At 47.7% G+C, this 141,360-nt stretch overlaps 5 protein-coding genes and 1 non-coding gene across 9 annotated transcripts; 2 read left to right on the forward strand and 4 right to left on the reverse strand.

Moving 5' to 3' along the window:
* Positions 1-7,253: 7,253 nt before the first annotated feature.
* Positions 7,254-10,412, reverse strand: Pla2g2e (phospholipase A2 group IIE). Its single transcript, XM_038335534.1, has 4 exons — positions 10,373-10,412; positions 9,222-9,360; positions 8,924-9,030; positions 7,254-7,396 (listed from the first exon to the last, which is right to left on the reverse strand). The coding sequence occupies exons 1-4, from the start codon at positions 10,410-10,412 to the stop codon at positions 7,254-7,256; spliced, it is 429 nt and encodes a 142-aa protein (XP_038191462.1).
* Positions 10,413-45,129: 34,717 nt separating this feature from the next.
* Pla2g5 (phospholipase A2 group V) lies at positions 45,130-101,248 on the forward strand. Of its 4 annotated transcripts, none has more exons than XM_038333460.1 (6): positions 45,130-45,252; positions 80,721-80,902; positions 95,174-95,223; positions 96,642-96,786; positions 99,787-99,893; positions 100,563-101,248. In XM_038333460.1, exons 3-6 carry the CDS (start codon positions 95,184-95,186, stop codon positions 100,682-100,684), a joined length of 414 nt encoding a protein of 137 aa, XP_038189388.1. In that variant the 5' UTR covers positions 45,130-45,252; positions 80,721-80,902; positions 95,174-95,183; the 3' UTR covers positions 100,685-101,248. The 4 variants fall into 4 exon arrangements, with proteins under 4 accessions (XP_038189388.1, XP_038189387.1, XP_038189389.1 ...); XM_038333461.1 differs by lacking the exon at positions 45,130-45,252 and adding an exon at positions 79,599-79,733; XM_038333462.1 differs by lacking the exon at positions 45,130-45,252 and adding an exon at positions 80,468-80,487.
* Positions 46,528-50,068, reverse strand: Pla2g2a (phospholipase A2 group IIA). Its single transcript, XM_038333465.1, has 6 exons — positions 49,968-50,068; positions 49,728-49,810; positions 49,023-49,074; positions 48,668-48,812; positions 48,257-48,366; positions 46,528-46,871 (listed from the first exon to the last, which is right to left on the reverse strand). The coding sequence occupies exons 3-6, from the start codon at positions 49,063-49,065 to the stop codon at positions 46,729-46,731; spliced, it is 441 nt and encodes a 146-aa protein (XP_038189393.1). The 5' UTR covers positions 49,066-49,074; positions 49,728-49,810; positions 49,968-50,068; the 3' UTR covers positions 46,528-46,728.
* LOC119816645 (phospholipase A2, membrane associated-like) lies at positions 67,080-70,729 on the reverse strand. Its single transcript, XM_038333463.1, has 6 exons — positions 70,591-70,729; positions 70,345-70,427; positions 69,642-69,693; positions 69,286-69,430; positions 68,877-68,986; positions 67,080-67,499 (listed from the first exon to the last, which is right to left on the reverse strand). The coding sequence occupies exons 3-6, from the start codon at positions 69,682-69,684 to the stop codon at positions 67,357-67,359; spliced, it is 441 nt and encodes a 146-aa protein (XP_038189391.1). The 5' UTR covers positions 69,685-69,693; positions 70,345-70,427; positions 70,591-70,729; the 3' UTR covers positions 67,080-67,356.
* Positions 73,850-74,008, forward strand: LOC119818150. The gene has a single exon (XR_005286057.1). It is a non-coding gene; the product is annotated as a U1 spliceosomal RNA (small nuclear RNA).
* Positions 101,249-120,517: 19,269 nt separating the features above from the next.
* On the reverse strand, positions 120,518-127,306 carry Pla2g2d (phospholipase A2 group IID). The gene is made up of 4 exons (XM_038334914.1): positions 127,178-127,306; positions 122,935-123,079; positions 122,232-122,338; positions 120,518-121,380 (listed from the first exon to the last, which is right to left on the reverse strand). The coding sequence occupies exons 1-4, from the start codon at positions 127,215-127,217 to the stop codon at positions 121,235-121,237; spliced, it is 438 nt and encodes a 145-aa protein (XP_038190842.1). The 5' UTR covers positions 127,218-127,306; the 3' UTR covers positions 120,518-121,234.
* Between the last annotated feature and the right edge of the window lie 14,054 nt (positions 127,307-141,360).

Genomic DNA, 141,360 nt, shown 5'->3' on the forward strand with positions numbered 1-141,360 from the left:
CATACCACAATGACATGTGCTCAACTATGTTCATAGCAGCATTGTTTGTCATAGCCAAAATCTGGAAACAATCTAAATGCCCCTCGACCAAAGAATGGATAAGGAAAATGTGGTACATTTACACAATAGAGTACTACACAGCAGAAAAAAAATAATGACATCTTGAATTTTGCAGACAAATTGATGGAGCTGGAAAACATCATTTTGAGTGAGTAACCCAAACCCAGAAAGACAAATATATGTACTCACTCATAAGTGGTTTTTAAACATAAAGCAAAGAAAACCAGCCTACAAATCATAATCCCAGACAACCTAGACAACAATGAGGACACTAAGAGAGACTTACATAGATCTAATCTACATGGGAAGTAGAAAGTAGAAAAAGACAAGATCTCCTGAGTAAATTGGGAGCATGGGGACCTTGGGAGAGGGTTGAAGGGGAGGGGAGAGACAGGGAGGGGAACAGAAAAAAAATGTAGAGCTCAACAAAAAAATAAAAATTTAAAATAAAGAACAAAAAAGAAAACAACTGGGGACCCTGTTTGCCAAAGGCTTCCCGTATAGGGATGAAAGCAGACACCATAACAACGACCCAGGAGAGCATATGGCGGTGCAACTCGGTTGGTGTGCTTGCCTTGCGAGCATGAAGCCCTCGGTTCCTTCCCAGCACCACATAAGGGGTGTGTGTGGGGGGGGTCCATGTAGAGTAATCTCAGCACTTGGGAGGTGGAGGAGAATCAGGAGTTCAAGGTCAACCTGGGCTATAGTAGGCCCTGTCTCAAAAACAAAACAGCAAAGGATCCCAAACACACAAAACCAAACCGGGACCTAAAGATCTGAGCAGATGGCTCAGGGATTGAGAAGAACCAAGAGAAGCTTATTGTTTGTGTAGGAGAGGGGAGGTAGATACGGAAACAGGGAAGGCACCTGTAGCAAAGGACCAGTGCAAATCAAGCCCTGAGTGGGACAGCCCTGCTTTTAGCACAGGGCTCACCTAGAATCCACCGCAAGTTGGATTTGGAGGAAGACTGGAAGCATTGCTTCAGACGCTTCCTGGAAGAGCAATGCTCTGCTTCCCAGGTGAGGTCTAGAGAGGAAGCATGCTTAGTCCAGCTGGGCTGTGTGGTGGGCGTGTGCTCTTGGCTCTACTGCACTGTGTCCTGGGGGTGGGGTGGCAGGTAGCGGCCCTGCAGGAGAACTTCCACAGCGTCTCCTCTAGTGCCTTTATCTGTTAGTCTTAGAGACATCAGCTCAAAGGCATTGAAGGCTAATGGCTCCCAAATATGCATCCACGTAAGCTCTTGTGTATTTGAGAGCTGTGGGAGCCAAGGGGCTGGTCAGGTGCATCGGTGTAGTAGTTACCAACCATGGATGGTGCCCCTTTCCACACACATCGTTCCAGCTGAAGCAGGCATTTAGAAACTGCCGTTGCTAAGAGGCACTGACTCCAAACTTGGGCTCACAGGCAACTGAAAGCCCAGCATCCCTGCTTTCACTAGGTGTCTCTTTACTCTGGCTCAGACTCTGGCTTGACTGCATGGGCCAGTCAGTTTCTATGGCATGTTTGCCAAACCTGTTTCATGTCTCTTCAAGACTGAAAGCACAAAAATCCATTGTCTAAACCTGCAGTCACCTTGGGTTTCCGGAAGAGCGAATCATGCAGGACACAGCACTCACAGGATTGATGTCCCTGTAGAGGCTGCAGCCTGGAGTCCATCATCCTTTGGAAACTAGATTGGACCTTTGGTGACGTCAGGAATTAGCGGATTAACGTTCAGGACCAGGACTGAGGCTGTGGTGGGCAGGCCCACACCTTAACCCAGGACTACACATACCTCTTGCCTCCTGCCCTGATGATTCTCAGCACCCCCAAGATTAGCGTGGGATCATTGAACCTCCACTTTATTTGTTCCTCTTCCCAGCCTGTTGTTTAATCTCCTCTCTGCACCTTGGCATTCTGTTGTTTGTTTGTTTTTTGATTTTTGTTTTTTGAGACAGGTTCCCTTGTAACCCTGACTAGCATTAAACTCACTGTGTAGCTGAGGATGACCTTGAACTCTTGACCCTTTTGCCTCCATCTTCTGAGTGATAGAAATGTGATCTTGCGTTGGGAGGAGGTGGCACACACCTTTAATCCCAGCACTTGGGAGGCAGAGGCAGGCAGATCTCTGAGTCTGAGGCCAGCTTGGTCTTACAGAGTTAGTTTAAGGACAGCCAGAGAAACCCTGTTTTGAAAAACCAGAAATAAAACAAACAAAAAAGAAAAGAAATATAGTCTTGCTCTACCATATCCAATTTATGAACCCAGGACTTCTATATGCTAGGTAAGCACTCTGCCAACAGAGCTACATTGCTTTTAGAGCTTTTAGAATTCTCCATCTCTTTAATTAGGGTACTGGAGATCCACCTGCCTATGCCTCCAAGTGCTGGGATTGAAGGCATGTGCCACAACCACCTGGCTCCCAGGCACTCATTTAAACCTTAGAACTGCTCAGGAGGCTGGTGGATCTACTCCATCATAAATAAGGTCATCAGTTGATGCAAGGCTTCTGTTGTTACATCTACTCATTTATTCAGCGACCTGTTTAGTGGAGCACGTGGTGCATTGCTTTTGTTAGGAGCAATAGCACAGAAAGGAACAGACTGGTACACGATCTAAGATGGAAGCAGAGGCAGGATGTAGACCCAAGGCTACCTACCATAAAAGGACCCAGATCACTAGGAAAGATCCAGACACAAGCTGGGTGATTTGACAGAGGTTGGCATCCACTCCAGTTCAGAAAGGTGAGGCTTGGGAAACATTTGAAATATGAGCTTCTCTGTTGAGGAAGCTGCGGCACAAAGGACAGATAACAAGCAGCCCGTGGGCATGTCCTGGGAACCCTGTGCATGTGGAGAGGTGTCCCAGCCTTGGCTGGGTGATTCTGAGAGGGGCCAGACCCATAAATGCTCTGCAGAAATGAGGTTTGTTGCAACAGAAGGCCACCAGACCATGGCTGGCCTTGAGGTGGGAAGGTATTTAAGAGGAACAAGGCATTCAAGTCAGCCTAGCATACCACGCCTTAAAGCATAGGGAGGCTTTCCTGTCAACCCAGAGAGAGCTTTGCAACAGGCTTAAAGAGAGATGAGGGAGAGCGCCACCTTGGTGGCTGGAGATCCTGTCCGTGTGGGTGCTGTCAAAGAAATCCCACACACAAAGGCCATGTGTGACTTTCCTAAGTTTTCAGGGGCTGGCAGGAAGCTTTCTGTGGCATGAGTTAGTCTGGGATAGCCTGCATGATTCATGGGGATTAGCCTACATGACCTTAGAATGGAGGCACTAGGTGCAGGTAGGACCATAAACTATGCTTTCAAAACTACAGCATAGATTGGCTTCTTAACTGTCACAGGGAGACCCGTGGTGGCGTGAGGCCTGATTGATTTCTTCAGGCTGTGACGTCTGGCCTCCTAGAGTGACAGCTGTCTTCAGAGGACAAGCCTGTGAGCTAACAGTACCAAGCCTTCAATGCCAGGGGCTCGTGGACCATGAGAAGTGCTGAGGATTTGTGGGGAACCAAGAAATGACACGGTAGAAATCAAAGAGGGTATCAGCAGGTAGGATGAAGACAGTGGAGAATGGGGGTGTCTGTCTGCCACTTGGCCATAGCTACCTTCTCTCTACAGCATCCTGGGCAGAAAGAATATGCTTTAATGAAGTATCGAGCCTTCTGGCCCCCAACTGCAAAGGGCCACAAAGCAGCAGATGGATGCCATGATGTCATAATTAGGCTCGTTAATTATCTCAGGAATCCCATTTGTGACTTATCACCACTTATTCAGCAGGTTATTTAATGGGGCACTTTGTGTTAGGGGCACGGTAGGAATAAAAGCAAAATCAATCCAGATACTCGCATCAAAATTGGCCATACCTCTTGCTAGTGCCACTCCCTTTGGGAGCCATTCCACTTACTGGCACCTAAAATCTTTTAACAGTATCATGATTCAAAATGCATTCAGTCCAATTTCAAAAGTCATAGTCTATCACAGTCTCAACAATGTCTAAAAGTCCAAAGTTCAAAATCCCTTCTGAGACTCAAGGCAATCTCTTAACTGTAATCCCCTGTAAAATCAAAATCAAAAAAGCAGATCACCATACTTTCAACATACAATGGCACAGTGTAGAATGAGGCTACTAGCGTGTTCCCAGCGGCCCAGACTCCCAAAATAACCACACAGAAATTGTATTAATTAAATCACTGCTTAGCCAATTGCTTAAGTGTATTGCTAGCTAGCTCTTACATCTAGAATTAACCCATCTCCATTATTTTATATTTTATCACGAGGCTCGTGGCCTACTGGCAAGGTTCCAGCATGTCTGGCTCTGATGGCTTCCCCCCAACTCCGTCTTCCTTCTCCCAGCATTCAGTTTAGTTTTCCCTACCTAGCTCTGTTCTATCCTATCAGGCCAAGCCAGTTTTCTTTATTCATTAATGGTAATCACAGCATACAGAGGGGAATTGAAATATGAGGGTCTGCTTGTTGGGGTTTCTGTCCTGCCCAGTTCCCACAGTCACTGAGGTCCCAAAGAATCACACAGAAGTCTCTATTAGTTATAAACTGATTGGCCCATTGGCTTAGGCTTCTTCTGGCCTTCTCACCCGAATCGTGCACTGCAACCTCCATGGCTGGACTTTCCCGTTACATCAGGTCCGCCGCCATCCTATGACGGTGGGGTGAGGCCGCCTTCGGTGATCTCTCGGCATATTTCCTGTCGAAAGTGTCATAGCCCAGAGTGCACTTTGCCCACCTGATAAAGGTTAGGAAACCCCGGGGGAATGTAAGCCAGAGCCGATATTCTTCCTAAGCATCTAAAAAGATGGACACCAGAGGGCGCCATGGGACCACACTTTCTGTCAAAAAGGGGTCGGGCTGGCGTCCCTCACAAGCCGGTTTTGATTTAAGGCCTTGTTGCCCGGTGGGTTTGAATCAGCTACAGCGGACGCACCCACCGCCCACCTCTTTCTTTCCAAGCGATGAGATGCTTCACCTTTCAGAGTTCCTGATGACGCATCCGTTTGATTTCATGCTCGTAGAGATCTTGTTGTACCATGAAAAGGACAAAGGGAGTGGATATGTATCGAGTGTCCTCTGAGAGACTCGCCCTGTGCAATGGTTATGCGGCTCTGTGCCATGGGGCAGGCTCTTCCCGAACCTTCGCTGGCTGCCCACTGATTGCAGATGGTGGAGGTATTACAGCTGGAGTTGCCAGTGAAATCTGCCTGATCTCCTTGCTTCTGCAGAAGCTGCAGGCTTCTCCCGCTGGGAATCCTTTAGTGGGCCCAGCAGCGTGAACTCCGTTCTCTTCGTAGGCGCCTGAGCCAGCTGTGTGTGCACACAGCTGACCTGCCTGCCCTTCTGGGCCTGGCATCTGTTAGGTTCGATTAACCCAGCCACACCAGAATATGGCAATGAAGTAGCTGGTGCCAACTCCTTGAAGCAGGGAAGGACTGGAGTGAGGGCAACCCTTGGGCAGGGTGTGCCCTCTCTGACCCTCAGATACCCGTCTATCAAAAAAGGGATCGGACTTGAGATGTGGCGCAGTTGATAGAGCGTTTGCTTAGTATACATGAAGCCTGGGGTTTTATTCCCAGTACTGTGTAAAACCAGCTATGGTAGTTCATGTATGGAATCCTAGCAGTTAGGAGGTGGAGGCAGGAGGATCAGGGGTTTATGGTTATTGTTGGTTACATGAGCCCTTGCCTCAATTTTCTTTTCTAAGTAATGATTGGACAAGATGGATCTAGGGCTACTTTCACATCAGTCTGTGCTGGTGGGGGTATTTTGAGGACTAGGGACAGTATTCTTAGGCTGGGATTTTTTTTTTTTTTATGCTTCTCACAGTAAGTCTTTTGGCCAGAGATGTTCCTTTCAGAGGAACATGACATGTCTTGGATAAGATTGTTGAAAAAAAAAAAAAGATGCAAAGCCCAGGTGAGGTGACACACACCTTTTACCCCAACCCTCAGCCCACAGGAGGCAGAGGCAGAGGCAGGTGGGTCTCTGTGATTGCAGGGCCAGACTGATTCACAAAGTGAGTTTCAGGCTGCAGACTGAGAAGCGAGGAAGCATGGGAACTTACTGTTGTAGAAAACAATTATTTACTGCAGGTTCTGTAGGCAGGAACCACTGCGTCACATCTGTCCCTACCATATGGTATTGTGCTGGCCAAGGATAGGTGCTCAACACAATGACTGGATGGATGGATGGATGGATGGATGGATGGATGGATGGGTGGATGGATGGGTGGGTGGGTGAGTGGATGGGTGGATGGATGGGTGGATGGATGGATAGATGGGTGGATGGGTGGGTGGATGGATGGGTGGATGGATGGATGGATGGATGGATGGGTGGGTGGATGGATGGGTGGATGGATGGGTGGATGGGTGGATGGATAGATGGGTGGATGGATGGGTGGGTGGATGGGTGAGTGGATGGGTGGATGGATGGGTGGATGGATGGGTGGATGGATGGATGGATGGATGGATGGGTGGGTGGATGGGTGAGTGGATGGGTGGATGGATGGGTGGATGGATGGATAGATGGGTGGATGGGTGGGTGGATGGATGGGTGGATGGATGGATGGATGGATGGATGGATGGGTGGATGGATGGATGGGAGGATGGATGGATGGGTGGATGGATGGATGGATGGATGGATGGGTGGGTGGATGGGTGGATGGGTGGATGGATGGATGGATGGATGGGTGGATGGGTGGATGGGTGGATGGATGGATGGATGGATGGATGGGTGGATGGATGGATGGGAGGATGGATGGGTGGATGGGTGGATGGATGGATGGATGGGTGGATGGGTGGATGGGTGGATGGATGGATGGATGGGTGGATGGGTGGATGGGTGGATGGGTGGATGGGTGGATGGGTGGATGGGTGGTTGGATGGGTGAATGAAAAGGAAACTACCGTCCAAATTCCAGGAAGACGATGGAAGAATATTAGACTCGCAGGGAAATAGAATTCTCTCATTCAGAGGAGGGAACCGGGATGTCAGGGAGACTTAGTGGGTCTTGTGAGTGCTGAAGGGCCGAATGGTCCTGTGGCTCCTTTAGCTGATCCTGGGGAACAGGTGTGGCCCCAGAGGCCAGGGCCTTTGGGCTCTGAGGGGAGGGATGGGTTTGCAGGAGAGGGATTTGGGCTCCAAGCTTCTCCAGGCCTGGGACAGCAGCAGCCTGGGGTGGCTAATGAGACAAGGGGGACCTCAGCAGGGTGGGGTGGGCCCGGTGCACAGCTTGTTGGGGTAGTGGGCATACTTGCGGTTATATGTGCCCAGGTTGTGGCGGAAGCAGAGTGCAGCCCGTTTGTCACATTCACAGGTCTGCCGCTGGCAAGTCGTTCTACCAGCTGGAGGGGAATGGAAACAAGCCAGAGTCTAGGGTGGAGGCTGGGGGCTTGGGATCTCACGTGACTCCTGGATGCTCTGCGGTCCAGGCTCCCAGCCCCATCCTCAGCCACCTTCCCACTTCCTGTGGAAGCCCATGCTCAAGGGGATGGGTGGGGACTGGCTTACCACCCTGGGTTTTCCCTTCCTCTCCAAGCCCGCTCACATGATCTTAGCCCTCTCCTGCCCTGACAGGATGCTGGTTTCCCAACCTCTCACCTTCCTCCTACCAGGGTCTTAGCAACCCTCCCTTATGTGATGGCGTTGTTAGGGATGACCAGTATCCAGGCTGGAGGTTATTAGACTAATGCAGGGGCCTCCTCCTCAAGGCTTCAGCCTGTCTCTATCAGAATAGACAGAAGCTGCACCTAGCCTGGCTATCAGAGCCAGCAGGCATCATCATGGCAGGCGCCAGTTGCCCAGAAACCTTACTTCAGTCCTTTGTGATTGTCTGTTTCTGCTCTTCAGCCCCTAGGAATCCACCTCCCTGTCTGGAAGGGTCTGGCGCTTCACTTCCCCCTCAGAGATGAGCATTTCCCTTCATGAGTCTGCCCACACCTGCTAGTTCAGCAGGACCGAGGATGCACTTGAAGTCCTGATAGTGGGCAGCTGGGGAGATGGGCGTGGCTATCTCAGCGTAATAGGCAAGAAGCCACACACGCTTTCCACGGCTCATTCCCTTGGTCAAAGTACCATGGTGGGCTATGTCCCATCCACCTGACTCCTCCCCTAACATCCTCAGTGCCATCCCAACTGGGGCCTGTCCCACCCATGTCTGAACCCTCAGTGCCAAGGACCTGATGCAGCTGCCCTGCTGAGGGATCCCCTACAGGTGTGAGACACCCAAGCCAATTCTGCCTCAGTGGTGCTGGCCTTGGCTAACACTTCGGCACGGACCCCTGAGTTCTGTGCTGAGCCAGTGTCTCGGACTGCGTGGGTCCTTCCCTGCATCCCACACCCACCAGGTCCCTACCCTCCTTCAGGGTTCCTGACTTCACACTGGGAGGAAAGTTGGATTCTCTGATTTGAGTGCCCTCTGGGCAGCCTTGCTGTTGGCTATTTCCCCAGCTGAGGCCCAGAGGAAAGCTAATAGTGCCAAATGGGCACTGAACTTGGCAAAGTGGAGGAGGTGGGCCCAGCTCAGCAACCCCGCTGGGTGCAAACAACTTGTGAGAATAGGCCTGCTGTCCAGTCAGAGCCCCTCCTGGCCCCTCCTAGGGGAGGGTTGTGTGAATCCAGCTCCGAGTATGGCTCAATTCAGTCCCTTATGCTCAGTCCCCAGAGGCTGAGGCAGGGCAAGGGCTGCATTGGTGGGTCACAGGGCTGTGGGGCCCAGATGCCTAGTAAGAATCGGAACAGTTGGACAAGCGTTACCCTTACGTGATGATGGGAAGCCTACTGGGTCTGGCCCTGTGACAAGGACCAAGGTCACCAGCTGGAGGGACTCCTGCCTACCTAGTGCCTGGCTCATTCCAGGCTTGGCCACCTACCACAGAAGATGGTGTCTCGACCAATAGCGAAGAGGTACTTTTCCAGCTTGGGCTCACAGCCCAGCTTCTCCACACGTCCATAGCAACAGTCATGGGCGTGGCAGCACCTGTGGGGTCAGAGTTAACCTGGAGGGACTTGGCTGGACTGGGCTGGAAGCAGGAGCAGCTAGGATATCCCCAGGACTCAGAGGAGATGAAAGTAGAGTGTGAATCTCTTTTGTCTAGGTGCTCCCAGGACCTCCTTCCTCCCAGGCTGCTTCCCCACTTCCTCTCCCTCCTCCTCCAAGGCCCTGCTCACCAATCAGTCTGGTCCACTGGCCAGTTGGAGCCCCCTACACCACAGTAGCAGCCGTAGTCATTGTACTGCAGCGCGGACTTCCCCGTCATTTTCTCGATCATCACTCCAAACTGGACCAGGTTCCCGCTAGCCAGGGATGCTACGGAAGAGGAGGCGGGACCACAAGGTACTTCAGGACCAGTGAGCATCACCTGCCTGCCTCTGCCGCCCTGGTGCTGGGGTTCAAGGCATGCACCACCACAGCCTGGCTGGCATCAGATATCTTTATTATCTCCCATCTTACTTTTTTGAGACAGAACCTCTCAAAAAAAAAAAAAAAAAAAAAAAAAAAAAAAAAAGGAACCTCGCCGGGCGGTGGTGGCGCACGCCTTTAATCCCAGCACTCGGGAGGCAGAGGCAGAGGCAGACGGATCTCTGTGAGTTCGAGGCCAGCCTGGTCTACAAGAGCTAGTTCCAGGACAGGCTCCAAAGGCACAGAGAAACTCTGTCTCGAAAAACCAGAAAAAAAAAAAAAAGAAAGAAAAAGGAACCTTGCCTATTTGGCTAGACTGGCTAGACAGCAAGCCAGGAAGATCTGCCTATCTCTGTGCCCCAGCATTGGGGTTACAGATATGTGCCACAACGCCTAGCTTTTATGTGAGTCTTGAGGATTTGAACTCAGGTCCTCATGCTTGTCTGGCTTTGCAGTCTCCTTTCCACCCGCTCATGCTGTGTCAGATCTCTCCACAGACTTAATCTTTCCCAAAAAAATCTTCATTTCCCTAGACCTCAGCCCTGTCTCCCCAGCAGCACTCCGTTCCCCACAGAGATCTCCTCACACACCCCTGCGCCTGTTTCCCAGCTGATTCTGTGGACCTCCCCAGATTCCTCCAGACCCTTCTGCTTCAGCTGTGGCCAGGTGCCCATCTGAAACCAAGCCAGGATGCCAAGGCCCCCACTCCCTTCCCCACTGCGTTCTCCTCAGCCCCTCCCCCTGCCTGCCTTCTCTCCCAGACACTGTTGGCTCAAGCAGCACACATCCCAGGGTCACTGGGTGGCCTCTAGCACTTGGTACCCATGATGCCCTGTGCAGGGCTATGCTCAGGCATCCAGAGAGCTTCCTATTGCCAGATGGGGCAGGATGCAGCAGGGAGGTCATGAAGGTCACTTACCCAGGAGGCAAAGGAAGGCCAGAGCAAGGGGTGGTTTCATCCTGGGGGAGGTAAGCAGGGGGCACAGGAGCTTGCTGTGGTGGGAGGAAGTGAGCAGGGCCTCTGATCTCAGGCCACCTCCCAATTAGTTAAATACACAGGTCCTGCCCACTCCCCCATCATTAACCCTTGAGTACCCAGTGATGCAATAATTTTTCCAGCTTTGACACTTTGGCTAAGTTCCCAGGGGAGGGGCCAGGTAGACTCTGCCTCAAAGGGGGTGGGAACAAGGGTGGGGCAGTCTTGGGGCCATTTTTCCTCCTGCCCATCTCCCGGACCCCCAAGTTTCAAATTTACAATCCTTGCTCCCAGTGGTTGTGCCCTGTTTTCCCGAGCTTAATATTGCATCCATTCCCTTTAAACCAACTCTGGATGAGACCCAGTATGGTGGGGGACGCTGAAGCCCTCACAGGGCTAAGCCCCAAGTATGTCCCATTTTCAAGGCAGAAGTGCCCCTCCCCATCCTTCCCTGACTGAAATAACTTGACCATTGCTTCCAGTCAACTCTTGGGGGGCCCCTGACCACAAGGCCTTGGGCCGGTCTTTTCCCTCGCTTGGGACATCAGTAATCCTGTCTGTGTTACAGAGACAGAGGTATCTGCCTCACCTCCTTCATGGGAACTGGCCCTCACTGAGCATGTGCAGGGCCCCAGGTGAGTCACTCATAAACAAGGCCAAAGCAATGCTCTCAATAGCCCCAAAGGGCTTAGGCTTCCATGGTTCCCCTGTTACAGAGGAGGGAAGAGATCCATACACCTCAGTAAATGAGGAGCCGCAATATGGACCCAGGCGGTTCTGAAGGACCAGCACAGTGCTTCTCAGGCCACGACTTAGTATAAAGCCAGAGGACTGAGTGTAATGCAGCCCGCACTAAGTCTGACTTTATATTACCACAGTTATAAAGTAACTTCCTATACTCGATTTTTTCTTTCAGTCTGGGGACGTGGCTGGGGCACGTGACTAAAGCCCCCTCCTCCCAACTTCAAGCCTCAGTTGCTCATTTAGGGCCTGGAGTCTGTCTTCTCTCCCTGGTCTTGGTTGGGCCTCATGACAAGGAATCCAGACACCCTGGGCCAGAGGTCCCAGTCTCTGGGGAGCTTCTCCACAGAGTCCGGGGGGGGGGGCTCCCTGGACTGTGTGATTTGGGATGACAGGTTTTGAATGCAGAAAGGAAGCCCTGTAAATAAGACTGCGCACAGGGCCTCAGCCCCACTCCCAGCCCTGCCCATGCACTTCCTGCTACTTACTATCTCCACCCCCACCCTGGGCCCCTGGGTGCTGGGAGCTCTGTCCCCTTTGCAGAGGTGATGGGGACCAGAGGTTAGTCCAGCTGCCTGGGACACTGCAGCCGTGAGTCACCGTCTACTCAGAGAGGACCTTTTCCTTGGCATTTCCTTTTGATTTTAATGAGGGCTCTTTTGGCAGCCCCTGGCTTCTGGCCTGGGTCATGAGGCCTCAAACCGTGAGTCATAAGAAGAGCTGCCTCCTAACAACAGGGCAACAAGGCTTTCGTCCCTGGCCGGGAAGCGTGGTCTTCAGCGAGATCAGAGCAGGGGAAGAAGGGACTGATTCTGAGAGAGTTGCTTTTGGGATCCATTTTGAATCCTGGCCCAGACAAATTGGGGGACCCTGAAAGTTCCTGTAGGTCTGTAGCTGTGGTGAAGGAATCTAGGCTGCCTTCCTGGAAGAGGCGCCTTGCTGAAGTGCTATGCTGGCGAAGGCTGGACTGGGAGGATTTCAGACATTCTGCATGGGGTTGGTGCTTGGGCCTCGCTCTCCTGGCACAATGCCGCAGAAATTAGAGCAAAACCAGGCCTTGAATGGTGGCACCTTTGCTTAGGGTTTGAATGACATTGGCTGGTTTTGTCACCTCTCTGCGCCCAGCTTCATCATCTATAAAAATGGAAATAATCAGACTGAGCTTTCAGGGCTATAAGCCAGCTGAAAAGGAAATGAGATGAAATGGCCTTCTATAGGCAGCCGTGTGCTTCAGGGGAACCCATCCATATTGGGTCCCTCTTTCTCATCCCTCTTTCTTACCCCCTGTCCTGAGTCCAGAGGAGGCAGCTGCTGTGGGGAGCTGAAGGCACTCAGTGAACCTGGGAAAGGCACGCAGGCAGCCTGTGCATCCAGTGTTTCCATGGGATCACCATCGCTGCTTGGCCGAGTGTGGGGAGGGTGAAGGGATGGCGTGATGGGTGGAGGTGTTGGCAGAGAGGTCAGGATAGAGATGTTGAGGGGATAAAGAACTCAGACCCTTAGCACTGATTCTTTCTCTTGGTATAAATCTGCATCTTTGGTGAGGCTGGAAATGTAGCCTCGTTGGTATAATGCTCGCTTGGCGTATGTGAAGCCCTAGCTTTGACCACCTGTTCTGTATGAACTGGGTTTGGGGGCACATTAGGATCCCCAGTACTCAGAAGGCAGAGGCAAGATGATCCAAAGCTGGTGTTCATCTTTGGGTGCCGATGAGTTTAAGCTCAGCTCGGGTTACAAGTCTGAGATGGCTCAGTTGGCAGGAGAGCTTGCTGCATAAGCATGAGGACCCAGGTTCAAATCCCTAGCATCCACATAGAAAGTCAAGTGTGGTTCGAGGCCAGCCTGGCCTACAAGAGCTAGTTCCAGGACAGGCTCCAAAGCCACAGAGAAACTCTGTCTCGGAAAAACCAAAAAAAAAAAAAAAAAAAAAAAAAAAAAGAAAGTCAAGTGTGGCTGTACATGCCTTTAACCTCAGTGCTGTGGGAGGTGGAGACAGGAGGATTGCTGGAGCTTGCCTGCTGCAGCCTGGCTCCAGGTTCAGTGAGAAAGCCTGTCTCAAGGGAGTAAGGGAAAGAGTGGTGTCCTCCTCTGGTCTAAGAACTTTCACTGGTGTGTATACCTGCAAGTACATGTGCACAGCACACACACACACACACACACACACACACACACACAGAGACACACACATACACACACCTCTTTTAGCTCAAAAGTCAATGCAATCATCACCATCAAATGAAAGGCTAAAGTTTACTGATTTCCTACAGAGCTGTGAGCACTGTGTTGCAAGCCCACTGTCTGTCACAGGCTTCTGATGTTTCCTAGAGTCTTAAGGACCCTATGGAGCTCTCTGAACAAAGTGGCTGTGTTAGTCACTTTCCTGGTTGCTATGACAAAATATCTGACCAAAGAAGTTTAAGGGGGAAGGGTCTCTTCTGGCTTGCAGTTCGAGGGTGCACAGTCAGTCGTGGCAGGAAGGCATGGGGCACAAGCGTGAAGCAGCTGCTCACATGGCATCTGCAGTCAGGAAGCAGAGAGAGATGAGGGTGATGCTCAGCTCCTTTCTGTTCATCCCAGACCTTGGAATGGTGACAGCCACATTCAGGGTGGGTTTCCCTCCTAGTTAGAGCTTTTTGGAAGTTTCTTCTGAGATGTACCCAGAAGAGTTTCCCTGGCGACCGTAAATCCTGTCAAGGTGATGATGAAGATGAACCATTCACAGCACGGTAACCTTATCAACATTTCTTCAGTCAATAAATTAAACTGAGAGCCTACTCTGTGTTGAGGACACACCAGAGAGTAGAAGCAGTTACAGCTTCTGCTAGTTACAGCCAGAGAAGATTCTGGAAGTTCAGGAACCTTCAGGCCTGCTTGGATCATGGAGCACATTCTATATCCATTTCTGTCCTTTCTCTCCTGTTCCTTCTCTGCATTCCTCTTGTGTTTAAGCTGACTTCTATGGCTGGAAGATGGTTGCCTGTGTCAAAGGGCCTCCTGCTTCCTCCTCTCCGTTGGAGGAAACAGAGAAGACCAACCTTCTCCAGTCTTCAGAAGTCTTCGGCTTTGTCCTGTAGCCTCAACCTGACGCCATCCTTGTTGCAATGGGCAGAGTATGAAAGCTGGTTGACTTGTCCCTCAGGGCCCATCTGGAGCTATCCAATGTGGGTGTTGGGACCCAAACACTCTCAACCACCAAGCTATTTCTCCAGCACCCCCGGAGACATTTTCTGTAAGCCCTAGGTTCCAATCCACATATCACTCAAGAAGTCAACCAAGAAAGGCTCGGGTAGCATCCTGCCAATCAAACCCCTACAAATCTGAATTCTTTTATCCGAAGAGAAGTGGTGAGCACGGGAAGAAGTGCCAGCCGGAGGTGATGCAAACTCTGGGCTAGTGATGGAGCTCCGTGGTAGAGCACTGGCCTAACAGGTTAATAGTCCTGGGCTTTGGAGTCCCCACTACCAAAACAAAGGCAGTAGATGGCTCAACAGTTAAGAGAATTTACTGTTCTTCTAGAGAGCCCAAATTTGGTCCCCAGCACCATGTTGAGTGGCTCACAACCACCTGTAATTTCAGACTGGACGATGACCAAAGAGACTGACACTGTTCTGGAGAACGGACAATGGTCAAAGAGACCACTGTCCTGACCTACATGCTATTTTCTTCTCCTTAGGGAGTTTATTTTTAATTACATGCATATGTCTATGTACGAGTATGTCTGTGGGGGGCTATGTACAGGATGCAGTGCCTATAGAGGCTAGAAGAGGGCATCAAATCCCCTGGGGGCTAGAATTATGGGAGTTTGTGAATTGATTGGTGTGGGTGCTGGAAACCAAACTCAGGTTCCCTGCAAGAACAGTGAGCTCATCTCTTATCTTGGTCCCAAAGCCACTAGCATAGGCTACCTCCTGAGCAGCGTTTTCTCTCTTGGTGATTGACAAGCCCATTTGGGTTAACTCTTAAGGGAGGGGACAATGACCTGCCCCTGTTCTTCATCTAAAAGCCTCCTGCCAGGTGTTAGCCTCGGGATCTTCCTGACAGCTCAGAAAGTCTCCACCCAGGACCATACAGCTCAGATTCCATTCTTCTGATAAGAAAATCCCACCACAGAACATATTTATTCAAACTAAAGAAAGACAAAAGTTAAATAAACACATAAAGAATAGCCAGGCATGGGGCTGGGCGATGGTTCAGAGGGCAAACTAATTGTGGAGCAATCATAGGGACCAGAGCTTGGTTCCCTAGCACTTTCTTATAAGCAGACATAGAACCATATGTCTGTAACCTCAGCACTAGGGATGGGGAGACAGGTGAATTCCAGGGCTGGCAGGTTAGCCAGTCTAGCCGAACTGGTGAGCTCCAGGTTCACTGAGAGACTGACCCTGCCTCAAAAACTAAGGTGGGAGAGCTATTGAAGGAAACATCACAACTATAGCATGCAGGCCGCTTGTTTGTTCCCGGCTGCTCAGCCCCAAAATAACCACACAGAAACTGTATAATTAAATCACTTCTTGGCCCATAGCTCTAGCTTCTTATTGGCTAACTCTTGCATCTTAATTTAACCCATTTCTATTAATCTGTGTATTGCCACATGGCTGTGGTTTACCGGCAAGTTTCCATCCTGCGTCTGTCTCTGGCGGGGCTACACGTCTTCTTTCTCCCAGCATTCAGTTTAGTTTTTCCCACCTAGCTTTGTTCTGCCCTGCTCTGCTATAGGCTCAAAGCAGTTAACCAGTGGTATTCACAGCATACAGACGGGAATCCCACATCACACGACATCAGCTCTGGCGTCTACATGTGTTGGCATGGTCACCATGTGTGTGCAAGCGCCTGTGCATGTGAGTATGTGTGTGTGCATGTGTGTATGCATGTGTTTAGAAATAGGCATATTACGTATAGGTTATATATACACATACATGCGTTACAGAAAGAGGCCTTACTGGAGGCAGAGGCTGAGAGCCGCTGTAGGAGAATGATGAATATTAACATGTCTAAGTGGAGAACTTCTGGGAACTAGGCAGAGTTGACCTGGGGGTCCCGAGTTGCTGGGTCTGACCAAACCTGATCAACAGGCTGGGAGCATGGAGGTGAGGCGCAACTTTGTCTGGGTGTATAGGGATAGATGGATCAACATACAGATAGATGACAGTTGGGATCAGGCCACATCAAGCATTGGGTACCCACAGTCTGTGCTGAGCTGAAGCCCTTGAGACAGTTGGAGGTTCCCTGTCTATTGGTCCTTTGACACCACACACACACACACACACACACACACACACACACACACACACACCAGGAAGCTGGATGACAGGTTGGCAGAGCCACTGCTATTGTAGTATTAGGTGTTCTTCTTTTTATGGGGTCCAGAAGAAGGTGTCGTGCCCTCTGTTGGTTTCATGCATTTGGTCAGTTTCTCATACGGGTTTGTTTAATACATTCTCATACCCATGTGTTCTCAATAAACTTTGGTGAGTGTATAGTTGGGCGTAGTGATATTTCGTTTGTATTTTAATAAATAAAGCAGCCCCACTGATCAGCTTTACAGACCAGGCAGTGGTGACACCCACCTTTAATCCAAGTGACCGCACTAGTTTGCCGTAGAAACTGGGTGGTGCACGCCTTTAATTCCAGTCCTGGAGAAGAATATAAAATGAGAGGAAACAGCTCTCAAACACAGTCTCATTCTGAGACTCCTGGAGGCAGGATTTCCATTTCGGACTGAGGTAGAGGCAGAAGCCAGTGGCTGGCTGTTTTGCTTTTCTGACTTGCAGCTTGAACTCCAATTTCTGTCTCTGGGTTTTTGTTAACCATGCTGCAGGTGGGGCTTTCTTAACCTTTGGAAACAAGTTATTATCTGTCGAGGTCTCCTGGGTGGTGCTGAACTGGGTGGTGTCTGCGTGCCCACAACACAGTCACTTCCTCCTGGATTCTTGCTCAAATTGGAACTACATGCTGCCCAACAGCTGCTCTTCCACCCGGTATGAACAAACTGAGAACAGGACCCACTGTGTCTCCACAGAGCTCAGCGGTGACATGCCCTCCTCCTTTCATGTGGCAGGCCTAAGGAGAACTGATTACAGCATCTCCCCTTGGCAGCAGAACACAGGAGGTGGGGCCTGAGGCTGATTATGAGGGAGGGATTTTTCCCCAAGGACCCCCGACCCTGCTCATTTTCGACTGACTGCCATAAGAGGCAAGGAAGAGGTGGAGATGAAATTCTGTGGTCTGTAAGTTGAGATGCTTTCTTAAATTAGTTGGGTGATGGGGCTGAGCAGCTAAGACCTCTGGCTGCTCTTGCGGAGGACCTGGGTTCAGTTCCCAGCACCCACACTGGGTGGCTTCCACTGCCTGTAACTTGAGTTCCCTGGAGATCTGGTGCCCTCTTCTGGTGCTTTCAGGTACTGTATGGAGGTGATGCACATACATACACTCAGGGCCACACACACGAATATATAATAAAGATAAAGAATAAATTAGTTGGACGAGGTGACATGCTCTTTCAGATCTGGGTTAACAGGAGATAGACTATGACCTTCATTAAGAAGCTTCCTAAATGGAGAGCAAAGATAAAATGGGCAAAGAAATCTCAGGAAGTGGCCATAGCATAGAAAACACTATGTAAGCTTCCATAGCAATGCAATAAGACTTCATATGTTGCAACTTTGAAAATAAACTAAATTCCCTTAAATCAAGGGGTGTTGGTACTTATTGCACTGGAAGCAAAATCTAACTATTGCTTTGAAAGTCACAGATAGAGAGCCGTGTCCATGATGAACAACGTCTCCACAAACCAAGGTGGAGGCTTGAGGCCTGCTGGTTAAACCCCACAGGCACAAACCCAAAGGCCACTGTCACTCTGCAATGGTAAAGGAAACATGACAGCCCTAGAGAGTTCCCAGAGCCAGGAGCTCACTGTGCTCATGAACAGCTGCCACAGGAGAAAGGACACCTTACAAAAGATACAGAAATGGGACCCCAAAATGTGTTAGTGGAAGAAAAAAATAAAAAGAAGATTGCCAAGTGTTTTTATTTTTAAGACGTACCTGGCCCCTGTGACTTCACTGGAGACTTTTTCAAACATTGGGAACAGAGGGAAACTGGAAGTAGGCATTCATGCTGTAGCAAGGGATGCATAATTATTGTTTTCATTTTATTTCTTTAAATTTTGTGGAGCCGGGCGGTGGTGGCGCACGCCTTTAATCCCAGCACTCGGGAGGCAGAGGCAGGCGGATCCCTGTGAGTTCGAGGCCAGCCTGGTCTACAAGAGCTAGTTCCAGGACAGGCTCTAGAAACTACAGGGAAACCCTGTCTCGAAAAACCAAAAAAAAAAAGAAGAAGAAAAATTTTTTTGTGGGTTTGTGTTATTTTAAATCCGGGTCTCATGCCTCCCAGACTGTCCTAGAACTCAATATATCAACAGGGATGGCTTTGAACTTCTGATCCTCCTGTTCTGAGTCCTGGGATCACAGCTATGCACCACCATGCCCAGTTTTATAGGGTGCTGGGAATCAAACCCAGGGCTTTGTGCTTGCCAGGCACGCCCGCAACCTGAGGGCGAGTGTTCTCATGTGGGAACACTTATGCCCTGTTCATACTGTTTCCTTCTGATACGTAGACCATCCACTGGTGTAACTCCTCTCGGGTTCCCACTACCTATGCCCTTATTCCTTCTTGATCCTTCCATGATGAACACATTTGGCAGAGGACTCTGGGTATGCCCAGCACATCCCCTCTCTCCTTGGTAGCACAGCGTTGCCTACCTGCAGAAGGCTCTTCGGGTTGGGGTTGCGTGGCCAGCTTAGCTGAAGAGCTCTCTCACACTCTGGTGGCTCAGCAGTGTTCCTGGCCAGGCTGGTTAGTCATCTAATTCTAAAGAAGTGGAATTAGGAAGTTTACAGCTACCTCCTCCAATTTAGCTTCAGTCAAGACTTTTTGAAGTCAGGCCTAATTTGATCGCTACCTGGCTGACTCACCTGTCTCTCAATTGGTCCAAATCTAGACAGGGAAGCAGGGTGTAATTCTTCTCTGACCTTGTCTCCGAGCCCCTGAGCTGATGACTGATCCAGGAACTTAATAAACAAGAAGGCGAACCAGAAAAGCCAAGGGTAAGTGGCATTTGAGGTAAGCTTCCAAGACGATCTTGGGAGCCATAGCAGGGTCATAGGGAGGGGCATAGCAAATGGGAGTGACAGTGCCCGGGCACAGCAAGGACTTCACAGGCTTTAGTATTTAGGTCACTGCATCTTAACCTTGAACTGCACAGAGCTGGCCTGGGCACAGGCTGGGGGGGGGGTGCGGAGGGGGAAGAGAACTGGAGTTGAAGAAGGCAGCTCGAGGAGTAAAGACCAGCTGCTTCTGGTCCTTAGCAAACCTGTCTGCAAACCCTGCAGCTGCCACTGGCGGCGGGGCAAGAGTTTCAGGTCAGGGCTTTAAGGTCAACTAAATTCCTATATGCTTATAAAAGAACGTCACTACCCAAAGTGCGGTGGGGATTTTGTTAAGGGTGTCATTCTGGTCCATTTGGTCTGAACTGAAGACTAGGATGTGGGCATACTCTGGGTACCACGGAAGCTCCCTCCCCAAGACTATCAACAAGATAGTTCTTGATTCTCACCGCCTTTCGAGCTGACTCATCTTTGATGTAGTGGCACTCCTGAACCTCACGGGCTGCTTAGCCACCCTGCCAGCCTTCACCTAGCCACATCAGGAGCATCCTCCTAGTTGCCACATACACCTGCTCCAGATGTTTTCAAGTGCCCCCCCAGTGCAGCTAGTCACCCCCGGTAGAGTTATCTTGGAGGCTACTCAACACATGGGAATGGACTGGCATCCAGGGAGCCATCTAAGCCTGCCGTCAATTCTAGTAGAAATCAGAGGCGAGTCCTGGGGCTGGAGAGATGGCTCAGCAGGCCAGAGCGCTTGTGATTCAGTCACAAGGACACCGATGTCTCACAATCCCCTGTAACTCTAGTTCCAAGGGACCCGACACCTTCTTGAGCACCCTCACACACATGTGTTCATGCATGCATGTATCCATCCAGCTCATACATACATGCATATATCCATCCATCCATAAGCACACATATGTGAATAAGTTCTTTAAAAGGTTAGTTCTGGATATCTTGATTACAGAAGGTGGGTCACAACTAATTGCCAGATTCCACCATGGAAGGTTAAAAAAAAAGTTAAGGATGTTCTATGTATAAATATAATGTGTCATCTGGCGTATGTTGAGACACAGGAATTAATGCCATTAAGTTTGGTTCTGGTTGACTCGAGGGTCAGGAAGCGAAAACAGCCAGTGTCATACGATTCTGCCTCTAAGATCCAGATTGCACGGGGAGTTTAAAAAGAGACCAGAAAGACTCGAGAAGTGTGACTCAGTATACTTATTTTTTTCCCCTAAAAAAAGAATCCGAACAGGAACAGTGAATGAGGGAAAATGAAATAAATACAGGAAGACAGGAAAAGAGATTCGCACGGTCCCCTACCAGCAGAATCAACATCAGCTGCTGTGCTGGTTCATCCTGTCAACTCCATCACCATGGAAACACATCTTCAGGGAGGTTAGGAGAGATCCTTTAGACTGACTGAGGTGGAAGACCCACCCTCCATGTGGGCGGCGCCATTCCCTAGGCTGGGGTCCTAACTGACTACAAAAGAGGAAGTCAGCTGAGCACCAGCCTCCATCTCTCTGCTTCCTGCCTATGGACCAGATGTGACCAGATGCCCCATGCTCTGGTGGTGGCCATGCTTACCCCACCATGATGGACTGTGTCCCCTGGTCCTTAACTTGCTTATGGAAAATATTTTGCCACAGCAATGAAACTAGTAAGCCAAGGGACCTAGCAGAAATGTGGATTCCTAGGCCCCACCCAGACCTGCTGAATCAGAACCTCTGTGAACTGGGCCCTGGAAGTAAAATTTACTGGTTTGTCATGGTAATTCTGATGTTGCCTAGGTGTCACGACCACACTGCCTTGAGAGAAAGGTGGATGCACTAGGAGTGACAAGAAGCAAGAGGAAACAAGGCTTTGTGTGTGTGCATGCATGTGTGAGAGAGAGACAGAGACAGAGACAGAGAGACAGAGGAGAGAGACAGAGAGAGACAGAGAGACAGAGAGACATAAACAGAGAGTGTGTGTACGCCTTATAAACCTGTATAGAGGGCAGGGCTCGATAATGAGCTATCTCCCTCAATTGCTTTGCCATCTTACATTTTTGTTTGTTTGGTTTGGTTTTTCAAGACAGGGTTTCTCTGTGTAGCAGCCCTAGCTGTCCTGGAACTTGCTCTGTAGGTCAGGCTGGCCTCAAACTCACAGAGATCCTCCTGTCTTTGTCTCCGAGCGCTGGGATTAAAGGTATGCACCACCACTGCTTGGTTTGCCATCCTACTTTTTTATGAGAGTGTCTCTCATTGATCCTGGAGCTCACTTTTTTGACTAGACTAGCAGGCCAGCAAGCCCTGGAATATTCCTGTCTCCATCCCTCAGGGCTGGGATTACAGACGCACACTGCCGTATCCCTCTTAAACGTGGGTGATGGGCATCCGAGCTCAGTTTCTCAGGCTTGTGTGGCAAGAATTTTACTCACTGAACCATTTCCAATGTCCCCAAAAGGAGAACCAAAATGTCAGACATGCAGCCATCCTCTAGCCAAGGCTGAGCCAATGAGAAGCTGGGGAGGATAAACGGAATCACAATCCTTGGGCTTTTAGTTTGTTGGGGACATACCTCATTTTCTTTCACCTAGCATGCTATACTGCTGGCTCTTTAAAAATTAAAACTTTCAAAATTTAATTCTCAAAGATGGTCTCCTGTGTGGTTCCCTGAACCTCAGTCTGTGGACTCACAGAGATCCACCTGCCTCTCTCTCCTGAGTGCTGGGATTAAAGGTATGTGCACCACCACACCCGGCAGCTGCTGGCTCTCTATGTACATGGTCTGAAGGTTTCAAACGGCTTGGTCATGTGTGAATGCCAGGTGATCGTGGGACACTGATTGAAGACATTTCCAGGCTGTAGAGATGTTGAAACCAGGGGGAAACGTTCATTCACAGTAAGTGAAGTAGGTCGTTTGCCAGACGGCGCTCTTTACTCGAGACCTGGATAACGGGAGAGGGCTCACATTTAACTGGGGTCACTTCCTTCGTGGATTTGCTCTTGGAGTGCCTGTCTCATGGTATGTGAAGTGATTGCGGACCAGGGATCAGCTGTGCTGGGTGACGTGGGGAAAATGATTGGAAATGGGAAATAAAATATGGATTTCGTTTTTGGCTTCCAGTTTGGGGTGATCTATCTGGGTCACACTCAGGCCATGAGTAATAGTTATCCCTGACACTGGTGACTTAAACATTGTATAAACACACGTAACCCTCTGGAGATGGCTCAGTGGGTAAGAGTACTAGCTGCCAAGCCTGATGACCCGAGTTCAATTCCTGGGAAATTGAGAAAGGAGAGAGCTAAAGAAAAGTCTGGACAGAAAGTCTTGAATACAAAGGTGAGTTCATCGAACTTGGGAAAGACGGTGTTGAATATGCGACACCTCATGGTTCAGTGTGACTGCCTGAGAGCCAGCCATTGTGTCCGTATCCCATCTTAGAAAAGAATGTTGGGAGAGAGTAAGGATCTAGGGCCAAGCTTAGGGGACCTGGGGTTAAGGAGGAGAGGAAGCCTGCCTTGGAGATGGAAGGGTAGTCAGTGAAGCAGGAAAGGGCCGGATCAAAGCGAGGAGATGGGGCTGGGGGCTGGGTTGCAGCTCTAAGAGCAGAGTGCTTGCTTGCCTAGTGTTCATGAGGCCGGGGTTCGATCCCAGCACCACATTAAACCTGGTATAGATGGTCCATGCCTGCAATCCGAGGCCACCCTCTGCTACAGAGAGAGTTGGAACTAGCCTAGACTATCTGAGGCCCTGTCTCAAAGGGGGGTGGGTTGGTGTGAGACCCTGATGGAGGAGAGATTGGTGTGTGTGTGGCTCCTTGGCCAAACTTACTAATTTCTCTTTGTCTATGGAAGCAGACTATTTTAAAAACATTATGATGTATGTATGTATGTATGTATGTATGTATGTACGCATGCATGCATGTCCATGTCTACATAAGGAGGTCAGAGGTATCAGATCCCATGAAGCCAGAGATACAGGCAGTTGTGAGCTGCCTAATGTAGGAGCCGGGATTTGAACTCAGGTCCTCTGCAAGAACAGTATGTGCTAAATCATCTCTCTAGATGTGTTAGTTTATAGAAATAGCTTATGAAGTTTATTAAGATTCATCTCTTTGCCCGGTGGTGGTGGCGCACGCCTTTAATCCCAGCACTCGGGAGGCAGAGGCAGGCGGATCTCTGTGAGTTCGAGACCAGCCTGGTCTACAGGAGCTAGTTCCAGGACAGGCTCTAAAGCCACAGAGAAACCCTGTCTCGAAAAAAAAAAAAAAAAAAAGATTCATCTCTTCACAATTTTACCATCTTAGTCACAACTGAGGACTTTTCCCTCTGGCATTCTTTGTGTATATAGGACACTATGGACTTGGAATGTTCTGGAAATGCCTCACAACTCCTCAGAAACACAGCACACACTCCTCTCAGGAACCTCCTCTGTCCTGACGCCGCTCATTAGACCTTCCATTTCTGTCTGCATTCTGTCCCCAGAGGCTGCCCTCTGTGACTGCATTTCCAGGATTCCTTGATACCAGATGATGGGGTATTCTCCAGGGCCCAGGCCTGCAAGGGAAGGCTGTCTCACTGGATAGCTTATGACCCTCTCTGGAGGGTCCCAGCTCTTGAGTCCCTGTCCTCACTCCTGGCGGTGGGTCTCGTTTCCTCGATGTTTTGGGGGACAGTAGTATTGCTCTCCATATTTCACATTCCCTGCCCCATCCTGTCCTTACTCAGTACCTCTTTCCCCTGGTGACCTTGAGTTATTTGCACCTACCAACCGAGAAGCGACTTCTCACTCTGGGAAAGACGTAGGGCTGCTGTTTCAAAGGTCAGAAGGGCCACACGTTGTCCCCCCTCCCCCCACCTCTCTGATCCATCTTCACAGTTCTTTCCTTCTCGGACCACACACACCCCACCCCCTAGGGCTGCCCTCCTGGCTTCCTCGCTCATCCCCCCCCCCCCAGCTCTTCTAACCTTCCTCCTCCCAGCCACTCCCCACTATCTTTGGACCCCGTCTCTTCATTCAAACTTTCCTGGAGACATCCATCTCTCAGGGCTGGGAGCTGGCAACTCAGACCTGCCCGCAGCCTGGCTAACCTGAGATGCAGTTGCCTCTCTAGTAAGCATCTCATAATACGATTAAGCCAGCCTCCTGGCCCGCCCTGCTGGCAGCACTGCCGACGCCCAGCTGCTTGGTTGAAAACCTTGTAGCCGTCCTGAACACGCACCCATCTCTGCCTCACACCCTGTATCCAATCGTCAACAGGTACTATTGGCGTGGTCACAAGTCAAAAGGACGACAATTTAGTTTAAAGCTCTTAATTGATCCCATTAGGGATTCTAGAACAAGGCACTAGACTGTTCTAGAAAACAGAATGAGAGTCTCACGGGCTGAGCAGAGAAGGCCAAGTTTGTAGACAGGACAGCAGAAAGGGGACAGGATGAAAATAGAAAAAAAAAAAAACCCTCATTGGTTGACACCAGACAAGGTTAAGTCACTTTTAGTGGAGGGAATCATATGATTCTGCTGACTGGACTGGTCTATTTGGGAGATTTGGCTGGCATTTCTGTCCTCATTTATTTTTTAATGAATTCGTTGAGTTTTTTTATTTTTAATCACACATACACACGCATATCTGTGTGTATGAGCAAAAGTGCAGTGCTCTGGAAGGCCAGAAGGGGGCATAGGTTTCCCTGGAGCTGGAGTGTGAGTCACCTGATGTGAAAGCTGAGACCCAAACCCAGGCCCTCTGCAAGAACAACGAATTCTCTTAACTGTTGGGCCATTTCTCTAGTCCCATTCCTTAAGCATTCTTAAAAAATTACCTTTATATTTATTTATTCATTTGTTTGGGCATGTGGGTATGTGTGTGCCTCTGTGCATGTGCAGAAGTCAGAGGACACTTGCCAAGTCGGTTTTTCCTTCTATCACGTGGGCCTCGGGGGTTGGACTCAGGCTTCATGCTGTGGAATATTGGTTTAAGATGTGTTACATTTGGGGGCTGGAGAGATGGCTCAGAGGTTAAGAGCATTGCCTGCTCTTCCAGAGGTCCTGAGTTCAATTCCCAGCAACCACATGGTGGCTCACAACCATCTGTAATTGGGGTCTGGTGCCCTCTTCTGGACTGCAGGCATACACACAGACAGAATATTGTATACAAAATAAATAAATATTTAAAAAAAAGAAAGAAAAAAAAGATGTGTTACATTTATGCTCTGCGACATTTGTTTAATGATGCAAAGATATGCTGCATTCTTTTATGCTGCATTTGTTTAACTCTGTGAAGCTGTGTGGCCTGTCTAAAACACCTGATCGGTCTACTAATAGAGAAAGGCAAAAGCCCAGAGGCAAAAAGGTAGATGGCATAATTTAAGTTAGAAAAGCTGGCTAGAAACAAGTCAAGCTAAGGCCAGGCATTCCTAAGTAAGAATAAGTCTCTGTGGATTTATTTGGGATCTGGATAGAGGGCCCCCAAAGAGTAAATAAAAGAAAAAACAGCAACAACTCCAGTGCCAGGCCCGACTACAAACACCTGTCTCCTCCGCCCTGCCCTCACTCTCAGAAGGCCAGAGAACTCACTGTGGAACTTTGGCGTGGCCGATCTCATTTTGGTTTGAACCTGGCCTGTTGGGGCCAGGGCAGAAGCCTAAACAATGATGTCCTGTGAGATCACACACTCCTTTCAAAGTATGCCCAGAAACTGGCCACCGCCCTCTGCCTTTACAGCTGCCACCTTGTGGGAACTGCACTGCCATTCCCCCTGTGTGGCAGGTGACAATCGTGCTGCACTGTCTTGAGCTACACAAGGGGTGTGTTACTGGCGGGTATCGCAGCGTCATGGGCACCTACCTGCCAGGGGTTGAGGTTCTTTTGGGTCTCAGAACAAGGATGATCAGGGCATGTAGGTCCCAGTAGAAATGGAGATGGCTTATTAAAAAATAGTAAGGCGGAACCAGGCATTGGTGGCACACACCTTTAATCCCGGCATGTGGGAGGCAGAGGTAGGCGGATCTCTGTGAATTCACGGCCAGTTTCATCTACGTAGCTAGTTCCAGGACAGCCAGGGCTACACAGGAAAACCCTGTCTGGAAAAAACAAAACAAAAGGTTACATTTATTTTCTCTCTGGGTTCAAGGCCAACTTGGTGTACATAGTAAGTCCTTATTTCAAAACAAAGATAACATTTATTCATTTGTGTGTGCGTGTGTGTACATGCGTGTGTGCGCATGTGTGCATGTGTGTTGTGCATGTACACACATGTGCATGGCACAACGGCTGTGTGGAGGTCAGAGGACAGCTTGCAGGGGTCATTTCTCTCCTTGTACCAAGTGGGTGCTTGGGGTTGATTTCAGGTTATGTTGGTGGCAAGTTCTTTTAACTGCTGAGCCATCTCTCAGGCCCCTTAGCTGCTTCCCTTCTCCTCCCTCCTTTTCCTCCTCCCTCCCTCTCCTGCTCTTCCTCCTCTTCTCTCCTTCTCCTTCTACCCCTCCTCTCCTTGTTCTCTTCCTCTTCTCCTCCTTCCTCCTCCTCCTCCTTCTCCTCCTCCTCCTCTTCTTCACTCAAATAACTACCAAAATATTTAGGTTGCCAAGAACTGTGGGTCTCCTAAGTCTTTTGAAGGGATCCAGGACACTCCTGGTACAGGGGACTCAGAGTGCTTCCCCGGCCATTGCCGACTGGCTTATCCCGTGTTCCTTCAGTGGTAGGCTGGAAAGCTGGCTTCTTCTTCCTCGGAAGCTTTTCCACCCAGGACCTCCTTTGGCATCAACTATCCATCAGGTACGGGCACATCTCTGTCTTCTTTCCAACCAACTACCACTGTGTATGTATGTCGGTTTGTCTTCGTTCCCGGTGACAGATTAACAAGTTATTACAAGACTGATGGCTTAAAATAACACCCATTAATTCTCTCAAAGCAGTGGAGGTCAGAAGTCCATCATAAGCTTTGCTGCGTATAAACCAAGGTATGGGCAGGACCCCACCTCCTCAGGAGGCTCTGGGAGTGATGTGGGATTCCCCTCTGTATGCTGTAAATATGTTTTATTACCATTGGTTAATAAAGAAGCTGTTTCAGTCTATGGCAGGGCCGAATAGAGCCAGGCTGGAAGAGCTATAGATAGAGAGTAGGCGGAGTCACCACATAGCTGCCGAAGGTGACAGACGCCTGACCCTTAGTAAGCCACAGCCTTGTGCCAATACACAGGTTAATAGAAATTGGTTAATTTAAGATATAAGATCCAGCTAGAAATACAGTTGAGCCATTGGCCAAACGGTGTTGTAATTAATATAGTTTCTGTGTCATTATTCGGGTCTGGGCAGCCGGGAAACGAATGAGCAGTCTCTGTGTATATGGGAGGAGAATCTATGTCCTTGCCTCTCTGACATCCTTCATCTGTAGAGCCGGAAGTGTGGCATCTTGCAGCAGTGGTCATGCTACTTTCTTCCCCTATGGCAAAACCTCCCTTTGCCGCCATCCTATAATAATAGACACGCTGTGGTTCCATTTAGGATCCACTTTACTAATCCAGGATAATATCGTCATTGTGACTTCCTTAATTTCCTCACTCCTGCCCACTTCCTGCGAGGCCACATTTACAGGTTCCAGGGATCAGGCCCTGGACATCTTCAGAGTCATAAGGCCTCCATCCTTGTAACTTCTTCCCCAGGGCCGTTGACACCCAGGAAGGTAGGTTTCTCTTCAGCCTTGCGCTTTCCCCAGATCCCTCATGATCCTAGGGGTGCCTGGGAGACTGTACATGCTGAGAGTCTTCTTCTGAAGGGCTGAGAGCCCAGGGGCCCCGAGGGGTGAGAGCCTTGTTTCAACTGTGATCCTCCCATCAGCTCCACCATGTCCTGTCTGTAAACCTTCCTCCTTAAGCCTTCCTCTTCATCAGTCCATACAATAGAGCCTCTGCTCTCTCTGGCTACATCTCCCCTCCTGCGCAGCCTCAGTGCCTTCACCACACAGCTGGTCCCCACTGTTTCTGCCCCCACAGAAAAGGCATCCCCGCTGATTGAGGCGCCAGTCTTGGCCTTTTGCTTACAGGCTGGCCACTGTGCTAGAGAGCCCGTGGCCATCTCTGGGAGAGGTTTTCTATTTGAGCATGGTGGAGGGCCACTCAGTCCTTCCCGAGTTCTTTTATGCACACTTCCTCTCAATCTTTCCACAAATCCGATTCCAGTTCTCCTCCGCCCCCTGTGGTGGAAGCCTGAACACCACAGGCAAGCCTCACTCCTTCAGAGCCACAGGCAGGCAGGCAGGCAGGCAGGCAGGCAGGCAGGCAGGCAAGCAGGCAGGCAGGCAGGCAGGCTGGCAGGCAGGCAGGCTGGCAGGCAGCCATTTTGGCAGGGCAGTACCTGTTCACTTACCTCAGAATGGAGCACTTAAAGAGCAGATAAATTCCCTTCATGCAGCTGTTGACATCATCTCTTAGCACAAAAGACATTTGTTGCACCTTCTTTCCTCATAGAGGCCCAGAATGATGAGGAAAATGAAGAAGGGCACAAAAGCCTGTCTTCTGCCGGCCAACTTCTAGGTTCTGCTTCCAGATGGCGTCCCATCCCAGGGAGCAGCAAGATGGGAGATAGTTCTCACAAAGTCAATTACGCGTCATTACATTTTTCTCCTGAAAAAAGAAACAAGGCTCACAGAGGATAAGTAACTCGCTCTGTGGTATTCTTTTAAGATTTATTTTATTTATTTGTGTATGTGTGCACATATCTGTGTCTTTGTATGTGTACATGTGTGCGCGAGTGCCTGCAGAGGCTGGAAGAGGGTGCTGGATCCTAGGGTTTTTTTTTTTTTTTTTTTTTTTTGGCAGCAAGCAGCTGTGTTTGCTGTGAGCGTCTTCAAACTACCAGTGGAGTGTTCACAGTAGCTGGGTGCTTGGTAGTTAACTCAAGGCAGTGCAGTCAGGATACCAGGGTCTGACAGCTGTCAATCAAGGCTTGAAGCCACCTCAAGCCCCCAGCATTGTAGCTTATTAAAGAACACTTACATTAAAGACACCATTGACACTAGCAATGGTTTGATAGCGTCTTCCAGCACATAACTTCTGCCTGGAGCTCTTAGGGCATGGTGGGCCTCTTAATCTATCCCCCTGCCTCTGCAAACACCAGTCCTGGGGAAGTTTTGTTCAAGGCCAGCTCAAGCTGGGGCCTCTTAGAGCCCCTCACATGAGGATAATCCTCTACATGACTTGGAGTAAGGACTGACCGGTGACTTCTGTCTGGATTCCTGCTAGGAGGCTGTGATGGGGAGGTAAGTGGTGACTGAGGATGTGGGCTCAGGACATCCGGAATCTGTTCTCATTCTGTGATCAATGCATGGGAACCTGTTAAATGTCTAAGATGCCACTGGAAAGGTAACCAGCAAGTTAGTCATTTGGCTGTATGGCTTCTCTGATGACAATCGTTGGTTAGGAGACCATGAAGAGAGCCAGATAACAGGTGGCATAAAATAGCAATTATGGCGCACGCCTTTAATCCCAGAATTTGGGAGGCAGAAGCAGGTGGATCTCTGTGAGCTCAAGGCCAATCTGGTCTACAGAGTGAGTTTCAGGACAGCCAGGGCTACACAGAGAAACCCTGTCTCGAAATTGTCCCCCCCCCCCACCGCCCCCAACACACTATCCACATTCCTTGTGAGACAGAGTCTTTCGCTGACAGCCCCTGGGCTTTGACTGTCTATACTTCCTCAGGACTGGGATTCAAAGCATAAGCCACCACATCTGGTTCCCACCCCCCATACCAACTGTTTTTTTTTTATGGTTAATTTACTTATATGGGCCGGGCGGTGGTGGCGCACGCCTTTAATGCCAGCACTCGGGAGGCAGAGGCAGGTGGATCTCTGTGAGTTCGAGGCCAGCCTGGTCTACAAGAGCTAGTTCCAGGACAGGCTCTAAAGAAGCTGCAGAGAAACCCTGTCACGAAAAACCAAAAAAAAAAAAAAATTTACTTATATAGGAAACTAAAAACAAAATAGACTCAGCCAAGATGATTGTGGAGAACTGCATGGGTGGATCTACGCAGGCAAACAGACGAGCTGAAGGTTTATTTTTGAGCACAGAATTAACCCTTGGGAAGGTGGATGAAATGGTTGGCTGTAGCAACCCAGCATCCATCGGTGCCTTTGGGTTCCGGGAATTGAACTCAGGCCCTCACGCTTGCAGAGCAAGTTCTTTACTGGCTGAGCCATCTATCTCCTCCGCCTGTAAATAACCCACAAAGACTGTGGCTTTTGGATCTCACCGGAGCCACAGCGCTCCAATGAGTGCACACGCTTCAAGCCCCCAAGCATGGCTGTGACCTCTTAGAGACACTTTGTTTCACTGGCTTAACACTGTGAGATCAGTATCTCCCAACTAGAGTGGGATCACATGGGGAACCGGCTCCTGGGCCTGAGTCTGTAGAAGCCCAGGTGAAGGTGGTGCTGGTGTGTCAAGTGACAGTGTGACGAGGCCAGGTCACTGAGCCTGGGAGAGAGTAGGTGAAGGGTGGATGGTGAACAAAGATACTTATTATCATTATTATTATTTTGAGGAAGTTCTTTTGTAGATAGGGAAAGTTGCGGGGGGAGGCTGCTGGGAGATTACTTTGTCTGGGCCGGATAAGTGAGGGTGCCCGATGATAGAACTCATAGTTAAGATCGAAGGTTCTTTGAGGCTTTCTTTCTCAATACGGGGGCTCCTCCGGTTCAAGGACGGTGTCCTCTCAATGTTGGATTGGGTCTTATACAACAGCTCCTTCCGGGAAGGGGCTGTCTTCCATTACAGGGGGAGCCCCCTGGAAGAGCCACTGCACCTCCATTTTCAGATGTATCCATCTGTGGAGATAAAGGCTGTCTCCTCCATCACAGTACAAGCCGCCCCCCCCCACCCAGGGCAGAGTCTAGGTCTCCCCTGGAATGAGTGCTCCCTGGCACCAGGGTTTATGCATTCTTTACTTGACTGAGAGGTCCTGAGAGAATGTATTGTCTCCCTGGTCTGGGGACCCTAGAACAGCCTTAGGAAGGCTGAGAACCACCAAGCCAAGGCGGACTCCCCACTTTGCTCTGCTTGTGCACAGTGTATCCAGTGTTGATACTGACCAGGCGTCTCTCTCCCTCCCCTATGTCTATTTCTGTGGTTTTAAAGGGTGGCTTCTGCCAGAAAGCTGCCTGGGATCCTGATGGGGACGTAACTCTGTTTCCTTGACAACTGCAATACCCACAATAAGACTGCCAGAGTTTGACTGTCAGTGGTCCATGATCTCATGTTTTGAATGTCGCCCCAGGCTGGCAGTGCTCTTGTGGCATGGGATCCTTAGGAGGTAGAGACCGGCTGACAGAAGCTTTGAGGAGGGAACCATCCCCTGCTCCTGCTTCCCCTTCGGCCTCCTGGTCTGCCATGGTGTGAACAGCCTTCACCTTCTACTCCAGCCACTGTGACCTGAGATTCCCTCTGTGGTGGACCCAAACCCTCTGAAGCTATGAACCAAGAGAAATTGTCCCTCCTTGAGGCTGTTCGTCCACGTCAGGCATTCTGTCTCAGAGACAGAGAAACAAGATAAAGCCATTGGCAGCCACCCCACCTCCTGGGTGAAAAGCTGGTTCCCCGAGGCCAAGTGACTTTTTCCCTCCAATAAAAGATCCATCACTCTTCCCGTGGTGGTTTGAATGAGTATGCCCCTCACAGGCTCATGTCTTTGAACACTTGGTCCTCGGTTAGTGGCGTTTGGGGGAGGTTATGGAGTCTTTAGGAAGTGCAGCCTTGCTGGAGGAAGTGTGTCACTGGGGGTGGGCTTTGATGGCTGAAAGCCTCACCCCACTTCCTGTTCTCTCTGTCTCTGTCTCTCTCTCCTTCCTGTGTGTCTTTCTGCCATGATAGACTCTTTCCCTCTAAGACTGTAAATAAAAATAAGGTCTTTCATTTTTAAGTTTCTTCTGGCCGTGATATTCTATCACAGTAATGCATCAAAGCCACTAATACACTAGTACAGTATTAGTGGCATACACTCAAGTAATTTTCCTCATCATTTATAGAATTAAGAACACATAAAGGCCTGGAGAGATGGCTCAGTGGTTAAGAGCTGGCTCCCTTCTAGAGAACCCTGGTTCAATTCCCAGACCATATAGCAGCTGCCAACTGTCTGCAACTCTAGTCCTGGGGAGTCTCATGTCCTCTTCTGGCCTCTGTGGCCACCAGGAGGCATGCACGTGGTGCACATATGCACATACAGGCAAAGCACCACACACACAAATGCATTTTTATTTTTTTATTTTTGTTTTTTTTATATTTATTTATTCATTATGTATACAGTATTCTATCTGTGTTTGCCTGCAGGCCAGAAGAGGGCACCAGACCTCATTACAGATGGCTGTGAGCCACCATGTGGCTGCTGGGAATTGAACTCAGGACCTTTGGAAGAGCAGGCAATGCTCTTAATCACTGAGCCATCTCTCCAGCCCCACAAATGCATTTTTAAAGCAACAGGAACAACACATTCCTGATTTATGCAGAACATGAATTAATTTCTTTACACCAAATGGAAGAATTTAGACATGAGGAGTCTCCTATCGTATACATGGGTGAAAGACTATACTTTCAGGGATCATTTCTATAGCTCATGAATATATGGGCGATAAGCAAACAAAGTAACAGGATGAATATTCTAGAAATAATGCCTTTTTGTGTGTTAAGGCTTTAACTGTGCCCTCCCCCCCCCATTTACGTGTTCAAGTACTCACCCCTATTGTTTCAGAACATGGCTATGCCCACGTGATTCCAACAGTTGGGAGGTGGAAGCAGGAGAATCAGGATTTCCAAGTTCATCCTGGGCTACATTTGAGGACAGCCCGATCGACTTGAGAGCTTGTCTTAAGAAACACGTGACTATGTTTGGAGGTTAGGGATTTAAATAATGATTGAGTTAAACGAGGCCATTAGAGTGAGCCTCCACCAACATGGATGGCTGCTATCCTCATCTGAAGGAAAGGCCTGGACACAGATGTCAGTGGAAGGGCACAGAGTGGAGGGGGACATCTACAGGTTCCCTGGAGACCCCTCTGAGAAGCCCGTCCCTTGCTGGCGCATTGGTCTCAGACCCCCCATATTCAGCCTTCCTGTTTGCCAGATCAGATCTATTTATGTTACTTAAGCTCTCAAGTTTGTGATTCTTTGCTCTGGCAGCCTCTGGAAAACTCTTATACTTTTGTGTTGCTCTGGCAACCGTTTAAAATTAAAGTTGGGCTTGCGCTGATTCAGAACACAGCCAGTTTCTAGTTAATACCGTCTCCAGTTTCCCAAATGGTCAGTTCTGATATCTGCCTTCACTCCCTTCACCTAGTGGCCATCTCCCCACTTTTCTAATTCACCCCCTCACTCCCCACAGCCTATAGAACCACACAGATAAAACCTCCTGAGTGCTGGAAGTCCAGGATGAGTGTCTTGGTTTGGTTCCCTGTTGCTATGACTAACATCATGACCAAAAGCAATGCCCACAGGTTGCAGTCCGCCATCAAGGGATGTCAGGGTAGGAGCTTGAAGCAGAAGCCGTGGGAAGATGCTGCTTTACATGCTTGCTCCTCATGCTTGTGCAGCTGCTTCTCCTGTGCAGCCCAGGCCCACCTGCCCAGAGACAGCACGGCCCACAGCGGGTTGGACCTTCCCATGTCAACTGCGAATCAAGAAAACACCCTACAGATACGCTTACATGGAGGCAGTTTGTCGGCTGACCTTCCCTCTTCTTAGATGACGCTAGGCTTGTGTCAAACTGGCAGCTGAAGCTGTGACAGATGAATCAGCACACTGGGTTACTTGGTGGAGATTCTTAGGTTAAGCCCCGTCTTAGAGTGGGTGGTCATGTTACCCATCATCCTCAAGAATAATGTTGGCGCAACGAGGAACACAATGCAACCCCATGAGAGTAAAGGCGCAATAGTCTGAGGTCTTGCATTCTAAAAGGAATCGAGTGACCTGCTTTCTGGTATGCCTAACTTTGGCTGACATTAAAACAAAATTCTCAGGAAGCTGAAAATCCAGAGGTTGCCAGGGGGTAGGGGAGTTAGCCATTGAGAGGAAAGACATCATGAGGAATCACCTAGATGACATTTAGCCTGTGGGAGATTGTCTTGATTATTAATTGGTGGAGGAGGGCCTGGCCCAATGTGGGCAACACCATTCCCTACGCAGATGGTCCTGGGCTGTATAAGAACGCTACCTAAGCACAAGCCTCCCAGTTGAGGGAGAAAATGAGCCTGCAAGCAGTGTTCCTCTAGAGTCCTGCCCCAGTTTGCCTCAAACATTGGATTGGGGTCACGAGAGAGTAAACTAAGCAAACCCTTCCCTCCTCTAAATTGCTTGTAGGTCAGAGTGTTGTATCACAGCAAGAGAGAGGAAGCTGGAGCACAGGGGAGGGGGCAAGACTTGTCCTTTAGTTAGTGCACGTACATCACAAGGTTGTTAGTGTGTGTCCATCACATGGTTGTTAGTGTGTGTCCATCACATGGTTGTTAGTGTGTGTTCATCACACTGTCTTTAGTTAGTGTGTGTTCATCACACTGCCCTTAGTGTGTGTCCATCACACTGTTCTTGGTGTGTGTTCATCACACGGTTGTTAGTGTGTGTCTACCACACTGCCCTGTAGTTAGTGCATGGTCGTTGTACATCTCACCTCTACCTCTCGATTGCTTAGGGGCTTGGATAGATGGGTTGGGAAGCTTCCTTTGGGGAAGAGAGGGTTACGAGTTCCAGGGAACCTCTCAATAGGCTGCCTGGCATTCCTGTAGCCATGGGGAGAGAAAGAAGCCACTGTAGGTGTGGCCTGAGTCGTCACTAACCCACACCTACCATCTGACCCTAAAATCGGTGATGAAAACATATAACTGAAACCAAGTGAATTCAGTTAGAGAGCTGATTAAGTCATTCTCATAGGTGCAAGATGGAACGTTCCAGAAGGACCAGAAGACTCATCCAAGGGCTTCACTTTGGGAGGTAGAGGAAGGACTCCCACACCTTAGAAACAATGAGATGTGCTTTTCATTCGTATGCCAAAGCATCTAAAAATATCTCAGGGTTGAAAATATTGCCTCTAAAAGACTTCTTCTAAGAAGGCGAATAAAAGCCAGGCAACTCATGGATGGAAAAACGCCAATCTTGTAAACAGAAAGTGGTGACTAAGTTGTTTATGTAAAAAGCAACCTTAATAGTATTTAAAACAACCCGTAGGGCCAGCAAGATGGCTCAGAGGGGAAGGGCATTTTAAATTGATTAATTCGGTGTGTGCATGTGAGCATAGAGCCCAGAGGACAACTTGCGGGAGTCACGTCTCCCATCTGTGGGTCTCTGGGATCTAAGTCAGGGAGTCAGGCTTAGTGGCCCAGCCCCTTCGCTCACTGAGTCATCTGGCCGGCCCCAGACTGCTCATGTGGGTAACAGACTTATTAAAAGTTATTAAATACTATAGGCAGCATGGCGGGAATTTTAGAGTTTGGTTCCACAGAGCAAAGTGGGGTTTCCTTCTTATGGGTTCAGGGAGCAGAGGAGAGCCCCACACCACACAGTTAGTGCTGAGTACCTGCTTGTCCTCAGGCGGCTGCTGACTCTGGTTAGCACCTGTTTAGTAACGGGCAAGGTCACAGAGAGGGAGGGCGTGCCTGTCAGCTGCTGGGGATCGGCTTTCGGCTTGGTCTGTGAGACTGGAGCTCCTGATCCGACACTTCTATCCTAAAGTTTTCCCTTCCCTTCTATCCCTCCCTCCCTTTTCCCCTTCCATTTCCCCTTTTGAAAGGAGAGCTCATTTTGTATTCCAGAGACTGGCGTCAGACTTGCAACCCCAAGGCGCAGCATCCCGGGTGCTAGGATTAGTGGACTCTGCCTCCAAGCAGGGTCTCTGCCTCTCTATCTGTAGCCCTGCAGATAACATAGTAACATTGTAAACAGTGTCTTTTTGTTTGTTCGTTGTCGACCTCCCCCTCCCCACCTCCAGATAGGGTTTCTCTGTGTAACCCTGGCTGTCCTGGATTTCACTCTGTAGACCAGACTGGCCTTGAACTCACAGAGATCTGCCAGCCAGCCTCTGCCTCCCCTAGTGCTGGGATTAAAGGCTCACGCCACAGCTGCCCAGCCCTGTAAACGACATCTTAGCTTCCAATGTATCAAAGTTTCCTTGGCTATGGGTCTTGTGGACAATTCTCTGCTGCTGATGCAAAGATTTCCATCACAGTGGTTCACAACCTTTCTAATGAGACCCTTAAGTACAGTTCCTCATGTTGCGGTAACCCCCAGCCATAAAATTATTTTGTTGCTACTTCATCACCGTAATTTTGCTTCTGTTATGAATCATAACATAAATTTATGATATTTACAATGGTCTTAGGAGATCCTTGTGAAAGAGCCATTTGACCTCCAAAGGGTTGTGATCCACTGGTTGAGAATGTGAAAACCTAGGACCTAGGACTTGATCCTTTTTCTAGTTAGCATCTGAAAAGGCCTAGTCAAGCCTTTAGTTTCAGACATCTCTCAGCCCTTTGCTTTTGCTTTCACAGTCCAGACTGCAGGTATTAAACATTTGTAAGGAGACAGGATATGGTTTGTATCCTTGGAGAGTCCCAGGGGCACTGGAAGATAATTTACACTCCCTTACCCGCAGATGCAGGCATGTCCAGTAGATGGCAGCATAGGACAGGCCAACCTCATTTAATCTTGGGCCGGGCACTAAGGGGTGAGAGGGTCCTAGTTGGGTTTTTTTTTTTTTTTGTTTTTTTTTTAAATTTCATTTTCTCTTACTTCCCCATTCCTGTTTTTGTTTTTGTTTTGTTTTGTTTAAAGATACACAAGCCAACGACAGAAGGGATAGTTCAAAGCTGTGGGCGATCCATTTCTCAAGAACAAACCCGTAGGCTGCATTTTGCCACTTTAAAACACATGGCACAAATAAAAAAAAAAAAAAAACCCAGCTTATCACTTTATATAATATTGTCATTAGTCCCCTGCGCAGAGAGGAAGAGAAGAGATTTATCTTAGCCATGGAAGCTTAAACCACAACGCAATTCACCCATTGGGTTTGTTTTGCAAAGGAAAGGGCAGGATCAGAGGACGGCTGCTAGCTCTAGGAAGCAGAACCATCTTCTCTGACCCCTGTGAATCTGGGTGTTCACTGAAGCCCACAGCTCTTGTCTGCTGAGGGCTGAGAACTGGAGTCATCTATATCTCCCCAGTTCTTAGAGCAGGCTTTCAGAAAGTGGCAAATGGGAAAAGAATCAGAAGAGCACTTATCCCTTAAAGTTAAAATAGCTCATTTAACAAATGAGTTTTTGGTTGTAAAGGAGTCTCCCATTTAACTGTTTGTCTCCGGCTGTTGGTTTGCTTGTTTTTTGAGCTAGGCTCTCTCCCACCTGCCTCTGCTTCCTGGGTGCTGAGACTGACAGCGTGCACCCCCACACCCATCCAAAACTAAGTGTCTACCACACAGGTTGATTTAAATTTGTCTGTTGGAGAAAATAGAATTCAGGTATAGTGGCTCATGTCTGTAGTTCAAGCACTCAGGAGGCAGAGGCAGGAGAATCATGACCAACCTGGTCTACCTAGTAAGTTCCAGGCCAGCCTGGACTACAGAGGAGGATTTTTAGAAAAACAAACAAACAAAAAAATGGGGGGGGGCGGGAGAGAAAGGAACCATCCTTCAAGAGAGTTTTATTAGGTATTATTAGTGCCATAGGCAGGCAGGAGTATGGTATAGCTAGGGTCTGAAGATAGAGGGAGGGAGGGAGGGAGAGAGAAAAAGAGAGAAGGGGAGGGAGAAAGGGACACAGTAAGGCATCATTCTTAAAGGATTCTGAGACAGGGACTCAGGGTCCCACACCAGGAAGCAGCAGGTTAGGTTAATAAGTGTGCCCACGGTCAGGTGCCTGGACTCAAGGATGGGGGGGGGGGTGTCTACTCGAGTGACGGGGTAGAGGGGAAGAGGTCCCAGCTACAGCAGGCACTGCAGGAGCCTGTTAGCTCTGCGCAGCAACCCCTGGAGGGGATGGGACTGAAGGTCTGTGTGGCCCATCTGTGAGACAGCGGCATCCGTGACCTGACACACTGGGTTTCCAACCTTCCCTGAAGCTTTAATGAAAAGACTGGACTGTCCAATACAGGTTCTTAGCCTTTTTGTAAGAAAAACAAAAACCAAAACAGCAGCCCCACCCCGCCCCGCCCAGTAGGCTGTCTGTTTTGTTTCATTGATGTGTGTGTCTGGTCTTACACCAGCAGTGTGTCCTATTCCAGCATTTGAATGCAATTTAATTAGGCAGAGTAATGACTCCTGTGTGGGTCTTCCTGCTTGAGATTACTTTGGCTCTTGAATATTAGTGTTTGTGTGTGTGCATTTCTGCGTGTGTTCATGTGTTTGTGTATGTATGTGTGTTTGTGTGTGCATGTGTTTGTGTACACCTGTGCTAGAATATGTAGTTGTTGAGCATGCACATTTGTGCTTGTGTACCTGTGTGTGTTTCTGTTGCTTTTTTGGGTGTGCATTTTTATCTACATGCGTTTTGTGTATGTATGTGTCTGGGTGTTTATATGTTTTCTGTGTTTGTGCACCTGTGCTTGTGTGTTCATCTGTGTCTGTGTGTTGCTGTCTCTATGCATTTGTATGTGTTCATATACATGCACACACATTGTGTGTGTTGTGTTTGCATGTGTGCACATTATGTTTGTGTGTGTGTCTGTGTACACTATTGTATTTGTATGTATGACTTTATGTTTGTAAGCCTGTGTGTTTGTGTAAACACATGCATATATGTGTTTGTATGCTAGTGTGTACTTGGTGTGTATATGTACTCATGTGTACGTATCTTTTTTTTTTTGGTTTTTTCGAGACAGGGTTTCCCTGTAGTTTCTAGAGCCTGTCCTGGAACTAGCTCTTGTAGACCAGGCTGGCCTCGAACTCAGAGATCCGCCTGCCTCTGCCTCCCGAGTGCTGGGATTAAAGGCATGCGCCACCACCGCCCGGCATGTGTACGTATCTTGTGTACATGTGTGGGCTTGTTTTGCATGCATCTGTGTTTGTGGTTTTTGTTACTATCTGAATGTTGGTTTCAATGTGTTTGGATGTGCATTTGGTGTGCATGTGCTTATGCATGTATATTTTGTGTGTTTGTATGATCTTGCATTTGTGTGTCCATGTTAGTTTGCTGTATGTACTTGTGTACGTGTAAATGTCTATGTGCATGTTTGTACATGCCTGTGTGTTTGTGCTGGTGAGTGTGTGTGCATTTAGGTATGTTTGTGTGTGCATGTGTATGTGTGTTGGTATTTGTGTGTGCCTGTGTGTTTGTGTGTTTATGCTGGTGGTTAGATTGTGTCTGCTCACTTATGTGTTTAGTCTACTTCTGCACTGTGTTTTTGTTAGTGAGTGTGCATGTGTATTTGTATGTGTTTGTGTGTTCTTCTGTGTGTTTGTACATATGTGTGCACATGTGCATGTAGAAGCCAGAGGGTGACATCGAGTATCTTCCTTAATTATCCTCTTCTTACTTTTTCAGTCAGGGTCTCTCACTGAACCTGGAATTCACCGACTCGGCTAGATTGGCTGGCCCCAGGATCCTCTCATCTCTGCCTCCGCACACCCTTAGATGTTGGGGTTATAGGTGGGCCTAGATCTTTGCGTGGGTGCTGGGAACCCAGGCACAGGTCCTCACAATTGTACAGCAAGCCCTTTGCCCACAGGACCAGCCCTGGGTCCCTGGGCCCCTGGGCAGCACCTGTCAGCAAGCATACTGGACTAGCGGGTTCCTTTGGGTGGCAAGGGCACTTGGATGGGGCTACTCCTCCTTCTCAATAGCACAGGGCATCTCTTGTTCCCTTGTCCCCTATAATCTCTTCAAAGCTTCAGTGCTTCAGAGTTTCCATTTGACAGCTCCTGCAAAGCCATTCCTGGGGACTTTAGGGTCTGTCACTACCATACATGTTTGCTTCTTTCACTTCTCATTCTAACAAAGTCCCTGCTGGGGCTTTTAAAACTGCCAGGTTTTCTGTCTTAATTTTGTATCCTGAAACTTTTTTTTTTTTTTATCTTTTTCATGGAGTCTTTGGGGTTTTCCATCTGAAAGAGCAGGATGTGTTCAAATGGACAATTTGATAACCACACTTTCTCTCTCTTGGTTTGGGTTCCCTTTGTAATTGCCCAAGTGAGTCTATTTTGAACATTTGCTTATTACTTTGTATTTTGCCCTTCATATACTTCACCCAGCGATTAGCGCAAAGCTGTTTTTGATCAGAACAAGCTGTTTTGAAATGATAGTGGCAGAGCGTGTCTGTAAAAGATAAAAAAAAAATGAGAAAATTGGGTCACCTTCCAGTAGAATTAGTATATTTTCTTCTTTTATTTCTTTTGTCTTTGTAAATATGCCACCTAGCCGCTGTTTCAAACTAGCTTGTGATATTTACTAAATTTCTTGACTTAAGTCTTCCAAAATACTATTTATTGAGACAGAGTCTCATGCAGCCCAGGCTAGCTTCAACTCACTATGTAGCCGAAGAGAACCTTGAACTTCTGAACTGCTGTCTCTACGTCCCAAGTACTGGGATTATAGCCATGCCCCACCATGAGGGATTTGTGCATGGCAGGCAAGCGCTCTACCCACTGAGCCACATCCCCAGCTCTGCTAAAACATTTAAATTAGAGCTGAGCTAGCTTAAGGCCCGGATTTGATTAGCAGTACTGAAGGTTTTTGCTTGTTTGTTTTTTGAAATTGTGATGTCATGGAGCTGAGATAATGCCAGCACTTTGAGATCCTCCATTGGTGTAAGAGGTTCTTCTATTCATGTGTTGCTTTCATTGGTTAATGAATAAAAAAAAAAGCTGCTTTGGGCCTGATAGGGCAGAACTTAGGTAGGAGGAGAAGACAGAACTGAATGCTGGGAAGAAGGGCAGAGTGAGAGAAGCCATGGATCTTCCGTCTGAGATGGACACTGGTTAGAATCTTGCTGGTAAACCACAGTCATGTGGCAATACACAGATTAATAGAAATGGATTAAATTAAGATGTAAGAATTAGCCAATAAGATACTAGAGCTAATGGGCCAAGCAGTGTTTTAATGAATACAGTTTCTGTGTGGTTATTTTGGGGGCTAAGCTAGCCTGGTGGCCAGGAAGAACAAGCGGGTCTCCTCCCCAACACTCCATAAACAAACAAGCCCCAAATAAATACTAAAGAGACGCTAAAGCTTAGCAAGTCCCTCACTGTGGCCTTCCATCTTAATGAATGCGTTTTCAATTCTGAGTTTCTCAAACATTTATAAGATTCTTTTTCTATTGTCCCCGTCAGTGACAAACCTCTCATAATCTTGAGCTGCCTGCTCTCTGCACGAATCAAATTTGCTAGATTTTAATTGCCTAGGTTTATCTTTTTAACGATTCCTGTAGAAGATCTGGCCTGGGGCCTTGGTATTGCCCGTGGACTATGTGCCTTTCTCTTGGCATCCTGAGGGATCACACAAGCTGTAACAGGCACATCTGGCCACGTGTGTCCCAGACCAGCTACAAACACAGTCCAACATGTCTGTACATTTCATCACTGTGTCTCAGTGCCTGTCAGTGGGACAGCCTAGGTGTAGTATGTGTCATGGATGCTGGGTGGAGTGGAGGGACGGGACTGGGTCCGAGTGGCTCAAGGTTGGTCTCTGTTGGGTACAGCATCCATGTCTGTCACATAGGTACTTCCGGCCTCACAGGTCTCCTTAGGAGTTCTAGAGAAAGTGCTCAGCCATCTCTGTGTCACCCAGGATGAACCTGCCTCAATTCTACCTGTGACCAGGTTGCCTTTGTTCTAAAATTGGGGACAGGGGTGAAATAAAACGGACTCTTGTGTTACCAATGAGCTCAAGGCTGAAATGGAAGAGAGAAATCAGTGTCTCCCTCTAGCTAGGTGATATGAACTTGTCAGAGGCCCAGCGAGCTGCTTTGGGAGGAGACACACAAAGACCAGCCCTTATTCCTGATGGCTCTGGTTTTGACTTTGACCCTTCCCAACAATCCCAGGTGTCACTGTGTGTTTGCTTGGGTGCCTGTGTGTGACCACATGTCTAGAGCCCTTTTCTACAAGCGAGTCCAGGGATAAATGTTTGCCTTTTCTTTTAAAAACGATCACTGAATTTATTTATTCATTATTTATGTGAGTGTGCACATCTCTGAATCTTGGCATATGTGTGGAAGCTGGAAGCTGGTTTGCAGGTGCTGCTTCACTCCTATTATGTGAGTCCCAGGGATCGAACTCAGGTCGAGGCTGGGCGGCAGGCACCTTTACCTATTGAGTCACCTAGCTGGCCCTAAGCACATTCCTAATGGTCCAGTTGCCCTGCCAGAGGTCTCTCTTCACCGCATGCTACTATCCCTGGCTGCTGGAAGACACAGTTGTGTTACACTGCATCTGTTTTCCTCTCTCGTCCTCCACTCACCATCGGGGCCACTCTTTATGTTTGCTTAGAAGTATGGTTCCTCGAAAAGGACTCAGTGTTGTGGAACTCTGCATGTGCTAAATGATACACATGATGCTGCACTGTACACCCCACCCCCTTTTCTGTGTGTGCCAAGACTGCAAATTAGCAGAGGCTCCTGGCTCCTTTGCCAAAACCAGTCTGGCAGAATGACAGGCCTGAGGCAGGAGCTTGGATCTGAGGAAATAACAAAAGATCCTAAGCCAAGCTCTTGAGGCAGCTGGGACAACCTAGACCTCAGGGTGCAGTTATGGGGAGTTGATACATGGGTCCTGGAGCAGGGGATGAGCAGGGTCAGACCGTGGGTGGGGGTGGAGGAAACTGTTCTTTTGTTTTCTCTCATCATGTAGCCTAGGCTGGTCTCAGATTCAGGCTCCTCCTCAGCCTCCCAAATGCTGGAGTTACAGGTTCAGGTTACCACACCTAGCCAGAGAACTTTCTAGACTGTGCTTTTCTTCTGTTTTGCTCTTTGGTTTTGAGATGACTAAGTTCCAGAGGTGTGATGATGTCATCAGAGCCCTTAGGGTCAGAGGCTGGACCCTGGCAGCTCTCATGAGCCAGGCTCAGTCACCCAACCACAGCAGGCCAATTAAAGGGAAGCAACAGCGAAAGAGCAGAGATTTATACAATCAAAGTAGCCATGGTGGGAAGAGGAGCAAAGGGGTCCAGTGAAGCCCAACCCATCTTCAGGCTCTTGACATGAGAGTGCAAGAGGTTTGCCTAACTAAGCATCCCTGGTCAAGACGTGGTCCTGCGTATCACTGACCCACTTTCCCCTCTGCTCCGGTCACCCCCAGAAGGTGGTCTGGTGAGCTCTCAGAACTGTGTGAGTCAGATTCTTCCTCTGGCTGGCACCAGAGATTCCCATGGAGATTCCCATTTCTTGGGGCCCTCATTGAAGGGTGGGCACAAGTGTCTGTCTAGGATATCTTCCTTTCTGTCACAGTGACAGTTGACCCAAGCCACTGCTGGTGAAAAATGCTGAGAGCAATGCAGGCTCTCTCCTGCCCTCCGAGTTGATTCCTTCCTCTTCCTGTATCCTTATCCGCGGGGTGGCAGAATGAGGATCTCAGTCAGTGATGCCGATTCAGGTGCATGGTGCAAGGTGCTGAACAGAGTACCTGTCTATGGTGGCAGCAAAGGGGATGATGGGAAAGATGGTCTATCACCTCTCTGTCCCCTACTGACAGTCATCAGGAGACAGGACATTGACTGGGCCACACAGAACATCTGATTCAGTCCTGCCAGATAAGGGAAGATGTCAGCTGCCCAAGGCAAGGGCAAGGCACTGCCTGAAAGCCCATGAATATAAGCACTAATTATAGAGAATGTAATTACAAACCCAGGCCAGCTTGCTGGGCATGAGGGAGCATGCTGGTAGCCCCAGTGTAACGGGACACAGTGCGTTAGCCTCTCGGTGGCTGTCTTGGCTTCTTTCCCTGTTGCTGTGATAACCTTGACAGAAGCAACTCAGGGGAGAAGGCACGTACTCTGGCTCACAGATCAAGGTAAGCTCATTGCGGTGGGAACATCAAGGCCACAGGAGCGTGAGGCAGCTGGTTCAGGTGCATCCACAGTCAAAAGAAAAGAGCAAAGAACGCTCCCTAGTATTGTTTTCAGGGCCCCTGATCTAGAGAACGGCGCCAACCACAATGAAGATGCGTCTTCCCATGTCAGTTAATGGAATGGAATGAAGACAATATACATAGGTATGCCCAGAGGCTCTCCTGCCAGGTTGAGTCCAGCTTCTGTCCAGGGGACGCAGTGGGGATGGCTTTCTTTTACTCCCTGAGATGGGGTTTCTCTGTATAGCTCTGGCTCTCCTGTAAGTCACTCAGTTTACTTGTTAACTGGCACTAGAGGATAATGCACTGCCAAGAGAGCATCCTGAATGTAATAATAATAATAATAATAATAATGAAATTGCATTTTAAAAATTATTTGTATATATATGTATATACATATCACACACACACACCTACACACATATATGAGATGTATATGAGTATGAGCACACAGGTGCCTGCCACTGCACACACATCATGTTTAGGTCAAAGGACAACTTTCTCCCCAAATACCTTAGCAGTTCCAGAGATTAAACAGGTTGGCAAACTTGTTTAATAAACATTTTTACTCACTAAAAGCCATCTTGCTGGCCTGCCAACACCCCTCCCTGGCTCAATCCTTTTTTTGCTTTTGCTTGAATGTTTACTTGACTCCTCAATTTGGGTAGGAGGTGTTTTGGGGATTGAATTTTGGAAGGTCATTGGCAGTGTTCATGTGGGCATGACACTCGGAACAGATTTCTTGTGCCAAAAATTTGACTATTGCACAAGGCTCAGGCTCTGGCATTGGGGTGACTTGAAAGGGCAGAACAGCTTCATGAAGCTCATCATCTCAAGCCTCAAATCCCAAGTTTTCATTTCTGAGGAGGGTGCCTCAGGCGCCTGGGTTGCCAAGGAGTTGATGTAAGTTGCAGGATCACTATCTGATGGTGAGAGGAGTTAAAAATTTCATCTTCTATTGGATAAAAAAAAACCCCTCTCATCTGGGGGGTGGCATGTTTTATTTTTTTTATTGCAGTTTGTTTTTATCTTAATGTGTGAAAAAATTAGCAGATTCAAAGTAGGCAGAAGGGACAGCAGAGACAGACAACTGAGTGCCTTTACTCGTCGGCCCTGCTCCCACAGATGTTACCCGAACTGGGGACCTCACTGGTTTCTGATTGTTCCTTTCCGGGCAAAGAGATGTGTGGAGCTGACTGGGCATTTTACGGATCTGTGCAAAGCTTCTCAGTTTGACAAGTGCAGGAGGCACAGGAGTTTATTTTTGTTTGGTGGGCAGCTTTGCACACGCCATGGCTCTGGCAGTCTTCTGGGAGTAGGTCTATGCCAGGCGTGTGGGCACATGATGCCGTCCATCATAATCTCTGTTTTCTTTAAGTTCAAAGTGGTAGAGCCTTGACAGAAGCAACTTCATTTTATTCTGCCAGCTTCAGCTTCTGCATCTTCCCATAGGCCAGGAAAAACAGTTCTAGCCTGGGGACGGGGAGAGGGAGTTCAGCCTTTGACAGGGATGGTAGCTGTAGTGGTTAGACACGGTTTGACATCTGTGTCCCCTCTTAATTCCCAAACAAGCCCTAGCAGGAGACTCTGACAAAGGGGCTCCATTTGAATAACAGAATCAGGGCTTAAGGTGGTGGGGTATTTATGGTTAGACCTGTCTATACTAACCTGGAAGCCTATGTGTATGTGTGTGTGTGTGTGTGTGTGTGTGTGTGGCTTTGTGTGTGCATGCCCATGCATGCATGCATATATGTGCACGTTTATGTGTGGAGGCTGTAGAACAAGCTCAGGTTTGGGTCCTCAGGACACCATCTACCTTGGTTTTAAAGGCAGAGTCTCTCACTCACCTGGAACTCGCTGATTCAAGTAGGCTAGCTGGTCATGGCGCAGCAGATTCCACCTTTGTTTCCCCAACTCTAAGACTGTGAACAAGTGTGTGCCTCATGTGTGTGTATGCTGGGGTTGAACATAGGTTCTCAAGCTTGCACGGTAAGCACTTTATGGACTGCGCTATCTCCGCAGCGCGAAACCTATACTTTTAGCATATATACTTTATATCAGACTCACTTCACGTTAAAAGAACACACACGGTTGTTAGTGAAGTACTTTATTTTTAGGAGCTTCCGTAGTACTGTGAGGCAGGAGGTTGGGTGCCAAGGGGAAGCTGGAGGCGGACAATCTGCCAGTCCAGGTAGATGGGTGAAAGGGAAAGCTCAGTCTAACTCACCAGGCTTTGGTGTCTCATCTGAGTGGTGACAGAAGGACCTCTACCCTGCCTCTAGGGTGGCAGAGGGGTGTTTATCACAGGGGGGACGTGGTTGGGCTGGAGAGAGGTGCTAGAGGAGACAATGTGTTCAGATGTGGAACAAAGCTGCTCCCTCAGCACTTTGGCGACTTTCCACTGCACAACGTGTTGGGATAGAATCGATACTTTAAACTGTAGCTTTTCTGGTTCCGGTGGAAACATTCAACTGCGACTTTGTCACATTGGCACAGCTGTTTACTACAGGGGTCCTGGTCAGCTGAAATTAGAGGGAAACAGACACTGAGCTGACGGTTGTTAATATCCCACGGCTGCTGGTGGGGACCAGCCTGTTCTGAGGCAAGCACTGGAGCCACTGGAAAGGCAGACCCCATCGGATGGGGACACACAGCCCATGTGATGGGGATGCACAATGCCTGCCAGAGGTTTGCCTAGCTTCCTAGACAATCTCTTCTAGGTTTTAGTTTAGTTTAGTTTAGTTTTTGTTTTTAAGGACAGGGTCTAATGTAGCTCAGGCTAGCCTTGAACTCCCTATGTAGCTGAGGATGACCTTGAACTTCTGATCCTTGCGCCTCAACATCCTGGGCTCTGGGATTCCAGGCACGCTAAATCATGCCCAATTTATACATACAGTGTTAGGGATGGAACCCAGGTCTTTGTGTATGTGAGGCTGGCACTCTCCAGCTGAGCCTCATCTCTGGCCCCACCTTCTTGTTAACAGACCTGCTTGTGTAAGGAAACCCAGCCTCACTGACTCAGGATGGATGGAACTGGTAAAACCTGTGTGGTCTACTCTTTCTCCTTGGCTGTGATTGGTCTTAGGTCCTGTGCAGCTTCATTCTGAATGAAGTGCTAAAGAGGAAGTCAGCAGGGCCTTCTGGGAAGCATTCATTCCCCCTCTCCAAAGAGTCTTGGAGAGGGAAAGCCACCTGTCATTGGTGGCCAAGGGCATTCTCAGAGCTCTAGTGTGACTTGTAGTATAAGCACAGATGTTGGCACCATGCCAGAGCTGAGGAGCTAGCCTGACCCCGGGCTGCAGCAGTTGCCCAGGTTGGCACCACACTGCCCTAAGAATTCTTTCCAATCTGACAAAGGCCCCTTTACTCCACGTGTCACCACCTTGCAGGCAGCATGGCTCACTGGCCCCCCTCCCTCCTGCCCATCCCCCAGCCAGGGTGAGCCCTCTTTGTGCAGAAGTGTCTCTTGCTACTTTGCTAAATAATAGGTCCCTGTTGCTGTGGTCCCCAGACCTCAAGACAATGGCTAGGAAGGCCCGGCTTGTTCTTGTCCCTTCTTGTCTCACTGCTCAGACTCATCCTCACGTGTCCATTGGGCAGCACAGAGTGGACTATGGTCCTCTTTGATCTTTTGCCCATGCTGGGCCTTCTTTGAGGGATGGCCCAACCTTCCTCTCCCACTGTGAGCCTCACTGACTCTCTTAGGACTCAGCTTAGGTAACACTGTTTCCAGGACCCCCCTGCAAAGCCTCAGGCTTTGCAAAGCCTGTTTCTGCCTTCCCATTGGAGTCTTCTGTGAGGTTCTAAGCAGGGATAAATCCCCCTTCTGCTCCAGCACACTGCCCAGCATTTATTTGCTCAATAAACACATGAGGGCAGCTCGCCAGGATCTCAGAGTTTTTCTTACCAGAGCAGGTGATTTTGCCCCCTTCGTAGGTGAACTTGTAGGTCAGAAGTTTTGTGCCGCAATTGTCTTTCTGCAGTTGGTCGTAACAACAGTCGTGAGCAACACAGCACCTGGTTGATGGGGGTGGGGGAGCATATCCTGTTGAGGCTGTGTTCTCACAGCCCTGGAGTCCTAGTGCCTCCCCACGTCCCTTGATCTTTGACCCTGAGCAGAGACTCAGAAACATTGGAGGGGTCTAGAACAGAGTTCCCAATGCACCGACTATTTTACTGGTGGGGGTACCCAAGGGCCCTGAGGAAAAATACCAGGTTGTTCCTAATCCTGACCGCACCAGGGTCCTGAGGCAACTGGTACCAGTTCTGTCCTAGTACCGTCCCAGCCAGAGTGAACTGAAGATAGGGGTGTCCTCACCGATCTGTCGCATCCTTGGAGGATCCCCTGCCACCCCAGCCACAGTGGCAACCATAGAAAGCATAGCTGGTCTCAGCTCTCTTTCCCGTCTTAAGTAAGATCATTTTTCTAAACTGTGCAAGGCTCCCTTGGATCTGTATTGGGCCTGAAAGGAGATGGAGAAATGGCCGGTGAAGGACAGTGAACCCTGTGCCCCTCCTCCACATTGGCATCTCTCTACTGCTTCTCTCCCCACAAATGCCTTCCTTCCCATTCCCACTGAGAGAGGGCTGGGGCAATGGGAAGGAGCACTGGAGGAGGGGGTGCCCCTCTGCTTAGATCACCCCCCCCTGCTGAGTTCAGAGTCAAGTCTTACCAAAGGCCATGATCACAGCTGTTAGCAGCAGGAGGACCTTCATGTTGTCAGCCTGTGAATGACAAGTATAGACAACTGGCCCGGGGTTTCCTACCAGGAGTCTCGGCAGACATTCACCTAGACCTCTGCCCCAGCCCCTGCTCTGCTGTCTGACTTAGCAACCCTGGAGTACAGACATGCTCTTGCATGGGGCTAGGTCACAGAGAGCATAGGTGGCTTCAGACAGTGCATCACGCGTGTCACCCCTTGTCCCTTCCCTGCTCTGTGGAATATGATACAGTACCAGGAGCACCCTAGCACCTCCTTCAGTCCTTCTGGGAGACTGGATTCATTCCACAAAACTGGGTGGCTGAAGGCAATGTCTCTCCTCATTAGATACTCAATCTGCATCCCTGCGTTAGGGTGAAGGCTTCGGAACTCCATCCATGGAATTTGATTCCCAACAGTTCTTGTCCCGAACTAAAACTGCACATTCTCTTTGCAAGCCTTTCTAACCCCGTGTAGATTGCCTGTACATACACATGCCCTTGAATTCTTGCTCAGCACCTTCACAAACCCATACAACATACTTGCACACAAATACTGTCTTTAAGTGTTTACGTGATGGTAGTTCACATCCACAGGCATGTCCATGAGCACACACATACATGCACCTAGACAACCCACTCAAGTGCAGTCACAAGGCTGGAGTTTCTGGGCATTTACCTCTCAGATGATGCCGCAGCTCCTTCTCCAAGGGCCTGTCTTGTTTTTCCTGAACTTCAACTGCCCTTAAATATCCTTTCCTTCTGCAGGGTTGGGGGTTGGTGAGACACAGGGATGGATAGGTGGGCGTGGTCAAATAGTGGTCTCATAGATAGGATACCCAAAGCCCTGAGCAATCCTCCCCCTTTCCCCCCTCATCATCTGGCTGGAGAGCCTTGAGAGCTGGAAAATCCTTCATACCATGGGTTGACACTATAATAAATCTGGCTGATTTTGAAACTCTCCGGCTTCTGAGAAAAGGGCTCAGTTCCTGGCTGAGGAAGTTTCTCTATCCAATCTGGGTGTAACCAACAGGTCAACTCCCAGCAGCACTCCCAGGAGTGGGCAAGGGCTTTGTAAACAGTGGGAACAAGAGTGTTTGTAAGCCAGGAATGTTCTTTTTCCTAATTGATTTTGACATTTGCGAATAGGAAAGAAGACATTGATTCAGTAGAGTTTGTTCATTTCTTCCATTCATCATTCATTCAATCACAAAAGATACATGCTAAACCTCTGTGAGGTCCAAGGCTGCACAAACTTCTTGAGGGGGATGAGGATGTCGCAGGAGTCAAGTTCTTGGGGCCCCACAGACCACTCCAGCCAGGGAAGGATTGGATGGGCTGGATTCTCTGTTCCCCAAAGAGCCCAGCATCTCCATATTCTCTTCTTCCTCCCCTTCATGGTCCTCCCCCTCTCTCATCCCATGTGATTTTCTTCTCTGTGTGCTTATGTGATGTGGTTTTGCCTGTGTGTGCAGCTGTGTGTGCATATGTGTGTGCATGCGTGGAAAGTTTAGAGAACACCCATGGATATTGTTCTTCTGGAACTGTCTGCCATGGTTTTTGAGACAGGGCCTCTCATTGACCTGAGCATCACAAAGTAAACCAATCTGGCTGCACGGAGTCCCAGGGACCTGGTCACCTTCTTCTCCCCAGCACTGGGATGACAAATGTGTGCATATTACATAGGTTCTGGGGATTGAACTCAGGTCCTCGGGACTGCAAAGCAAGCACTTAACTGATGGAGTCATCTTACCAGTTCTGTCAGAATTTTAAACCTGGAAAAAATCCAGCAGTTGTTCTTGATTTTTCCCACCAGATTGCCGTCACCACTGTCCCTCCTAACCCTCGTTTGGCAGTGGGCTTCTTAATGTTTCTTGGGTCTATGATGTCTTTATTCTCCAGGCTTCACGGATATAGTGATTGAGTGCTTTAGTTCCTAAACTAAACATCTTTCTCCCCCTGCCCTCCAACCTGTGCTAAAAATTTGGTGTCCCTGGCCTTAAGTAAATCACCGGACACTAATCCTTCAGATACTCCTTCAGTAGAGGCTGTGGGATTCCAGTGCACCCCAGCTGTCCCTCACTCTTTGTAGCCTATGGTAGATGAGTGTCATAGACCTGCTTCAGACTTGAGCTGGGCTCAAAGGGTAAGTTCAAAGGGTCATGTCCAGATCAGGACAAACCCAAACCAGATCCACCTCATGCCCTTTCTGTGTTCCTCTTGGAAGATGATGAAGGTGGAGGCTGTCTTCTTGGATACTGAGTGGTGGAATGGAGGACAGCTATTCTGGAACATTCTACTACCCTCAGAGAGTCTAGTGTGAGAAGGAAGAGAAGGATTTTTCTTTTATGTTATTGGTAAACAAAATCATTGCATCTTCCTGTAGTTTATATGTGAGTCATTCTAGCAGATGTCCTTCTGATATTCTGAAAATGAGCTTATTTCATTTCTTTAAAAGCAGATTTCATTGAATATGTTATTGGTTGAATGTGTCCTCCTTTTGGACCTCACTTCCTGTTCAAATCTTGAAACCTTAGGCTCCGGCCCTGTTCGGAAATAGAGTCATTGAAGAAATGAATAGCTAAGATGAGTTCATTAGAACCCTGATCCTATCAACCTTGATGTCTTTAGGCAAAGGGGAAGAAATGTGGGTTCAGAGAGGTGGTCACAGGGTGACAGTTCTACTTCCCAGGGAGCCCAAGATGCCAACAAGTACAGAAGGCAGGAGAGTCCTGGACAGACTCTCACCTTCAGAAGGACCCAACCATCTGGGCTCCTCTGTCCTCTGCCTCAGGGCCCTGAGCCAATCCATTTTTGATACCTGTGTCAGCAGCGAGGGAGGTGGAGTCAGCATTCCAGGAAGTGTTGCCTGCAAAGTTTCCTTCCCCACATAGAGCCTTGCGCTCAGGTGTAGCTGGATTTTTGGCTTTGCCATGGAAAGTGTATCAGGCTAAGCCAGCAGTGAAGCAGGTCTCATGGAAGGACTCTTAAAGCAGAGGCCTTAAGCACAGAACTTAATAGAGAGGTGCTGGGGGAAGAGAGGAATCCTCGAGTGTGGATGTGGGCTTCTCAGGGAAGTCTCACTCCTTGGCCCCGTGGCTCTCTAGTTTCCATCAGTCTGGGTAATTCACAGCAAGTTGGGAGGTCAAAGGGTGTCCTTTTATGAACAAAGTTGGAAAGTGGGTTTACAAGGTGTGTTGTTGGGAATACGAAGTGCTAAAAATCAAGGTTAGCAATCATTTGGGTCCTCAGTAGGCATGCCTTAATTTGTCTTTAACATTTTCGGTTGAGATGTCTTTAGGAAGCTGCCTATCATCTCTGTGGGCGCTTCTGGTGTTATCACTGGTGTTGGAGCTTCCTGGCTGTACCAGCAGGAAGGACAAACCAACCAGAGCTCACGTGAAGGATTTCCTTCTCTTGTCACACCAGTTTTGAGTCTTTCTATCTTGCCTCCTTTAGACTACTCAGTTTGGGGGCTTTGCCATTAGTAGAAAGCAGATGTGAATACTACTTACCTGGCAGGGGGGACACCATGATCACGAAGGTAGCTGTTTACAAGAAAGGAAGGAAGGAAGGAAGGAAAGAAGGAAAGGAAGGATGAGGGAGGGGGAGATGGAGGGAGGAATGAAGGCACAATGAAGTAAGGTGACTCCCTGCCAGCTCCTGCATTCCTCTCTGTCCAGGCTCCTCTCCTGAGCAGCTGATGTGAAGCCTACATCAAGGTTCGGGGAGATCTCATCTCCGTCAGAGACCTCATCCCCTGTGGTAGACATTCTGCCTTGGTTCAGCGTCTCAGGTTCCAGAGTACTTAGGAAGCAATAGGCAGAAGCTGCCCCCCCCCTCCATATATCCCACTGGCCCCACCAATCCAGGCTTTAGGACTGCATCAGTACTAAGGGCCCTGATGACACCAGATGGGATTTCTTCATTTCTCATTTCTTCAGGACTTTTTCTCAGAATTCTGGCCACTTGGTTTATTCTTTCCACCCATGTCTAACCTAAGCTCTTGGGCATCTCTGAACAAGACAAGATTTCTGTTCAAATGGGAATCACATGCTAGTTGGAGGGTGACAAAGAACAAAGTGTGTTTGCTGATGAGCAGAGTCAAAAATCCTCAGCAATGTGCTCAAAAACCAGATGCAACAGTAGGTTAAAAAGGTCACATCCAGGATCCGGTGGGGCTCATCCCCAGTATGCAAGGATGGTTTAGTATCTGCAAATGACCAAGGCAGGATAAAAGAAAATTGAGGAGGTGGGATAGGGAAAAGAAACCCTGTGTCCTGAGATCTGGTTGGTTTGTCTTTCCTGTTGGCAGAGTCAGGAAGCTCCACACACTGCTGATAAAGCCAAGATTGCCTGCAGAGATGATGGGCATTTTCCTTAAGACATCTTAAGTAAAAAACCATTAAAGATACGTAAACTAAGCAAATGGTGGCTTTTCTGGGCTCCAAGGTCCTCTAACCCCCTAGCCCAATTCCTTTGGTACGTCTTACTGGTTATAAGCTCATAAATCCACTTTACAGCTTTGCCTTTAAAAGGAAATGCTTTAGCCTCTCAGCTTGCTGTGAACTATTTTCCCCTAGTGATGGGAGTTAGAAAGCTGAGGGATTATGTGTGCAGCTATTGCCCAGACAAAGAGTGAGTCTCCTTCGAGAAGCCTGTAACCATACTTGGGGGTGTCTCGCCGATCTCCTGGGTACTTGAGCTTCAAATCTAAGTCCAAAAACACCTTTTAATGAACTCGACCTCTACATTATCCTGAAGTTCTTTACTATGGTGTAGCCAGGAACGTGGTTTTACTTGAGTGGAAGTCACGGAGAGGTAACAGAATAGCCCGGGCTGCAGGCAGCTGCATGGAACCACTCAGTTAATATGATGATGTTTGTGTTTCTGTGACTGCAGACAACAGGCTGTGCTCTGCCCCAGCTAGGCTGCCATCCCCAGGACAGAAAGGTGAGAGATTAGAAATGGGGGGAGAGAGAGAGAGAGAGAGAGAGAGAGAGAGAGAGAGAGAGAGAGAGAGAGAGAGAGAGAGAGAGAGACAGAGAGAGAATTTGGATAGCCCTTTCCCGACATAGCCCCAGGGAATTCCCCCATTGTCCACTATCTTCCTAAATTTCCATCATTTTGCAATATGCCGAGGCTGGGCCCCAGCCTATCCTATCTTGCTGAGTCCAAAGTCTTGTACCTAATTTGCTTTCTAACCTAACTTGCATTACCATCCAAAAATATCTTTGGACGTCTCTCAACCTTATGTGCTTTACACCTCTTTAGTGAGTTTCCTTTCTGCATTTGGTAACTGTAACTATCCAGTCTTCAATTCCCCAAGAGACCTGGGAAGGAAATAATAGTAACTGAGTAGGCAGGCAGTGCAAACAAGCAACTTCCAAAAACTGTGAGAAATGACAGAAACGGCTGGCTGTCTGGACAGTCACCCATGGTTCCTCTGCGATGTTAGCACACCCATCTTTGGCCTACATGCCTAGAATATTTGACAGACTTTTCTGTGAAGCAGATTTTGGAAGGATTCTCCCTCCTTGTCTAGGCAAGGTTTAGTAGGTCACTCTTTTGTGTAGTGCTTGTTCAATTTGGACAACATGCAGTCAGCAGTTGAGGCAAGAGCACTATCTTGCCTAGTGGCTTACTTTTGTCACAAAGAAAATAAACTCCCTGTGGAGTTTCTTTGATGACCATGATCTTCTCCAAAGTAAATTGGTGCTGCCAGGAGCAAACATGTCTCATTGTCATTAAACAACAACAATATTATTAAAACATCTTTAATGCCATATTCTGTAGCTCACTGGAGTGTTTGAAGATGAACTGTCTCAATAAAATATATGTCCTTTTAACCTTGAAAACATACCTAATATGACTACAAGTTTTATTGTAATAGGCGACTAATTACTAACGTGCATTTCCTCATTATCCTAAACAGTTGGCAATAATAACTTTCAAAAATTAGAAATTTGCATTACATTATTAAGTGAGTTGTATAGGCATAATAACTTGAACAAGAGTAGAAATGTATGTACAGTACATTTCAACAAAATTAATCTCAAATTTGTATTGATATACAAAATTTGTATACAATATACAGTTTCAATCCAATGTAAAATATTTAAAACTAGTAGTCGCTTTTTAACAATAGATTCAACAATCTACGATTTATTTCTTAATTACTTTAAAAAAGAAAACAAACTATCTTTTTCATTATACATACTAATTCAAGTTCTCAGTCCCTCCCTCTCCTCCCATTCCTTCCACATACCCTCCCACCCCACTCTCATCCACTCCCTAGAGAAAGGAAAGGCACATTGCTTTGGGAAGGTCCAAGGCCCTCCCTACTATAACTAGACTGAGCAATGTATCCAACAATCTACCTTTTTATCCTATCATATCTGAATTCCCCCTTTTTTTCTTCTCAAAACAAGAACTCTGAATCTAATCTCTTTTGTTCAATTTTCCTCCTGACCGTAACCAATAACAACTTGTACCCAAGCACTCTAGACAATGACAAATATCCATAACCCATTGAATGACCAAAAACCCACCTCTTGGGAATGTGGGCATCATATTCTTAGGTTTATTTACTTCCTACTGTCTGGGGGTGACAGCATCTTTAGCAGATCCTAAAAAATAAAATGGGTTAATTGTAAAGTCCTGGTAGAGGTAGTTTATCATTTTTGTGCGTTCTCTCTGTAATGGAAAAGTGTAGGGCTTGTCTCAAGTCCTGGCTGGAGTAGTCTGTGAGGCTGGATCATCTCAGCTAACCACCTTGAAATTGTTCTGAGGAGTTTATGGTCTAAAAGTTGATCTTTAGGTGGTGTTTTCCAGATTAATGGTGCTATAATAGCCCTGAAGGAATCGTCATTGTGGATCCCCATCCTCCTTTTGGAGACTTCAAAGGTCACTGTTAGGCATGTTCATGGTTCATTGCAGAAAAGTGATAGAGACTCAAACCTGAAATCACGTACGGGAAGGTAGATGAAACTTTTTCTAGAATTAGTTAGCATGACAGAAAATTTAGGATATACATATATATATATTATATAATAAAATTTGTGCTTTAAGAAAAGCTGTTTAAGAGTCAATATAAAACCAAAGGATTATGAAATGAGTGGCAATAAAGTAATCCTTAAATATTTTTTCTTATGTCCCATATCAGGTGACTTTTTTGACATGAGACAGAGATTTTAGATTTTACTTTAATAAGCATGCTTAGGTTTAGAGAAGGAGAGAGTCATATTCCAACTCCAAAGCCAGCTTAATCTTTAAGTGGCCTGGGATAACAAAAAGACCATTTGAATTATATGTCTGTAGAGAATAGCAGAAAGATTTACGACATTTTATGCTGTTGGAAATGTGATATGCCAATAGGTCAGTTTATTCTTTCTCTTGGGAAACTTTTTCTGGATGATTTATCCCTTTCCTTCAGATGTCTCAGTTGTCCAGTGGTCTTTGGATTCCTCAGTTGGATACCTTTATTCTCCTGAAAAGACAGGAACAAAATCTTTCCCCAACCCTAATTGTGGGGAGATTTCTTTTGGCAAGTTATATCTGATCAAATGAAAAACATCTGTTAGTTTTATAGATTAATTTTGATTAAACAGCAATGATATTTGATGAGCTATCATCTCTTCTAATTAAGAAATCTCTCTTATCCAAATCACATCTTCATCAACTTTGGTGATATCCATAGCTTTTCTTCTTCTGTGGAAACAAAACAAAACCCCTTCCCCAATGTAACACATGTCCTGTTTTCCATTCTGAACTCCACACATCTTTAAAGTATACTGGATGCTTTAATTCCATTTTTTTTATTATCCAATGTCTCTCTACATCTGTTGTTCCTTTCTCACTAGCATTTAGAAAACTTGAAGTTAATAAAGCAATATGCCATCATTTATGGCCGGTCTTTATTACCCATTTCTGTTTATTTGACATATCCTTTAGAGTTTGATTGATCTTTCTGTAACTGCTTGCCCTGTAAGATTGTCTGGCATACCTGTAATATGCTTTATATTCTAATAAGCAAAACTCTTTCATTTTCTTACAGACATATGCTGGAGAATTGTCTGTCATTATTTGTGCAGATATACTCATGATGGCCATATTTCTAGCAAATGTGTGATTACTGAATCAGTATTTTCCCAACTTAGAGCAATTGCCCATTGAAATCCTGAAGAGGAACCAATGGTGTGTCTACATATTTTAATTTTCCAAAATCTACAAAATAAAACACATCCATCTGCCAGATTTCATTCCTTTGAGTACCTTTTGGGTTGTTTCCTGCAGGTAATAAAGTCTGGTTGTATAAAGAACAAGTAGGACATTTTCTTATAATTTCCTTGGCTTGTTTCCAAAGGGTAGAAAAATATTTTTTGAAACTTTTGCTATTAACATGATGTTTTTTATGAAATTTTGAGGTTTCCACCATATTTCCAATTAATAGTTGATCGTTTTCTTTATTAACTTGTGCTAGAGGTCCTGGAAGATCATATAGGTTCAGAATATATATATATATATATATATATATATATATATATATATATATATATGTTCAGAATATAATATGTATAATATATATATGATTTCTATTTCTGATTACTTGTTGTATTTGAATAAAATAACAAAGTTTTTCTGTATTATCTGGAATAAGTTCAGGTGTTTCAATATGCACAACAACTTTTTCTGTATATTGTGAATCAGTAACTATGTTAAGAAGAGCATATAATTCTGACTTTGGTCAGAACCATAAGGGCTTTGAACCATTTTACTTAAATTTTCTAATTTGTAGCCTACCTTTTCTGATTTATTTGCATCAGTATAGAATGTAGGGTCTCCAGATGTTGGTTTCCCCATACAATCAGAGGAAGGATCCAATTAGTTCTCTTTATAAGATGAATTATATTGCTTTTGGGATATTTGTTGTTAATTTCTCCTCAAAATCACTACAAGCTCTTTGCCAAAGTTCTTTTGCCCATAATTTGTCAATTCATCATTAGGAACAAGGTACTATAATTGCTGATGTGTCTATTCCTGTTTATTGATAAAGTCTCAATTTTCCCTTTCCCACATAATATAAAACATTTTAATTTTTACTCTGTTTATGTGGTAAAAAGATCTATTCTAAGATAATATCTTTACTCTGCATTAATATTCCTGTAGGAAAATGCTTAGAGTATAAAATAACCATAATGCAATCAGTCTCTGGATGTAAATGATCCACATGTGCATCCTTTAATTTATTTTTCCACCAAAACCAATTTTCTCTCAGCTTCAGCTAATAATTCTCTTGGACTATTTAATTCCATGTCACCATCTAAGGTTTTCAACAAATTACTCAGTTCATGATTTTTTTTTTTAATTTTAATAGTGGGCCATAGAAAGGAAATGTCTTCTAGTAATCTTTGAAATTCATTAATCTCGCCTAATTTGCACCCTTGGGATCTAAATTTTGTAGTCCTAATTTATATCCTAAATAATTAATGGAATCTCTTCTTTGTATTTTTTCCAGGAGGAATTTGTAATTCCCAACAAGGAAAAAAATTTTTCATTATATCTTCACACATTCTTTCTAAAGTATCTACATTTGAACCAGCTAGTAAGTTGTCATCTATGTAATGGTAAACTATAGATTAAGGAAATTCTTTATGGATCATTTTCAGCAGCTGTCAAAGAAAATATTGGCATAGTGTCAGCCTATTTAACATTTTCTGTGTGAGAATCTTCCAGTGATATCTCTTAACAGGCTAAGAAGTATTATAAGTAGGCACTGTGAAGGCAAATTTTTCTGTCTTTTTCTTGTAAAGGTAGGGTGAAGAAACAATCATTTAAATTAATAACTATAAGAGGCCATACTTTAGGTAATAGAGAAGGCAAAGGAATTCCAGATTGTATGTTGGGTTCCAGTGCCAGCCCAGACCCTAAATTATTTCTCCAGACAAGAGGGGAAGTGTGGGATTAAAGACACATCTCACATGGCTTTTTCGGGACAGAGATGCTCAGTGGTCCCTCATGAAATCCTGAGTTCACATCCTCAAAATTCCTCTCATTTATTCTCCAAACAGCCTTTATACCAAAAAACACAAACTGAGGGTGAAATTCACTAGCACTCTGTTTCCTAGGTAACCAGGCGAATGTCTCTGGTCATGTCCACACTGTTATGGTTTTGGTCCATGTCCCTTTAAGAGACAAGCCACGCCTACTCCCTCCCCCATCCGCTGAGGCAGGCTGATCTTCAGCTTCCGGTCTGAGCTTGCTCTCTTTTCCATCTTCCTCTCGGAGAGGCAGCTTCGCTTCTGCCTCTCTCCCCACTTCTCTGCTTCCCCTTCTCTCTCTCTCTCTCTCTCTCTGTCTCTGTCTCTGTCTCTGTCTCTCTCTCTCTCTCTCTCTCTCTCTCTGTGTCTCTGTCTCTCTCCTCTCTCTCTCTCTCTCTCTGTCTCTCTCCCCCTCCTCCTTTCCCCTTCATAACTCCCCTGAATAAATATTCAACCTCACCATGTCTCTGTCTTCTGCCAGCCTGCACGTGTCTCCCTGCCTGGGACCAGCCACTGCTCAGGGACCGGCAGCCATCTCTGCCTGGGACTGGCTGCTCCCAGAGCCCACTGCCTGCCACCACATGGGCCGCCACCACTGCTCAGGCCACCGCTCTAAGACCGGCAGCCTTCTCTGCCTGGGACTGGCTGCTCGCAGGGCCTGCGGTCTGCCACCACATGGCCTGCTACCACCATTTGGGACTTCATAGCATTTGCTGCTTGCCTACAGCTGCCACCTGGGACTCTGTAGCATTTTTAAAAGAACACAACACACACCTTTGACTACACTTTTCTATGCCCATTTTGTTACCTCTCCTTATCTTCCTGCTCTGTATGCTAGCTCTGTCACATAGGCTGAATTAGCATCTCTATCCCAGGCATCCTCCAAATTACAAAGAAAAAGCAGAACAACATCCTGACCCTTGGTTAGGGAGGTGACCCCCTCCTGTGTGACAGGTGCAAATTATGGCCTGAGATTTTGGCCACCATACCATGTAGAAACATAAGCGTACAATTGTAGAGGACCCATAGGTCGAATAAGCTTGTTGGCAGTGCTTAGATCTGTTTCCATTCTCCTTTTCCCAGTTTTCTTTTGTAATAACAAATACAAGAGACTTCCAAAGGTTGGATGATTCTTCAATATGCTGAAGATTTAGTTGTTCCTTTTCCAGCTGTCCTAAGGTCTGAAGTTTCAATATTGTTAAAGGCTATTGTTTAACCCATACAGGTTTTTCTGTCAACCATTTTAAAGGTAGGGCTGTCTGTTCCTTTGCAATATCAGCAGCTCTTTTGCCCAGTTCTTATACAACCTGAATGGTCAATGACCGTTCTTTATAATACCTTGTAATATTTTCCCCACAAACATACATTAATTTATGGTTTGTTTCTGAGATCATAGAAATGTTCATCTGAGTATCCATTGCTGAAATAAATCACGTTCCCATAAATTCATTGCTATGTTAGCCACATATGGTTTTAATATTTCTCTCTGCCCTTCTGGTTCTTGACATTCGACCTACCTCATGCTCTGTTTTACCTGAGATAAAGTTCCAATCCCTAAAATCTGAACATTTATTTCTTGAAGAGTCCAATTTGGATGCCAGATTCTGGTGCAATTATTGTGACATGTGCACCTGTGTCTATAAGACCTTCGACGACAATGCCATTTATTCATATTTTTAACTTTGGTCTTTGTTCATTTATAGAAGTTTGTCAAAGTGTGTTCTTTACAGATTCTCCTGATTTTTTGTTCTCTCCTCTATAGCTGTTCTATCATCCAGAGAAATATGGTTTCTTACAATAGGCATTAGGTTCTTCAATTGCTCTGGGAAGGAGTTTCCTCCATGGTTACAGGAAATGACTGATCCTAAATTTGGCTTAGTGGACTGCAAGAGCCCTTTCCTGATGGCAAGGATTATCTTGAATATTCCTTGCTGATCTATATTTATTAGTTTAATGTTTGCTCTTGCCACACTTTCTGCATATTTCTGAAGGAAAGGGCATTCTGTTTGGATTATGCTTATAAAAAATACTGCTTCTAGGAATGCCCTGTTTACAATTAGTTTTAGGAGACCATGTTTACTGCAATTAAAACACCTGATATTTGATTATTCTTTAAACCTCTGGAAATCACCTCTCCTATCCAAGCATCATCATGGTCATGAGATTCAATATTAATTGGATCTCAAATCCATTCCCCCAAGGGTGCTGATCTTCCCTTAAAGGCCCAATTACCCATTTGCATTGTGAATTAGCAATTTCAAAATCCAGAGTTTCTATTACTATTTTTCTAGCTTCTGAATTTGGTACCGTTCTATTTACTGCTGAAGACAATCTTTGTAAGAAATCAGTGAAGGTTAATTTTGGGCCCTATACAACTTTAGAAAATGATTAAATTTCCTTTCCTACTTCTTCAGTTCTCTCGGAAGCATTCAAAGCTTCTGCATGGCATGAAGTCAGGGTATGCTCACTTACAGAGGTTGGCTTTCTGTATTTGTATACTTTCCCTCTCCAAGAAGTTGATCTTGGGAGATTTCCATCCCTCTAGCCATACTTTGTTTTTCAATGGTTTTAGACTCATCTTTCTACCATATCCTTCATTGTAATTGAGGATAAGGATCCAAGATTTCTGTAACCAAGTCTTTCCAGTCTTGAGGGATGATTCTATTACATGTTGACCATGAGTTTAACATTTGCTTCACAAAAGTGAATACATGCCATATGAGACTATTGCTTCCTTGAATCTCCTTAAATCTAACATTCATGGCCAGGTGGTGGTGGTGCACACCTTTAATCCCACACTTGGGAGGCAGAGGCAGGCAGATCTCTGTGAGTTTGAGGCCAACCTGGTCTAAAAGAGCTAGCTCCAGGACAGGCTACAAAGCTACAGAGAAACCCTGTTTTGAAAAAAAAAAACTAACATTCACACAAGAGTCCAATCAGCTCTTATACAGTCTTCAGGATATTTATCATTTGGAAATCCTTGTAGGGGGTACTGGATAAATTAAAGTTGGTTGTTTAAAATCCTTAGGCTTTTCCTCTTAAACATACCATATAATGCTGAAATTGGTTCTCCTTTAAATTCTTCTGTCAGGATCTGAATATCTCTGTAATATGTTTTAATAAGTTTTTCTAAATCTTGTATCTTAACACTCATATTAACCAACATTTTTAGTGATAAAAACAATAGTCATAAAATTGACAATACTTATAATTGACATTACATAAATCCTATTTAAGTTAGTTGTCATCTCATTTAATTGTTCCATTTTCAAACTGCCCATCATACTATTATACAGAGACCTAACTCCCTCCATTGGAGCAGTGTTCTCCATTTTTAATGTGGGAGAAACTTTGTCTCTTTAACTTATTCTTCCCTTTAAGAATTCCCAATTGTCTCACCAAATCTTCCAGCGATGATATTCAAATATGAGGCTGGTTGCTGCTGCATACATAGACCAGTAGAAGCCTGAGTGGGTTCCAAGGCAGCTACCTGCTTTCACGGTAGCCCGAGAAGGGGGTGTAGGGAAAGCCCACTACTCACTGGGAGAAAAGAAGCCAAGGATCCCGTTTTCTGCACAGGGAATGTGCAAAAGCAGCTAATTCCTGTGGCGTTTGGAGCCCAAACCCCTGCTGCAAAGAGGTTGTAACAGAAAAATCCTAATCTTTCTTAGAGGGTTGGAAAAAAGAGAGGAGAACCTAGCTGGCAAGGTGGTGACTCTGGCAGGAGCACCCGCATGCAGCTTTTGCATGTACCAGTGGCTACAAAGCCCTGGTCAAGCAACTTTTTCATGATTTTATGCTCCATGTTGGATGCAGGTATAGTGAGAATTCTAATTGATCTTAATAATAAAAACGCAGAGTCAGATATCAGGGTAAATGATGAAAGATCCAAGAAGTAAAAGAACCAGCCACTAGAGAGATTTGTTTTACTTCTCCCAAACCCTCAGACTGAATGGTTGTGCTCCTGTCTCTTACCACCTTATATTCCTCTCTCTGCCTGGCCTTATCACTTCCTGCTCCATCTCCGTACCACTGGGGTTAAAGGTGTGTGCGCCTCCCAAATACTGAGACCAAAGGCATGAGATCCCAAGTATTGGGATCAAAAGTGTGTGCCACCACTGCCTGACCTCTATGGTTAGTTAGTGACTAGCTCTAGTCTTTGATCTTCAGGCAAGCTTTATTTGATAGAGCACAAAATATCACCATAATTACTAAATTTATTTATTCATTATTTATGTGAGTGTGCACATCTCTGAATCTTGGCATATGTGTGGAAGCTGGAAGCTGGTTTGCAGGTGCTGCTTCACTCCTATTATGTGAGTCCCAGGGATCGAACTCAGGTCGAGGCTGGGCAGCAGGCACCTTTACCTATTGAGTCACCTAGCTGGCCCTAAGCACATTCCTAATGGTCCAGTTGCCCTGCCAGAGGTCTCTCTTCACCGCATGCTACTATCCCTGGCTGCTGGAAGACACAGTTGTGTTACACTGCATCTGTTTTCCTCTCTCGTCCTCCACTCACCATCGGGGCCACTCTTTATGTTTGCTTAGAAGTATGGTTCCTCGAAAAGGACTCAGTGTTGTGGAACTCTGCATGTGCTAAATGATACACATGATGCTGCACTATACACCCCACCCCCTTTTCTGTGTGTGCCAAGACTGCAAATCAGCAGAGGCTCCTGGCTCCTTTGCCAAAACCAGTCTGGCAGAATGACAGGCCTGAGGCAGGAGCTTGGATTTGAAGAAATAACAAAAGATTCTAAGCCAAGCTCTTGAGGCAGCTGGGACAACCTAGACCTCAGGGTGCAGTTATGGGGAGCTGAGCCATGGGTCCTGGAGCAGGGGGTGAGCAGGGTCAGACCGTGGGTGGGGGTGGAAGAAACTGTTCTTTTGTTTTCTCTCATCATGTAGCCTAGGCTGGTCTCAGATTCAGGCTCCTCCCCAGCCTCCTGTCTCAAATGCTGCCCCCACCCCATGTTGAAGGCCTTTAGTTCTATCCTACAGCCAGGCTACAATATCAGCCAGGGCTCGCCCCACTTATGCATTCCTGCTTAAAGGGAAGCATGAGGATAAAAAATGGCAGGTAACAAAGACAGAGAAACAAAACCAAAGACAGAGACACAGGATAGAGTTGGGAGAGCATCTAGTAAATGCTGACATTCACCTCACGTTTATTTTTAATAAGCTTTATGTACCCCAGTAAAAAGAGGAGGGGTAGGGCAAGAGGCTTCTTTACCAAGATACAAACAATGAACAAAGCAGTCACCTTCTCGATACCAAAAGCATCAAGTGACCTAGACTACGTTCTAGGTCAAAACATCCTGTTAGATGCCATACCTTGGGCCAAACTTTTTTTTTTTTTTTTTTTTTTTTTTTATATAATCTTGAAGGAGCAAAAATAGGTCTGAACTCTCCGACCTTTAGTTACAGAGGAAGGAATCCACTTCTTGTGGCTTCCACACTCCTGAGTGCTGGAGTTACAGGTTCAGGTTACCACACCTAGCCAGAGAACTTTCTAGACTGTGCTTTTCTTCTGTTTTGCTCTTTGGTTTTGAGATGACTAAGTTCTAGAGGTGTGATGATGTCACCAGAGCCCTTAGGGTCAGAGGCTGGACCCTGGCAGCTCTCATGAGCCAGGCTCAGTCACCCAACCACAGCAGGCCAATTAAAGGGAAGCAACAGCGAAAGAGCAGAGATTTATACAATCAAAGTAGCCATGGTGGGAAGAGGAGCAAAGGGGTCCAGTGAAGCCCAATCCATCTTCAGGCTCTTGACATGAGAGTGCAAGAGGTTTGCCTAACTAAGCATCCCTGGTCAAGACGTGGTCCTGCGTATCACCGACCCACTCTCCCCTCTGCTCCGGTCACCCCCAGAAGGTGGTTTGGTGAGCTCTCAGAACTGTGTGAGTCAGATTCTTCCAGAGATTCCTAGGGAGATTCCCATTTCTCGAGCCCTTCACTGTATCACAAGTATCAACTCCATCCAAGACTCCAGAAGGATACAATATTTTCTAAGTAAACAGAAAGTACATTGTAAGCAACTTCCAAAACTCTAGAACTGACAGACACATCTTGCTGCATGGATAGTTACTCAAAGTATGTAACAACAGTTGCACGTGAACTGCAGGTGTCAGAAGACACTGCAGTAGCCATGTGGGAGCCACAGGCTTCTAGGCCTGGGGGCATGCCATTGGACTGTAGGAGTCAAGGAAGCTGTGGGGGAGCTGCTGCAGGAAGTTGTGTGGGTGCCCCATGGGGTGGCAGCAAGGTCAGAAGCAGCAGGTCAGGAAGCTAAACTGGGCAGATGGGAGCTGGGATCTCCAGAGCTTCCCCTGAACCCAAGTGGCTAGGTTTGGGTTCCAATTCCTAGAGCTGGCATTTCAATCCCAGCTCTTGCCTGGGCAGGTGGCTAAAAAGTCTCAGGCAAACAGCTTTTTCATCAATTCATGCCAGAAAAGCAGGATGCCAAAATGAAGCAAAATTAGTAAAAACTCAGAGAGAGAAATTGGGATTCAGCCTGAAGATCCAAAAACAAAACAGTCAGCCTCTGGCTCTTACCTCAACTTCAGTCTAAAATGGCGACCCTGCCTCCAGGAATCTCAGAATGAGCCCGTGTTTGAGAGCTATTTCTTCCCATTTTATAATCCTCTCTAGGGCTGGAATTAAAGGCATGCACCACCTGGTTTCTATGGCAAACTAGTGTGGCTACTGGGATTAAAGGCGTGTGTTACCGCTGCCTGGCTGACCAGTGGGGCTGTTTTACTCTCTGAACTTCAGGCAAGCTTTATTTATAAAAATAGAAATGAAATGCCACTATATCTATTGGCCAAAACGTCAAAAGAAAAACTCTCATCTGGGGGGTTGGCATGGTTTTTAAACTGCTTTTATTGCAGTTTGTCTTTATATGTGAAAAAGTTACCAGATTTAAAATAGGGAGAGGAAACAGCAGAAACAGACAAGTGAGTGTCTTTACTTGTTGGCTCTGCTCCCACAGATGCACCCGGAGCTGGGCAATCTCACTGGTTTCTGATTGTTCCTTCACAGGCAAAGAGAATCTTCGGAGCTGTCAGGGCATTTTAAGAATCTGTGCAAAGCTTCTCAGTTTGACAAGTGTGGGCGGCACAGGGATCTGTTTTTGCTCGGTGGTCAGCTTTGGATAGGCCAAGGCTCTGGCAGTCTTCCGGGAGTAGGTCTGTGCCAGGCTTGTGGGCACATGAGGCTGGCCACCATAATCTCTGTTTTCTTTAAGTTGAAAGTGGCAGAGCCTTGACAGAAGCAACTCCACTTTCTTCTGCTGGTTTTGGCTTCCACCTCCCACTACTGGCCAGGAAAAACAGCCTGGGCCTAGGGGCAGGGAGAGAGAGTCCAGCCTTTGAAGGGATGGCAGCTGTAGTGGTTGGACACTGTTTGACATCTGTGTCCCCTCTAAATTGCCAAACAAGCCCTAGCAGGAGACTCTGCAAGTAGCTCCACCTGAATAAGAGAATCAGTGCTTAAAGTGGTGGGGTCCTTATAGTTAGACCCATTTAGGCTGACCAGGAAGTCTGTTCATGAGTGTGTGTGTGTATGTGTGTGTGTGTGTGTGTGTGTGTGTGTGTGCGCGCGCGCGCGCGCATGCCCATGCATGCATGCATATGTGTGCACGTTTATGTGTGGAGGCTGTAGGACAAACTCAGGTTTGGGTCCTCAGGACACCATCTACCTTGGTTATGGAGGCAAGGTCTCTCACTCAACTGGAACTTGCTGATTCAAGTAGGCTGGCTGGTCATGGCGCAGCAGATTCCACCTTTGTTTCCCCAACTCTAAGACTGTGAACAAGTGTGCCTCATGTGTGTGTTCTGGAGTTGAACATAGGTTCTCAAGCTTGCACGGTAAGCACTTTATGGACTGCGCTATCTCCCCAGCGCGAAACCTATACTTTTAGCATATATACTTTGTATCAGACTCATTTCACCTTAAGAGAACACACACGGTTGTTAGTGAAGTACTTTATTTGTAAGAGCCTCCCAGGGGTCTCTTTGGTACTGCAAGACAGGAAGTTGCAAGCAAATGTGAAGCTGGAGGCGGACAATCTGCCAGTCCAGGTAGATGGGTGAAAGGGAAAGCTCAGTCTAACTCACCAGGCTTTGGTGTCTCATCTGAGTGGTGACAGAAGGACCTCTACCCTGCCTCTAGGGTGGGAGAGGGGTGTTTATCACAGGGGGGACGTGGTTGGGCTGCAGAGGGGTGCTAGAGGAGACAATGTGTCCAGATGTGGAACAAGGCTGCTCCCTCAGCACTTTGGCGACTTTCCACTGCAAAACTTGTTGGGATAGAATTGATACTTTAAACTGTAGCTTTTCTGGTTCTGGTGGAAACATTCAACTGCGACTTTGTCACATTGGCACAGCTGTTTCCTACAGGGGTCCTGGTCGGCTGAAATTAGAGGGAAACAGACACTGAGCTGACGGTTGTTAATATCCCACGGCTGCTGGTGGGGACCAGCCTGTTCTGAGGCAAGCACTGGAGCCACTGGAAAGGCAGACCCCATCGGATGGGGACACACAGCCCATGTGATGGGGATGCACTGCGCCTGCCAGAGGTTTGCCTAGCTTCCTAGACAATCTCTTCTAGGTTTTAGTTTAGTTTAGTTTTTGTTTTTAAGGACAGGGTCTAATGTAGCTCAGGCTAGCCTTGAACTCCCTATGTAGCTGAGGATAACCTTGAACTTCTGATCCTTGCGCCTCAACATCCTGGGCTCTGGGATTCCAGGCACGCTAAATCATGCCCAAATCATACATACAGTGTTAGGGATGGAACCCAGGTCCTTGTGTATGTGAGGCTGGCACTCTCCAGTTGAGCCTCATCTCTGGCCCCACCTTGTTAACAGACCTGCTTGTGTAAGGAAACCCAGCCTCACTGACTCAGGATGGATGGAACTGGTAAAACCTGTGTGGTCTACTCTTTCTCCTTGGCTGTGATTGGTCTTAGGTCATATGCAGCTTCATTCTGAATGAAGTGCTAAAGAGGAAGTCAGCAGGGGCTCCTGGGAAGCATTCAATACCCCTCTCCAAAGAATCTTGGAGAGGGAAAGCCACCTGTCATTGGTGGCCAAAGGCATTCTCAGAGCTCTAGTGTGACTTGTAGTATAAGCACAGATGTTGGCACCATGCCAGAGCTGAGGAGCTAGCCTGACCCCGGGCTGCAGCAGTTGCCCAGGTTGGCACCACACTGCCCTAAGAATTCTTTCCAATCTGACAGAGGCCCCTTTACTCCACGTGTCACCACCTTGCAGGCAGCATGGCTCACTGGCCCCCCTCCCTCCTGCCCATCCCCCAGCCAGGGTGAGCCCTCTTTGTGCAGAAGTGTCTCTTGCTACTTTGCTAAATAATAGGTCCCTGTTGCTGTGGTCCCCAGACCTCAAGACAATGGCTAGGAAGGCCCAGCTTGTTCTTGTCCCTTCTTGTCTCACTGCTCAGACTCATCCTCACGTGTCCATTGGGCAGCACAGAGTGGACTATGGTCCTCTTTGATCTTTTGCCCATGCTGGGCCTTCTTTGAGGGATGGCCCAACCTTCCTCTCCCACTGTGAGCCTCACTGACTCTCTTAGGACTTAGCTTAGGTAACACTGTTTGCAGGACCCCCCTGCAAAGCCTCAGGCTTTGCAAAGCCTTTTTCTGCCTTCCCATTGGAGTCTTCTGTGATTTTCTAAGCAGGGATAAATCCCCCTTCTGCTCCAGCACACTGCCCAGCATTTATTTGCTCAATAAACACATGAGGGCAGCTAACCAGGATCTCAGGGTTTTTCTTACCAGAGCAGATGATTTTGCCCCCTTCGTAGCTGAACTTGTAGGTCAGAAATTTTGTGCCGCAATTGTCTTTCTGCAGTTGGTCGTAACAACAGTTGTGAGCAACACAGCACCTGGTTGGTGGGGGTGGGGGCAGATCCTGTTGAGGCTGTGTTCTCACAGCCCTGGAGTCCTAGTGCCTCCCCAAGTCCCTTGATCTTTGACCCTGAGCAGAGACTCAGAAACATTGGAGGGGTCTAGAACAGAGTTCCCAATGCACTGACTATTTTACTGGTGGGGGTACCCAAGGGCCCTGAGGAAAAATACCAGGTCTGTCCTAGTCCTGACCGCACCAGGGTCCTGAGGCAACTGGTACCAGTTCTGTCCTAGTACCGTCCCAGCCAGAGTGAACTGAAGATAGGGGTGTCCTCACCGATCTGTCGCATCCTTGGAGGATCCCCTGCCACCCCGGCCACAGTGGCAACCATAGAAAGCATAGCTGGTCTCAGCTCTCTTTCCCGTCTTAAGTAAGATCATTTGTCTGAACTCTGCAGGGCTCCCTTGGATCTGTATTGGGCCTGAAAGGAGATGGAGAAATGGCTGGTGAAGGACAGTGAACCCTGTGCCCCTCCTCCACATTGGCATCTCTCTACTGCTTCTCTCCCCACAAATGCCTTCCTTCCCATTCCCACTGAGAGAGGGCTGGGGCAATGGGAAGGAGCACTGGAGGAGGGGGTGCCCCTCTGCTTAGATCACCACCCCCCTGCTGAGTTCAGAGTCAAGTCTTACCAAAGGCCATGATCACAGCTGTTAGCAGCAGGAGGACCTTCATGTTGTCAGCCTGTGAATGACAAGTATAGACAACTGGCCCGGGGTTTCCTACCAGGAGTCTCGGCAGACATTCACCTAGACCTCTGCCCCAGCCCCTGCTCTGCTGTCTGACTTAGCAACCCTGGAGTACAGACATGCTCTTGCATGGGGCTAGGTCACAGAGAGCATAGGTGGCTTCAGACAGTGCATCACGCGTGTCACCCCTTGTCCCTTCCCTGCTCTGTGGAATATGATACAGTACCAGGAGCACCCTAGCACCTCCTTCAGTCCTTCTGGGAGACTGGATTCATTCCACAAAACTGGGTGGCTGAAGGCAATGTCTCTCCTCATTAGATATCAACCTGCATCCCTGCGTTAGGGTGAAGGCTTCGGAACTCCATCCATGGAATTTGATTCCCAACAGTTCTTGTCCCGAACTAAAACTGCACATTCTCTTTGCAAGCCTTTCTAACCCCGTGTAGATTGCATGTACACACACATGCTCTTGAACTCTCGCTCAGCACCTTCACAAACCCATACAACATACTTGCACACAAATACTGTCTTTAAGTGTTTACGTGATGGTAGTTCACATCCACAGGCATGTCCATGAGCACACACATACATGCACCTAGACAACCACTCAAGTGCAGTCACAAGGCTGGAGTTTCTGGGCATTTACCTCTCAGATGATGCCGCAGCTCCTTCTCCAAGGGCCTGTCTTGTTTTTCCTGAACTTCAACTGCCCTTAAATATCCTTTCCTTCTGCAGGGTTGGGGGTTGGTGAGACACAGGGATGGATAGGTGGGCGTGGTCAAATAGTGGTCTCATAGATAGGATACCCAAAGCCTTGAGCAATCCTCCCCCCTCCCCCCCCCCCCCCCATCTTCTGGCTGTAGAGGCTTGAGAGCTGGAAAATCCTTCATACCATGGGTTGACACTATAATAAATCTGGCTGATTTTGAAACTCTCCGGCTTCTGAGAAAAGGGCTCAGTTCCTGGCTGAGGAAGTTTCTCTATCCAATCTGGGTATAACCAACAGGTCACCTCCCAGCAGCACTCCCAGGAGTGGGCAAGGGTTGTGTACACAGTGGGAACAAGAGTGTTTGTAAGCCAGGAATGTTCTGTTTCCTAATTGATTTTGACATTTGCGAATAGGAAAGAAGACATTGATTCAGTAGAGTTTGTTCATTTCTTCCATTCATCATTCATTCAATCACAAAAGATACATGCTAAACCTCTGTGAGGTCCAAGGCTGCACAAACTTCTTGAGGGGGATGAGGATGTTGCAGGAGTCAAGTTCTTGGGGCCCCACAGACCACTCCAGCCAGGGAAGGATTGGATGGGCTGGATTCTCTGTTCCTCAAAGAGCCCAGCATCTCCATATTCTCTTCTTCCTCCCCTTCATGGTCCTCCCCCTCTCTCATCCCATGTGATTTTCTTCTCTGTGTGCTTATGTGATGTGGTTTTGCCTGTGTGTGCAGCTGTGTGTGCATATGTGTGTGCATGCGTGGAAAGTTTAGAGAACACCCATGGATATTGTTCTTCTGTAACTGTCTGCCATGGATTTTGAGACAGGGCCTCTCATTGACCTGAGCATCACAAAGTAAACCAATCTGCTGCACGGAGTCCCAGGGACCTGGTCACCTTCCTCTCCCCAGCACTGGGATGACAAATGTGTGCATATTACATAGGTTCTGGGGATTGAACTCAGGTCCTCGGGACTGCAAAGCAAGCACTTAACTGACGGAGTCATCTTACCAGTTCTGTAAGAATTTTAAACCTGGAAAAAATCCAGAAGTTGTTCTTGATTTTTCCCACCAGATTGCCGTCACCACTGTCCCTCCTAACCCTCACCCGTTTGGCAGTGGGCTTCTTATGTTTCTTGGGTCTATGATGTCTTTATTCTCCAGGCTTCACGGATATAGTGATTGAGTTCTTTAGTTCCTAAACTAAACATCTTTCTCCCCCTGCCCTCCAACCTGTGCTAAGAATTTGGTGTCCCTGGCCTTAAGTAAATCACCGGACACTAATCCTTCAGATACTCCTTCAGTAGAGGCTGTGGGATTCCAGTGCACCCCAGCTGTCCCTCACTGTTTGTAGCCTATGGTAGATGAGTGTCATAGACCTGTTTCAGACTTGAGCTGGGCTCAAAGGGTAAGTTCAAAGGGTCATGTCCAGATCAGGACAAACCCAAACCAGATGCACCTCATGCCCTTTCTGTGTTCCTCTTGGAAGATGATGAAGGTGGAGGCTGTCTTCTTGGATACTGAGTGGTGGAATGGAGGACAGCTATTCTGGAACATTCTACTACCCTCAGAGAGTCTAGTGTGAGAAGGAAGTGAAGGATTTTTCTTTTATGTTGTTGATAAACAAAATCATTGCATCTTTCTGTAGTTTATATGTGAGTCATTCTAGCAGATGTCCTTCTGATATTCTGAAAATGAGCTTGTTTCATTTCTTTAAAGGCAGAATTCTTTGAATATGTTATTGGTTGAATGTGTCCTCCTTTTGGACCTCACTTCCTGTTCAAATCTTGAAACCTTAGGCTCCGGCCCTGTTCGGTAATAGAGTCATTGAAGAAATGAATAGCTAAGATGAGTTCATTAGATCCTGATCCTATCAACCTTGATGTCTTTAGGCAAAGGGGAAGAAATGTGGGTTCAGAGAGGTGGTCACAGTGTGACAGTTCTACTTCCCAGGGAGCCCAAGATGCCAACAAGTACAGAAGGCAGGAGAGTCCTGGACAGACTCTCACCTTCAGAAGGACCCAACCATCTGGGCTCCTCTGGCCTCTGCCTCAGGGCCCTGAGCCAATCCATTTTTGATACCTGTGTCAGCAGCGAGGGAGGTGGAGTCAGCATTCCAGGAAGTGTTGCCTGCAAAGTTTAGTTTCCTTCCCCACATAGAGCCTTGCGCTCAGGTGTAGCTGGATTTTTGGCTTTGCCATGGAAAGTGTATCAGGCTAAGCCAGCAGTGAAGCAGGTCTCATGGAAGGACTCTTAAAGCAGAGGCCTTAAGCACAGAACTTAATAGAGAGGTGCTGGGGGAAGAGAGGAATCCTCGAGTGTGGATGTGGGCTTCTCAGGGAAGTCTCACTCCTTGGCCCCGTGGCTCTCTAGTTTCCATCAGTCTGGGTAATTCACAGCAAGTTGGAGGGTCAAAGAGTATACTTTTTTCGTTTTTTAAAAATTTATTTATTTATTAAAAATTTCCACCTCCTCCCCTCCTCCTATTGCCCTCCTACTCCCTCCTCCCCTCTCCCTTTCTCTCCAGTCCTAAGAGTGCCCTGCCCTCTGGGAAGTCCAAGGCCCTTCCCTCTCCTTCCAGGTCTAGGAAGGTGTGCATCCCAACAGACTAGGCTCCAAAAAAGCCAGTACATGCAGTAGAATCAAAACCCAGTGCCATTGTCATCGGCTTCTTAGTCAGCCCTCATTGTCAGCCACATTCAGAGAGTCTGGTTTGATCACATGCTTGTTCAGTCCCAGTCCAGCTGGCCTTGGTGAGCTCCCATTAGATCACTCCCACCATCTCTGTGGGTGGATGCACCCCTCGTGGTCCTGACTTCCTTGCTCATGTTCTCCCTCCTTCTGCTCTTCATCTGGACCTTGGGAGCTCAGTCCAGTGCTTCAATGTGGGTCTCTGTCTCTATCTCTATCCATCGCCGGATGAAGGTTCTATGGTGATATGCAAGATATTCATCAGTGTGGCTTGCAAGAGGCTTGGCTCTAGAGGGGTTCCCAGGTGTCCAAGGAGATGTCCCCAGCTAGGTCCTCAGGCAGCAGAGTAGAGGGTACCTGAACTGGCCTTATCCCATAGCCACACAAAGGGTGTCCTTTTATGAACAAAGTTGGAAAGTAGGTTTATAAGCGGTGTTGTTGGGAATAAGAAGTGCTAAAAATCAAGGTTAGCAATCATTTGGGTCCTCAGTAGGCATGGCTTAAATTGTCTTTAACATTTTTGGTTGAGATGTCTTTAGGAAACTGCCCATCATCTCTGTGAGCCCTTCTGGTATTATTAGCAGTGTGTGGAGCTTCCTGGCTGTGCCAGCAGGAAGGATAAACCAACCAAATCTTAGGTGAAGGGTTTCCTTCTCATATCACCCCAGTTTTGGGTCTTTCTATCTTGTCTCCTTTACACTACTCATTTTTGGGGGCTTTGCCATTAGTAGAAAGCAGATGTGAATACTACTTACCTGACAGGGGAGACACCATGATCAGTAAGGTAGTTTTCTCAGCAAGGCTTACCCACTGCACCCTGGATGTGCTGACCCCTGCCATTTCCCGAGATGTAGAAAACTTGACTATGATTTATGATAATGAGGGGAGTATTTGTACTTGTCATTTCCAAGAAAGGAAGGAAGAAGGAAGGAAGGAAGGAAGGAAGGAAGAAAGAAAGGAAGGAAGGAAGGGAGGGGGAGGGAGGAAAAGAAGGAGGGAGGAAGGGATGAAGGACATCAGAATGAAGTAAGGTGACTCCCTGCCAGCTCCTACACTCCTTTTAGCCCAGGCTTCTCTCCTGAGCAACTGATGTGAAGCCTACATCAAGGTTCAGGGAGATCTCATCTCTGTCAGAGACTTCATCCCCTGTGGTGGACATTCCCCCTTGGTTCAGCCTCTCAGGTTCTGGAGCACTTACTAAGCAATCAGCAGAAGGTTCCTCCCCCTCCATATATCCCGGGGCCCCCACTAAGTCCAGTCTTTAGTACTGCATCAATACTAAGGACCCTGGTGACACCAGATGGTATTTCTTCATTTCTCATTTTCAAGGCTTTTTCTTAGAATTCAGTCCACTTGTTTGTGTTCTTTCCACCCATGTCTAACCTAAGCCCTTGGGCATCTCTGAACAAAACAAGATGTCTGCTCAAATGGGAATCACATGATGGATGAGGGTAACAAAGACCAAAATGTGCTCTCTGATGACCAGAGTCAAAAATCCCCAGCAATGTGCTCACAAACTAGATGAAACTGATGAAAGAATTTATTTTGTGTCAACAGAGGGGGGAGCAAAGCCATCTGGCCATCTTAATAGATGTAATACAGGAATTTTGTAATATACAAACTATTTTATGATAAAAACCTCATCAAATTAGATAAAAATCCTAAAGGCTATGTATGCAAAAGCCTTAGCTAATGTTCTTGGGAAGATGGAAATATTTCTAAGGCAAAACAAGACTTTCACTCATAGCGAGGTGGATAGAAGGAACACCGAGGAGGTGGGATAGGGAAAAGAAATCCCGGGTCCTGAGTGTGGTTGGTTTGTCTTTCCTGTTGGCAGAGTCAGGAAGCTCCACACACTGCTGATAAAGCCAAAATTGCCCACAGAGATGATGGGCATTTTTCCTTAAAACATCTCAAGCCAAAAATCATTAAGATAACTAAACTAAGCAAATGGTGGCTTTTCTGGGCTCAAAGAACTTCTGTCTCTGACTTTGGGTATTTCTTCCTGACAACACCCTCACAATTCCATTTCATAGCTTAGAATGCAGTTAAGTTTTGGATCCACATGGTCCACATGTGCTTTCTGAAATTTCTCTTAAATCAAATTCAACTCTCTCTCAGCTCCAGCTGATAATTCCCTGAGACTATTTAAGTCCTTGTCACCATTTAAGGTTTTGTTTAAATTAATCAGGTCATCAGGACCTACCCCAATAATGCGCTATAGATGCAAAATGGCTTCTAGCAATCTTTGGAAGTCATTAAGAATCTGCAATTGATCTCCCCTAATTTGCACCTTTTAGGGTCTAATTTTTTGTAAACCTATTTTTTGGCCTAAAGAATTAATAGAATCTCCTATTTATATTGGTTCAGGAGCAATTTGTAATCCCTGACAAGGCAATATTTTCTTTGCTCCTTCAAACATTCTTTCTAAAGTATCTACATTTGAAACAGGTGACGAAATGTCATCCATGTAGTGGTAAACTATAGATTGAGGAAATTGCTTGCATATCATTTCCAATGAATGATTTCTAAAATATTGGCACAGGGTAAGGCTATTTAATGCTCCTTTTGGGAGAATCTTCTATTGATATCTCTTAGCAAGCTGAGAAGGGCTGTAAGTAGGTACTGTGAAGGCAAAATTTTCTCTATATTTTTCTTGAAGAAAAAATCTTTTAAATCAATAACTATGAGAGGCCATCCTTTAGGCAATAGAGATGGCAAAGGAATGCCAGACTGTTGAGGACCTAATGGCTGAATCACCTTATTAACAGCTTAGTTTTGTTACCGCTTTCCAGATTTATTTTTAATCACAAATACAGGAGAATTCCAACGGCTGGTTGATTCTTCAATATGTTGAGCATCTAGTTGCTCCTGTACCAGCTGTTCTAAAGCCTGCAGTTTCTCTATTGTAAAAGGCTATTGTTTAACCCATACAGGTTGTCTGTCAACTATTTTAAAGGTAGGGTTGTTGTTGCCTTTGGAATATCAGCAGCTGTCTTGCCCAATTCTTATACAACCCAAATGGTCAGTGGCAGTTCTTTATAATACCTTGTAATATTTTACTCGGAAACATACAATAATTTATGATTTATTTCTGAGACTGGGCTACTGTTAATCTGAGTATACCACTGCTGTAACAAATCATGTCCCTACAAATTCATTGCTATGTTAGCCACATATGGTTTTAATTTTCCTCTCTGTTCTTCTGGCCCTATACTTTTGACCCATCTTGCCCTCTACTTGAGATAAAATTTCAATCCCTAACCAGGCTGTGGTGGCACATGTCTTTAATTCCAGCACTTGGGAGGCAGAGGCAGGAAGATCTCTGTGAGTTCAAGTCCAGCCTACTCTATGTGAGCTAGTTCCAGCATAGACTCCAAAGCTACAGAGAAACCCTGTCTCGAAAAACCAAAAAAAAAAGTTCAATCCCTAAAAGTTAAAAATTTACATTCTGAAGAGGTCAATTTGGATGCCATGATTCTGATGAAATTAGTTTTACATCCACATCTGTGTCTACCAGGCTTTCAATGACATCATTTATTTGCATTTTAATTTTGGTCTTTGTTTATTTACAGAAGTTTGCCAAAATACTCATTTTATAGTTTCTCCTGAATTTTTGTTCTCTCTTCTAGAGCTGTTCTATTATCTAGAGCAGTATGGTTTCTTACAATAGAAATTTTGTTCTTAAATTGCTCTGGGAATGAGTTTTCTCTAAGAGGGCAGACAATGACTAAACCAGATTTGGCACAGGGGCCTGTGAGTGGCCCTTCATGGAGTTTCCTGATGGCAAAGGATTACCATGAATATTCCTCATTGACCTACATCCACTAGTCCAATGCCTGCCTTTGCCACACCTTCCATATAATCCAGAAGGGAAGGGTGTTTTGAATGGATTATTCTTAGAAAAATTGTTGTTTCTAGGAACACCCTGTCTACAATTCCTTTTAAGGTGATCTTGTTTGCCACAGGCATAACATTTGACATTTCAATTTTTCCTCAAACTTCTGGAAATCACTTCTCCTATCCATGCATTATCATCTTCATGAAATTCAATATTAATTGTATCTCAGTTCCATTCCTCCAAAGGTGCTGGCCTTGCCTTTAATGGCCTAACTATCCTTTTGTATAGGGAACTGGCCTTTTCAAAAGCCAGAGATTCAATTATTATTTCCTAGCTTCTAAATTTGGTATCCTTCTACCTACTGCAGAAGTCAATCTTTGTAAGAGATCTGTAAAGTCTTCCTTTGGGCCATGAATAACCTTCATCAATGATTCTTACTAAATTTACTTAATTTACCCTCCTATTTCTCCAATTCCATCCCAAGCATTCAAAGCTGTGACATGGCACAAATCCAGGGTGTGGTCATGATATACTGCCTGCCCTTCTATAGTAACATATTCTCTTTCTCTAAGAATTTGATCTTGGAACATTTCCCTACCTCTTGCTTTAATCCATTGCTCAACATTCTTAGCCTCTTCTCTGAACTGCATTATAATTGTGGCCCAGGCTAAAATACCTTTAAACAAATCTATCCAGTCATTAGGGATAATTCTGTTACAAACTGACCATGAGTTTAACCTTAAAACCTTTGGCTGTTCCTCTCTATTCTTATAATACAGTACTGTGTGGTAGAATGTCCTGATGGCCTGGTACCAGAGGGATAGCAAGCAACCTCCACTAGCCATGAACCCCCTCTTGGGTTATACCTGGCCTGGCTCTGGAATTTCCACCCAGCCCCAGGCCTTAGCTTGTGTTACATTTCCCTTTTGTTGGCCTATGTGAATTCTGAGTGAGAGTTTCCCATGGATACAAAGCCTATGCAAACCTTGGTCCAGGGAAATCCTGGAAAACTGCATGACTTCATGAATCAGGGATTTGCGCCTGGCATTGTATTACCAGAAACTTCTTTCAGTTTGTTTTGAGATATGGAAAGCTTCTAGCTAAAGTGTGAATACAGGAAAAATTAAGCTGCTGGGAGGTGAAGGGAAGGCTTCAGTTCACCAAGACTGAGCCCGTGCGGCCGCAGAGCTAAGTTCATTCTCAATGTGTCTCTGAGTCTTCATTTCTCGGAACTGTGTGCACTGCGCTGATTTGTCTTGACAATGCTGAAATTGGCTCTCCATTAAATTCTTCTGTCTGGATTTGAATATCTCTGTGAACCGTTTCATGAGGTTTTTCTAAGGCCTGTGCCTTAGTACTCAGATTAACTAAAGCAAACATAATACAGCAAATCTCTGAAAAACACACAGGGGACTGTTCAGGAAAAGCACATATGTTGGAAGGCTGCATGAAGGATATGACAGAAAAATACCAAACTTGTTCAGAGCTCGGGGAGGGGGAAGAAAAGAACGCCTAGCCAGGTGGGGCTCGAGCTTCAGTAGGAGTCCCACGTGTATCTGCGGCCTGTGCCGGTAGGTTTTTTTTTTTTTTGTGAATTTGTGCCCCAAATATTGGGCACCAATTGTACTACAAATAATAGAAATGCAGAGACAGATATTGGGGTTCAACCTGAAGATCAGAAAAGCAAAGCAGCCTGCCATTGGCTCTTAACTCTACCGTAGATCATGGTGATCCTGCCTCCAGGAATCCTCAGGCTGAGACCTGTTCTTCCCATTTTATAATCCTCTCTAGTGCTGGGATTAAAGGCATGAACCACCACCACCCAGTGTCAATAGCTAACTAGGGTTTCTACTGGGATTAAATGTGTGTGCCACCACTGTCTAGTTTGTATGGCTGACCAGTATGACTGTTTTACTCTCTGATCTTCAGGCAAACTTTATTTATTAAAATACAAATGAAATATCACTACAGAAATGTTTAACCTTTCAACTTGTTGTGAACTATTTTCTCCTAGTGATGGGAGTTAGAAAGCCGAGGGATTTCGTGAGCAGCTATTGCCCAGACAAGGAGTGACTCTCCCTCGGGAAGCCTGTACCCATACTTGGGGGTGTCTCACTGTTCTCCTGAGTACTTGAGCTTCAAATCTAGGTCAAAATGCCTTTTAATGAACTCGAACTCTACACCATTTTGAAGTTCTTTCCCATGGTGTAGCCAGGAACGTGGTTTTACTTGAGTGGAAGTCACGGAGAGGTAAAGGAACTGCCCAGGCTGCAGGCAGATGTGTGGAACCACAGGCTGTGCTCTTCCCCAGCTAGGCTGCCATCCCCAGGACAGAAAGGTGAGAGATTAGAAATGAGAGAGAGAGAGAGAGAGAGAGAGAGAGAGAGAGAGAGAGAGAGAGAGAGAGGGAGTAAGGGTTCGGATAGCCCTTTCCTGACATAGCCCCAGGGATTTCCCTGATGTCCACTATCTTCCTAAATTTCCATCATTTCGCAATATGCCAAGGTTGGGGACCAGGCCTTCATCATTATGGCTTTTAAGGGACATTTACAATCCAAATCATTATTCCAGCTGACCAGCCTCTTTCACTTTCTCTGGCGTTTAGTTTATTCCTTTCTGGAATGTGAAGAATTTCCATGATGTTGGAGTCCCACAGTCTGTAGCCTAATATGCTATGAGGGGCCTGCTGGCCTTGACAGTTTGGGACTTGTTGATTCCACGTGAAGTTCTGGATTTTGTTGTCTATCTTGGTGGAATTTTGTCAGAGATTGCACTGATAGCTTTGTCAGGGTAAGTCTGGAGTGTCTTTGGTTGTTTCCTTTTTCCTGAAGGATCGATGGATACATTGATGGGAGCAGGGGAATCAAAGCTTCCACTAGTTCTAGATCTAGATTTGTCTCTGCCTTTGCATACAGGAATATGACAGAGTTTAGTGCATATGGGTTATTATTTTGTTGACCTTCCCTGTCACCTGGGTACTCTGTACCTTTAAGAGACAAGCTCTGCCCACTCCAAACCCCCTTGCACCAAGATAAGCAGATCCCCCCCCTCCAGTGGGCTCTCTATCTTCCCCTTCCTCTTCTGTAGAGGTAACTTCTTTCCCCTCTTCTTCCCCTTTTCCTTTCTCCCCTTCCCCTTTCCCTTCCCGTTCATAACCCACTAAATAAACTCTATAGTCAAACTCTCTCTCTGCATGATGTATCTTCTCTCACTCTCCACAGTCTCCCACCCGCCAACGGAACCCGCCGAGGCCTCGCATGACCCGCCGATGCCCCTCGTGGGACCACTATCCCTCGAGGGACCGGTCCCCCACCACCATATCTTTATAAAAGAATAACAATATGTTGTTTTCAATTTGCCTCTCTGGTGCTGTGATGCAAGTCTGACCAAAAGCAATTCGACAGGGAAAGGGTTCATTTGGCTCACAGGTTACACAGGTCCATCATCAGGGAAGCCAGAGCATGATGTGGGAGTCTGGAGGCAGGAGCTGATGCAGAGGCCATGGAGGGCCTTCCTCTTTTTTCTTGGTTGTCGATTTAGCAGGGTAAGGAGTGATGTCTGCTTCCTCTGTTGCTCTTAGCTCATCTGTCACTCACTTGGGTGATGTTGGTGGCACACCTGCTTGTGTACACTGTCCAGGATTGGACTTTAACTTCCCCAAGAGCCATGGCTTTCCCTGAATCTGTGAATCTGAGCCCCAGCCAGCCAGAGATTTTCCCTTGTTATTCAGAAAAGCATTTTGGAGTAATCGAAACTGAAACTATGCTTCTCTGCCAGGAATCTCCAGGCACAGCCCCAGCATCCAGAGACACCCTGGCCTCTCCAGCAGCATCAGCAACACCTAGTTCTCCACTGCCCTAGGACCATCCCAACAGCAGGATCTGTGTCCACCCTCCTGGCCAGGACAATACCAAGGCACCTGAGTCCTCAGACAGTCAAGGCTCTTAGCAGCCTCTCAGGTAATTAAGCAAGCTCCAATATAGGCTCCATGGGGGTCAGTCAGGACTGAAGGGATTAGCACAGGCTTGTGAGAAGGAGAAGGCTGTGACTTGGATAACCTGGGGCTGGACCACTCCCCTCCCTGCTGGAATATGCTGGGTGACTGCCCAGGGTCCTCGGGCAGAAGGGCCAGGGCTGTGCCAGCTTCTTCTTTTGTTGGACTTTCTGCCACCATGAAGGCTGCTGGGAGCTGAGCAGGGTGATTGCAGACCAGTGTTCACAGACAGCATTGGAGTCTGTCTATCCTGTTTCATATCCTGGGGGCCTAATGCTTGGACTGCAGGGCATAAACTTGGGGATTCTGACTACTCAGACTGCTCATGGGAACAGCCCTGGGAGCAGGAGCTGAGACCAGGCCAAAGAGGTCAGTTATGGGGAGAGAGAAGCCTCAAAGAGGGGGAGGCAGTGGGCTGGAGAGAGAGAATCTGGGCAGGTGGGGTCTGAAGATCCCGAGAGGGGCCAGGGCAGGGGTGGCCACAGCTTCTTCCAGAGGAAACTCCTAGGGCTTCAGGATCCCTTACATGCATCTTTATCAGACCAGGGCTGGGACAGTTCCTGAGGCAGGTCATGTCTGAAGAAAGGGTACTCAGGTGGTCATTCTTAAAAGGAACAAAGCCAGGGCAGAAAGGGTTATGGGCAGGGTGGGTTATGGCTCATGCTTATGTTCACCTGAAGGCTTGTCCAGCTTTCTCAAATGTATGTACATGTTTGTGTGTGTATGTATGTACACACACACATATGTACAGGCATGCATGCATATGCATGTGGAGGTCAGAGGTTTACCTCAGGTGTCTGACTCAATCATATCTCCAATTTGTTTTTTGAGGCAGGGCTCACTGAGCCTGGAACTCGCTGTCTGGATGCACTGGCCGTTTTGTAAGCTCCTTGCCTCCCCTGTGCTGGGATGACAGCACAAACGCTGTGTCTGGGTTTTGTTTCTGTTCTTTCGTTTTATTTCCTTCACATGGGTTCTGGGGAGCAAGCTCAGGTCTATATTCTTACATGCTTGTATGGACAAACCATCTCCTCAGCCCCTGGATTTCTTTTTAATCCAAACCAGAAGAAAACCATTCCCTTTGGGGAAGGGTTCATCCGCCTTAGTTAACACCCCCTTAACTTCTGTGTGCCATTCACCTAGGGCACAAACCATGCAATCCGGAGAAGGGTGCCACACCATTGCTGGCTGGATCCTACAAGGAGCTCTTTCTTCTCCCTTCTGTATCCTCCCTTCTCTGAGTGCCCAGCTCTGGAAGCTATTTGGCCTTGACATTGGGGCATTTAGGTTCAACTAAGAGATTAAATGTTTTGTGACCAGAGTGAGCCTCTCTGTGTTCAGATCTGCAACAACCATATTTCTGTGGGGGGAAAGTGACAAGCCTAGTTAGCAGCTTGCCACAGGCCTTCACTGTGGTGGTGATTTGAGTCAGGCAACACTCCAGACCAAGAGTGGCTCAGGATGCCCTGCCCTGACAAGGGCAGGCTGTATTTATAGCCAGAGGAAAGGAAGTGGTGTGGAAAGGGAGGGAGTCAGCCTGACTGGATAGAAATCACTGGGTTGTGAGTACCTGGTTTGAACATTAGGGAGCTTGTGATGGCCCAAGGACTGGGTTATTAAAAACAAAACAAACAAAATACTTAAACCTCCAGTCCAAATATTCGCATAGGCAGTGTGTTTTGGCTTCTTACATCGAGAGTATGCTATTTTTTCACAATCATGTGTTCATTGTGCAAAGTGATGGATTTTATCATGCATATCTATTTATTTTCTGGGAATGTGGAGACTTGCACAAGCCAGTGTTTGTGTGTGTGTGGTTGTGTGGTGTGTGTGTGTGTGTATGTTTGTGTGTAGGTCAGAAGACAATATGTAAGACTCAGATCACTCCTTCCACCAAGTGGGTCCTGGGGATTGAACTCAGGTCATCAGGTTTGGCTGCAAGCCCCTTCACCACCAAACCATCTTGTGGCTCTCACTAGGACATTTTTAGGCCTGAGCATCACACTCTCTGCTCACTCACCACCCATTAGCCACTCTTTTCTCTACTTACCTCCCCTACTGGTCCTGTATCTCAATAGTCCCCTTGTCCTTTCATGCAGTATGGATCATTCTAGATGAGGACTGATAGGCAGATGGGTAGATGGATGGATGGATAGATTCCACATACAAGAGGAAGCATGACATTTGTCTTTGTGTCCCTGCCACTTCCCTTAACATGATAATCTCCAATTCTGTCAGTTTCCCTGCAAATGATGTAATGTCATTAATTGCTGAATAATTCTCCATTGTGTACACCTGCCACTCTTCTATTGGTGAGCATCTAGGTGGGATCCATTACTTGTTGGGTGGGTGGCTGTTTTTGTAAATAGGTTTTATCTGTGTGTCAAGTTAAGCTTCAGTTTACTATTTAGAGAAAAGTCTTTGAGGCAAACCTTACAGAGGTGGTGTTAGACAAAACATTTGATTCAACAACACAATTGTATCTACCCTATAGACAAAAGGATTTGCCCCACACGAGGCATGAAGATGTCAAAACAAAACACAATTCCTGTCTCTAGGGATTTGTTGGAGTGTGTATCATAGCACAAATAGGTTCTTTTAATTCCACTGGGTGAGAATAAGATCGCTCGCTACCAGATTTTTGAGTCAAATTTGAACCAAGCTTTCCTAAGTTACTGACCAGGATCATGGATACTACCCAGGTCCATACTTGAGATTCCCAGAGAATGGCTGCAAACGACATTGGTCAGGTATTTATAAAGGCAAAAATTCACAAGAATACATACTTCCTGCTTTCGTCCAATCAGGGCCAAGCATACATCGTGACGTGCTTCCTGCCTGGCAACCAACCTTGTTTGCCGAAGTGAAAACACATGGTTTGTTATCTTCCTTAAACAACAGCCCCAGCATTCCAGGGAGTTATCTGTCTTTGGGCAAATATGAGTTACAAGTTAGAGGCATTTTTGTTTTATAGCTCTCTTAAGCATAGCAATTTAAACTTAAAATATAACTTTAGCCCTCACAGTTCCAGGGCGCTCAGAGGGTTCAGAGTCAGGTCGTTGCAGTTCAGGGTAAGGTGAGCTCAAGAAAGGTTTCCGCCAAACGGAGACCTGGCTTACCTGTCTCTCCAGCTCCCAGGCAACTCCTATCCCAGGGCCTTTGCACTTCTTCTCCCTGCATGGAGCATTCTTAAGATCGCCCATGCTTGCTTCCTTCAGAGCTGTGTTCAAGTGCTTACTAAGGAGCTCTTGAGGGATGAGCATGTTGTATCTCGGAAGATGACAAGAGCAAGACGATAGAAGGCAGAACAGGAGGAAGGGTTGAGGGGAGAGAGGCAAAAAGAAAGGATGAGAAGTGGAGAAAGAAAAAAACGGAGGCAGGGTGTGCTGTGGGCTCTTGTGGAGGTGGAGAGGTGGAAGGATGATCTTGGGCAGCCAGGAGGGACTATCAGAAGAGTATGGTGGTATATTACTTGTGTTTTAATGAATAAAGCTTACCTGCAGATCTGAATGCAAAGCAGCCACACCAGTCAGTGGTGGCACCCACCTTTAATCCCAGCAACCACACTAGTTAGCCATACAGCCCAGGCAGTGCTGGCACACGCCTCTTATTCAAGCACTAGAGAGGAATATAAAATGGGAGGAGACAGGTCTTATAGCTTAGTCTCAGTCTTAGGATTAGTAGAGGCAGGATCACCCACTTTGGTCTGAGGTAGAGGTTAAGAGCCAGTGGCTGGCTGCTTTGCTTTTCTGATCTTCAATGTGAACCCCAATATCTGTCTCTGGTTTTTATTATTTGAGCTACAAAAGAGCAGAGACCCAGAGAAAGAGCCCGTGTCATTCCAGGGGCTGCAGGCATTCTAAAGGGCTCTTCACCCCTCCCCTTCCCAGGGAAAAATACTGCTTTCTAAATGTGATGTGGGGCTGCTGGATCTGGATAAGCTTGGTCTCAGCCCCTCCCCTGGGGACCACTTGCTGCTTGGAATGGGTAGAGATGAATGGTCTGGACTGGAGCTGTGGGTACCTCAGGTACAGGGATCCCGGACCCTAGGTGCCATAGGACAGTCAAGAGCAGAAGCGAAGCTTGGGATCCATTGCTTCTGCAGCCTGATAACCAAAGGCAAGGGTATGAATGGCTACACATTCCTCCCCAGGACAGCTACAGAGGTGTACTGGAGCCAGTGACTGAGCAGTAGCTGTGACTGTCATCCGAACTGTGGCATGCCATGAACCACCAGAGAGGGAGGGTTAGCCATGTGTGCCTGTAAGACTGGCTGCCAGGCCGACACTGGGCTCCAACCCAGGGGGAGCCACTGTTTCCTCCAGGCTCCAAGATTTCATCCAATCAAATTCTTCATACAGTAAAGAAGACAGATGTGTGATTGTCTAAGAAAGTCAAGTTCCGGAGGAAGGGGTTCTGGGACAATGTCATGTCAAAGAAGCGCGTCATGGTTTGAAGGTAAGAAAGCAAGCTTGCTGACCTTAGGTAGGAATCTGAGAAGCCAACTGTTCATCCCACCAGTCTAGAATAAGACCACTACCACAATTTAAATCAAATTTTAAGGAAAATTTAATAACAAACTATCCAGGTGGGTAGACACTGGGGCCAGGTCCTTCTCTGGTTCCCCAGAAAAATGGCCCCAACTCAAATTTTGTAGCTGTTTTTTTTTTTTTTTTTTTTTTTTTTTTTTTTTTTTTAATTTCCCATCAGGTCTAGTCAGGGGCAGGCATACATCCTGACATATTTCCTGCCTGTGAACCTCCCACCCACATGTGACCAAGCATGTCTGGTGCAGACAGGTCAAACGAACTTGTTTATGGGAGTGAAGTCACGTGGCTTGTGCCTTACAATGTAGCTTTGGCTCTCACACATCCTGGAAGAGGTGGCATTTAAGATGAGTCCTGGAGTTTAATAAATCAAGAGCACTATGACTGCTGAGTACTCTAGAGGGCATTCTGTGAAGAAATCTGAGTAGAAAACATGTGAGGGTTCTGGAACAACCCAGTCACCCCACTGGTGCAACCGCAGACATGGTGGCACCTGCTGCCCAGTCTGGCTCCTTCACGGGTTTTGTCATTCTTCGCTGTGTCACTAAACAGGACTCTGGCCTGAAGAAAAAGTGTGTGTGTGTGTGGGGGGGTCCAGAGTACAGAGGGAATGAAGCTTCCAATAGACCCCTCCAGGTCATATGGTTGCTGACTGACTGACAGGTACAAAATTTTCCTTCGGCTAAGTGGTGAAGAGCACTGGCTGCTCTTCTAGAGGACCTGGGTTTTATTCCCAGCGCCCACATGGTGACTCAGTCTTTGTAATTCCAGTTCCAGGAGACTGGACATCTGCTTAATGGTCTCAGTGGGCACTATCCATGCTATATGTGTAGGCAAAACACCCATATATTTAAAATAAAATAATAATAACATCAATAAAATATACGAATACTTGTGTTGTGTGGCACAAGTTAGTGTTCCCAGTGCTCAGGAGCCTCAAACATAGGATTGCCAGCCTGAGATATATAGTGAGTAGGCCAGCCTGGACAACAAAAGCAAAGACCAAAACAACAAAATGCCAAAGGCAAAGCAAGTGAACAATAACAAAAATACTAGAATGTTTTTACTTTATTCCTCCTCACACCGTTTTTTGTTGTTGTTGTTGTTTGTTTGTTTGTTTGAGACACTGTACCCTATAACCCAGGCTGGACTTCAACTTGACGTATATTGGCCAGTCAACTTGAACATTATATCCTCCTGCCTCCACATCCCAAGTGCTGGGATCATAGGTGTGTGGAGAAGGTTTCTGTACCTCGGTATTAAGTCTCTCTACCAATGCAGCCAATCAAACCAAGCCGAATTAGGATTTAAAAGCCCACAGGTTGGTGAGATTGCTCAGAGATTAAAAGCACTGGCTGTTCTTCCAAAGGTCCCAAGTTCAATTCCCAGAAACCACATGGTAGCTCACAGTCATCTATAATGAGATGTGGGGCCCTCTTCTGGTCTGTAGCCATATAAGCAGGTAGAACATTGCATCCTTAATAAGTTAAAAAAAATTTAAAAGTCCAGGTTTAATGAGTAAAGCAACTCTCAGGTGGTGGGGGTGGAGAGAAAAGAAAACCGCAAGAGAACCACCTGGCCGGTTGGGAGTCAGCCTCTTTAATAGCCTATAGGCATGGTCTTGAGCATCTCAGGGGGTTGGAGATGGGATTTCTCAAGGGCGGTGTCTGGAATGGGAGGAGCAGGGCTGGGTGGCGTTTCCTGATAGTGTTCACTACCACTCTCATTAAGGCAGTGCTGGAGATGGGGCTTTGTATAGCTAAATGCTTAGCCACACCCCTGGGTCTTTTATGGACAGTTTTACAGAGAAGCATGGAGGTGTTGCAATGACTGACTTGATAGAGCACTAGGGAGTGTCCCACTGACTCTATCCCTCCCTACATCCCACTCCTTATTGCTTTTCCTGACCAGTGATGGATAGAAAGTGTCCTATAGTGTAGCAAACTTTCTTGTCAGACTATCTTTTGTGGGATTGCCAGCTCCCCAATAATGACATGGAGACTTATTATTAATTATGAAAGCTTGGCCTTTAGCTTAGGTTTGTCTCAACTAGCTCTTATAATGTAAATTAACCCAGATATATTAATCTATATTCTGCTACTTGGCATTAGCTCACTTCCATCTTGAGCCTCCTTCTTCCTCTCTGTGTTTGGCTCCCAACTCTGCCTTCCTTCTTCCCAGAGTTCTCTCTCCACCCGGAAGTCCCACCTTTACCTCCTGCCTAACTATTGGTCATTCAACTTTTTATTGCACCAACCACATCAATACATCTTCACACAGTGTGCAAATATCCCACAACACTAGGGACAACAGAGTCTCCCATGACAGCTCATTCTCGTTCCAGGACACGTGAGATATCTTGGCCTAAGGCAAACTTCAACTCCATAAAGCTGGGAAGCTGGTGTTGGTTCATCCATCTGAGCCCCGTGTTATATCTGTGATCTTCTTGATGTCCTCAGTCTTTCAGAGAGTTGAAGACAATGGTTTCCTGAGCCACCTTCACAAGGCCAGTCAGCGACTTCCTCTACCTCTGTCCTGTGACCCAGATGTCCCCTGCTCTTCTGGAAATCTGTTGGGGCCAAGGCTGGGCTCTGTGTTTCCTCCTGCCTTCCGGGGTGGTCTGTGGTCTACAGGAGTTCCCATGGCCCTTCTGTCAAGGTGGCCCTTCTGCCACCTTGTTCAAGGTGCCCTTTGCAGGTGATGTCATGGAAACTGGCTTGGGGGTGGTGTCACCGCTGTGATGGCTGAGCTGTGTCACCCCTCTCCCCTTGTGTGTTTCAAGCCTGGAACAACCAGAGTCTCTTCTTAGGGACTTGATCAAGGCCTTCTACAACAAAAGACAACGGACTGAACCTCCCTGCCTGGTCTCCTCTGTCCCTTGTGACATCACAGCTGCATGCTAGGCCCGTCCTCCCCAAAGCTCTTCTGGGATCCTACTTGCTATTAAAGACATTTATCATTTTCTGTGATTAGTGAACCCGGAGTGTCCCCCCAACACACACACACTGAAAATAGGCAACATCTATCGACACCATCCTGCGTGCCTAAACACCTGGTTTAGGTCATCTCAGAATGGGGAAGAATCACTGGCCCCCATTACTCCTGATGGTAAACTGAGATGTGGGGTCATTGAGTAACTTGTCCAAGGTCACACGTCTTCTCAGTTCAGGGACCTCGTGCTGGTGGCAGGGGATGGTCCACCGTGGGAATGTGTTTGGCCACAGAGCCTGGGAGGTTTTAAGGAGCAATTTCTTCCCTTGCAGTTATTCATTAAATGCCAGCTCTTCCACAGCTATTTCCAGTTCCCTGAAGGTGCCTGTGGCTCTGGCATAGTCCACTCCTTCTACCCCGGATACCCTTCAATTTAAATGCCCTCCACCCGGTTCATGCCCTTAGAAACAGGGTTTTGTGTATTCTTAGCTAACTAGAACTTGTGACTGAGGGTGACCTTGAACTTTGGATCTTCCTGGTTCCGTCTCAGGTGCTGGGAATGCCAGCGTGTGCAGCTAGGCCTGGTATACACAGTGCTGGGGACTGAACTCAGGGCTTCAAGCAGGGTAGGAAAGCTCTGCCAACTGACCCAACTCACCCTGCGGGTTTCAATACAGGTGTCTCCACTTCCCCTGGAGTGAGTACCCCTTAAGTACTCTACTGCGCACTGACTTGAGCAACCACTGTATATGGGGCTTGGAGCTCAGCACTTGAACTGTGAGACAGCCTAAAGGATGAGCTTTGCTCTTTGAGCTCTGAGACAGATCCCTACAGAAATCCCCGCATCCCCAGCAGGGAGCTCCCATGAGTCAAACTGGACTAAAGATAATGAAGATTGGCGAGGATTGCCACACGGGAAACTGGGGCCAACACAGGAGGCCAGGTGTCTTAAGAGAGGTCGGAAATTTAGAGTCTTGTTTAAGATTTCAACACTGGTATATTGGCGGCCTACTACATATTTTTTGGTTTGTGTGTGTGCATGCTCGTGTGTTCATGTGTGGATGGGTACATGAGGGCTTACCTATGTGAAGACCAGAGGACAACCTTGGCTGTTGGTTCTAACGCTCTGTCCACCCTTTCTCTTTTGAGACAGGCTCTCCTACTGGTCTAGAACTGCCAAGTGGGATAGACTGGGTGGCCAGCAAACCCCAGGGACCTCTTATCTATTGCCAAGACATGCCATCATGTCTATTTTTCTTTTTAAATGTGGGTTCTGGGGGATCAAATTCATATCCTTATGACTACATTGCACGTAGTTTACCAACTGAGCTATGTTCCAGTCCTGGTTACATGTTTTGAAAAAGCACCACATGAACTAAGCCACATGTCCTCCCTTGGCGGGTCTAAAAAGAGCAGCCTGGTACCTAGGCCAAAGCAAGGATGGGCTGAAAGTAAACAAAGGGTCAGTCACTCTGCAATCCCTGAGATCTTGCGTGCTTGTGACTAACGGGGGCTCAGCTTTCCATTTCCGCATTTGTCTGAGCCGGAAGCACTGGGTGTTTGGGTAGAAGCTCAGGCTTCTGAAGGCCTACCATTAGCTGGGTCTTCCCGACAAACTCTCCCACAACACCCGCCCTACGGTTTCCATTCCATACTTACAGAGTGTAGTCACCTAAGTGCACCCTAAGACTTGGAGATGGTTTGGGAAGACTGCAAATGCCAACCTGGCTTTGGATCTAGCGGGTGCTCATACCCTGAATTCTCGCCTTCCTTCCTTCCTGAGCCACCATCTGCAGGAACCCCTCTTGCAGGAAGGACCCAAGTGCATGGTTGAATATGGTGCAATCCAGCAGGCTCCCGAGACCCACCAGCTTCCTGCAGGGGGAATCCTGGAAGATATCCTGCAGGAGGAGGGCTCCAAGCAGATTTTTCTACCAGGCCTTAGCTTGCCTTGTTTTTTGACAGCTTTTCTTAAATTATCCTGTCTACCTTTTGCCTCTGGGATTTTTCCTTTCCTTACTTCTGTATGTCTTACTTTCTTTCTTACTCCCTGGCTGGCTCGGTGACTGGCTGGGTAACTGGATGGCTGGCCGGCTGGTCCCTGATGTCCTCCTCCCCTTGCTCTCTTGTTGTTCCTCCTCATCTTCATTTCTCCTTCTACTTATTCTGTCTGCCAGCCCCGCCTATCCTTACCCCTGACTTGCTATCAGACATTCAGCTTTTTTTTTTGTTTTGTTTTGTTTTTCAAGACAGGGTTTCTCTGCAGCTTTAGAGCCTGTCCTGGTATCAGGGTAACTATAAAATTATTCTTGTGGTACTTCTGTTTGTGAGGGTTTTGATGACCTCTTCTATTTCCTTGGAGTTTATATGTCTATATAAACTAGCTCTTGTAGACCAGGTTGGTCTCGAACTCACAGAGATCCGCCTGCCTTGCCTCCCGAGTGCTGGGATTAAAGGCGTGTGCCACCACCGCCCGGCTGGACATTCAGCTCTTTAATTAGACCATCAGGTGTTTTAGACAGGCGAAGAATCATAGCTTCACAGAGTTAAACAAATGCAGCATAAACAAAAGCCACACACCTGAAAATAATATTCCCCAACAGTCCAGCACCTTCCTCACTGGGCTTATGGGGGGCGTCATTGTGTTTATGTTTCATATGAAGAAACAGAGTGGTTTAGTTACTTGCCCAGGGTCACACAGCTACTAAGTAGCTCCTGGGGACAAGCTGGATGTAAGGATTCCATAGTGAGTGAGTCAGACGTCCACGGTGGTACCAGCTGGACTAAGGAAGTGGCATCTTGCAGTGTCTCCGGGGGTGGGAGTGGGGGGCTTTACAGGCGCCAGAGAAAGTTGGGGCCGAAGAAGAGAAGGAAGACAGAGTTGTTAGTGACCCGGCTCTGAGCTGAGGCCTAAGAAGACAGAACAAAATAGAAGTTGTTGCTGTGGCTGGAAAACCACAAGGAACCAGAGACTGGATCGTTCCACAAAGGCCTACTGTCGCAGCGGAAGTGTGCCTGGGTGGGGATCCAGGGCTCCCTCTCTGGTGGGGAATATAGCCTTGGACCCAGGTCAGCTCAAGGCAGTCCCTTCCAGAGATCCCTCCTGAAAGCTACCGAGCCCTGAGGCCTACAGCAAGAATCTAGAGGGAAGAGCAACAGGGGGTCTTGAAGTGGGCGTCTTTGAGTTCCCAGGAATCTTGGAGGTGGCCCAGGCAGCTTGTGGGAGGCGGGCTTAAAACCAAGCAAGGCCAGCTGCTCCCCATTCTCTGGAACTGAGGAGAGAGAGGGGCCCTCAGGTGAGACTTTCATTCTTGGGGCTTCCCAGTAGGGGTGAGTGGGGCCTGCCCCTCTGTGGGGGAGCAGAGGCAGCATGGTGCGCCGCTATCATCTCAAAGCTGACTGGACAATTGTATTCTTTTCCAGGCAGGAGATAGGAATGGGGGTCCAGGGCTTACGGGGCTCCCTCATGTGGCCTTGAAGGGCCTGTTCCTCACATGACCTTGGCAGCTCCCTGTTTTCCACAGCCTCCTTTATGTTTCCTTTTCGTCTGCTTTGGCCTTCCCATCTTTCATTATCTCAGCCTGCTCCACTCTGAAATTATCTGCCAGTGCCCCTGTGATTATCAGATAAAAACAGACAAGCCACAGCCTTGTCTCGGGGCTGCCTTGGGCTCTAGCGACATTCAGCTGGACAGCTGTCTCCTGGCCCTACTACCAGCTCCTCTCCCGAACGTGTCTTATTTTTGCAATTCTTTTGTAGGGACTCCCTTCTCCGCACAGCAACGGCGCAGCCCAAGGAGCTCTGTAGAGTCCCGGGTGAGGAGAGCAGGTCCACAGGAGAAGAGGGCTACAGAGCCAAGGGTCACACTGGGTGGGGTTGTCACCGGCGTGAGTCTGAAGGGCAAGAGAGGGAGCAGAATGGGTTGGCTAGTGAGATTCGCCTTGGTAGCTCTGGACTTCTCTCGAGGGTCCATTGGGCTAACACTGATTGGACTGGCCTGCGAGGGTTAAGTGTGTGGGTACTGGGACTGAAGGTTTTGACTTGCTTGACTGGCATGTGAAAAGCATGCCCACAGGAAAGCCGGGTGCTAGCTGTGTAGGAACTGACTAGCCCACATGGGCACCTTTTATTCATTAAGATCCTTGAGATGTCAAAGATTTATGAAAGAACATATATGGGCTGGAAATGTAGCTCAGTTGGCAGAGTGCTTGCCCAGCATGCATGAAGCCCTGGGTACCGCCCAGCACCATATAAGCTGGCCATGAGGCCATTATGGTTGGTGTCTACCTGCAGTCGAGGGGTAGAGGAAGGGTATCAGGAATTCAAAGTCAGCTTTGGCTACATAGTTCAGTCAGTTTGGACTTCAGGACACCCCTACAAAAGAAAAAAAGGAGAGTGAGAGAGAGGGGGAGGGAGGGAGGGAGAGAGAAAGAGAAGAGGAAGAGGAAGAGGAGGAGGAGGAGGAGGAGGAGGAGGAGGAGAGTGGAGGGGAGGGAAAGAAAGTAAGACCAAAAGAAATCAGGAAAAGAAAAACAGAGTTAACCACCAGGTAACTCGGAGAAGTGTCAGTAGGAGGGATTCACCAGATTGGGCTAAACCTTTGGGCAACTGTTTCACCCATGCAAGCGCTCTCTCTCTCTCTTTCTCTCTCTCCCTCCCTCCCTCTCCCTTTCTTCCGCCCGCCTCCCTCTCTCTATGCCTCCCTCTCTTCCCCTTGCGTCCCCCCTCTCTCTCCTCCTTTCCCTCCCTCCTCCCCCCTATTGTGTGAGCACAGAGGTCTGAGAGCAGTACTGGGTGACCTGCTCTATCACCCTGCACCCTTACTCCCTTGAGAAAGGGCACTCACTCAGTGAATCTGGAGAATCCAGAATGAGTCAGGCTGACAGTCAGCCAATCCCAGGGCTGTGCCCCATAGCACTAGGGTAGAGGCAGATGCAAACACACCCAGCTTGCCTTAGGTGAGTGCTAGAGCCACTCACATCCCTATGCATGCACAGCAAGGACTTTAACTCCCCAGCCCCTTGCCTGAGCTTCACAGTTTTTGAATCTGTCAAATCAACAACTGGTATCCATTCATCCACTCATCTGACAAATCCCCATTGAAGGGGAGAGACAGAGGCTTGCCCATATGTACCATGTCAAGGCCATGGCTGGCTTGGGAGTGATGTGGACGGCGTCTGGCACATTGGAGATGCCCATTGTGTAGCTCTGGTGTCTTTACTTCAGAACAACCTCAGGAAAGCAGAAGAGGGTATCTGTGGAAACTTGTGTCTCGGGTTTGATCCGGGTGCCTGGAGGCCTAAGAGCACAGGCTGTGTGGGGACAGCACTCTCAGGAATGTTCTTGGAGCTCAGAGGTGCTTCTGGACAAAGGCCAATTCAGTAGCCAGAGGTCCCAGGAGTCTAAAATTCTGTGTTTGGAGGCCAGGCCTTTCAGGAGTGCCAGGGACCTGGGCAGAGAGCACCAGTACAGAGACCCGGCCACTTGGGGGCTTGGAGACAGTTTGGCATCTGAAAGGAAGTCCTAGCTGGCCACAGACCAGCTGAACAGCTGTGAACACTCAGGGATCAGGGATTCTGGGAGCGGAGAAGAGCAGGCAGCTACCAGCAGAGGGACCCTCTAGAGGCGGCCTTGGAAACCTTTCCTCTGCCTATTGCCCACCACTGCCAGCAAACTTCCATCCAGGAACTGTGTTTATGCTAAAGACAGACCCTAAGGCGGGAGTCCTAGAGGATGAGTTTCATGGAAGACAGAATGCCAGGGCTGAGAGACTTTGCCTCTCTAGGAGGGTTGGCACAGTGTAGAGAGGGGTCAGGCCCAGGTTCACATTCTGATTCCACTCCATGTGCTGAGTGACCTCTGGCAGATTCCGGGCAGTTTCTGAGCCTCATCGTTCCCATGGGAACAGTGACACCTGTAGACTGTCAGAAGACCTGCAGTGTGCCTTGGGGCCACAAAGCCATAGTGAAGCCCCCAATAACCAGGACTCACTGTGGGTCCTGGACTCCATTCCAGAGCAACTGTCTGGCTAGCCACCATTCTCAGAGTGGGAATAGTGCCAAGACCAACAGCTACAGCCCTCAGATGACCATGAGGGAACTCGGAGGCATCAGTCCTGTGAACTTCAGGAGCAAGATACAAGTACCAGCTCCCTTTTCCCTCAATACTCCAGCTCCCTCCTCCCTCAGTGCTGCAGCTCCTCCCTCAGTGCTCCAGCTCCCTCCTCCCTCAGTGTCCCAGCTCCCTTTGCCTTTTATTTACATTCTATTTGGTGCACGGTGTGTATGTATAAAGGTGCGCTCCTGGAGATCGAAGGACAACTTGTGGGAATCAGTTCTCTCCTACCACAGAGGTCCCAGGGGACAAACTCAAGTCACCAGGCTTGGGTAGTAGGCACCTTTACCCACCGAGCCACCTCACCATCAGCCTGCCACACTGGTTCTTAGCTGGGTCTAGGGTCTGCCAGTTCCTGCCCTTCATCTCGTGCCAGCCATATCCATTTACATGTCTGCCAAGAGGACAAATGTAGGGGGCCCTTTTCACCCCCACTTCTGGTAGAGTCAATAATGGCCTTCTGTCTCCAGGGAATTCGGTGGATTGGGACCTGTAGGCTTTGCTTGTCTTTTCGGGCTGGAGCAGTCTGTGGATTACCCAATGAGGGAGGGAACACCCAGACCTAATTTGGAGCTGGGTGGGGACCGAACAGGCCTCAGCCATGATGATTTAAAAGACACCATGGGATGTGTTTTGTTTTTCAGAACCCAAGAGATGAAGGGCCTCCTCACACTGGCTTGGTTCCTGGTCTGCAGTAAGTGTTGTCTCCTTGACCTCCTCCCCCAACCTTGGGAGTGATGGGTAGAGGAAAGAAAGGAGACCAGTAGCCTTTGAAGCTCAGAGACCTATGTCTGAGCCTCCTGACGGGGCAAACAAAGATATCAGCAAAGGCCTTGATCTCCCTGGGCCCCTGCGTTTGCGCTGGTGGACATGGTGCTGTGGCAGGATTTGGATACTGTAGGTCAGGGTGTGAAGGCTATGAACATGAAGATGCGGAGCTTGTGAATGTGGGAGGCATATATTCCCCCAAAGTGTAAAAATAGGATAAGGACAAACAGCGAGAATAAAGTAGAGCACAAAATCCTTCGGAAATATCCCAGCCCTGGGCTGGGGCACTTGCAGCATGGTGGTGCATTAGGTTCAATGATAGATCGATAGACAGACAGACAGATAGACAGACAGACAGACAGACAGACAGACTCACTCCAGCTGATGATTCTGGAGTCATTTTCTGTTCAGTATTCCTGCATATAACTCTATCTGGAAGGTTCTGAAAAGTTGCAGGGCAGCCCTCAGAGAAGACTGCTTGGACCTGGGTTTAAGTCAATAGAAAGTCTACTAGTGGGCCGGCAGCCACACTGGGTGATCATAGTATAGCCTTGAACTTTTCCCCGGGTGTGCTTTTAAGTACAAAAACCATATCCTGGCTTGACAGACTTCCGTTAACAAGAACAGCTAGCCAGAAGTGGAACCAACAGAAGCTAAGAAGCAAGGTTAGTACATGTAGAAACTTTCCCAGAACTTTGATGGACTTTGATGGATTAGGCCATTGCTTTCATTTTGGCAGGCGGTGCTGTCTATGTGCTGCATGTTATGGTCCAAATGGTACTTCCCTTGTGGAGTCAGTCATGCTAAGGTCTGAGGGCTTCATTGTAGCCCCCTCACCCATCATACAAGTCCCTGATGGGCAACTCTGCTCTTTGATGTCTTGCCAGCTATCTGGAGATTCTAGGAGGAACTTGAGACCCAAGGCAGGGAAGGAGCCCCTGGCTCCTTACAATGAAAACCCTAGGCAAGATACTTCCTTCTAGACTTATAGGAGCCTTAGTTTCCCAATTTGTAATCCAAGGGAGCTGGCTCCAAACTCTGCTTCTAAATTCAGTTTTTAATTTTTTTTTTTAAAGAAAGTATCTCATATAACCCAGTCCGGCCTTGAACTCGCTATGTAGTCAAGGATGACCGCGAACTTCTAAACCTTCTGCTTCCACCTTGTGAGTGCTAGGAAAAGGTATGCTCCACACCCAGTTTGCAAAGTGCTGGTAGTCAAAACTAGGTCTTCATGCATGCTAGGCGAGCCCTTTGTCAACTGAGTCACATCCCCTCCCCCCCCCGCTCCCAAGTGGGGTTGCTGCACCATGCCCAGTGTCACCTGGGGGCTTGGCTGTTCTCCAGGTGTGCCTGCAGTGCCCGGAGGCTTCCTAGAACTGAAGTCCATGATCGAGGAAGTGACTGGGAAGGATCCAATAATGAACTACGGCTTTTATGGCTGCTACTGTGGCTGGGGAGGCAAAGGGACCCCCAAGGATGGGACTGATCGGTGAGTTGACATTACCACCTTTAATGCTCTGGGCTCTGCCCTCATTACCCCCTCTGATTCTGTGTCTGCCACTGAAGCTCAGGACCAGAGAGATGGCTCAGTGGTTAAGAGTGCACACTTCTCTTGCAGGGGGCCTGAGTTCAGTTCTCAGCACCCATGTTAGCTCACAACCACCTGTAACGCCAGCTGCAGGGGACCTGATGCCTTAGGCCTCTTTGGCCACCAGTGCTCTCACACACACATACACACACACACACACATACACACATACACACACACACACATACACACATACACACACATGCACACCTGCAACTAAAATAATTTTTTTAATTTAACTTTTTTGAGGCAGGGTCTCACTATGTAGCTCTTGTTGTCCTAGAACTCACTCTGTAGACCATGCTGGCCTTGAACTCACAAAGATCTGCCTGTATCTGCCTCCCTAGTGCTTGAATTAAAGGAGTATACCCCTATACCTGGCTTCTAAAATAAATCTTTATAATAAGTAGAACTAAGACTCAGAGGAATTAAACAGCTTTTAAAGATATGCCATGTAACTCCCAAGAGTCCCAAGATCTCAGTGGCCTAATTTGTCACTTGGTTTATTGAAATATAACAAATGATCCTTACATGTTGGCTTAATGCAAACAATTGTTTACTTTGCCCATGAACCTGATATCTGGGGAGGCCATGGCAGAATGGCTCCTATCTGTTCAGTTTCCTTTTGCAAAGCCTGGCCGGGGCTGGTTGATCCACACCACAGGTGGATCATGGCTGTGACTTGGGTTGTTGCCATCCACAGGTAGAACCTCAGGCCCTTTCTGAGTCCTTTGCAGGGTTGTCTCGACTTTCTAACAACATGGTGGACTCTTGGAGAATTCTGAACAAACATTCCCAAACTACAAGGTGAAGGAAGACGACTAGTTGGATGTGGGAGTGTGAGCCTGCAATCCCAGTCCTGGAGAGGTAGAAGCAGGAAGAGCAAGAGTTTGAAGCTGATGTGAGCCATATAGCAAGTTCTAGGTCAGCCGCAGCTGCGTGGCAAGACCCTGTCTCAACAACAACAATAAAAGATAGTATTTTTATCCTAGACCTCCAACACTCCACAGTGTTGCTTATGCGGCCCTCTTAATTGGTCCAGCCACAAAAGCTCAAGAGAGGAGAGACCTAGGCTAGCCAATGAGTGCAGAGATGCATCGGGAGGAGACCTAGGCTGGCCAATGAGTGCAGAGATGCATCGGGAGGAGACCTAGGCTGGCCAATGAGTGCAGAGATGCATCGGGAGGAGACCTAGGCTGGCCAATGAGTGCAGAGATGCATCGGGAGGAGACCTAGGCTGGCCAATGAGTGCACAGATGCAACAGAGGAGGAATAAGCATTGATGTTCTATGGCTGCAGTCAATGGGCAGTGAGCAGCTCAGGAGATGAGCAGCCCGAGAGAGATCTCGAAGGTCTTGCCACAAAGAAATGTGTGTTTGAGGTGATGGGTAAGTGATTTGCATCGCTACGATTGGCTATGCAATGCCATGGTTACTTTAGTTACTTTTCTCTCGCGCTCACTGTGATGAAATAACTGTCAGAACAACTTAAGAGCATAATCAGCTATTCTGGCGCACAGTTTCAAGGTGTTCAGCGCATGGCCACTTGGGGTCCATGTTTCTGGGCCTGTTTTGAGGCAGGATATGATGGTGGGAATGTCTGCCACTGGAGCCCCTTCATGGTGAGCAGGAAGCAGAGTGAAGGATACAGAAAGATGACAGGGCAAAGTTATCACCATCAGAGACACACTTCCTTTATTTAACTAGGTCTTACTTCCACCTTTGGACTCATCCTAATAATGCCATCGTATTCTGAATCCACCAGTGGATGAAGCCGTTCATTGGCTCCCATGATCTAATCCTAGAGAATCCCGACTTCTGTCATAGAGTTCTGTTGCTATGAAGAGACACCGTGACCACAGCAACTCTAATAAAGGAAAAATGTTTAATTTGGATTTGCAGTTCAGAGGTTTAGTCCATTATTGTCACGATGGGAAGCGTGGCAGCAGGCAAACAGACATGGCACTGGAGAGGTGGCTGAGAGATCTACATCTGGATTAGCAAGGGCCAGGCGGGGAGTGACATTGGGCCTGACTTGAACATTTGAGACTTCCTCCAACACCTACGCCAACAAGAACACACCTCCTGATAGTGCCAGTCCCTCTGAGCCTATGGAGGCCATTTTCATTCAAACCATCAGAACTACACTCCACCTAGCCATCCAGAGGCAGAAACAGACCCGTGAACTTCTGATCAGTGGCAGTTCTAGGGGGTGACAGGGCCTAACTTACCAGACGCCATCCCTGCCGGCTCACACTCGCTGCCACAGCTTCTGTCAGAGGGATATGGTTGTAGTTTCACACCTGCTCAGGATGTCAGCCTAAATAACATTCAGAGAGAATCTCCAAAGAATGGCTATTGATTCGGGAACAGGGTACACTGTAAGGAGAATACGCATGCCTTAGACACCATGGGCCTATTCAAGGAGGGTGAGCTAAGGGGAAGTTTTAATTAGCCGGAGAACCAGAGCTTTTACATAAGCTGCTTAGAAACCAAGCTCATTGGTTGTTGAGGCCAGAGGCAAGTGTTAGCGTTGGCTCATTGGTGGAGGTGCTGTTACCAGGCAAGCCTTCTATGTAGAGCATCTTGCCTGAACTGTCGCCGTCTTAGAGAAAGTCCAACTTTGTACCAGGCATCTGTGTTCTCAGGCAAGCTGCATAAAGCTTGGGATGCATGCAGGACAAGGAGAGACCCTCTCGTCAGGGCGGGAGGTTAGAAAGTCCTTCAGAGAGAACTTAAACAGCCAAGCACCATGTCATCATGTGTCTCCCCTCTCCCAGCACCTCTGGTTCTGATTTTGTTTAGAATTGAGTTGAACTACCCCTCACCTTGGAATCTCTCCCAGATACGAAGGTCAGGAGGGTGCCTCTCCACTCAGGGTCCCCATCTCTCACTTTGACAGGTGCTGTTGGGTGCATGACCGCTGTTATGGGGAACTGGAGGAGAAAGGCTGTGGCATCCGGACTCAGTCCTATGACTACAGAGTCACACAGGGTCAGGTCATCTGCGGTAAGTGGGGCTTCCCATTCAGACTGGGAGTCATGCTGCCCAAGAGATGGGCCAGCTTATATCTTGGGAGGCGGAGTGAGGATGAGAGGCACAGGCTGTTGCAGCCTTTCTAGGTTTCTGGGGAAGGGTGGGCCTGGCTTAGGCCCACTATTTGCTAGGTACTGTGGGCTTGCAGATTTCCTCTTCCTGGACAGAGTAAGTTTCACCTCCCTTACTTCCCATGTGTAACTGAAGCTCAAAGGTTTGCCAGTGTGCAGCAGAAGGGGCTCATTTCCAGGCCCCTGAGTTCACAGCCAGGCCCCAGGTGCATCTCTGTTTAATGTCTCCCACAGAAACTGTCTCCAACCTCAAGTTAGGCACTCCACCCAAAGGGCATGTGTCTGTTCCACCAGACTGGGTACTCCCTGAATGGAAACCTAGAGATCTTGGCCCTCTAGTTCAGGAGCTGAGCCTCCACCATCAGATTACACATCTCCCTAACTCAGCAGCTCTCCCATCAGATTCTGTATCACCCTGGTGCAGATTCCTCCTCCACCCACTCTGAGATCCCTCAGAGCAAAACACAGATGGGGCCATCTACGCAGACTAGAAGATATGACTTTGAACAAGTCAGTGTTGGTGGGACACAATTTTCCTGTGCTCACTCGGCACTTGGTGTCTGTTTTGTAGAATACGGGTCCTTCTGTTCGACGAGGCTTTGTGCCTGTGATCGGATGCTGGTCTACTGCTTGCGGAGAAACCTCTGGAGCTACAATCCTTATTATCAGTATTACCCCAACTTCCTCTGCTAACCTGTGTGGGCTCTGCTCTGGGGGTTCCTCCCACAGTGGAGGCCCCCTCTGCTGTATTCCTGATGCACGCCCCAAGGTCTTGGATCTGTCTTCATCTGTGTGCCACTGGGCTGGGCAGCACCCTAGGACTACGCACCCCATACCCAAGGTCCTAGAGAGGAACTCTGATCCCAGCTTGGCAAACTCCCAGGATGGCTGAGCTGGCACTTGTGAAGTTGGCTCTGGGCCTGGGAGCTCCCCCAGCTCCAGGCCGGCGCTGTGTTGACTTTTCTTTCAATTTCTGGAACCGAACTGACATTACCAACCTCCAGAGAACTTTTACTCGAGTAGAAGCCAAATTAACTCTATAAATCTGCTATGTAGATATTAAATAAACCCATTTGCAAGGCTAGTAAACACCCCCAGAATTTCCTCTGATAGGGCTGGGATAGGATTACCTAAACTTTTGTAAATCCCTGCAGCACCTGCATGCCCTCAGGGATGGAGGTGGAAACAGGTGGGAGCCTTCTTAGCCTTTCAAGTTTTTGTTTGTTTGTTTTATTTTGTTTTGTTTTGTTTTTTTTTTCTGAGACAGGGTTTCTCTGTAGCTTTGGAGTCTGTCCTGGAACTAGCTCTTGTAGACCAGGCTGGTCTCGAACTCACAGAGATTCGCCTGCCTCTGCCTCCCGAGTGCTAGGATTAGAGGCGTGCGCCACCACCGCCTGGCTGCCTTTCAAGTTTTGTCTGAGTTCATTTTCTTAAACCTTGGCGTTCTTCAAACCAGACCTGGAGCTCATGCTTCTTCTAGAGGAAGATGAAGCACAATCCTGTACTACCTGGGACTCGCCCTGGCTGGAAAGGGTAGCATCCGGCTCCCAGCCCTGGCTTCTGCAGCTAGGTGGGTTTGAACCTCTGGGTAGTCTGAATCCCTCTGACCTTCCTCGAAATAGAAAAAGAGACTCCTTCCGGGAGCATATGGGTGCACACCCCTAATCCTAGCACCTGGTGGGTGAAGAAGGCAGGGGAGTCAGAGGTTCAAGGTCAACCTCTGTTCCTTAGCAAGTTTGCGAGCAGCCTAGACTACATGAGACTGTGTCTCAAAAGGTGCCAGTTAGCTAACTAAAATGAGACTCCTAGCGCTCACCTGGTACTGACACAGGGATGCTGAAGTCCTGAGATGTCACTGGGTGGGGAGACACGGTTTAAATGAGAGTCAAGGAGGCTGGAAGAACAGGTTGCCAGCCTGTTTATTTTTCACCAAGTTAAGGGCATTGAAAATCCCTATTACCTATCACTTTGTAAAAGGCAGAGCTTTCTCACACCAATATGACAGGAAGGAGAGATGCATTGTTCATCAATAAAGGAGGGCTCTTCCCGAGGAAGGACCCAGGCTCCTTCACTCATGTTTCCAAAATACGTGCAGGACACGAGGTCTCTAGAGAACTCCAGTGTTTGAACGTTTTCTAAGTAAAGTTAATTACATGAGATCACCCCAAATTCACACATTTTCGGCATACACCAGCGACTATATTTAAACAACACCAGAGTGGGCCTCACCGAGCTGATTTCACACGTGGAAATTTCAAAATCGGGGTGAGGGAGGGGCTGGAGAGATGGCCCAGCTGGTAAAGAGCCAGCTTCGAGCAAGCATGAAGATCTGGATTGGATCACCAGGACTCTACAAATCCTCAGCCTGCATCTGAGCTCCTATCTCTTCCCGCCTTAAATTCTTCTCTCTGCCCAGCCACATCACTCCTGTCTCCACCTCCCTAATACTGGGATTAAAGATGTTGAGCCACCACCCTCCAGCTCTGCTTCTCTTTTAGACTGGCTCAATTTCGTCCAGGGTGGTTCTGAACACAGGGTCTACCTCTGTCTCCCAAGCGCTGGGATTAAAGGTGTGTGCCACCACTGCCTGACTTCTATGGCTAACTAGTGTCTTACCTCTGCACTCTGATCTTCAGGCAAGCTTTATTTATTAGATCACAAACAAAATAGCAGTCCACATAGCTGCCCTCAGACTGCAAACGAGGTCAAGGGATGTCTCCTAGTGGTAAATGACAGGGAGGACAAAGCTGAACAAGCCAGTACATAGAACTCCGCCATGCAGGAGACTGCCTACTCCCGAGCACCCACACGTGAGGCAGATGCTCTCCTCCCGCAGAGAGAGTGCCACCAGAAGCTTGGGGACATAGAATGCTTTGCCTGAGGCCACATGGGTTCCAAGGAAGGCAGGTAGGAAGGAAGCAGCCAGCTGCCTGAGGCTCGGACTGGAGCAGATGGTATCCGCCCGCTTCAGAAACTGGGAGCCAGGGCCAGGGCACACAACAAGTCTGGAGGAAGCCTCATTTTGTTTCCCTCAGGGTGAGTGTGGTAAGCCAAGCCCGAGCTGTGCTTCCCAGAGTTCCTTTCCCTGCAGAGCACTGGGTCTGCAAGGGAAGGCGGTGTTGTTGTGCAGTTTGTCTGGAAAGCAGAAGGGGAGTCACAGGCAGTCTCCTTTGCACCTGGAAGGTCTGAGCCTAGCACGAAGTCAGATTCGCTCATGGCTCAGACCCATCACAAGCTGGCTAGCCTGGCAGGTGGGAACCGCCTGGCCTCTCTCCTTCTGAGCTGGGCCCAGCTGTGTTTTTTTAACTCAGTGAGAGAGGCATGGGAGACTTCCGCAGGATACGGCACAGCCAACTGGGCTGGGGACTCTGTGACTCAGTCTACCCCGTGGACACCTCTCACCCTCCCAGCTCCCAGTCCAACCTCTTCACCCACTCCACAACCATTCTCCCTTCCCAATTGTCAGCCCTGCCAGCTTCCAGTGGTAGTAGCAGCAGGCACAAAGGTAACAGCCTCCCTCCCATACCGTGTAAAGCTAATCAGATCCCCACATCAGTATATCGTTGCAGAGTGGTGTCCTGCCTCTGCCCAGCCCCCGGATGGCATAGAATTTGTTATAGCTGTAATTTCCAAGGAACAGAATCCGAAGGAAGGCTTTGTGGCTTGCTTTGGGATTATCTGGGATTGGTTTCTCTTCCTGATTAGAATGCACTGGATTTCAGGATAACGGGGGCATGCATTTTTCCACAGCCTGCAGGGCTCAAGCCGTGACCTCATTGGTTACTAATGATAGCCCATCCAAGCAGTGGTCCTGGGAAAGCCAAGAAATTGGTGAGACAGAGCATTTTAGTGAATTAAAAACTACAGGGTAGGAGAGCCTATAGGAAGAAACCATGAATTCGAGGTTTGACTTCCCACTCAAGGCCTGCAGAAGGGACATGAGTGTTTTCTTGCTGCCGGGGCAGGGCACAGATACCTACGGAGAGGCTCGGGTGGGAAGACACTGGGGCCACCACATGGAGCAGCTGTTCTGAAGCAGTTAGAGCAGACCAGCTCACTGCCCCCACCCCCGCTCCTGTTTCACAGGTGTTTGTCTCTGTGACTTGTCTCGTCATGGAACTGTCACAAACACTGGCTTCGGCCATCAGGATGGCACCCTGCTCCCTTGCTTTGCAATGACCCAGCAGCTGGGGCTCTCTGTCCTGGTCATGACCTGGCCAGAGGGACCTGAGCTGGATCAATTCTTAATCCACAGGACACCACTCTGCTCTGTCCCACAGGCAACATGTGCTGGGTGGACCTGGTGACTGGGAAGAAATTTCCTTCCCTCCTTCCTTTATTCCTTCTTCTTTATTGTTGTCCTTTCCTCCCTCCCTCCTTCCCTCTCTCCCTTCCTCTCTTCCTCCCTCCCACCTGCCTATTTGTCTTGTTTTTTCTTCACTTCTTCCAGTCTTTTCTGTCTGGACAGTTGTAGGGACAGAGTCTTGATATATAACCCTGACCAGCCTAGAATTCACTATATAGACCAAGCAGGGATTACAGGTGCATGCCACCACATCCAACTTAAACGTACTTACACTAAGACCCAAGGATGCCTTAGATAACAGCAAACCCCACAACACAGGGTCTGCTGTCTCAGGGGCCTCTAGAGGGGCCTTGCAGCCCAGAGTCTGCTGAATAACTTCTTTTGAGAGACATTGCTGGTTGCTTAGATCTACCAAGTCATACGGTCACATGTGATTGCACTCGCAAAGGGCAGGGACACATAGGAGATGGGGCTGGGCGTGTCGGCAGGGAGCACAGACGCCTTGACCTCACCCCTGCCACAGTACTTAAGGGGTGAGTTCCCTGTGATGGGCGGGCTATGCGTGAATATCCAGTGACTATGACAGTCACTGGTATTTCTCACAAGTGGACCACGGTTGCTGTGCAGTACCTGGTTGTTTGGGTAGGATGTGTTCATGTAGTTGGTCTTTGGTAAATCAGTTAACAAAGTGGGTAGGATGTGTTCATGTAGTTGGTCTTTGGTAAATCAGTTAACAAAAGGGGACAGTTGCTGGACATGGGGGTGCATACCTGTAATCCCAGCACTTGGGACGTGAAGGAAGGGGACTCAGGGGTTCAAGGTCATCCTTGTCTACACAGAGGTCAGCGACAGCCTGGGCTACTTGAGTCTCTGTCTCAAAACGGGCTAGAGAGATGGCTTTGCAGAAAAGCACACCCACTACTGTTGCAGAGGACCAGGGTTCAGTTCCCAGTGCCTACAATAGGCAGCTCATCACTGCCTATAGTTCCAGCTCCAGGAGATGCAATGGCTGCCCTCCTCTGGACTCCTCGGGCAACTGCACTCACAAGAATATACACACGGACATACATATATGTATACACATGCTTTAAAAATCAACCTTAAAAAAAAACAAAACAAAACAAAGCAGAATGGGGCTTACATCGCCCCAAGGTGGCCTCAGGCCTTGATTTCTGTTCTCTTTGTCTCTGTTCTATGGCTGTCCTGTGAGCTAATACACATCTTCTTCATTAGCTTGCCAGGAGTGTCTCTGATGAAGTGGGGTACGAAGCATGCATTATATTCTGCATGTCATGGAAGCAGAGCCCCAAACCGAGCCTGAGCTCTCGAATAACAATGTCAGTCCCAAAACACAAGACGGGAGATTCAAGGCAGGGGTGAGCCAGAGGTCCGGAGGACCCTCTACTCTCCCCTTCCTCTTTTCCAGACCCCGCCCTTGTGGATGTGACCACAGGTGATGCTCAAAAGGTGCAGTTCTCCTTAGGGGAGCACTATGAGCTTCCAGGAGGAAGAAACCACAGTTATGAGAGAGGCAGCACCTACGGGGAGACCCTAGTTGAACTTCAGGCAAACGGGCCTGCAGCTGGTCCCAAAGGCTACCCATTCCCACACTCTGCCCTTTGCCTGTGTGGTGCATCAGGCTGCATGGATGCATCAGCTCCATCTTACCAGGCAAAGTCCTGGGCATCAATGCTCTGCTCCAATGCTTCCTATAGAAAAGTGTGCCATCTCCATCTTCCCCAGCAGGGGTCCTCCTTTCTCTTCTGCTCTCCCGTGGTCTCCTCCCCCTCCTCTCTTGAGCACCCATGGTTAATCCTGTAACACAGGCTTACTAAGCATCTACCTGTGCCATGCTTGACTGGACTCAGATACCTGCCAGTCTGTCCCTCAGGAGGTTCACAGTGGGGCAGGGAATAACTTACAATAGACAAGTACAAGCTTCATGAGAGAACAAGAGGTTAAGGGATGAAGTCTCAGCTTAAACCAAGAGACAGGGCAGGTGGAGGCTTGCCAAGGACCCCTGGGCCCCAGGGCCCCCGAAGCAGAGCCACACCAGCCTCCAACATGGAGGTCTCTAGATCAGGAAAACCTACTTGCTTGGGGGCACAGCTCACCCCCTTGACCTAGTGGAGAGGAGAAAGCTCAGCCTAGGTGGAGCCTGACTGTGCTCTAGGGGTATTCTAAGAGTCTTTGCTCTTAGGATCCACAGGCAGAAAGTCCTTTTCAGAATAACCAAATGCCCAAGTAATGAGAGCCAGTGATCCATAGCATGGAAATCCATGGTCAGCTGTGGAGACACCAGGGAGGGACAAGTCCCAGGAAACTGAACAGGCATACTGTTTTGTTACTCCCAGTCCAAAAGGTGGGCAGAGCTCTCCTGATGCTCACATATACCCGAGGGATATGCTGAAGGCAGCTAGAGTCTGGGGCAACTTGAGTTTCTGGCATGAATCTTCCAGATCTCTGAAGCTGGGATGGTGGCCCAGAGGTCAGTGTGTGGGAGGCATGTCCTGATTATGAATACAGGAGACACCACGACAAGCGTTGCCCACACAGGGACACTTTATTCGTTTTTTTTATTACCTTGTAAGGGCTTATTTATAGCTTCCTTCATCTGTTATGGCACACTAATTTCTTACAATGTGGTCTTTAACTTCTCTGCATTTTAAAAAAATTTATTTTTATTTTATGTGCATTGGTGTGCATGTACGTCTGTGTGAGGGTGTCAGATCTTGGAGTTACAGACAGTTGTGAGCAGCCATGTGGGTGCTGGGAATTGAACTCGGGTCCTCTAGGAGAACAGCTAGCTCTCTCAACTGCCGAGTCATCTCTCCAGCCTCTCTGCTTTTAAAACAGAGTGCATGTCTGTAACAACTGCCTTACTCCCTCCCGTATGTGAGTGTGTGTGCATGCATGAGAGTGTATGCATATTCCCATGTGTGCATATGACGTGAGGCCAGGTGATGCTGCTGCTGTGAAGGATCTTCCACACAGGTTCTAGGGTATCAGATTTCAGTCCTTATTCACCTCACTCACACGCGTGGAGCAAGCGACTTAGAGACTCAGTCATCTCACTAGCCCTTCCTTACCCTTCCTAAATGGTTCTGGGTCATCGGGTCAATCTCCCTCCCCCTCCTCCCCTCCCCCCGGCACCCACATCCTGCTACTGACCTACTGATCTTTTCCTAGCCCAGCAAGGAGCTTAGGAGAACACGAAATGACTCAGAGAAAAGAAAGGTTGCATTTCAAAGTCATGTATTCCTCTCTGCAGAGTTTCTGGGAATCTGCCAAGCCACTTGTCGAGTCTGAGCACCCAGCTCTGAGACTCTGAAGGCTGTTTTTCTCGGTGCCAAAAATGTGTTGAGTCATCAGCCCTGAACTGCTGATCTGGGAAATTTAGAATGTTGTGTGACTGGTTTCCCATGAGTCAAAGCGAACCAGCCGAGTTTACTCTGGGTTCCAATAAACCTGTGGGGCTATAAGCTGTGAACCTGTCATTACCTTCCAGACCATGGCTCGGTCTAGACAGGCCTGCCACCTTGTGGAACATGGAGAATTCTAAAGATTCAGTCCAGTGTGGACCGCTGGGTTGTCCTTTTCCAAGTATTCTGACCCGGACTGAATCTCCCAGAAGCCCACTTGACTGAGAGGGAGCCTGAGAGAAGAAAGAAGAGTCTTGGGGAAGGCTGCACTTGGATTTGTGATGAAGGTGGCACTCAAAACAGGCTCTCTGACCCTGGAGTTTGGGACAGTCCAAGCAATCCAAGTTGGCTCCCTGTAGTCAACTTGCAGGGCAACTCAAGACCAGGACAGTGCAGCTGCTACCCAGGAGAGTACATGTTGGTGGCATCTGTGAGCTACCCGTGGTTCTCCAAGTCACAGTGGCAGCAGAAAGATCACTTATTTGTGACTTGCTGGATCACAAATAAGCTGCTCTGGGTGGCAATGAGCCCCAGGGAAAGACGGAAGGACACAGCCATTAAAAGTTCCAATAAAACACATCACCCGTGGCCTCCACCACTGATGATAGCAATAACGATTGCAGCTGCTGGGTTCTACACTGGCCTCTGTGCTGTGAAACACACTCCATTTCATCATCACACTTCGAGACTAGTGGGGATGGGACTGTAATTCTCCTTCCTGGGTAGTAACTGAGGCTCTCATGGGACTCGGAGTCCCCATAGATGGCCATGACATGGGTGTTCTCTGCCAGCCTTCCATGCAGCAATCTCCCCAGAAGTGTGTAATATGTTTGGGGCTACCTAGTCATTTTTCTATTAGTACGAGGTTTTGGTGTTTCTTTTTTTTTCCTTAGTCACTTGAATGTTGATGGGAAATTACAGGCCACTGTTGGAGAGAAAATGTTCTCTACCCTCTTGTGTTCAGTCACTGTGGGACAAGCAAATTGGACTAGGAAAGGACAGATTGCCAGGGAAAAAAGTATATATCATATATAATATATACAATAAGTATATGTGTGCATGTCCATTCATGAAAGTGTAAAATGAAGTTTAACATCTATATCGTTTTATGAAAGGGAAGTTTGGTCTCCAAGGGATGATGAATTGAGGAGGAAATTACCAGGAAGTGCAGGTAGTGAATGATAAGGGCTTCTAAGCTAAGGTCTATTTGTGCAAAGTCATCTTGATGTTCACACCTGATTTCCACAGCACAAGAGGAAAGGGTCCCCCTTCCCCAAAGGGAAACTGGTACCTTGCCAGTCTGATAAGGAGAAGCCAAGATCTCTCTTTCTAAATCTCTCCATTCTCAGTTGCTGGTACACAGTCCTTACAATGAAGCAGCATATTGTTTGGGTAATGTTTTCTGTTTCTCTTCATTACTGTGATATTGGTTGTCAACCTGACAGAATCTAGAATCACCCAGGAGATGGGCCTCTGAGTATGCCTGCAATAATTTTGATTACGTAGATTGTTGTGGAAAAACTCATCTTGATTGTGGGTACAACCATTCCCTAGACTGGGGATCCTGAGCTGTATAAAACTGGGCTTACCAAGCACACATTCATCCCTCTGATTTCCTGGTTGCTTCAAGCCCCTGCTGGCTTGACTTCCCCACCTCGATGGACTGTACCCTGAAACTGTCCTAAAACGAATCCTTCCTCCACCCAGAAGTATTTTTTTGTCAGTGTGTTTGATCATAGCAACAGCAAAGGACGGTGTGGGAAGTCCTTCTGTATATGTGTTGCTTTTATTGGTTAATGAATAAAGAAGCTGCTTTGGCCAATGACTTAACAGAATATACCCAGGCTGGAAAAGATATAGAGAGTAGGCAGAGTCAGAGAGAAGCCATGTAGCTGCCCGCAAGAGACAGATACCTCCACTGGAGCCCACTGGAACCACAGCCATGTGGCCATACACAAATTAATAAAAATGGGTTACTTTAAGATATGAGTTACCCAGAAATATGCTTAAACTATTGTCCAAAGAGTATTGCAATGAATACAAATTTCTGTGTGATTATTTTTGGTTCTGCGCAGCCAGGAACAAACAAGTGACCTCCCCCAATAAATTGGTGCCAATGTGGGTGACTACATCCATAAAACCTGAGAGAGCATTTTTTTGGATGGGTTTTGTTTGCTGGTGGTGAGTAGGAGCACTGTGGCTCCTTTAAGAAATATCTTCCTGATTCAGTGGTAGCAAAAATAAATAAATAAATAAATAAATGAGGTTTTGAAACAGCAGCTTCCTGGTTCATACTGGCAGCATGAACTCTGGCTCTTTCAGGAGGCTGAGCACTTCAATGGGGTTTGTGGGAGCATGCTGCAAGTTACTTGATGGCAGCATGGGCCAACTGGTTACCAGAGTTGAGGTAGTGAGCGTGGCTCCCACCAGGCAGTCTCAGAAGCAGTGGACTGCGTGGAGCCAAAAGGCAAAGCATCCTTAGTCCTAGCCATACCACTTTGCATTTTAAAAAGCGGTTCTGGTCAAAGTATAATTACAGATATGCATGCAATAAACACAAATCCAGATGGAAAAGACCTCTAAATGGATCCCAGTGTTGGATAAATGTACGTAGGCTTGAGAAAGAGAAGAAAAAGAGTATAGACAATTATAAAAAGAAGTAAATGGTTTTAAAACTTAAAACAAAGCCTTTAAAGACAAAGAGTACAGACAATCATAGATTAAAGGGGTAAAGAAAAAAATAAACCACATGAAGGTAGAATATACACCGAGAGTCTGGATTATGTTTATTATTGTGTTTTCTTTGAATTTTTTGACTGTGAATAAGTACAGAGAGACTTTTTTTTTTGTATGAGCTGCTAAGCTAAACCAACCTATATGTTTTAAAGATATCTTAACTTCAAAATTTAAATCTAAGGATTTTGTTTGCTGTTTTTGTTCTCACAGAGGATGAGAACCTGTGGATTCCTTTCAGACTAATGTGGTTTTATGGACCAAAACCCCCTGAAAAGTCACCACAAACAACCCCTAAAATTACTTCTCCCAACAAAAAGCAAAAAGCAGTTTGGAGAGTACTATGCCCAAGTTCCCAAATATTGTTTACAAATCTGTCTTTACATTTAAAGGGAGATATGATATAGAGATCAATACTTTGCATTGGTATAGATGTTGGTTTATTTTACAAATTTAAGATCAATTTTGTTATACACACACACACACACACACACACACACACACATATATATATATTCCTGTTCTTGATTAAGGTATTGTGTTTGTGCAGCTCATTTTAAAATGTAATGTATAATTAAGAAATATAGGTTAATAGAGAGTCATCTATAATAGTCAAGCTTGTAGTCATGTTAGGTTTTCTAGATGTACAGAGGTGTATTGTGGAGGCCCAAAGAGGCCAAAGGTCAGAGAGTTTAGAACTTGTTCCTAGTTCATTCAGGTTATTGTGCTTCTAACAAAGGTTCTACCTAGTTGTAAATCAGTTCTGCTCTCTCAAGGCTATTATCAACAGGTGTGGCTAGTTGCCAGATCTTGTGCTCCTGAAATAGGGAAGTAGTTAGTTGGTTCCTACCTAAAATAAAAGTGTAAGGATCCAACTAGGTTCCAGTTCCCTTAATGGAAATCACTTGGGATTCCACCCAGGGAGTAGTTTGCCTACAGAGTGTTTGGTCTAGTGCTAATGCGGTCTTCTGTTTTACTCCTACCTTTTGGGGTCAGGGATATATTAACCAGTTGGAAATTAAACACAGGTGAATTTTCAGTACTCACTGAAAAATTTCCTCCTGAAACTATCCTATATGTTTCTACGTTTTATTATTTTCATTTGTGTCTTTGTATTCTTTACTATATTTCTAAATTACTATGCCTCCACTCTGGAGAAAAGTATTTTTGTCAAGGCTGACCTCCAACAATGTATTTCAGATGGATAGATATTCTTCTGATCTTTAAAGGACTACAGAATATGGCATTTAAAATATTTTAAGAACTTAGACTTTTCATGACAATGAGACACATCTGCTCCTGGTAGCACCAATTACTTCAAGAGGATGATGGGCATTAAAGAGTCTCCTTATGGAGTTTGTTAGCCATTTGGGCAAGAAACTGCTCTTGCCTGCACTGTTTGACTGAACTTGCAGGACCCACAGAAAAATGACTGCTGAAACTGCCTAAAGAAGGCGAGACAGTCCTTCAAGGTTCCTGCTTCATGAAAGAGTCTGCTAGACATTCTGCAGGACACAGAAGAAAGCAACTGATCGACCTTGCCATTCCAAGGCAAAACAGATCTTTGGATTTCCTGCTTCGTGGAAAAGTCTGCTGGATACTATGGGCCTGTGGGCTGAAGATTGAATTCCCCAATGTTACAGAAGAACTTTGGGTGACTGTCCAGGCAGTGAAATGTCTCTATCAATTCTAGAACTTTGGAAGTTGTTTATAATGCACTTTCTGTTAACTTAGATAATATTATATCCTTCTGGGGACTTTGATGGAATTGAAGAATAGATAGTTATAATTATAGTTTTCATTAGTTATAATGAGATAAACTAGATATAAATGTTATAACTGTAATTCTTGCTTGAAACCTGTTTCATTATATGTAATCTTTCTGTGTTAAAGTTAAAAACCTTCCTTTTTATTTTGATAGAAAAGGGGGAAGTAATGTGGGAGGTTATGTATGCTGTGAAAATGTTTTAATTCATTGGTTAATAAAGAAGCTGCTTTTGGCCAAAGGCTTAACAGAATATAGCCAGGCTGGAAGAAATATATATATATATATATATATATATATATATATATATATATTTAGAGAGAGAGAGAGAGAGAGAGAGAGAGAGAGAGAAGGCAGAGTCGGTGAGAAGCCATGTAGCTGCCTGCAGGAGACAGACACACCAGAACCTTGCCAGTAAGCCACAGCCCTTGGCGATACACAGGTTAATAGAAATGGGTTAATTTAAGATATAAGAGTTAGCCAGAAATATGCTTAAGCTATTGTCCAAATGGTATTGTAGTTAATACAGATTTCTGTGTGATTATTTTGGGTCTAAGTGGCCTACAAGGCTGGAGATGCTAAGAAAGCAGGCTTGAGTCTCCCTTCAAGCTTCATGAGGGAGTGTGGTGACCACTCTGTTCATTAGCAAGAACCACTGTGGCTCCATCTCAGGATGAAGCTTCACCCCATCCTAGTCCCAGCCCTGAGAAGGGAATATGGTAGAGGCAGCCAAGCTGGAGACTGCCCCCTAACACCATATCAGTGGCCTCCTGGAAGCAGGGAGCTGTTCGTTACAAAGGTAGAGGGCTGTTTTCATTTTGTTTTGTTTTGAGGCAGAGTCTGCTGTGGCAGAGGTCATCTTCAAACCTGTTATGCCTTATGGAGGAAGGAGGCTGGGAGGTGATAAAATACATCCCTTGCCAATTCTACCTGTCTCTACCACCCTGTCTGTCACAAGTACATTATGCCATAAACACAGGATGAGCACATCAGTGTCTTACCACAATCCCAGAATGTATGGATCAACAATGAATTCACAAGGTGCAATGGCAGCAATTGGTTGTATCTTCCCACCTACTCTAGTAACTTGCTGAAGCAAATGCATTACCTTTACTCTGATTTTAATGACTGATATTAAGTCCCAAATCACACAGCACGCAGCCAGTCTAACATCTATTTATATATAATTTATCTGTATATTATTTATCTATAATATTGTAGATGGAGTTTTTCATCAAGGCAGCTGGCTCCCAAATAACCACACAGAGACTTATTACTAATTATAAATGCTTAGCCAATAGCTTAGGCTTATTACTAACTAGCTCTTACATCTTTGATTACCCACATTTTTTATCTACACTCTACCCAGTGGCAGTACCTTTTTTCAGCTGTGCATCTTCATCTCCTGCTTCCTCTGCTTCTCTACCTTCCGTCTTCCCCACCCTCTTTTTGTCCACAAGTCACACTAACCTCTACCTGCCTAGCTATTGACCATTTAGCCCTTTATTACACCAAAAAGAGCAACAAATATCTACAATGTACTAAAAGATTGTTCCACAGCAATATATTATCTATTGTCTTTCTGTCTGTCTAGCTATCTATCTGGATATATGTGGTTTACAGATTGAATACAAGTTAAAGAGGCTAAAATAGAACATAGGGGCCTCAGAAGTGGGCTGACAGAAATGTAAGCAGAGTCTGAATTGATAAGATAATGAACCCCAATGTAGCCAAGAAAAGGAGTTGATCAGAGGATCCAGGCCCAGGTGGGCAAGTAGGTGGATGGGCTCTACAGATAAGTAGGCTTTGTCAATCTCTGTGGTGGTTTGAAAGAAAATAGCCCCCAAAGGGAGTGGCTCTATTAGGAGGTGTGGCCTTGTTGGAAGAAGTGTGTCACTGTAGGGGTGGGCTTTAAGATCTCTTTTGCTCAAGCTTCCCTCAGTATGACAGCCAGTCAACCTCCTGATGCCTACAAGATGTGGGCCTCTCAGCTCCAGCACTACAACTATCTGCACACCTCCATGTTCCCCATCATGATGATAATAGGCTGAACCTATGAAATTGTAAGCAAACCACCCCAATTAAACATTGCCATGATTGTGATATCTCTTCACAGTGATAGAAACCCTAACTAAGATAATATTATGGAGGTAAAGTGGGGGCTAAACTGAGCTGAAGCCTCAGAGCAATGGGGAGTTCTCTGCCTGTTGGTCCTCGATACACACACACACACACACACACACACACGTGTATGTATATGTGCACATACACATATACACACACGTGCATGTACATGTGCACATTCACACATACACGCACACATGCTTGCACGCACACACAGGTTGACAGTGTTAGGTGGCTCCCTTTCTACCTCCAGGAACAAGTCATTTATCAGTCTGCTGCATGGGTGGTGACAGAGAAATGGTGTTGTTTACTTGGTCCATCCAGGAACCTAATCATCCTCCACCCTCAAAATGGAGTCCCAGATGCTTGTAAATGGAGTCTCTCAGGGCAAAGCATGGAGGTTGTCAGGGTGGTGTTGTCTGGGGTTGCAGGTATGGACTCCTTTTCTCTACCAACTTAAAGAATAACAAGGCAGCCAAAGCAAGTTCTCAGCAGCACTCAACCGTGTTGGATTGAAAGCAGAACACACAGACACACACAGACACACACAGACACACACACACATACACCCAGCATTGGAGTGGAGGCAGAAAAGCCATAGTTCACCCTTGCCTTGTCTTTACACATTCTAGTTGAACATCAGGGATAGGGTGAGAAGGCTGAATGAGGGAGGAATTAAGAACAGCTAGGATATACAGAGCAGAAAGAGCAGATCTCAGCAAGTTCCAGGTCAGCCTGGGCTCCAAGGTGACCTTGAAACTATCTAACTAGGGTTAGATAGTTGATAGATAAGATGAAGGAAAGAGAGGTGAGGAGAAAAAAAGGCAGGAATAAATGAAGGGAGAGGGGAAGGGGAGGGAAGAAAGGGGAAGAAGAGGAGAGAGGAAGGGAGGGAGGGAGGGAGGGAGGGAGGGAGGGAGGGAGGGAGGGAGGGAGGGAGGGAGAAAGGAAGGAAGAAAGGAAGGGAAGGAGGGAGGGAGAGAAGAGAGCAAGGCAGAGTGAGAGTTGAGAGGGGAACATCCCAGGACTGGGAAGTAGCTTATTATTTTCTTCCAGGCACAGCTGAGCTCTGGGAGGTCAAGGATAGGGATTGGGGCTGAGCTTGTTAAGTTGGAAGCACTTCCCTGCAAGGCCCTTAGGTAGTCTGAATCCCAGTGCTCAAGAATAAGATCACAACCTCAATTTTTGAGCCAAGTTTGAAGCATGCTTTATTAAATACTAGCCAGGACGATGGGCACAGGCCAGGTATAACTCAGAGGCTTATAAAGGCAAAACTAACAAGACTACGTACTTCCTGTCTTCGTCCAATCAGAAACAAGCTTACATCCTGCCTTGCTCCTTGCCTATGTACCTCCCACCTATGTGTGAGCCTGTTTACAGAGGCAAAAGCACTGTGCTGGTTATCTTATTGGAACAACAGCCCCCAGCATTCCAGGAAGTCATCTGTTCTTGGGCACCTTATAAGCATTTTAAAATTTTGTTTTATAGCTTTCTTAAACACAGTAATTTGAACTTAAAACATAACTTTAGCCCTCACAGAGGAAGCTGAAACTGGAAAAGAACCAAGAGGAAGCCTAGCCTGCTTCCCCTGGCCAGCTGTTAGCTTTCTCCAAAATACCCTCTTTATTTTCGTTTTTAAAAAAAATCTCAGAGGAAGTGGTTGGGATCCAGGTAGTTAGTAGAGTCCTTGCCCAGCACACAGGAAGCCATGAGATTGGTCCCCATCATCCTAGGCATAAACAGATGTGATAGAACACACTACTAATCCCAGAACTCAGAAAGTCAAGGCAGGAGGATTTGGAGTTCAAGGTTATCTTCCTCTACACAGTAACGTCAAAGCCAGCGAAGGCTCCCTGAGACCCTGTCACAAATAAACTAACAAAAGAACAACCCTAGGAGTCTAGGGAGAGCAGGGTGGGCCCTGGCCCTGGCCTGTCCGGGCTGTCTGAGAGACAGGGGTGTTGCTAACTCCTAGACATGAGGGAAGATGGCAGAAATTCCAAGTGAAAATGCCCCTACACTCCAGTCTTCCTTAAGGGGACACCGTGGCAGGGTGTGGGATAGCAGGAGGCCAGCCACACGTAAGCACGTCACAAGGAGGGGAAGATGCATGGAAGGAACACAGGTATTTGGGACAGGATCCAGCTGGAAAAACAGGCAGGGACAGGTCACAGCCATCGCCAGTCACCTCACCTTGATCTGCTCCTTGGAGGTAGAACCCTGAGTCCACAAAGCCAGAGGGCTGCATATGTCAAGGGCTGGGAAGGGGTCGAGTGTGAGATAAAATGGCCCCCTTTGAGGATGAAGCCCATGGCCTTGCTCATGTTAGGCAACATTAGCCTAGAGGAAACTTCCCGTGTGTGTGTGTGTGTGTGTGTGTGTGTGTGTGTGTGGTGTGCACACATGCATACATGAACATGTATGTCTGGGAGTGGAAGCAGAGGCCGGAAAAGGGCATCAGGTGTCCTCCATCAATCTTCTATTCCTTTGAGGCAGGGTCTCCCCCTGAACCTGGGGGCTCCAGTTTTCTCTGTTAGTCTGGAAAGCTCCTGTGACCCTCCTGTCCTTTTTCCTCTCAGAGCTGGGATTCTAGGCATGCACAGGTCATTTGTGTGGTATGTGGTTTCTGGGACCCTGACTCTGGTCCTCACGACTGTACATCAAAGGGTCCTTAGCTGCTGAGCTGACTTTTCAACCCCTGAACTTTGATTTTTGAGACAGGGTCTCACTAAGTGTCCCAGCCTGGCTTTGAACTCACTCTCGTCCCAAACTGACCTTGAATTTGGGATCTTCTTCCCCCCCCCCCCAGTCTTCCTAGTAACCTAGGTTTACAGGCCTGTAGCCATGGGGCTTGTCTTGATCACCATTACTGCCATCGGGTGACGCTAACCATTTTCCATGATCCTCACACTCACAGCACAGTCCCTGGACCTGGCTAGTACCCTGGAGGGCTGAATCAGAGACTGTCCTAGTTAAGAGAGTAGGAGGGAGGGGGAGGGACAGGGCCCTGCAGTGGGGGGGAGCGCTGGGTTCGAATTCCAGCCCTGGCGCTTATCAATGCTGACTCATTCCTGAAGTTTCTGTGGTGCAGGGGAACAACACCTAAGGCTGAGGCAGTGGGGAAGGAGTGGGCTCCCAGGTTTTTGACAGGTCTTCAGAGCTGCCCACCTCTGACCCACAGGGTGTTCCTTGGCAGGCCTAGACTGGAGGCCTTCTGCCCTGACCTTGATTCACCCGTAGGAGAGATGGGTGGAGGGCAAACACACCCCGGGGATCTCTCTCTCTTTTCTGCTTCTTGCCCAGCTTCAGTGATAGAAGAAGAAATCTCTTGCTTAGAAGTCCTCAGACATGGCTGCCTGAGGCTCCATCTGCCTATCCTGGTCCTGACTCCTGTGTCTTTACCTGTGTGGTGACCATGCAGCCACAAGGGAAACACAGCTAGCATATCTCAGTCCTCAGCCTGGGCTTGTCACTCTGGCAGCAGCCCACATACATGCTACCTGATTCTATCAGCCACCCCTCTCAGGGACACTGATAGCCCTCCTCGGTTGTGAGTCACAGGGTCACAAACACAGACACGTGTGTCTTTCCACACTGTTATTCATAAGACACAGTCTACAAAAGCCACATCAGCCTCCGTTGGGTCCGTGGGCCTGGAACGTACCAAGTAATCCTGACTTCCCCCGGTAGCGTGGCCACTGGCCCCCACGGGTCCTTTTATTCCTATCTTAAGTACTGATGTTAGCCCTTGGGCCACACTCCGCACTTCAGACAGGGGACAGAACGGCTGGAAAAGGAGTGAAAGAGGCTAGGAAGCTCGAGGATCCTACTGGAGGGAGCAGTGAGAGCTGGTACGGAGGCAGGGGCACCTAGGTGGCCAGCTAAGATAGTGAGAAGCTGGGGGCCAGATGAACCACAGAGTTCAGGGCAAACTGAGGCAGAGGCAAGCAGAGACCTCCTTCTACGGGGTCCAGGAAAGGGTGCAGTGGTTTACAGTCTTTCTAAGCCTGATGTCTTCCGTAAGCGCATGGGTCTGATTTTTCTGTTTTGTCTTTTGTTTGTTTGTTTTCTTGCCCAAGTTACCTTTAATTCAGTAAGTGGTCAAGGATAACCTTGAATTACCCGTCTGCTCCTCCAGTGTTTCTCTAAGTAGCCCTGGCTGTTCTGGAACTCACTCTGCAGACCAGGCTGGCCTCGAACTCAGAGACCAGACTGCCTCTGCTTTAGGTGCTCGGATTAAAGGCATGTGATACCACCTCCTGGTGCTCTTGAATTTCTCATCCTCCTGCCTCTATCTCTAGAGTACTAGGATTACAGGTGTGCACCGCCACACCCCATTTTATTTGTTGTGAGGGCTGAACCCAGGGCTTCAAACATGCTAGGCAAGCACTCTACTGTCTGAGCTATGTCCTCAGCCCCACTGTGGTTGATGAGCTGATGTGCCCTCTCTCCTTTCTGATTTGCCGCGATCAAGTCACACGCAGCATGGATGAGATGCTTACCATTCTGTGCCTAGTGGGTCTTGCTGAACAGGTGGCAGTGTCTGTGTGCACAGTGAGATTCTGCCACTTCCCCCTCAGCATTTGCTCAAAATAGAGGCAGCTTCTACTTTGTAACAACATGGAGTACGCCACCCAGAGCACAGTTTCAAAGCTGATGTCTGCAGACCGGGAAGTGCTGGTCACAAGCCGGGTCAACATATCTTCTCAGGGGCAACTAAATTCATGGCAATCTGGACCAACCAGGGTACCCCTACTCTCTTAAGCCGGCTCAAGCTCAGGGTGGCTAGAGCTTAGGGAAAGCTGGCTGCTGCGAGGTGGAAGAGACAATATCACTGTACTGTCTTGAGATCTGGAAGACCTCAGTTGCAATTGGAGCCATGCGGCGCCTGCCCGGCGGGGGTGGGGGGGATGGGGAATAGAACAGTGGGTGAGTGGGTGAGGGTGGCCCAGCAAGGGGCAGGAATGAAAACAGGTTCTGAAGACATTGTTAAGGCACCCAAGAGTCAAGCCAAGCTCTCCTCACTCCATATATACTGCACCCCCAATTTCCAGCCTCTCTCTCTCTCTCTCCTCTCTTCTCTCTCTTCTGAGATAGGCTCTCGAGTAGCCCAGTCTGATTTGACATAGCTAAGGATGACCTTGAACTTCTGACCTTTCTGCCTCTGCCACTGAGTGCTGGGTTACAGCCACGGGCCATGCACCATTTCTCTTGTGCAGTGCTGGGGACAGAACCCAGGGCTTCCCACAGGCTTCGGGCACTGTGCTCAGAGTTGCGTGGACACTAACAGTAGTGAGCTCACACTGATCCTATTCCCTTCCTGTTTTCCTCTCTACCTAACACACGAGGAACCAGGGAATCCCTCGGTAAGACGAGTAGCAGCTGGCTTTGATCTAACCACCTTCTTCCTAAGCCTTCCATACCATCACGCCAAGCCTAGAATTCCTTGTTATTAGACTTTAAAAATAAAGCGGCAGTTTTTCCATGCATTGTAGGCCCTGTCCCCAGGGCCTACCCACACACAACTTCCTACTGTCACGGTCTCCAATCAGAGTGGGTATTTTAACCGTAAGAACTTGAACCCAGAGCCCACAGCTGGAAGTTCTTTGTACTCTGCCTTGCTAGGGTTTGGAGAATGACTGTTCTGTCATTCGCTGCAGTGTGTCACAGGCTGGAGGGCGTGGGTGGTTCTAGGTGCCTCAGCCGTGGCTTGAAGCACAGCTAATCACACAAGAATGACAGATGTTCTCTGAAAGAGTTGTTGCCAGGCAAATCCCAGATCAGACCTTGCCAGATGATCCCTTTTGCCAAGTTCTGTTTCCAACACTCCACCAGATCAGCCCAACCACGGGAGCCTCTGCAACCCCTATAGCAGGGATGAAGGTAGGCTGAATCGATTTGAGCAGATGAAGACTACTACCCACTGAAGTCGCCCCAGCCGCCCTCTCCCCTTTAGAAGGACACTCATCCTTGTTCAGGCGGGAGGCTGAGCTTCCAAGGATGCCTTCCCCTGATCCTGCCACTGATGAACACACACTTTCCTTGGCTATAGCATCGGCTCTGGGTTTTGTAATTAGGTCCATGGTTCTGGGAGGCAGGAAGAACCCGAAGACAGTGGGCTCTCCTGTTACCTGTCTGTGATGTGTCTCCCTAGAGGTGGTACAGGAGTCGGGGGCTCTTGTGCCAATGGTTTATTGAGAGGGTTCTTTGGAGAAAGGAAGGTTTCCAGGGAACCAGGGAAAGACACCAGGCCTGGGAAGAGAGGAGCCTTAGGGATATCTCACCACTCTGGCCTCAGGAGACATGTGGGGTGTTAATGCCACCCAGAGAGCCCAGCACAAAGGAACCTTTAGAAATGGGGAGTAGCGCCAGCCCAGAAGGGCTTCCAGAGGAGGATCCCCTGAGTCTACATTGTAGCAGGAGATCCCAGAGAAAGCACAAATAGATAAGAAACGGCAGGCCAGGCCCCAACACCCAGAGAAACAAGATTACAGCTTCTCCCAGCCCTCAAGTCCTTGGTGGTGGTGTCCCTGCTGGGTTCTAGGAGGCTACCTGGGCATCAGGGTGCCAACTGAAACCAAATGGGGCTGGAGGACCTCACAGCCTAGCTGGGGAGAAGGACACAGGCCAGAGGGCTGGGATCTGAACACATATGTGAGATCTTCTCCTAGGCCCAGAAAGACCAGAGTTTGAAGGAAGAACAGCCATAGATAGGCAAGAAGGTTCCTATAGCAGAGAGACACCAAGACAAAGTCCTCAAGCCCAGGCCCTTTTGCAAGGAGCTGGTCCAGGAGACTAGACACTGGGGTGGGAGGGAGCAATCCTGCAGGTGACTTCAGTGCTCCACATGCCCTGGAACAGGGTGGAATCCAGGGGACAGATAGTGAGCTCTCCTAGCATGTGGGAGTCTTGCCCTTGCAGTTGGGCCGCCAGTAGACCCGCAGGCGCTTGTTGTAGGTGCTCAGGTTTTCCTTCAGGCACGAGGCCAGTTCCTTGTCACAAGCACACAACTGCTTCTCACACTGGCTCCCTTGGTCAGCTGTGGGTGAAAGAAACAGGGGCTGGCTCAGTGTCTGTCCCTTCCTGAGACTGCCTGTGGGGTGTAGAGGGGGTCCCAAAAGCGACACAGGGTCCCTGCTCATGGCTGGTGACACCCCCACCCCCAAGTAGCCTCTTCGGATGGTGTGCATGCCCTCCACCTCTCTGTGTTCTTGCTCCCTTTCCTATGATCACATTCGTTCATTCGACAGTCACTGAGCAGCCACTGAGAAGCTGCTCCTGGAGGGAGGAAGCTGAGCCAAATGGACAGGAGGGAAGGCAGGTGGTAGAGGGTCACAGAACGAACAAGCAGTGCCAAGCTGAAGCATGGGGGACACAGGCCAGCAGGAGGACCAGGCAGTGTGAAGGAGCCGTCCCGGCTCAGATCAGCGCTCTGAAAGGAAGCTGGGGTAGTGAGCAAGTGTCCCCACCAGGTGAGCATCTGTGTTAGCTTCTGTAGCTCCATTAACCTTAAGGTGAGCTGTTATGAGGGTCCGAGGGTTGTAAAAAGAAAGGCCATACTGGGAATACCATGAGAATGGGGATGGTTAGCACCCCCTGAAGCTCTTCCTATCTTGGTTCGGCAGATTACCAAGGAGGACACTGAATTTGAGAGAGGTTAAACAGTGTTGAGCACACAGCTGGTCAGTGATGGGCCTGGCATCTGGATAACAAAACGGTAGGGGTTCCCTTGGTCCTCTCCATACCTCCACCCTGTTCTGCCTGTTCCCTGCTGTCCCGGGAGAGAGGAACAGCCTCAGCTGGTGGGTGTTTTATGTAATGTCACTAAGTCTATGGAGGCAGGGAGGGCTAGGACGTCCCAGCTCCAGCCCTTGGCCCTCAGACACTCACAGCAGTGGATAACACCCTGGGAAATGTTGTATCTGTAATTGTCCGTCACGGTTCTGCATCCATCCGTCTTCAGGTGTTCATAGCAACAGTCGTGTTTTTGACAGCACCTATAGGGAGAGGCAGGCAGGGCACACCGTAGGAGTCACTGGTCAACTCTGGTCACCACCTGTTCCCCCCACATGCCCACCAGGGATGATCAAAGACATTCGGGTTCCCTTGAAGTCATGAGAGTTTTGTTGGTCAAGGGTTCCCATACAACAGACACTTGTTCCTACCGCGTACTCTCTCTTAATCCCCATGACTTGCCAATGATGGAGGTGCTGGTATCACCCCCATTTCACAGATGAAGAAACATAAATTTGGGGCTTGAGACCCTCGACGAAGGTCACGTGACTTGTCTGGCTGACCCTCCAAATGATTGTGAAAATCAAATAAGAAAAGGCAACGAGGTTGGGCTTCAGAATACCACGTATAATGGTAACAAGGAGTGTGGGATATTAGTCACCCAGGTTAGGAAGATGCCAGGACTTCAAGGCATTCTGGGGAACCTTCTAGAAGGTCAGTTCCAAGAGGACTGGGGCTATATTAGCCTCAGCAGAGTTCCCAGGACATAGTACATGCACTACAAAATGCGATTTATAAATGCATCAGTGAACATGGAAGGAAGGAGAGAGTCCGAAGTAGGCCAGGGAGGAGAGTATACCTGTCTGTGGCATCTTTGGGGTCTCCTTTGCCACCAAGTCCACAATGACAGCCATAAAACCAGTAGTTGAATAAGGCTGTCTTCCCAGTCATTCGTTTGATCATCTTGTGCAGGTTCAGGACCCCTCCCTGGGTTGGAGTTATACCTGCCACACAACCAAATAAGGAGGGAAGGGGTGAAGGTCATGGGGGTACCAGGATCCCAAGGGTAGGTATGGGACTTGAAATGATGGTGCTATCAAGTAGTGCCAGCTGCTACTGGTATTTTAAAAAGTGTTGGCTAGGGTAGTGTAGCTTGGTCATCGAGCCCAAGTTTAACATGTGTCAGCCCTGAGTTCTATATCCAGAACTGAGAAGGTAAAATAAAAAATACAGCGACTGGAACTGAGTTTTTAGTAACAGGTCTCTCAGGTATTAATTTCCTGATTCCATCCCCTTTTAAAGGTTTATTAAAGCCGGGCAATGGTGGCGCATGCCTTTAATCCCAGCACTCGGGAGGCAGAGGCAGGTGGATCTCTGTGAGTTCGAGACCAGCCTGGTCTACAGAGCTAGTTCCAGGACAGGCTCCAAAGCCACAGAGAAACCCTGTCTCGAAAAACCAAAAAAAAAAAGGTTTATTAAGATTATTTTTAACTCTCTCTCTCTCTCTCTCTCTCTCTCTCTCTCTCTCTCTCTCTCTCTCTCTGTGTGTGTGTGTGTGTCAGTGTATGTGTGTGTGTGTCAGTGTATGTATGTGTGTGTGTGTCAGTGTATGTGTGTGTGTGTCAGTGTATGTGTGTGTGTGTGTGTCAGTGTATGTGTGTGTGTATGTGTGTGTGTGTGTCAGTGTATGTGTGTGTGTCAGTGTATGTGTGTGTGTGTATGTGTGTGTGTGTGTGTCAGTGTATGTGTGTGTGTGCATGCAAGTGTGGAGACGTGAATGCAGGTGCCTTCAAAGACTGCATAGAATCAGGTGCTTGTGAGCAGCCTGATGTGGGTGCTGTGAATGAAGCTGGGTCCCCTGCAAGAGCAGCAGGTGCTCTTAACCCCTGAGTCATCTTTCTAGCCCCCCATCCCTTTTTCAGTGAACGAATGTCCACTTTGGAGCAGCTTTAAATGTATAGACAAGTGGCAGTGATGGTCTGGAGGGCTCTCATTTCCTCCTCTCTCAATTTCTTCCAATGTGATCGGCGCATCACCGCGGAGCTGCTGTGAACATCGGAGTTGGTACATGGGGGGTGGGTGCTGGGAACCTTTTATTTTGGCAAGGAGAGTTGAGACAGTGTTTCAGATAGCACAGGCTGGTCTGGAAGTAGATGAGACTGACCTTGAATTCCTGACCCTCTTGCCTCTATCCCCCCCCCCCAAGTGCTTGGATTATGATCTGTGCCACCATGCCCAGCTGGGAATTCCATTTTGTTGTTGTTGGGACAGTCTCGCTGTGTAGCTCTGGCTGACCTGGAACTCATTATGTAGACCGGGCTGGCCTTGGCTTCTCAGAAATCTGCCTGCCTCTGCCTCCCTTGCCGGGAGTGTGTGTGTGTGTGTGTGTGTGTGTGTGTGTGTGTGTGTGTCTGCCTGTGTGTGTTTGTGCATGTCTGGGCACATGCATATGTGAGTAGAGAGAACAGAGGGAACGCTGTCCACTTGCCCTTGAGACGAGGTCTATCATTAGCCTGAGGTTCATCAATTAGGCTAGACTGGCAAACCAGGGAGACCAGGATCCTCCTGTCTCTGTACCGAGATTACAAGCACAAACCACCCCACTTGGCATTTCCCACTCAGGTTCTGAGAGCCAAACTCAGGTTCTCATGTTTTCAAGGCAAGATCTTTACCAACTGGGTTGTCCTCTGACTCCAGGGATTTCATCCATAAGCCTCATTTTCCAAATGAGCAGATAGAGGCTCCCTGATTTACTCAAGATCATAGATGGAAGAAACTTGAACCAGAATCAAACCCGATGCTGTCTGGCTTCTCTGTCTCTGGGTATTGATTTCCAATTCAGAATGAGGAGAGAGGGCCTGATTCACCCTCCTCCCACGACCAGTGCCTTCCTTTCTAGAGAAATCTGAGTTTTACAGCACCCGGTAGGTCTCTGAGGAGGCAGTGTGATTTAAAAATCAATGCTGTTCATTTCAGGCCTCATAGCTGCTGGCTAGAATTGATCTAAAGGGAAATCTGCTTTATTGGGAGAGAGGAGCACATTATGTTAAATTAGGAGAAATAAAATATATGGAATCGATGAATTCTGGGGAAAGTTGGGAGAAACAGATGAGATGAGGACAAAAGAGTGTGTGTCGAGAACGCAGGAAATGTAGGGCAGGTGCAGCCACAGGCGGAGGGGAGATGGGACCAAGCTGTCCGTTCCCGGCCTGGGCATCACAGTGAGTTCCTTCAGGAGCACGGTAAATATGAAGGAGAGCCGAGGCCCATGCCGGAGGACTCTAATGTGAGAACGGAGGCATTGGGAGACATTCATGCAGTGGACAAAGAGAAGGTCATAAGCAGGCGGCCCTGGGCTGTAATTAGAAGCGACTGGCTGTTGTGTGGGTGGTGGTGTCCTCTCTGTGCGTACACTCCTGTTTGGCACAGTGCTCCTGGGTAAGGGCTGTTGAGCATAGGCCTAGCTAATCCTTGACTGTTCTGATAAATGACCCCAGCCCCCCCCACCCCAGGACGCCCCTCCCCGTCCACTGGGAATCATCCAGGATAGCCACCTGGGATCAGAGAAAGCCTCAGATTCCATGATGGAGATTCCCCAAAGCAACTGACTGCAAAGACAGAATCCACCATGGGCACTAACTGAAGATCTGAATTCAGAATGTTGCCTTTCTTGGCCTCTCTGTCTCTCCCACACCCCCACCCCAACAATTGTTCCCTCTGTAACCCAAGCTGGTCTTGAACCCATGACTATCCTCCTGTCTCAGCCTCCCGAGTGCTGGGATTCTGGTTGTAAGCCACCAACCATACCAGGTTTGCCCTCTATTTCTTTGCTTCAAAGCTAGCCCTATGGAGTTCAACTCAGTTCCCTCCTGAAGAGGTCAGCTCTCCCTTGCCAATGCATTCAGTTGAAATTCTGTGTGCTTTGTGTGGTCCCGCTTCTCCTCATTTGGCAGTGAGTCAAACCAAGCCTGAGGAAGTGAGCCCAAGTGATGTCTACCAAAGCTCGTCAGAGATTTCTATCTCAATAGCTTGTCCTTGGTTCCCCTACATCCCTCTACTCCCAGGGATGAGGAATATGTGGTCAGAAGAATCACTTGGGGGCAGAGGATGATAAGCTCTTATGTAAGGCTTGGTCACTGTTTTCTCACTAGGATGTCCCCTCAGCAGCAGAGAGAGGATGCTGTGGAGCTGAGGAGATGAAGAAGTCAGGTGGTTTGGCCTAGCGTGTATTGCCAGGAGGTGGTGGGTGAACGTGGATCCTAAGAAGTGCGCCTCTGCCTTACATTGTCTCTATGTTGAAGGATGAATTTCTGTAGTTCCATTGCATGTTTGTTAATGGGCTTCCCTATAGTCCTGGGCAAGTGTCCCTCTCAAGTGTGTGGGAGTCCCAAGACAACATGACATGGTTTCTTTGTGTAGCCCTAGCTATTCTGGAACTCTCTCTATAGGCCAGGCTGGCCTCTAAGTCAGAGATCTACCTGCCTCTGCCTCCCCAGAGTTGTGATTAAATGTGTGTGCCATACTGCCTGGCTATAAAATCACTTTTTAAAAAATGAATGAGCTTGCCGGGCAGTGGTGGTGAACGCTTTTAATTCCAGCACTCGGTAGGCAGAGGCAGGTGGATCTCTGTGAGTTCGAGGCCAGTCTGGTCTACAAGAGCTAGTTCCAGAACAGGCTCCAAAATCTACAGAGAAACCCTGTCTTGAAAAACAAAAAAACAAAACAAAAAAAGAGAGAGAGAAAAAAAAATGAATGAGCTTTATAAAATCACGTATCTTGAGATGGATTAAGAAATGAAAGCCAATATGCAAGCAACCATGTTTTTACATCTGATCTTCTAAAGAGTGAGTAGAAACTGTCCCCAGATCCCTTCCTTGCCAGCGGGAGAGGGATCCTCTTCCCAGAATGCCACACAGTTCAGTCTGCCCCAGTTCTCTGGCTGAAGCCAGAAGCAACCTTTGATGAGTCCTTGCTGGAGGTGGAAGTGTTAGGAACTGGAGTTCTAGTGTCCTCAGGATCAGAGCAGCCCAGGCTAGGGTGGAACACTCAGGATCTACCTTCAATCCTGCTCCCTCCCCAGCCTCACACCTGTCCCCACTCACCAGCCAGCAGCAGCAGGCCACACAGCAGGGCGAGTCTCATGGTTCCAGCACAGAGAGAGCTGACAGATGTCCCCTGCCAAGTAGGCTGTCCTTATATTAGGTCCCCCCACCCATCCTACCCAAGCCTTCCCAGCTCCCGCGGAATCGACCCATGTGCCTCTCGCTTCCTCTTTTCTATGACTCTGGGGTTGTATTGCTTTTTTGACTTATTGGGGTCACCAAAAGGTTTTTGATAAAAAGGAAACATGTATCTAGAATGGGAGATTTGGCAAGGGCCTTCTAGGTCTAGGGGTGGACCCCAAGGCCTTGAATAATCTAGGCAAACACTTTATCACTGAGCCACAACCCCAGCCCCATGGCCCAAGACTTGAAAAATACACAACCTGAAATGCAGCTCATCAGAAGAAACAGAAAACATGATTGGCATTTTGGTTTATGCCCTTGTGTTACTGTTTTGTATGTATGTATGTATGTATGTATATATGTATCTATTTATCACCTATCTATCAATAATCTATTGTTCATCTAATATCATAAATAACATCCACCTAATATCAAATAATAAACCTAATAGCATGAAAATCATAATATCATGAATATCAATAATCTATCACCTGCCATCTATGTAGTCTATTATCTGCTTATCTATCTATTGCCAACCAATATAACATTAATCATCTTTCTAATTATTATCTATCATTCTATCTACTTACCTATTATCTGTTTATTACATGTGTATGTATATACCCTTTTCATTTGTCTGTCTCCATATTTTCACCATACCAAACTAGGAAAATTGTTACATGCGGCACTTTGTACCGTTAGTCCCCACCCCACCCCAGACAAGGCCTCGTGTAACCCAGGCTGGCCTCAAACTCTTCAGTTAGTTAAAGATGACCTTGGATTTCCTACCCTCCGCCACCTCCCAAGTTCTAGAATTGCAGCTGTGTGCCATCATCCAGGCTTGGCACCCGGGGCCTCGTGGATCCAAGGCCAGCACTCCACCAGTTGAGCCCCAGTCCCAGCCTGAATCTTTTCTTCCACTTCCTGATGTGAGCTGAACATGTTTCTCCGTTGTTGTTGAGCATCCTTTAGAAGGTGGTTTTGGGAAGCAGCTTCACACTTTACCACTGTACTGACTGCATAATGAGTCTCTTACTAAAGAGGGACACACAGGTTGTTGACTGTATTTTATCATTCAAGTTCAGCGAAGGAGATGTCCCGATATCCCAGCTGATGCCCAACAATTGCATCACGTGGGTTCGCTGACTCAAAGAACACCTACGATTAGAGGTCATTGACCTGTGTTGACAACTTAGCCTGCAGACAATCTGTCCCAATTTACTCCAGAGAATCCCAATGTGACAAATGACTGGGACTCAGCCTACAAGGGCGGAGCTGTTGTCTGAAGGACATACCCGGGGACTTTGTCCATCAACAGCAGAGATGGGGTCTTCCATGCTTGTAGGTGACTGTTGGAGACAGAATGCCCAGATTGACCTTCTTGTTCCTGGCCAATCAGTTCATTCAAAAATTGTGACAGCAGGTTCCTTCCCTCCCTCCTTCCCTCCGTCCCTCCCTTCCTCCTCCCTCCCTCTCTTCTTTCTTCTTTCCTTTGTTTTAGAGTCTGTCTCTGTGTTCCAGTCTGGTTTCACAGTTATGGTTCCTCTTCCTTGCCCTCACGATTGTGAGGATTACAGACCACTCTACCGACTGCCCTTTTTTTTTTTCTGAACTCAATCAACCAACTAATATTCATTTGTGAGAAAGCCATGCACGTGTGAAAGCCATGCAGTCAGGCATGGTGCCTTATGCAGTTCATCCCAGCACTTGGGAGGCTGAGGCAGGAGGATGACTGCAAGTTCAAAGCCAGCCTGGGCTGCATAGAGAGCTCAAGGCTGCTGGGCCACCAAAAATTCTCTCAAAAGCAGAACAAAATAAAACAAAATGCCCCTCACCCAGCAATCACTTCGGAAAAGGAGGAAACAGCTCAACAGCAGAGAAACGAGAGGCTTCTGGCTTATTCTCGTTTGTATAAGTCACTTAGTGGAGGTGTGATTGGCATTCAATAAGTTTTAAGAAATATGACATTTAACTTGATGGGCGTGGGGGTGAGCGCTCCTGTGAAACTGTCACTCCTGTGGAGGCTGCGGACATGCCCGTGGCCTAGAGCGTTTTCTGTGACCGGCTGGCTCTTGGCTGCTCTCCACCTGCTCAATACTAGGCCCGTGTTCCTGCCCACATGCCTCTTTAACCGAAAGCAACCTTCTAGATGGGGTTCTTGATAGGGCCTGTGGCCACCTCCCCCCTCTGACCTGTCTTGGGCAGGAGGCACAGGAGCTGGGTCTGGCAGCTCTCTGTTGCCCCCAGAAGGCCACAGAGATGAAAAACCCCTGCCTCACTGTGGCCCCTGATTTACATTTAGCAGAGTCAGGGCACACCTGACAGAGAGCCCTCACTCAGGTTCTAGCTCTTTCTTTTGCCAGGTCTGGGGCCCTGGGGAAAGATTTTGCCTCCATGAAGTTCGGTATCCTCATTTGCAAACCAGGGCCGAGAGTTCCTCACTGTTGTGTTGCCGGGAGACTTTTGAGGTAAGCTGGTCAAAACATACCACACTTAGCCACTCAGTGAAGGGTACCTCGACAGAAAGTCGTGCGTGGGTGGTAGAGCTACATGGAGTGGGAGAGGGCTCAGGAGACAGGATTGGTTCAAATGCAGGCTACCTGGGTTAAAGAGCCTGCCATTGTCCCAGCTGCTCAGCCTGGAGCAGGTCAATTTGCTCTGCTGCTTTGAATAGTCCTGTGTGAGAGAGCTAGAGGAAGGTACCCATGGAATAGGAATGTTGCAAGGCATAGAGTCCACACGGTCTAGAAAGCACCCCCATTAGCTCAAGCTTGGCCCTCTTATGGAGATATTGAGAAACGAGGGGGCTTTAAGAGGTGGGGCACCACATCACGGTGCACATTTGTAACGTCAGTACTAGGGAGGCAGAGGCTTAACGTATGTTTGAGGCCAGCCAAGTCTACAGAACAAGGTCTAGGCTAGCATGGGCTAGATAGCAAGACCTATTTCAAAAGCAAAACAAAAAGAGGCGAAGTCTAGTGGGAGGCCATTATTACCCCTCCCTGTCTCTGGCTGCCTATCTTGCTCGGGTATCTCTTCCTCTCACAGGTACGCCTCCACACTCCCTCACAGCACCAGCAACTGAGGTGTGACTCAGCCAAGAAGGCCTTCACCCTGGAAGAATCCGCATAGTCACCTTGTCTTGCACGTGTAGTCTTCTGGGGCATGAGCTGCACTCACCTCTTTTTTCTTTCTAAAGGGTCTAGCCTCGGGTCTTTCATTTCAGTCGCAACAAATAAACTAGTCTGGGACATGAACAGACTTTGGTCCACAGCTAGAGGTAAATAAGTGTTAGCCAAGGTTAACCCCCTCATCAGCATCATCCGCTTCATCTTATCCTCACCACTTACGGTACCCAGAATAAAGAGTTTACCTCCTCTTCTGCGATGCCTAATCTACTGTTAATCTTATCTGATGTCTGTCTTAGTTCGATATATTTTCCCTATATATAAACTTATCCGGGTCTATTTTTTAGACCTTCTATGTTTTTCCACCATGTTTAAGCTTTCTTTTATCTTTAGAAGCAGACAGGGTTGAGTTGGAAAGCTCAGCGCTGCCATCTGGGTCACTTCAGAGACTTTGTCTGCGGTTTGATGGTTTCTCTAGAGTAGAGTTTTAGAAGGTGAGCCGGTAGAATCAGAAGATCTGAGAGTCTCGGGGAGACATCCGCGTGGCTTTAGCAACCCCTCCCACTGCTTCCACTCCAGACAAAGTGCCCTTGGGTGTCAGGAAGGCCCTGACTCACTTCCCTGGTCACAGCTGGGGAAGACTGTTGCTAAGACCATTAGAGCACAGCCCAGCACGCTGTCCAGCTGGTTGGTGAAGGAAAGAGGAAGGACTTTGGATGTTGGAGACAAGATTCTACAACAACAGTTACCAGTGGGAGCTGTGAGATGGCTCCATCATGAAAGGGCTTGTCGTGCAAGCTTGGAAATTTGAGTTTAATCCCCAAACACCCGTGTTAAAAAGCCAGGCACGGTGGTGCACGCCTGTAACGCCAGTGCTGGGGAGATGGAGACAGAAGGCTCCCTGGGCTTGTTGGCCGGCCAACCCAGCACAAAACGAGAGCTCTGGGTTCCGTGAGAGACGCCATCTCAAAAGAAGAGGTAGAGACTGACTGGGGAAGGTACCTGATGTCAAACTCTGGCTTCCACACACATGCACAGGCATGTGCACACATCCATGAACTTGTAACACACAAAATGAGAAAAGAAAAAAAAAACGAATAGAAAAAGTTACCATTGTCCAGGCCTTCTTCCTTCTCACCAAGCATTGTACTGTTTCCGAATATAACTCTCACAACCACATCAGGAAAAAAAGAGACCATTATTCCCATTTCACGGGCAAACTGAGACTCAGGTTCGGAACTCTGCACGGTCACCCAGAGAGTACACGGCAGAGTTGGGGCTAGCACATAAGTCTGCTAGGGCCCCCTCACGATGCCTGTTTAATGTGTCCCATAGGAGTGTGGTGCAAACAGGCATGTGTCATGGCATGGAGGAGGCTCCTGACCCTCCCAGCAAGCACATGGGGTGGGAACATGAAGAGCCAGCCGAGGTAGGTAGGATACAGCTACCTCCATCTAGCCACTGCCTCAGAGTAAAGGGATCTTCTCCTAAGATCCTACCATGGGGTGAAGTCATGTCCTCCAGCCAGGGTCAGAGCCTTTCCTTCCAGGACCTCGCTGTAGAGCTCCATTTGCCACACAGTCCCAGGGACTCAATCTGTCTCCAACAAAAGCCACACACAGCAGGCGCAAACACTGTAGAGGCCACTGCGGCTGGGCTCCCCCGGGTGGGGCAGAGCTCAGATGAGGGAGGCTGAGTTTGTCTCTGGCGGGAGTGTGGTGATGGGATCATCCATCCACACCAAGCAGAGCCCAAGGAAGCAGTTCAAGCCGCAAGAGCTATTCTCATGGCTGTTGCTGAGGCACACATAGGCCTGCGTCAGCCCAGCCACTCGCTAAGACACCAGGTCAGTGAATCACAACACGGGGACCCGATGAGCCTCCCAAATGTAAGGACAGGAAAGAGGGTAGCTCGGGGGCAGGGGTGGGGTGGGGTGTGGCGGAGAGACTCCAGCTCTACGGTATTCCAGAACTGGCCAGGTAATCTGCATTTGCATGAATCAGGATGACAGGGGCCCACAGGTGTGTGTGCTGACTTCTCAAGAGGTTACCAGAGGTGCTTGGAGGTGCTGCGGGCGTTATGTCTGTAGAGCTTGGGGATGTGGGTGTTCACACTGTCAAAACTCATAAAACAATGGCGGTTTGTGCTTTCCCACCACCCCGCACATGTGTTTCCTGTGTGTCTGAAAAATGACAACCACTGAAAAACAAGTGGGGGCAGGGGAAGTGGTTTCTGGTGAGATGGCTTAGTCAGCAGGATTCTTGTACAAGCACCAGGCCTGAGTTTAGATTCCCAGCACCTGCATGAAAACCAAGTGTAGTGGCTGCATTTGTAATGCCGGCGCCTGGAAGGTGGACACAGGCAGATCCCTGGGGCTCTCTGGACAGCCAGCCTAGCCTAATGCGTGAGCCTCCACGTGTGTGCGCGTGCTTGCACACACACACAAACACACACAGAGTGAGAAACACACACACACACACACACACACATAGATCCCTGAGGCTTGCACACACACACACAGACAAACACACACACAGAGCGAGAAACACACACACACACACACACAGATCCCCGAGGCTTGCTAGACAGCCAGCCTAGCCTAATGGGTGAGCCTCCACGTGTGCGTGTTTGCACACACACACACACACACAAACACACACACACACAGGTCCCTGAGGCTAGCTGGAGAGCCAGCCTAGCCTAATGGGTGAGCCTACACATGTGTGCATTTGCACACACACACACACACACACACTCACACACATAGGTCCCTGAGGCTCACTGGACAACTAGCCTAGCCTAATGAGTGAGCCTCCACATATGTGTGCGTGCATACACACATATATGAGAGAAAGAGAGAGAGAGAGAGAGAGAGAGAGAGAGAGAGAGAGAGAGAGATATTGACAGAGAGACACAGAGAGAAGCAATGGGGTCAAACTTAGCAGAAAGGACTTCAGGGAACCTTTTAGACGGCCAGATGTCCTGGATTATGAACAGTCGCTGCCCCACCATCAGACGGTTCATAGCACAACCATCTTAACGATGCTGATACATTTCTCAGAGCCTCAAATTTTCCCGTGTGAGCAGTGGGGTCCGGTGGGGGGGGGGCTGTAGGGAAGGTTACAGGTGGAATGATTGACACATAATAGTTGCTAAATTACTGAGTGACACGTGGAGACTCCGTCTTCCAGGAATGAGGCTTGGAACTGACCCATGGAAAGGGCTGTGACACCCAGGGCCAGAGATCCTCATTTCTAGATGAGAGTTGGTCTCATGCAAGGGGATTTCCACTTCAACTTCTCAGTTGACCCCGCGTGACCCAAGATGCTCTGGGCGGCGGCGGGGGCAGGGGAGGTTGACTTAGTGGGTAAAATCTGTAGCCATGCAAATCTGGTAACCTGAGTTTGATTTCCAGAAACAACATAATAAAGCCAGACTCCATGGTTCTCATCTGTAATCCCAGCGCTCTTACCGCAGGCTGGGAGGTGAAGCCAGGAGAATCAGCCGGAAGCTGACAAGCCAGTGGGCTTGGATATACTGGGTAACAGGAGGAAGAAGAAGAGAGACCTACAAGGTGGAGGTGAGAAAGGACTCCTGAAAGCTGTCCTTAGATCTCCACAGGCAGGTGGTGGCTCGTGCGTGCCCACCCCACACACAAATAAATAACAAATAACAACACCCTCCCCCAAATAAGCTCTTCCAAGGCCCCTAGCACTTCCCATAGCCAGGAGTTGGAAGGTGAGCATTACTAGGGGTTCTTGCTTGTCTGCAGCCCCATCCCAGCCCCTGCTGCTTTCCTCAGGGCCTGACCTTCAGCAGCAGGCCCTGGGGTGACAGGCGTGGAGCACGACTCCCTACTTCTTGCTCATTTTTGAAGTGGAGCAAAGGGAAGTAAAAGCTGTCACTTGGAGGAAGCCTTCCTGAGGGTTCCATGCCATGGGTTGAGAACAGTGGCCGGTGTGCCTGACACACAGCAAGTGCCTGAGAACCAGAGCTGCTAATGCAGCGGTCAGTGTCGGCCTGTGGGGAGTCGAGAGAATACTTTCAAGAAATTTCACAGGAGCCAAGAAAACAAATCTCCTCAACAGATACTTCCTCAGTCCCTACTGTGTGCAGCGGGCAGGGAGGGGAGAGCAGGGAAGGTCTTTGTCTGCTAAGGCCTTATGGGGTCCCCAGAGTGACCAGACAGACACTGTCAAACTCGGGCCTGTGCTACACACAGACAGCGGGTGCCTTCTTAGAGAAGTAACAATAAGGCTTGCTTTGTTTATTTATTCAAGGATACAGAGATGATGCTAACTTAGGCAAGTAGGACAAGAAGGCAGAGGCAATTAGTTTAAAATCATTAATCAAATCCCACAGTGGCCCATGACCCAGAGACAAGGTTAGGACAGAGGGGCATGCTATTAAGTCTGTGGGAAATGACAGTCCTCCAGGACGCACAAACTTCCCCTTCCTCCAGGAAGCCCATCTGTATTTTATTACTTTCTTGGGGTTCTCTCAGTGCCAGCATCACTCACTTCTCACAGGGTGGTTGACCTGCTGGCTATGACCTTCTAGAAGGTGTCAGGCTGTGGTCTCAGCACCTGAGAGGCTGAGGCAGGATTCCAGGCTAGCCTGGTCTACCTTGCAAGTCCCAAGCCAGTAGCTAGACCCTTCTCCAAAACAAAAACACCCCAAAGGAAGAGAAGAATGACCATATGAGGGTCCAGGAAAGAGGCAAGACCTGGAGAGAGACCTCAGAAGGACCATTCCCCACCTTCCTTTTAGCTCAGATGTCCAGCTTCCACAGCTGTGAAAAAATAAATTTCTAGGCTTGGGGAGATGATCTGGTCAGTAACATGTTTGCTGAACAAACCCTAGAGAGAGCCCTGTTTGACCCCTCCAGCACCCACATAAAAAGCCGGTCATGGTGGCACACATGAATTCCAGCACCGGGGCCAGAGAGGATCCCAGAGGCTCGCCGGCCAGACCAGCTAGGGGAATTGGTGAGCTCCAGGGTTCAGTGAGAAACCCTGTCTCAAAGATTAAAAGGAAGCAACCTCTGGCTTCTACATACACACATATGCATGCATGTACTCTCCCTCTCCCTCTCCATCTCCCTCTCCCTCTCCCTCTCCCTCTCCCTCTCCCTCTCCCTCTCCCTCTCTCCCCCTCTCTCTGTTTAGTCCCATGGCACACTGTAATGGTAGCTCTAGGACAACCATATAGGCATTGAGGAACCCCAAGAAAACAGAGAGAGTGTAAGTGGGTCTTCCCAGAGGAGTTTGGCTTTGGTAGATTATTGTCTTTTTTTTTTTTTTTTTATCTGTCCGCATCCCAAGGCACAGCATGGATCCTGCAGAGTAGCAGCCAGGGCCCTCAGGGAGCTGCCTATGTAGGGCTGAGGTGCATACACAGCTAGCTCACTGCCTCAGTTTCTACCCCCACAAAATGGGAATGATGACCTTTGAGACTGCTTTTCTCCAGAGTTAATGATTAGATCATCTACTCAGTGATAGAAATACAAAATGATTTTTGGAGCTGGGCGGTGGTGGCACATGCCTTTAATGCCAGCACTTGGGAGGCAGAGGCAGGTGGATCTCTGTGAGTTCAAGACCAGTCTGGTCTATGAAAGCTACAGATAAAACCTGTCTTGAATAACCAAAAAAAAAAAAAAAAAGAAGAAGTTTTTTGAAGATAATTTCTATTGAGGTATAATTTTCTTTCTTTCTTTCTTCCTTTCTTTCTTCCTTCCTTCCTCCCTTCCTTCCTTCCTTCCTTCCTTCCTTCCTTCCTTCCTTCTTTCCTTCCTTTCTTCCTTTCTTTTTTTAAAATTTAGATAGATAAAATTTAGATAAAATTTTTTAAAAATTAAGATAGGCTTTTATTTATCCTTGGTTGACCTCAAATTTTCAAATTTGTTAAGTAACTATGGATGACCTTGAATTTCTGATCCTCCTGATTCCACTTCCTAAATGCTGGGATTACAGGAACAAGCCACCAGGACTTAAGTCACGTGGTGCTGGGTGTTGAATCCAGAGCCTGCTGCATGGTACACACGTGATTTACTGGGTTACACCCACCTGGTCCTTTACTGAAGTACAATTTGTATAAGATAAAACATATCCACTAGTATTTGGCTAATTGAGATAAAGACACACACCTGGAGAACTTCCTAATCATTACCATTTTCATTAACCTTTCCCCCAATTCACTCCTCCCTGCTCCTCCAATTCTCCAAACCTATCCCACCTCCACCCCCCACCTCCAACACACCCCTGCCAAAATTTCCCTCCAGTCCTCAAGAAGTCATTTTCACTCCCTCCTCAAATCCAAGACAACCACCATCCCATCTCCCATCTTTATTGATGGGGTTGTAAAATTCTCACAGCGTATAACCCCAACACAAGGAGGCAGAGACAGACAGATCCAGGGGGAAGCAGGAGATGGCTGGCTGCCCAGCTAGTTTGCCCAAATTGCTGAGCTCTGATAAACCGTGTGTGTGTGTGTGTGTGTGTGTGAGAGAGAGAGAGAGAGAGAGAGAGAGAGAGAGAGAGAGAGAGAGAGAAAGAGAGAGAGACAGACAGACAGAGAGACAGACAGAGAGAGACAGACAGAGAGAGAGACAGAGAGAGAGACAGAGAGAGAGAAACAGAGACAGAGACAGAGACAGAGACAGAGATGCTATGTATCTGTGTACTTGTGTATGTGTGCATGAGTGTAAGTGTATATGTGCATGTGTCTGTGAGTGTATGTGCACATATATGTGTCTATGAGTGTGTGTGCGCATGTGTGAGTGTGTATGTGTGTGTGAGCGTGTGTGTGTGAGTGTGTATGTATGTGAGTGCGTGTGTGGTACAGGGGATTGAAGCCAGGGCCTGGTACATACCAGTCAAGCACTCTACCATGGCTGTAGCCCTCAGCCCTCCAGCTTCACTAAACTGCCCATGCCAGGTTTGAACTGGTCGTTGCAGATTCCGACTCTGTGATAATCTTGCCTCAGCCTCTCTACTAGAGGCTTGTGTCACCTGATCCTGCTTAGATGAACTCTTCCAATCTGGGGACTTCATCTCTGCCCACCTTCCCTTGGGAGCTTATAATGTTTCTGAGGTTCACCCACTATGTTGCGTGTACGAGTGGGTCATGAATTGTGCCTCTAAGTAGCATCTTGGGGGCTTGTTGTATGGACGTGTCATAGTCCTTTTGTCCTTTCTTCAGGTGACAGGTGTTTAGACGGTTTCTAGTTTGGTTGTCACAAGGGGAGTGAGGCTTCGGGAGACACTCGTGAGGAAGGTTCTGGACTGACCGTGGCACGTGCTCTGCTCTCTGTGGAAACACCAGGGAGTGGAGTGACTGCATTGCACCGTGAGTATGTGCTTACCTTTATAGGAAACCACCACACTACCTTCAAAGGCTGCTCGATTTTCATCCCCTCTGGAAGTGTGTGATGCAGGTGTCTGGTTCTCAAACCTCAGATATGCTAACAGAACCCTCCCCCCTTTGACTCTTTGTGTGTGTGTGTCTTTCTCTCTCTCCTTTCCTCATTATAGCATCACTGAAATAAGACTGAGATAAAATAAATTACACATATTATTAACAATCTGTATCTGTGAGTTTTACTCTCATGGCTTGGGATCAGGAATATTTGGAGAGCGCCTGGAGAGATGGCTCAGTGGTTAGGAGCATGGAGGACTTGAGTTTAGTTCCTAGCACCCATGTCAGGCAGCTCACAAGTATCTGTTAACTCCAGCACAGGGGATCCAGCACCCTCTTCTGGCCTCCATAGGCAACTGTACTCACGTGCACATACCCACACAAACACACACATACCTATACTTAAAAATAAAACAAAATATTAAAAATACTCAGGGAAAATTTGTGTGTGCACTAAACACACAAAGATATTCTCCTTTCTCTCTCTCTCTCTTTTTTTTGGCAGAGCTGGGGATTAAACCCCGGGGCCTCATGCATGCTAGACAAGCACTCTACCACTGAGCTACACCTCCCGTCAATGAATTTTCTTTTCCTGTTATTAGTATAAAATAACTATTTATTGGGCAGAAAAGATAGCTCAGGGTGCTGGCTTGACAAGATTAAGGTCCCAAGTTCGGATCCCTAACGCTCACATAACAGCCAGGCACAGCGATGTGTGTCTGGAGCCCTTGAGTGGTAGGTGAGGAGGATATAGACAGGTCCTGGAGCCTCGCTGCTAACCAGTCTTGCCAACACAGTAATGTTCAGGTTCAGTGAGAGACCTTGTCTCAAAAAATTAGATGGCGTGTGATAGAGAAATACACCTCTGGCCAACCTCTGGCTTCTACATGCACAGGCAAACGCATCTGTACACATATGTGTATATGACAGACAGACAGATGCACACACACACACACACACACACACACACACACACACACAAAGCTATTTACATTACACATGATCTAAAGGTCACTTATTAAGTGATTCATTTATTTTTGGATTTTTGAGGTAGTCTCACTATGTAACCAAGGCCAGTCTGAAACTGTGATCCTCTTGCCTCTGCCTCCCAAGTGCAAGGATTATAATCATACATGACCATCACAGGTTTCTAGAACTAATTTAGTGTGATTTAGAAGAGATGGGCAGAGTCGAGCAGATTGCATGCAAACACTAAGTCATTTTATGTAAGCAAAGCAGACTTGAGTATCTACAAGTGTTGCTATTGGCAATGAGTCCTGACCCAATCTCCCTCCAAGGACAGAAAGGCCTGGCTATGTTAAAACATCCAATTTAGGACCGGAAAGATGTCTCAGTGGTTAAGAGTATTTGTGGCTCTTGTAGAGGATCTGAGTTGGGCTCCCAGAAACCACAGCTTGTAATTCCAGTTCCAGGGGATTCTTGTACGGCCTCTGTGAGCACTGCACTCACACACACCCCACACACATACACAAACACACATAATTGAGAAGAAAACCTTTTTTAGGACATGCAATTTGCCAAATGATGCTTGCATACATCTACGAAATGGCCATCACAATGAAGATGGCTCACTTCCCCACTTGGCTTCCAGGCAACCACTCATTTGCTTATTAGTACAGATGGTGTTGCATTTTCTGGGAACTTGCACAGAAATGGAATCACACAGCATTTACATGTTTTGTCTGGTTTTACTCTGCATAATTAGCTGGAGACTTGTCTCTGCTGCTGTGTGTCACTTTTCAGTGCTGAGTAATACTCCTTGGTGCAGATATATGGAATTCCTTATCTGGTTACCAGTCTCTAGGCTTCTGGTTGTTTGGAGAAATGTTTTCATTTCTCTTGGGAAAGCATCTAGGAATGGAATGGCTCGGCTATTATCATTTCAAGAAAATACTTGGACTGAGGGGGGATGATGTTACTTAGAAGTGCCTTTTATGTGTGGGTCTGTATTCACTCTCTAGCAGAACAGAGAGGGAAAAGAAGAGGACAAAGAAGAGGAGGGAGAGAAAGAGGAGGAGGTAGAGGAGAAGGAAGAGGAGGAAGAAGAAGAGGAAGTCAAACAATTCTCCATACCTCCCCACGTGCTAATTTACTATTGATACATCTTTGGTGAAATTCTTATTCAAATATTTTGCTCATTTTTATTGGTCTCATCTCTCCCCCACCTCCTGCCCCCTCCCTCATCTTCCCCTCTTTTTCTCCATGCTGGAGATTGAACCCAGGTGTCAAGAGTGTGCTCTACTATTCAGCTACACCCCCAAGCTCTCCCATTTTCTTCAGAGGATCTTGGAAGGGACAAGAAGTCAAAGGCTCATGGAGCCCAATGCACAGGATATTTTCTCTGATCTGTTGTGCTTTCCACGTTGTATCAAGGGCTCTGTCAAGCAGCAGTCACAGTGATCTTTGCTGGTGCGTGTGTGTGTGTGTGTGTGTGTGTGCATTTGCTTTAAAGATTTGATTTCTGTGAGTTGGAGGTCAGTCTGGTCTACAGAACAAGTTCCAGGACACCTGAGACTATACAGGAATGCTCTGTTAAAAAAAATATTTATTCTATTTTGAATCGTGTGTGTGTGTGTGTGTGTGTGTGTGAGAGAGAGAGAGAGAGAGAGAGAGAGAGAGAGAGAGAGAGAGAGAGAGAGAGACCAAATCCCCTGGAACTGGAACTACAGGTAGTTGTGAGCCACCTGATGTCGATTTTGGGACCCAAGCCCAGGGCCTCTACAAGGACTGTTTCTTTTTTTTTTTATTTTTCATTTATTTTATGTACATGGTATTTTGCCTGCATGTGCATATAATGCCTATGTGACCATAAGAGAGCACTGGATGCCCTGGGACTGGGGTTACAGAGGGCTGTGAGTTGCCATGTCGGTGCTGGGAATCAAACCTGGGTCCTCTGCAAAGAACAACCAGTGCTCTTAACCACTGAACCATCTCTCCAAACCCTGGGTTTTGTTTTTGTTTGTTTGTTGTTTCTGAGACAGGGTATCAGGTAACCTAGGTTGGCCTTTTGCCCTTGATCCTTAATCCTCCAACTCCTAAGTAGTGAGATTACAGACGTGCATCACCGGTCCCAGACCGTTTTCCTTTAGAAAATCCCTAAGCTAGATCTTCCATGTAGGATGACACACCATTTCCGAAGACACTCATTCCTTTAACGTATACAGACTGTAGGCAGCATCAAATCTCCCATCACAGCCATTTCTGCTGTGCAGCATGCGGGCCATCAGCACAGCCACGCTGTTGCTCAACCGTCCCCGCCATCCTCCCACAAAACTTTCCATCTTGCAAAACTGAAACTCTGCTCCCAGCGAACAGCGAGAGTTCCACCCCCTTCCAGCCCCTGGAAAGTGCTACTCTCCTCTTTGGCTTCTGTGAATTTGAACAGGAATCTATAGTGTGTGTCTCTATGATTGACAGCTCAAGCATTTCATTACAAGATTAATGTCCTTACGGTTCATTCACATGGTGAGATATGTTGGGACTTCCTTCCTTGAG

This window comes from Arvicola amphibius, chromosome 6, assembly GCF_903992535.2.
Source record: "Arvicola amphibius chromosome 6, mArvAmp1.2, whole genome shotgun sequence".
Taxonomy (NCBI): Eukaryota; Metazoa; Chordata; class Mammalia; order Rodentia; family Cricetidae; genus Arvicola; species Arvicola amphibius.

Bases quoted from the DNA above. Each gene is read 5' to 3' on its own strand.
- LOC119816645 (XM_038333463.1), bottom strand. From the start codon at position 69,684: ATGAAGGTCCTCCTGCTGCTAACAGCTGTGATCATGGCCTTTG. The intron at 69,431-69,641 runs GTAAGACTTGAC...ATCTCCTTTCAG, and splicing joins AGCTGTGATCATGGCCTTTG to GCCCAATACAGATCCAAGGG. The intron at 67,500-68,876 runs GTAAGAAAAACC...CTCTAATTTCAG, and splicing joins GGGCAAAATCATCTGCTCTG to CCGACCAGGACCCCTGTAGG.
- Pla2g5 (XM_038333459.1), top strand. From the start codon at position 45,167: ATGAAGCTCATCATCTCAAGCCTCAAATCCCAAGTTTTCATTTCTGAG. The intron at 45,253-95,173 runs GTAAGTTGCAGG...TTTGTTTTTCAG, and splicing joins TGGGTTGCCAAGGAGTTGAT to AACCCAAGAGATGAAGGGCC. The intron at 99,894-100,562 runs GTAAGTGGGGCT...TCTGTTTTGTAG, and splicing joins ACAGGGTCAGGTCATCTGCG to AATACGGGTCCTTCTGTTCG.
- Pla2g2e (XM_038335534.1), bottom strand. From the start codon at position 10,412: ATGAAACCACCCCTTGCTCTGGCCTTCCTTTGCCTCCTGG. The intron at 9,361-10,372 runs GTAAGTGACCTT...CCTCTTCCGTAG, and splicing joins GGCCTTCCTTTGCCTCCTGG to CATCCCTGGCTAGCGGGAAC. The intron at 7,397-8,923 runs GTAGGTGGCCAA...ATTCCCCTCCAG, and splicing joins TCGAGACACCATCTTCTGTG to CTGGTAGAACGACTTGCCAG.
- Pla2g2d (XM_038334914.1), bottom strand. From the start codon at position 127,217: ATGAGACTCGCCCTGCTGTGTGGCCTGCTGCTGCTGGCTG. The intron at 123,080-127,177 runs GTGAGTGGGGAC...GTTGTGTGGCAG, and splicing joins TGGCCTGCTGCTGCTGGCTG to GTATAACTCCAACCCAGGGA. The intron at 121,381-122,231 runs GTGAGTGTCTGA...TTTCACCCACAG, and splicing joins CCAGGGTGTTATCCACTGCT to CTGACCAAGGGAGCCAGTGT.
- Pla2g2a (XM_038333465.1), bottom strand. From the start codon at position 49,065: ATGAAGGTCCTCCTGCTGCTAACAGCTGTGATCATGGCCTTTG. The intron at 48,813-49,022 runs GTAAGACTTGAC...ATCTCCTTTCAG, and splicing joins AGCTGTGATCATGGCCTTTG to GCCCAATACAGATCCAAGGG. The intron at 46,872-48,256 runs GTAAGAAAAACT...CTCTAATTTCAG, and splicing joins GGGCAAAATCACCTGCTCTG to CTGACCAGGACCCCTGTAGT.